The following is a 136,708-nucleotide window of genomic DNA, read 5'->3' as shown; positions in this document are numbered from 1 at the left end:
GAGAATAAAAGAGCAACCGGGGTGTTTGGAGCAGACGAGGTTCTCCCATCAACCCCCTTCCTCCTCTTCATCCTCCTCCTCCTCCCACTGCCTGTCTAACCGCCATCAAACGACAACATCAGTATAACTTTCTCAAGTCGGTCCGTTTCCTTTTCCTTGTCATTCCGCTCAGTCACAGAGACTGAAGTGGCTGCGAAGAGTTTTTTTTTTTTCTGCCTGGCTCTTCTGGCTGTCTCTTCCCCTCCAGACCTGTTTTTTTCATGTCACGGCGCTGCAGCCGTTCACAGTTCAGACAGTTGAGATCGTCTGAACCGGCGCTGCTCGCCCTGCGGTCACCTGCTTCTCCCTCCGCATCTGTCACCGCACAAACGCCCACCGCCCAATTCATTAACCTTTTAGAAGCTTGTGATAACTTTCTCAAGCAACAGACCCCCGTGATTATTAATAATAAGTAGCCGGGAAAGGCCATCGACTCTTGGAGCCTTAAAAAGGCCGGAGGAAAAACTTAGAACTGACAAAGTTCCCTGTCATTCTGGATCACGGCTTCGCTAACTTGGATGGAACGGGTGTTAAGAAATAGAGCGCCGCTAATAGCTTGGATGAAACGAGAGTGATCGAGTTTCCAGACAAACAAGAAATACATATATGACAACAACCTACCTCAACAACAGTGAAAACAGATCTGGTGGTAAGATTTGTCAGAAATCAACGAAATGAGTGTAACTGAAATCAGTTGGCTTTGGAGACGGGTTGAAAAACTGTTGCCATGGTGACAATACGTCCCGAGTTTAATGGCGCGTTCATGAATATGGGAAAAAAAAACCTTTTTCACCTATGGGAAAAAAAAATCACTAGAAACTTTCTACTGAGAAAATATCACATTTTGATGTTTGGTGGTCTGCTTCTGGGTGCAGGTTTGTTTTCATTGAACAAGGTGATGGTTAAGGCTTCACAAATGTGCATGCACAAATAAATGATTTCCATCCGATTTTTTTTTTCATCCATTTGGACAAATGACTTTCTTTCTCCCAACGTTACTTAAAAAAAAAAAAAAAAAAAAAAAGACTAATTGTTTATAATTTTAAGGCCTCACAGTAATGGCTGTACACATTGTTGAGTAGTTGTAACAGCGTTACATAATGAGGATATGAAAAGAATGTAACTGTAATCCGTCACATAGAAAATTTGTAATCTCGTTACAGGCATATTCGGGGGAAAAAAGATGGGATTGCTGAGCGGGATTACACTAGAAAAAACAGATGGAATAAGCCAAAAATGCAGCTGTCACATGCGCGTCCACTGGCATTGCGACACTTCCTGACGCTTTCAGGTAAACCGCAACAACAAACCCACGCCTGAAACGACGTGTTGCCATGGATTCTGCAGCCAGCTGCTCTAGTCTTGGCTGCTCCTTTGGAAAGAAACGCATTTTCTGGCTGGAAACACCGACATCCTTTTGTTTTGAACAAATTATGCCTCCCAAAGTGCTGTCAACATCCAGGGACGAGACGTCAGGTGCGACGGTAGGAACACACCTGCTCACTTCTGATACACACCTGGACTCTGTCAACTAGTTTTATTAGTTCAGCAACCTGTCAGTAACCTGCCAATACGATTACTTTTAGAGGATCTCATGTCTTACGCATTAATTGGGGCTACAAGTGCCATAACCTTTTTTTTTTTTTTTTTAAGTCGCTGGTTGACTGAGTAGTGGGTCCAGCGGGTTGTTCAGTTATTATCAATCAGTGATTCATGCTGCCAGATACAGCCTCTCATCAAACATTTATATTATTCTGGGAAAAACAACAACAACAACAACAACAACAACAACAACAACAACAACAACAACATAAAAACCAAAGAGGGAACGGGATGAAAGAGAGAGTTTTGAAAGAGATGAGCACATTTTCTTGAATAGAAATTGTTTTGAGTACTAACACTTGAATAATTGAAAACTTTATTTGTATTGTGGTTTTGATTCTTAAAAAAAAAAAAAAAAAAATCAGTGTTAGACACCTAATTCGTTACTGCGTTTTGATAGTTCTAAACTTATTCTGTTAAGTGCAATTTGTGTATGCCGTATAAGATGCGTCAATACACTGAGCAGGTGACACATTCTATTCTTTCTTGTCTTTATTTTTTATGTTTGCTGGTGAAGTAATCCAAAAGTAACTAAAAGTGGCCTACTCTGGTACATTACTTTCTTATTTTAATACTTAGAGTAAGTTACTGAGTCCATTTTTTGACAGGTAACTTGTAATTGTAACGGATTGCATTTTTTAAGTAACCTTCCCAACCCTGGCTGTACAGAACATGTGTATTAATGTAGTGTAAAAAGTATGGTACTTTAATTTCACTTCATTGTTTAATATATGATGATGAGCCTGTTGGTCATGTTGCTGGTTTGCTATTGCTATGTGTTGGACCTTCTCCACTGGCATACCATCCTTGTTTCCAGTTACATGAGTGCAGCATTGTGTGAAAGAAAACAACCCCGTAAAGCTCATAAAGTTTCTGTGATGTGTGGTTGGAAGAGTTTAAAATTCATCCTATGTCTGCCCGAATCTCCTCTCTCCAGCCATGATCAGCAGGATTGGTGGTAAAATGCAGACAGAGTAAAGTATATCCTGTCTCTTTCGAGCTTCTTCAGGATGTGTGCTTCTTACTGATTTGAAGTCTTGTCTGGATACTTCAAAGCATAAACACTCAGAACAATATCACAACTACATATACACTCTTAAAAGAACCTTAATGACTTAATTTAAGATTAAATACATGTAAAAAGTGATGATGTTCAGGGATCTCTGATGCTAAGGTATTTTAATCAACAAATGTTAATACCAGGAATGTAAGTATTAAATCATGAAACTCGCATTGCTGTGTTTAGATAGTACTTTAGCAAACTTCTACATTCATGGGTACATTTTTCTGTGCATTTTGCATATAGTATTGAACCTTTTGAATGCCACATTTTAACACAAGATGTTTTTTATTAGGTATACGTCTTTGTCTGTGTCTTTGTTTGCCATAATTAAAAAAATATTATTTATTGTTTTTGATCTCAGAGGTGTTGACCTATTAGCAGTGAGATTCAGACCTGCATACTCATGCTGACTCCTCTAACCTCAAGGCCACCGTTTTCAGTATAGATATTCTACAGGTGATTGATAAATGTGGTTAAAAAGTAACTAATGCATTAGGTAATTTGAACAAAATTAGCTTTGGTTGTAATTAATGCCAAAGCAACAACCACATTTATATCACAATATTATTAACACGGCTGCCTTGAAATGTTAAATACTGTAAATAAATGGCATATGTAAGAGAGTTTTAATTTCAAAATAATTAATGGGATGAACAGAATATGAATGAAAAGAACTCTGACAAATAGACAAACACAGTCACTACTACCATCCAATGCACAAACATGGCATAAAATACAGGTTGCATCTTTAAGAAACATTCCTTGTTCAAACATACTTAATATTTCATGTATCTAAGTTCTAAATCCGCTTTAAGACTGCAGATAACTGTTACTTCTAATCACTTGTTTTGCATGAAAACCAGGGTATGCACAACATGAACAAGTAGCAGGTCCATTACAGGAATTAAAAGGAGATACACAATGATCTTCATGCACCTATGGACAATTTTGATTCTTCAAATAACCTAAGAAGGATGCTTTGGATTGTAGGAGGTGTACATCCAGCCTTTCAGTTCATGTCTGACTGAGCTGTTTAAGTGCCTTGTTCCATTATGTGCAGACATACATTTGTTTTCATTACTTTAAATTCATGCAACTGAATATGAGCTGAATGTGTTGGAGTTTTAGCTCATAAATATTAAACGATTTCAACTTTAAGTGGAGTGACTGCAAACCAGTCAAAACAGAGTGGCTGAGGCTGGAGGAGAAACAAACTGTTAGAGGAAATGCACTGCAGTCGGTTTTTCTCTCTGTTTCGCTGTGACATATTGTTACATTTATACGGAGGTGCACGCCATATTATTATGTAGGCTACACACCCACACTTACCTACACCATCATAGCCTACAGCATGAATCATGAATTCATGCAAACCAGGCTTAACATTAATGTTTGTCTCACCGCTCAGAGGCTGTTAGATACAGGCTCCACTTTGAATCTTCTCTTATTTCATTTACCATTTCTTATGTATGACTGATGTAAACTGCTGTTAATTCCCTATGTGCAGTAATTGTTACCGGATTTTGATTAAAGCTGCACGCTGTGCATAGAGTCATCCTTCAAACACTGGTTGTTTTCCACTTGTGAGACTTTGGCAAACATGTTTACTTCTTCATTGTGCGATTGGGTCCAAGAGACTATTTGCACATGATTTCCCATAACAATGTGTTAAATTGTCGATCTGGCAGTGCCGGGGCTGTCCTACAAGTGCTACAGGATGCAGTGAGCCACTGTGTGAATATATCATGTTAATACATGCCGATAGTGCGGCACCAGGGACTGATTTCAGCAGGATTGATTTTGTGGAACAAAGTCCACATCTTCAAAAATGCCAGAGCTTTCTGGGGATAAAAGTGTAAATACGTCATGAGAAGCATTGTGTGCAAGTCAGTGAAGCCTTTTGAGAATTTCCACAGATTCTGCGTTGGTTCTTGACTAACTTTGACGAGAGCTCCCTTCCTGGTTCTCTGTAGATCTGAACACGGCTGGTATGGTGTGAATCACTGGTGCACAACAGTCATCGCCTAGTCATAGTCCAGCAGAGTCATTTTTGTCTACAGCAGCCTTTAATGGTTTAGCCCTGGGCTTGTCAGAATCATTGGGCGTGCAAGTTTGATGTGATAATTCCCAGGCAGTGAACGTGAAGCCCTGTGTATGGCCCCTGTCTCTGCATGGCTGCACCTCTCTCTCTCTCTCCACAGTCTGTTCGGCAAACTCATTTGGGAGCAGCGTGTGCTTGAATGTGAGTGTGTGTGTGTGTGTGTTGCTGTCAGGTTTCGCTTCTCTGCTTGTGTGCATCTGTGCATTTTGCCGGGTCGATGATGAATACAAGGGCATCCGTCCGTATGCGTTTGTGCGACTGTGGGAATGCACCATTTCACATGTGGAGCACAGAAGCACCAGCATGCTGCTGCACTGCCCGTGTTCTCATTGTCTGAAATCAGAGCGCCCTGCTTGGTACGCTGTGATGTGCACAGATCACGGCTTTATCTTAGCTCTGAAGTTTAGCACCTTCACATTACACGGCTTAAACCGCACCTGCACCAAAGCTTAAGATGAGAGTAACGGGGATTGGTTCACCGTTTTGAAATGCGAGTCCAGAGTTGAACGGCGGGTGAGGGGCACGCCATGTTTCCCTTTGACAATGTACTCCCAGCTGGATTTCCACAGGCTCATTGAGTATTCACTGGCCCATTGAGGCTCTGAGTCAGACGACAGAATGCTCGTGGTAATGCCTGATGTCAGGGGGATAACTGGCGAGCTGAAGAGCTGTGAGCGTGTGAAACCAGCAAAGCTCCAACATACAGTATGTGAATGTGTGGCATACAGTCCTGACTGTAAATATTTGTACAGCAACACATTTTTATTTCCAGCTCAGTGCTTTGGGAAAGAATGACATTTCATTAAAGCTTTAATTTAAGTGGGCATATGTCAATAGTGGATGGCAGACAGAGTACTTTAACGCAGTACACAACAACCTTTCGTTGTAATTCGACATTGAGCTCCTACATTTGTTTTGCAGCTGTGTGTTGTTTTACCTCGAATAACAGCAGCCACTTAGACTGAAGGGGAGCTGTGTATCAATACAATGCATACCAACATAACCAAACATTTAAGTGACGGTGGAAGACAATCTAGAATAGTGATTTCTAACGCATTTCTGGGAGAAAACATCACGATGAAAGAACTATACATGTTACTGAAACACAATTATGCACTAAAATGCATTCAAAACACCAAGAGTAATGAAGGCAAACAAATTAACCACAAATGTAACAGGTGTGCTGTAATTGTTGTGCCAGATGTGGGAAGCTGGCCAATTTTGAAAAAGTTCCTGCTTTTGTATTTTCAAAAGGATGGATGTGTCTGCCAGGTTTTGTCCTCACTGTTTCACTTGGGCAAATTGTGAATTGGAAGTTCAAGAGAGGTGGCCCACACAATTTCCAATTTGGAGCAGCTCCAGAGAACAAAACAAGCAAACATTGGAAACAAGTAATGTAAGGAAACACCTTCTAGCATGACCAGGAAAATGTAACAAAGAATTGTAAAACAATTGAGTCCGAGTGTAAATATTTACAGTAAGAGTCAAAAGGTTGCGAGACCCGCTGTTACCGGAAAATGAATCAAAATTCATAGCTGCTCTGTATTCATGTATTTCATTGCAGAGATACCACTGTAGCCCTGAGCAAATGGCCATCTGTTGGAGAAAATCAGCATCCAGCAGCATGCGTGTCGTCGAGGCATCAAAACTTTCACTTTCTGATGTGTGTGCTGAACGATACAGGCGGTTGGTTATCAGGACAAATCAGTGAGTCAAGGCAGCAGCAGGCAGCTGAGATGTTTGCTTGTTACTCAGTCCTGGATAGAGACAATGAAGCACAGAGGGATTCATCTTAAGGAATGTGTAATGCTGATGATGCACACGAGACAAGCCGACATGTTGTGACTGGTCTGCTGCACTGAGCTCATGCCTGCAAAGACAAATAGGGTTTGCACAGTCAGTCTGACATAGATGGGCTGAAGAGTATTACTACTGCAGAGTTCACGAAATACTACAAGACTCTCTTTTATGTCTCTTTTTATCAGATTAAAATCTGAAAAAAAGCTGACATGGCTATGATGAGCTATCATGCTTTTGCCCCCATCATATTACTTTGCAATTTGTTAAAAAAAAGAAGTCTCAAGACACTTAAAGTGAACTAAATATAATTGTGCAACATTTTACATGCTCTATGAAGAGGAGTATAGCTATAATTAGCAAGTGCTGCTATGAAGAGTGGTAATTTAATTATGGCTGTTACAAATGATAGCATGATTGTCAAACTTTTGCTGACTGCTGTTGTAATTATAGTTGGTTCCAGCCGATGCGCAGTGATCTGGGTAAATTACACACCCTCTCTCTGTCTCGGAGTGCTCTCTCCAACCATTTTCTGTGTCACCCTGCCCCATAACAGCCATGGGAGATTAATTGGTGTCTTTTAGCTCCACTGACACCCAGGAGTGATGTAGGAGAGAAGATGCTCACATGACAGGGAAAATTGGACCATTTAGCTTCCTATCACGGTTCATGTAGCTTTTTCATCCTCGCAACTAATTACAGCAGCCTTATTAACCTAAATAGAGCTATGCATGGAAATATGACTTCTTCTACCCTCTTGACTGTACAACATGGGATAAGTGATAATGTTTGGCGTTAGTAAATGAAACATCTGAGCATCTGTCTGTGTGTGTTTGTGTGTGGCCCACTGCCCTATGGACTCGGGCCATTTCTGGCAAAGAAACTTGCAGCTCTGTGCTGTACAGCAGGACACGAGTCCTCAGCCAACCAACCGTGAGAGATGAAGAGCTCTCTGTCCTGCTCACAGCAAACTAGTAAATCTTGCGTACATATCAATTTCTAATGTCATAATGCAAAAAGTCCAATTCAAGCAATATCTTTTAGGGTAAATGTAGCTTGGCTGTGGATTAATTTATTGCTCCACGCACTATTGCGATGGTCATTAAGTTTTTAACCTTCTTTTTTAAGGTCGGATGCTGTATGCCTTTAAGAAGTGATTGAGAACTATGATATATGTCCTTTATGGCAGATTTGGCATTTACTTGGGGAATATATGTTCTCTGAAGAAGACGGGAGAGACGTAGCTGTATGGGGCTCCCACCACGAGTACCACTACTGTTACGATCCATATATTTTAGTCAACACACAGCACAGTACACAGCCTGCTTATTTTGGGTTTCTGGTTATCTTTAAATCAAACAGTGAAGCATGCAGATATGTGTGTGAGGTTGTGAAATATTGTTGCTCAGTCTATTTTACACAACAATCTTTTCACATAAGTAAAAATCCAACAAAAACATATCAGGATTGAAGCACAAAGTTCATCAAAACCTCATGTTCAAATGTGGTTTTCGTAGCGACTCTCTTTAATGCTCTATGAGTTGCTGTGAACCCTTTTGTCACTATTTTCTGATTTGGTTTCATGAAACAAATGCAACAAGAGGTCTATGAGATTAAGATGCCTGACAAATACTTGTGACAATGTCTTTTAAAGAGAGTTTTGGAGCATTTGTTTTTCATGTTTTTGGAATGAAGTTCGAAAAACATGTTAATAAATTGTATTTTTTCTTGAATTTTTCAAGCATGTTTCTCTTACCCTGTCGTCAGAGTCCGAGTGTGATGAAGGAACAGCCCCTCCTTATTTGTGCGCCGTGATTGGGTTAATGTTCATGATTTTCCCCACTAAACTGTTTTAATTTAATCGCATAATTGAATCAATGAAGAGGTCCTTCAAACAGTGTGTAACCACAGGAGTCTACATTTTCAGGTTTGACAATGTTAGAAAGCTTGTGCACTCTGGAGTGGAAAAGGACCACCGTAATGTGAGCATGAAATTATTGCCTGTTAAAGAGGGTGTGAGGTAAGAGACTGTTACATGGATCCTAACATAGCGTCACTTTCTGTGAGAAACATCCAATGACGAAGCTTTTTGAGTGCACAGTAAACGCTATTATATAAATTTCGAGTCGCTTCTGGATGTAAGAGTTTTTAAATGACAGTAATCATATAATATAAATGCAACAAGGACAAATTTAAACCTATAAAAGAGCTGAAAACCTATAAAAGAGCTAACCATGAGTGCAGGAAGTATGACAATTGTTGGTAACAGATATAAAATGACCAGCACTTACAGGGAATAAAAGCATCTGTATATACAGCCACACATATTGAATTGCTTCAATTTGCTTCATTATTGTCAGTATTGGTTGAATCAATATTTATTGCGAAATATAAGAACTTCCACAATTAACTAAAACCTACAGCAGTATGATAGAAAAGGTGTGTGAGTGAGTTGGGCGACTTTAGAGTCAATGCACTTTATTACTTTCCATGACATTTGAGTAACCAGGAAGCCACTGCAACTCTTATAAAATGACTGGCAAAGGGTTCAACACAGATTTTTTTTTTTCTTTTACCTAGGGCAAAAATCATCCAGCTAATTCCCGGTGGTGTAGAGTCTTAATGCTATGCTAACCTCATAATTAGTTCAACGTATCTCTGTTGGCAAGAGACAGTCCTGAAAATGGCGCTAATCGTCTTCCTGGACTTTCAGCAATGAAGCAGGCCAAACATATTTCCCAAATCTCCTTACATTTATATTAGATGGATCGAAAATGTGAAATATGTAGTTTCTTGGACTACTGAGACAGAAATGAGCTCACGGGTTCTGGCTGAGCCGGTGTACACTCAGGAGCTTCACTAATTAATCAGTTGCTCTGTAACATCTGGCAGGGACATGATTTATGGCAAATAGTCTAAACACTTGTTAAAGGGAGACAGGACAAGGAGGTAAGTGGATTCATCGTGCAGCTTGTCAGACCCTTAGTTTAAATACCTGGCAGCGATATTTGACTGGAGCGTTTACATATTTAGACCTCTGCGTCTCTGAATAGGAGCATATAATTGGGTTTGTATTGTCAGTGAAGATAACAGCCAGAAGGATGTTTTGAATTGAATCTTATTTCCATTTTTTTTTCTCTCCTGCGTTACTTCATCATATCATGCACCGCATACCAGTTGTGGTTGGATGGAAAGCATGCCGAGCACTCCTCTTAGCACAGCTAAGATAAACTGGGGCTTCGTTGCTTTACAAATGTTTTCCTCACGTCCTCATTATTAACACACATCATATTCAAACAAAGCTTAACTACAAAGCAAAGATTTCCAGAGGGTGCCTCCAATTATTATCAAGTCCCTTCCTGTTGTTTCCTTAAATCCTTTTTCGTAGCTTGCTCGTACCTGCAGGGACGTGGCAGTCATCCAGGGATCCTTGTTGTCTCACATTTTTCAGACTGTTTCCCTGGCATCTCTCTATTCACAAGACAAGAAAGATAGAGTGTGCCCTTTGCTTGACACTCTGCTTGACTCCCTGCAAACAATGGGTTCTTCACCTGCTATTTTGACACAGACGCTGCCTCAAAAAAGACCTCCGCCTGAAACTGTCAGGTCATCCCTGTTCTGTTTCGTAGTTCTATATTTAACTTGGTTTGCATTAACGGTGAATTAGCGCACATTGTTCTGTTAAGGGGCTGCGTCTAAATTTACAATTCTTTGAACTTTTACTTTCCTGTTCTTATTTTACCTCGTCAAAGCGAGAATTACTTCATTTTCTGAGAAGAACCGTTGTATAGCCTGGATAAAGCACACGCTGCAGTCTGCCTTAGCAAGCTCTCAGCAACTCGTCCATCACGGCTCACTAAATAAATCAGGAATCCATTAATTGCATTTTACTGCAGTCATGATCTGCAAATGAGGAATCAAGGATCTCATTTAGTGTACAATACAAGAACTACCAGACATTTTACAAGCAAAGTATCTAATTGGCACAAGCAGAAGCAGGCTTTTCATGTTTATTTGTTACGATGTGAAGTCCATTATTCGAACAACAATTTTACTTGTGTGCGACTAAGCATGTGCACTGTGCGAGCGTCAGGGCGCAGCTCTCTGAGGGGACGTCGTGCTTGCACACTGAAAAACCCCCCCGAGATTGATTTGATTCATATAAATGTGACAGGACAAAAGGATGAGGGAAAATGTATGTAAATGTTTAATATTCACAGCACCAAGGCACTCAGGGACTCGGGGACCTTTTCAACAGCTGCCTGTGCACAGGAAAATCTCCTGTCATTGAGCTCTTGATCTATAAGCTGCGGAACATTTGCATCTTTCTATGTGCTTCTGAGGCACTCTGCCTATTTTAAAGTTTACGATACTAGCATCATATACTTAGATAGTGCTAACGTGTTGTGACATTAACTCTTTCTATCAAACACAGCAAATAAAACTTAGGATATCATCTAAGGTCACCAATGCCATTAATACATCCATCCATCCATCCGTGTGTCCGTGAGACTGTCAGTTTAGAGGCTTTATTTATTTCACTGTTTTGCTGAGCACAGCAGCTGCAGTGAATGAGAGCCATCCTGCCAACAAAGCGCTGATTAATTGTCTGCCTGCAACAAGAGTGTGTGTGTGTGTGTGTGTTGGGGGTGGGGGTGGGGGGGGTGCAGCGGGGAAAGGGGGGCGCAGAGGTCAGTGTTAAATAGCCTAGCTGTTGGATAACTGTCCATGCAAGCTTTGACAAATACAACCGGGTATATAAATAGTTTTCCTGCATGGTTTCGGTTTTCTACACATGTTGTTTTCTGTTTATGTCCGTCGTCCTGTTACGCGTGAGTGTCCTCCACACTGCAGGTATGCAGGTGTTTCGGCTTGTATGAATGTATGTTGTGTTCCACAGCACAGCGCTTGCATTGCTGACGTCCAGTCTGTCCGTGGAGGTCAGATGTGTGACATCTCATCCGCGAGGCTGTTTCTGAGATAAGTGAAGAATCAATATGTATTGATTGAAGGGAAGCTGCCACAAGAAACGGTTCCCTTTCCCTTGAGAGCTTTGCCTGAGCATCTTATTATAGAAGGCAGATGGGCCTTACCTAATGGCTCGCAGCATACGGGACATGCCTAGTGGCCCAGGCACAACCTCTCCACAGGACTCAGCTGTGTCCAACTGCCTCTCCAATACACTGACTGTTTGAGATTCTCATGCAGACATACACATCGCGCTTTCATAGAATGCCATGTCAGGAATTTTGTTATGAGATGTGATTTATGCATATTTAATTCAAATGTTTTCAATGTTAAGATTGTTGCTCTTTTCATCAGGTTGAGTAAGTGCAGACTGATTCTTTACGTCTTTGTGCAACGTGCAGCGAGTGCCTCTGTGTTGATCCACTACCCTTATGCTTATTAGACCTTGACAAGGGAGGAAATGAGCTCACATTTCCCACAACTCAACACTCCCACTCATCGATTCAGAGCCAATTTACTGTCCCAGCTCTTTTTTATTGTTGCTGACACTGGTCATCCTGCCAGAGAGCTCCTCCATCTGTATTTATGTTTCCATTTTGTGCAGATGGTAGTCCTATATTTAAACCTCCAGAGGAGACATGGAAATCCCTACACCTGAACAGGTGTACAGTTGGAGGCTGACTCACCACAATTAGCAATCTGACACTGTAATTAAACCAGGTATCATGTGCACTGAGATCAGAGACACCCCGAAAGCTTTTTCACTGTGTTATTTTGCGTTACAATTTTTCTCCGGCTGAGCAGTGATGCCATGGTGCAACACAACTCTATTGTCCGTCTTCAGAATGTAGTAACTCACCCTAAAAACCATAAATACCGCCATGCTTGAAATTCGAGTCATTGTGACAGTAAATTGGAAAAGGACACAGTGGTGTAGTCTTTAGCACTCCCACCTTATAGTGAGAACATCATGTTCAGGACCATTTGGTGGCTTTTCTATGTGAAGTCTGCATATTACCCCTGGCTTCGTGTGGATTTTCTCGGGGTGTTGCTTTCCTCAGTCCCAAAACATGCATTTGAGCTTAAGTGGTTCTGTCTAAATGTGAGCAATCAACAGGGATCAGCAGCAGCCTTGAGTTGGATAAAGCAATGTAGAGGATGAATGTAGAGAAGCTTTGGTTAACGCATTCAATCCTGAAAATGTATTCTGCATATTCTAATAATAAACAGTCAAACATTCAACATTTAAGAAGTAAACAACTGCTGTAGTTTATGTAACAACAGCCCTTTTATGGGGATTTGAGTGCAAATTAAGCAATGTAAACAGTATTTTCCTCATCTGGTTATTGATATGCTTCCAAACATCATTGTGATATCTTATCAATTATATTCATCTCAAAGGATTTGTCTACTAACTGCCTTTAGTAGACAAGTAAACAAGACTGTCACGGTCTCATTCAGGGCCCCAGGGGCTTTCTTGTGAAGAGTATGTATGACGTGTCTCTCTCAGTGTAGGGTCACTGCAGTTTCCTTAAAACATGCCCTAAACTTTTATGTTACTGAATAGTTTTTGGTTTGTGCTTTTTCTGTGATAGATGTCCAATTGGGATCAGCTTACCCGGAGTTTAATAAAGTAATATGGAAGATGGATGGGAGGATGTGCAAACAGATTGGACACTATTTCTGTGTGATTATCATTTATGTGACATTTAAGAAAAAAAAAAGCTAAGCAATTAATCAAATCACTGCCTGACACACACACACACACACACACGCACACACACACACACACACACACACACACACACACACACACACACACACACACACACACACACACACACACACACACACACACACACACACACACACACACACACACAATTTATTCGAAAGAAACATTTAAACATGAACAACAAGCTGATTACAAGCATGTACTCTCTAACATGTTGTCACTGATAAACAGACCCAAAGCATGAGTGATAAGAAGAAATCCATGATGAAATATCTTGATACAATAAGTAAATTGAAATTTGCATCATATGTGTTATTGAGGGAGACATCAGGAACAGTTGGACAGAGGCGGTTCCTGTGCTCAGGCCATTAAACAGCTCATAACAAAACAATGAGCTTGGATGAAACCACAGCAGATGAAAACAATGTATCTTCTTGTGGTTGTCACACACCGCACTGGCTCCAATTTTGAGATTTCCCATCTGATCTGAGCCCCTTATTTGTGTTTATTTTTGTTTTCCCGTAAATTACCGCATTGTGTGGGAATTTCACTCCCTGTTTTGCCTCAGCTGTTTCATGAATGCGCTGTAAACTGCCAGCTTCATAAGGTCTCTGGTGACAGATAGTTTGAGGTGGAACATTAAATGCTTGTGCCGACTGTCAACATGATGTGATGACTTGCATACAGTCGGGTGGTGTCTGACTGCATAGATCCTCAATCACAGATCGCAGACCTAGGCTTTCAGGAATTTACTACAAAGTGTGGAATTATTCTTTAAACAAATAAATACAGCATAGCACCTCCCACTTATATCTCTCTCTGTTTCCGTATAGAGCTCATTTACCCATTGCCAAAGGATATAGGTCAAGTTGTGAGCAGAAAAACTACTAATTAAAAAGACAAAAGCAAAACAAATACTTTCATCATACTCACAGTTTTCCTTTGGAAGGTTTTCACTCACACATTTGGTGTTCTGAATACACACAGTCCTGTGTGATGAAAAATGTACACAGAGGCAATTCTGAGTTTTTTATGCAGAACGTAGGAGTCACAGATTTTGTAACAACTTCCCATATATTACATGTGTAATAAGAAAACTGAGAAAATGATGATATTTCCCAGAAAGGCTAAATATGAATTCCAATGAAACGACTTTCCTTGTAAAACAAAGAAGGAAGTTACTGGAATCCTTACGACACTTTAATCATGAGAACGCCCGCACAGATCATTCACATTTTCTATGACCTTCACTTAAAAATAGCACAGCAGATGTTCATACATAAATATGTGCACCTTAATGTCACAAGACATCATATGTTTTTCCCTATTTTGGTTTACTGTGACTTTTACTTTATAAAGTACATTGGAGGTGACACTATCTCATCTGAAAAGCCAAATATATATTCCTTTGTTTCCATTTTTTTTCAGGTCATAAGCGAACATATAAGTACAAATTATCTGAACCATGAATCCAAGTTAATATTTTATGCTTCTGCATTGCAAACTGTTTTTATTTTCCTTTATCTCTCGTTTAATACCAAGACAGTGGGTACAAGGGCGAGCTTTTACCTTGTCCTCATTTCATTTACCGTATATTATTATTTTATTTAAAACTTTAGGTTGAGCTCTGAAACAGCAGGTCTTAATAAACAATAGTTTTATTCCTCTCTTGTTACTAATATGTCAAAAATACCTAAAAACTAGTATACAAATGAGATGAACATTTGTATAATTCCCAATGATTGCGCATTAAACTCGTAAAGTCATGGTGACAAAGCTTTATAAGAATGTACTGCAGCTTGGTCTTTAAGTATCCAGATGTACAAGACAAGGTTGAAGCTGCTCATAAGCACCTTGACTAGACTAATTTATTCAATACCCAATGACAAGATTAGCAGTAATTTAATTCAGTGACGTACTTTTCTTTTTCTTCAAAAGTTAGTTGTTGTTTTGTCATGCTCACATTTAATTTCCATCCATCTTCTAAACAACATAAAGAGTCGGTCAATCACTGAACAAACACAGAGAGGCAAGGAACGACTTGCATTCACATTCACGTCGACAGGCAATTCAGTCAGTTAAGAAATTCAATCTCTCATTGATAAGCCTCCAAACATGGTCATTTCTTGGGACATTTCCTGTTTTGAAGGCAGCGTAACAACCACTTTATAACTTTATAACTTACAACATTCACATTTCCATATATTGAAGAGGATTGACTAAAGACAGCTTCAGTGGGTTGAGGGTTGCACCCCCCTTCCACCACCACCACCACCACCACCACCACCACCACCACCACCACCACCACACACCCTTCCCGTCGCCCAAGGCCATCACAGGGCAAACTCACACAGGCAAATAACCACAAAATCACACATTCATGCCTTTGGGCAAATTAAGGTCACCAGTTAACCTCACTTAACCAACTTGCCTGGATTTGAACCAGAACACTTCCCCCTATGAGGCAAGAGCATGCATCTGCATATCCAAATACAACAGAAACTTTGAATTAGAAAGAAGGAGAGGGAGCAAAAATCAGACAAACCAAAAAGTTTACTTTATTGTCTCATCATTTGAGAATATCATCTTTGTCCTTGGGGAGTTCTTAACCATCTACTTCTAAGAACTATTCCTGGCCCGCTGCCTTCCTCACTGTCGCTCACATGACCCTCGCTGCCCTGAGAAGATGTGCATGACCTGTTTGTTGCACTGCTCCGCTTTCCCATCAGACACAGGATATGTGTGTCACCAGGGGACGACTGCACGCTGAGACATGTTGAATATTGTAAAACCCAGCAGATGTCGTTGCATTGTCATACAGTGCATGTCTCCAGCTTCTGTGTTAAAACAAATAGTACGTTATCTCTTTAAGCTGGTTTTCATCATTTGAGCCTTAATTAACTCTGCACATGACCTCAGACATTAAGATGTATGCAGTAGAATATAGTCTTCTCCATTTCCACCGCGATACCTTTAAAATGGCCCACTCGGGTTATGCCAGCACTTGGCCTGAAGTAGTTTTTCATGAACTGATCTATAATCTGCTACTTAAGCATAAATACACTGCAGGGCCACACCAGCACTCATGGAAATGAAACTGTGAGGTGTTGCACATCAAGATTTGTCATGTCAGCACATGGGATGAGTTTTAATGAAGCACAGTGTGTTGGGGGGGAATCACACTCGTGTGAGGTTATTTATGCATTACAGCAGAGCAGAGAACACATCCCTGATCAATGTTAAGTAGCACTTCATCTTAATTAATAATCTGTTCCCATTACTTAAATGACACCGTGGGGTCTTTTGAGTAATGATGCCATCTTCAATCAATACAGATCCCACTCTGGAATGTGAGGATGATTTAACATCCGGTGTGTTTACAGTAGCATTTTTTTTTTTTTACAGGCCTTACTAAGAGCAGTTAGCAATTAATAAAAAAGTTTATGATGCATACAGAGCTACAGGGAGCCAGGCTAATTTCATTATCTAAACACTAAAGGTCCTTCTGTAAACAAATAATGACTAAACACTACACATCGAAATGATTATAGGGATTTATTAGACATGCTTCTTGAGAGATGGAGCTGGAGACTACTTTTTCAGACGTTGGGTATATGCTTGGTTTTGTTGTTGGTGTCCCTCAGGGGTCTTCAACGTTTCCCACCAAAAGGACTTTTTGCTCCCCTTCTCCCAAATATAGATTGTCTGGAGCCACAACATATGTCTAACCTTTCAAATATATTAATAATAATAATAATAATAATAATAAGAATATGAATAAGAATAATAATAGTAGTAAAAAATCTACACCGATTTCCTCAGAAATGTCTATCATCAGGATGGATGTTGCTCAGACGTTGCAGCAACCAGTCTGATACTCATTATATGCTAAAGTATTAGGATGGGCAATGAACCAAGACTAAGTTGCTCCCAAGGTACAACATCCAAACACTTCACATGCAGTAATTTGCATTAGTTTTCACTGATTGTGGTAATGAGTGCCAAATTATTCTTTTTAAACAATTGAAAAATGCCTCTTAATATCTGAAAATAGCTGTTCAGTGTTTTGTTCCAAAGAGTTATGAGCTGGCCATATGTAGACAGGCTCTGTCTGCTCAACATGTTATGCTGTTTGGATAACCAAGAATTTGAATGAGAACCTCAAATAATACACACACACACGCACGCACGCACGCACACACACACACACACACACACACACACACACACACACACACACACACACACACACACACACACACACACACACACACACACACACACACACACACACACACACACACACACACACACACATTTGAGAGCATGTAAACAAACTTTTAATACTTCCACAACTGAGAAGTAATGAGACTATTGGAATATTGGTTATGTATGTGATTGCACAACATTTATTAAATGTCACATGCCTGAAATGAATGGATCAAGGAATAAGTGCATTATGGGGTCAGTAGCTTTACCTTGGGCCATGATTGGTCTTGGGACTTTGGACATGTCAGGTGTTGACAATGTCAAACTTGTTTTAAGTGCCAAAAATATACTTTGTTAAGTTAACTCCATTTACTATTTTTGGTCCTCTGGTTTGCTCTACAGGGGCTGGGGCTGGAAAATCCACATTATTCACCAGTGGGGAAAGATAACAAGCAAGTGAGTCTAATACACATTTTTCACCTCAAACCGCATTTTAAGAGGCTATTCGAAAGATTGCTGTGCAACAAAATAAAAATAAAAAGTATTGTTTACAAGTAATTTTGAGAACAGTCCAAGGAGTCAGTCCACAGGCACTGAAAAGCCGCATACCGCTCCTGAGCCACGAATTGAACCTCGTGGCTCTAACTGCTTCAGGGTCCTCACTTAAGCATAAAGTACCTCAGTTAACCTGCCCTGTTTTTTACTTTATAGCAAAATAAAATGCCATAGGTCGGGGGGGAAAATAACTTGGCTACAATTTATTTTTTCCTCTTCCTTTTGGCACTAATGAACGGCAAAAAAAATTATTCTCCTAACCATTTCAGTCACAATTGACTCAGGCCACATGCAGCATCCTCTAATTACTAAATAGCGTATCCACTCATTCAGTCTTAATGACACATATCACCAGTGGAAATCTCATAAAACTGGGATAGAAAAACATTTGGACTGCACCCAAGGATCCGGTGAGGTCATCACTGAGGCGAACAGTGAGTTATTTGTGGGTCGGGTTAGTTTCAGGCAGTGAATCAGAAAGGCGTGTTCAATGATTCAGAGGTGAGTTGTGAGAGTTGCACCTCCTCTTGGGTTCTTTTTTTACCCCGCAATCTTTCGAAGCCTGGAGTTCCATTTCTATCATTCATATTTCCGCATTTTTTCTGAAGTTGTCCTTTAACCTTGTTGGCTGACTTTACTGGCCCTGGTGGCTACTGGTCTGTGGGTTATGATTCCAAGAATACCATGTTTTGAAATCGGGGAAAATCAGACGACATCTCCACAGTCTTGTCACTGTATGCTTCATGGGTGAACTCAAAAATGCAATACATTGGAGAGTATTAATATATTGAATGTATGCTTGCATGTCAGTTATCTTGTTAGTCATTGAGCTTATTTCAGGCAAAAATAATATTTCCAACTGAAAATTTGCCTTAATGACCAGTCACTGGAGCTCTATTAGCACAGGTCTGTGAAAGGTCCCAACAGATGCTGAGGGGCTGCAGCCTAAAGAGGGGGCTCTTCCTTTTTACCGAGCATAGACAGACACTCGGTTGCCGTGGAGCTGGCACCAGAACAAAGCCCTCCAACAGCTGCTTGATAATATGCAACCATTAATTACCTTTTGATGCCTCAAGTCTGGCCTGTGTGGAGAGCATTTGCCTTGCTGAGCGTTAGGTAAGAATGCATTGTGCAATCTTAACCAGCACATATGACTTAATGATTTTCTTTCGCACTGTTATTCATCAAAATCTTGGTTGTATTTCAACACGACTGTGTTTTTCTTCATTCTGTCTAAAACAATAAAATACCTATTATATATCATATTTCTGCTGGGTCAGCTTCGCCCTTGGTTCTGCAGAGCCTGATATTCAGTGTTTCCAGTGTTTGCTCTTCACAATGAACTTAATAGCTTCAGATCTGTTTGGCTTGTTATCCATTTATCTTCATTCTGTATTACTCAACTTGAAGATTTGCACATGTGGAGCTGGTGATTCGTCTTGGAGACAGTGGAGAAATGTCCTACCAAAAGAAGAATTTTATGATCTGCAGTGTTGAATGCAGGTCAATACTGTCAGACCTTGGAAATATTGTCCTCTATGCGAATTTTCATATTGACTTCAGGAGCTTTTAACCCAAAACGATAAATGATAAAAAGCCAGTTTAATAATTAATTTACATTTATTCTTATCTTTTTCTCCAAATACAATCCTACTTGTATGATATTCATCTATATGTAATGCAATAGGTGCAAAATATCAGACTAATAAACGATATAAAGGTACTGTCAAAAAGGTACTTCTATTTTGGACTAGATAAAATCAAATCATGGGTCGATTGGGGTTCTAGATAGATTTTGAGATGATTGTTAGAAAAGTGACAAGTGAAAAGTTTGACACGTCCCTCTAATCCATTGATTCCACCCTAATGGAACCTAAAAATTCTGTAAAGTATTCAACTATGACTGAGAAACAGTAGTGATGTGGAAAAGTCAGATTTTGAAAACTCTCTATCAACAGTCAGGGTGAGGTGTTGAATTTCACTGTGCTTTATGAAATGCAGCCTGTGTGCTCTCACACGAATCGATATGAGGTTCGCGTGAAGGACAGACAAAGTAGAGCATTTTGAAACATTAGTCTGTCTACCTGTGGCCTAATGGCCTTCTACAAACAGTTCTTTTGTATGTTGCATTCCCATAAAGATGTGATATTCTGTCAAAGACAGGTAGAAGACAAGGACCTCAGTGTTTTGCAATTGACGAGGCTGAGCATTCGGGCCTCACTCTGCCCACCACCACCTTCCTTCAGAGCGGGGCAACTGGCTGTTAACAGATACGCCTACTTCCCAGCAAATCTACCACATGTTCACTTCAAAACAAGAGGCCTGCCATGTGTCCAGAAAACAATGCAGCATGGTGCAACAACAAGGCAGGGAACAGTGGTGTTGAATGACGGGGCTTTGTATGGTGTGAAAGGCTGATGCTGCAGTTCTGCTGCACAATGAACAGAAGGCGGAGACCAAGAACCGAAAGGTGGAGTTTGGAAGTGAGGGTGTGCTCAACGATCATCAGTATGTCTGCGTGTGTGCGTCTGTTCAACTCGTCAAAGCTTCAAACATCAAAGTAGAAAGCTGCAGGGTTCCCAGAAGCACTCCAAGCTTACTGTGCATCATCTGGTCAGTGCAAGTTTAATTGATCATTTGTTGTGAAATATGTCGTCCTGCAGCATCACACCAGCTGACACAGTGAGAGCCTCAAGGTGGCTCCTGTTAATACCTCCCCTTGGGGCATGGCTGACTGTTACAGTCACAGTTGGATGCAAAGCTCACTTTTTAACAGGTTAGGGTTACATTACAGTCATTCATAAGACTGTCGATAACATTGTGAATTCAGTAATCACGTAACATCTATTTGTTTACTTACTGTTATTGTTTACTGCAACATAAAGCCACAAATGTAGGGCACAAATGCAAATTCCCATTCAGGGTATAGACTTCACTTTCAATATGTTGAACAAAAGGTCCCAACAATTGTCTACTAACTTAAGCATGACACTTTGCAGGTAACTGAGCTTAATCATTATCATATTTTGTGCAAATTTTCAAGCAAATTAATTGATTTAAAACATTATTAAATTAATACTTTTTGTGCATGTGATTTTCTCAAGAATTTTGCAGATACATAGGCACATCAAAATTGCAATGTAATATTTTGTTCTTGCAATTCAACTTTCAGAAGCTTTGCCTTGCTTGTATTTTATACAGTATTGTTGTAGTGAGTGCCACTCAAAGCAGAGTGCTAAAATAGATACATAATAAAAAGCAGGGGACTTTAAAAAAAAAAGTAAAAAAAAAAAAAAAAATATATATATATATATATATATATATATATATATATATATATATATATATACACATATATCACTTAATGTCTAGTGCAAAAATAAGAAGATAGTGATTAAATCTGAGACCATTGAAATAATATATAAGATAATATGATGATAAAGCTGGCAGTGAAAATGAATGGAAACAACATATATGAGGAAAAAACTCAATAATGCAAATCAAATTTTAGGGTTTGGGGTATATTGCACAGACGGTTTGGCTGCTTTTATTTTTAAAGGTTTTTTCAGTGTGGATCTCCTTCCAAAGTGCAGCAGGAGAACAGGTGATGGTCAGAGTGGGTGGGGTCCTTTTAAATAAGGCTGATCTTCTTTTATAGTAAATCAAGAGCTGCATTCGCCAATTTTGCTCAGAACAGTAACACTATTTGTAAAGTGTTGAAAACTAACACGGCATCACAGACCTGCACCACGGGATCGTGTCCACGTGGTTCAGAATGAAAATGGACATAAAACACCTGCCTGGATTAGAAGGATGTTTATTTTCAAATGGATCTTATTGGATCAAAATTCTCAGATAGATGTTTACATTAAAATGTTTTCATTCTGATCAGGCTTTCTGTCCTATCATGTGAGAATCACTGATGCAACACAGCCTGTTTGAATATATATTGCACTCAGCGAACCAATCCCAATAATATGAATAATAACAACATATTGACTATTAACAACAAAGTACAACAATGGATGTATGCATGTCACTAAAGATCCAGTCGAGCTGTCCAGGGTGTATAACATGTCATAAGGATAAAACGGATGGATAGATGAATGGAAAATACCATCATGGGGAAAAAATTTGTAATGATCCAATCTAAATCTAAATGTGACAAGGTTGTACAAAGGTCCAAAAAGTTTAATTTTGTCCTGGATGCTTGTAGTATGCAAATCCCCCCCCCCCCCCCCCCCCTCCGGACACATAACAAATTACATTGCAGCCAAAAGACACAACGAAACGAAAAAGTTTAAAAAGCTTTTAATGGCAATTGTATGCAGAACCCAGACAGTAACTGATCTCTGTTACCCCTGGACGGGCTACACCCGCCCTGCCTTGCCCCCCCCCCGCCGACCTGGGGCTCCCGTCTGCCCCCCCGGGGCTCCTGCTCTCTCCTCGCCACCACAAGCCGTTGCCAAGGTTTCCGTGTACGCGCTGCCCGCGAGAGAGCGGAGCCGCGCGCTTGTCACAGCACTGCCAGACATGGCGGCGGATCTACAGCTCGAGTGGATCTCTTGTCTCCCGTCTTCCTGGAGTTACGGGGTTACCCGGGATGGACGCGTCTTCTTTCTCAAGTAAATATCCCTGCGGAGAAAACGCCTCGAGTCATTGTGTGGGTTTTCTGAGCGGAGCCGCCAGTCGTCCCCCCCGCTGAATAATGAATGCATTTCCACCCTCTCTCCAACAGCGAAGAAGCCAAGAGTACAACCTGGCTGCATCCAGTGAGCAGCGAGGCAGTTATAACCGGGCACCGGAAAACTCCAGGTGAGCACGTCCCTCAGCGGCGGGTGCAAGTTTCGGGGTTTTTCCCTAACCCGCCGTCATGTGTCGTTTGTGTGGTGACTCTTTCCATAACGTGTGTGTGTGGGTGTGCGTGTGGCCGCAGTGACATCCGTGCCGCGTGAGTGGGCTTCACGCTGCTCGCGCTCACCTATGACCGGGTCGGCGGAGGGGGAAAACCTCCAGGCTCGTGCCGCTTCAGAACTTGTTGAAAAACACAACGCCTCTGATCCACAAACAACCAGCGCGTGGATTAGTTTCGGGCGCGAGGTTGTTTCACGGTGAAAGCGTCGCCGTCTAATTGGAGGTTTTATTTGTTTCAAGTAGGGGAAAAGAGTCCGCAGAACCAGAGAGCTCGTGAGACGAGCAGGTACACAGCGGCCGTCTGTAGGCGAGGCTCTGTCAGTCCTCTACCTGAGAATTACCTCTGCGAAACATCCCCCCCCCCTTCCAGCAGCTCCTCCAGTCTCGAACACGCCGCGTTACACGGTAAAATTAGCTCCTGACGTTTCCACGAGACGATATCCAGCAGCAGCAACCCCCTCTTTACCTTCAAACATCCACGTTATTGACTGGCTGCAGCTGCAACTCAAGCAGAGCTGCAACAAATTAACACAGACAGTGTCCAGGCTGCTTTGAAAAAGAAAAGAAAAGAAATAAATTACAATATGTCAACATTAAAAAGTAGAATACAGCTACACCCTGACCTGGCAACGATTTTACTAATCTTTAATGGAATGATTGAACAGCAAGATTCTCATTAATTCTAAGTTGTGGAAGTATTAAAAGTTTGTTTATGTATTCTCAAGTGTGTGTGTGTGTGTGTGTGTGTGTGTGTGTGTGAGCGAGATATTGATTTGATCAAGGATGTCAAACCTATTTTATATGAGGGGCCACATGAAGCCCAATTCCATTATGAGTGGGCCTGATTCATAAAAATGAATGAATGAATATGTTTTTGTTGTTGTGACGCAGTGTATATACAACATAAATGTCTATATTTGCACAACCAACCCACCAAAAAAAAAGAAAATATCAGTATGACTGCAATTTCAATATGAAGCGAATTTCAATGAAACCTTCTGGTGCACAATACTGCGGTTTGATAAGAAACTTCTAAAACTGTTTAAAACACTATACATGTTTTTACCCCACTGCTTTAAATCCACAACTTTAATCAGAGTACTTTTTCCCACATAAGTAGTCTTTATAACTGTATTACATGTATAATGGGAGAGCTGTAATTGAGTCAAACAATATGTTAAAATGCATAGGAAGGACAATATTTAACCCTTATGTGGCGTTCGTGGCGGTTTTCATCCACTAACTTTGACCGCCGTAAAATTATATCAGAAGAATATTATTTTCAACTTTGTTTTGCATAAATCTGTTAATCAACCTCAGTCCTGATCAAAACTACCAAATTTCTTTTTAAAAATAGTAAAAATTAACCCTTTTAAATGCCCATTTAGAAGATGAAGTCACTGATTTTGGGAGGGAAAAAACACAAAATTGTAAAATTTTGCCACAGTGTATTTTTCCCATATCAGTGACTTTATCTTCTAAATTGGCATTTAAAAGGTTAATTAAAAAAAAAGTAATACTTTTTGGTATCAGGACTGAGGTTGATCAACAGATTTATGTAAAAAAATGTGAAAAAGAATATTTATCTGATGTATTTTTACAGCTAAAGTGAGTGGATGAAAACAGCCACCAACGCCACCAAAGGGAGTTTTTTGAAAATCTGATTTTGCACAAAAACTAAATATGCTTCAAAGTCAATTACATTACTAATCTTTGACATATCCAAGACTGTAGTAACATGTAAAAAAAATCCAATATCCGATCACATTTTAAATTGAAAATGAGTCATTTTGTGTGTATTTTTCCCATTTCAGTGCCTTTTTCTTCTAAATGGACATTTAAAGGGTTCATTTTTTTTTTTTTTTTTTTTTTTTTAATATTTGGTAGTTTTGATCAAGACTGAAGTTGATTAACAGATTTATGCAAAAAAAATTTTTGAAGAAATATTTATCTGATATATTTTTACAGCTGTAAAGTTAGTGGATGAAAACAGCCACGAACGCCACATAAGGAAGTTTTTTTGCCAACAGTGTATTATTGACTGAGTGAAAAATTTAAAATCACATTTTTAAATTGCATGTAAAAGTGAGCTTCCTCAGCAAAAATCATGCCATTTGCGCCAATACAGTGAAAGTTTTGGTCAAATTAAGAGGAAAAATGACACCTAGTGGACGTTTTTGCCCCCAATGCCACACAAGGGTTAAATTAATCTTAAAATGAGGGGAATGAAAGGAGTCAACTTATCGGGATGGTCAGGCAGAAGCCTTTTCCTGGCATTTTTTGTTTTGTGTGAACTTTTGCAAAGAAATCATTATAAAACACACTAACACTTAAAACGAACGTCTCTATTATAGAATATTTTATTAACCAATTAATTTTACAATAAAATTTGTCTGAACTGTAAACAATATCAATTAAATAAAGTAAAAACTCACCAGATTTGTATTCTTTATTTGTACCTCTCATTCCTTCTGGATAATTTGTTGTTTTTATTTAAAAAAAAAAAAAAATTCTATGATATCTTTATGATGATCATCCATTTATCAATTAAGCGTAATTCTTTTCTTTTTTTCTATTTACTGAATTTAATTTGGTCTGTTATAATGGTGATCCGACTTTGTTATGGCACTTTGTAAACATAAATAAATAAAGTTACAGTGATGACCATGATGAAGGTGATAATATTATCAGGTTTGAGTGATGGACTGCTGAAGAACTTGTCAGTTCAGGCTTAATCTGATTCGTATTTTGACATTTACTTTTTGTGTAGATAGTTGAACCAGCCACTAATGGACTTGTTGATATTATTGATGTTTGTGCTGAAAGCTATAAATCGATAGGGCGTCTGTTTAAATACTCTCTGTTTAAATACTCTACTATTCTTAGTATTTACAGATGCACATAGATAATTGTCGCACCATTCACACACACGCACACATTTCCTCCTCCTGTTTGTGCTTGCGTGTCTTGACCACCTTTCCTTCTCACACAGATCTACCCACAGGATGGGAGGAGGGATATACTTTCGAAGGAGCTCGATGCTTTATCAAGTGAGTTCGCCACCTTTCCTCTGCAAGACCCACGGTTCTCCTGCAAAACCCGCTCTTTGGTAAAAGTAAACGCTGGAAGGTTGTAAAATGGAAACCTTTACACCCTCGCCCTGCACTGTAGAAACGCCTCGCAAAAGTTAATGATTACACAGGAACACTGTGCAAACACTGCACCGACACGGTCATGGTGTCGTCGCGGTCTCCTTGCAAGCTGTTTGTATTTATCCAGGCCCGGCTTGCGAGAAGCTTAGCCCACTTGGAGAGTTGAGCCAAAGTTATAATGTGTTCTCCTTTTTCTGACAGTTATCCCTCACCGTTTGGGTTTATGTGGTCTGCTCACACTTGAAAATGACACTTGTCTTAAGTGGCTGCTGGAAACTATTTCTGAGGTACACGCCAGTCCACCGCATCACAGGACTCGGAAAAGGCTTAAAGATTTAAAGTTTCCTTTCATCGATTTTTGTTTTCACCTTATATCCACGGCGCGCTCATTTGTTGCGGCTGTGTTCAGGAAAATATGTGGCATATCCTCCATTTCCACTTTGTTCAGTTTGGTTTTGTGTTTTACATTCCCTCCTCACGCTTCTGATGTGCATGCAGCAAATCAAAACAGATTGCAAGTTCTGCCTATCTGTTGGCAGGGATGCATCATTTGTCCTCTAAATCCCAAAACACGAGTTGAAATATTTGGTTTTTGCACTGAAATGCTCTCCTCATACAGCAGGTATAGACTTTTTTTTTTGTAGGGGAACTTCTTTGCCAAGAGACAAGAATGCTTCTGTATAATGTATTGGAAGTAAGCTTCTTGCAAATTTCTGATATTATGCCTTATTATCCTCACTGAATCCATTCTTCCCTTTTCATTTCCTCATGAATATGAGGTGCTTCGTGTGGCAGGTTTCCAAGCACTCTGACTGAAAGGCAGTAATTTTATACTCCAGCATTTTATCAGCTTCTTAGTGCAAAGCGTAACCGGAGATTATATTCATTAGTTGATCACTATAATTCTGGCACTGTCCCATGACATTGTTATTTTTCTTGTAAAAAGAAAAGCTACTATCACATGACGTAGTTGCCCAACAGCTTGATGCCAGTAATATTCTTCATCCTAAGGTGAGCTCAGCACTCCCAGCCAACAAGATGGTATAGGGGGCTTTCACACCAGCACAGAGTTCGTTTTAGGGATGGTCGCCATGCGGGCGAACCACTTAAGTTTGTATTGTGTTGCTACTTCTCTGTCCCCTCCGCTAAAAGTTGAAAAGGTCTGGCACGCAGCAATGATCTCAGTCTGTCCCCAGACGTAGGTGAGGACAGTATCCATTGCCCAGGCCGCAATGAGGCACCGTGTCTCTGCAGACCTTGAGACCAGGACATCTACGCCAGGTGTGATCGGGCCCTGTCCGAAACCGTTCATTATGTGAGCTGATTGAACACTTTAGAACAGCAATATGACGTTAAAACATTGTTTAGATAAATGCAATGTGACAGGATTTCCCCTTTAATTTCACCGGCGCAGCCTGCTGTTAATTTGGCAGGCACCCACCCTAAAAATCACGGGTTCATCTCAATACCTTTTACCTTCCGTTCCGTTCTCCATTATGTTGTCTCTCACTGCTCTCCCACATCTCTTTACCACTTTCTCCCATCAGCCTCCAGTAATGCATGTCACTTCCCAATAATGGTTGGTATTTAGTTGTGAATCATGCTGAAAATGAACTCGGTGAAAGCTGAAGTTTGAGCTCCAAATTTGCAATGTGAATTCATGTCATCTTGTCAGTAATTTATTTTGATGTGGAGTTCCTTTCTGGGCCTTCGGAAAGTACTATCAGGCCTAAGCCACTCTGTCTTCCAGTTTAGATTTATAGCTGGGGCATATTTGTGGGTGAAATGCACATAATTACCCTACATGTGACTGAATCTGAATCTGTTTTTCACATTTTATTAGCCTGTCTGCCGAGCCTGGCTGGATTCCTTTTCCAATTCCAATCATGTGGTCACAACTGCGAATGTTATGAAGATGGCTGTATGCCCCGATACACGTGTGTGGTTGATTCAATGCATAAAATCAGTCTCTCTGCTGTAAAGGCAACACGTTATAGATGTTCTTGAGCTTTGAGTAATTAGGCTGCCTAAAGCCATGCTTGTTGACCTAACCGTGACTCACTGTGTTGACATATAGATTTGTTGACAGTTTGATGTGATCACTGACTTGGGCAGTCCTTGGGACATTTTGAGGGTTTATGTGAGGCTGCCAATGTGAGCCTCTGAAAATACTCCAGACCTATTAGCTTAGCCTGCTGACAGCTGCATAAGTCTTCGCCTCACATCTTACAGTGTGCCGTTATTACTTTGTCAGTAGTTTTTGGTGGTTGAATATTAAACATTTGTAGCTTTATTTATGCACATTTTGTGTGAACTTGATTTAAATACCCCCCCCAACACACTTCTTAACGGAGTCCAGACAGAATCACTGCTTTCTTCTGTGACTCCCTCTGCTTAAAAAAACCTCCGTTTTAAAGGATCTGGCTGATTCACATGCTGGCTGTGTTGCCTGGCTGCTACCATCGGGTTACACAGTGTGAGCATCAAGGAGCAGATTGTGCTGACGCGGTCTGTCCTCTGATGCGATGGGCTCGAAAGGATGAGTTGCAGGTTGTCGGTGTGATAGCGGGAACTTGAGTTATGGTTCATGCCACCGTTTGATTGTTTAATGGTAGTGTGATTTTTGAATGGGAGCAGGTCAGTGGAGAGGGTAATTGAATCAGTCACGGCTCTCCCCCCCCTCAGACAGTCACCTCTCTCTTTATTTATTTATTTATTTATTTATTTATTGTAGGTTGTCTGTCGGTGGTCCAATGCAAACGTGACGTTGCAGAGCTTGAAATGAAGGGAGGTTGCTCTCTGTTTGTTAGTTATCTTCACAAAGTGTTGGCAATTTGTTTTGGACTATAAAAAACCGCTCTGAACTCTAAAATATGTGCTTAGCATTTGTTGGGATACCACAATTAAAAAAAAAAAAAAAAAAAGAAAGTCTGATTCAATGCTCCCTGAGAGTCTTGGCACCACGGAGCTTATTACCATCACCATGCTGTTTTGTGTGTCTAATTAAGGAGAGAGCAAAGGGTCAGTAGCTCCCACCCAAGTTTCTGAGCTTACACCTTTTGGCCGCTGTCACAACTGCTGAATTTGGCCATAAATCAGAGAAGCCTGAATGAACTCGATCCAGCCAGAATGCTGCTTTCGTCCTTTTAGGACTGAAACAATAATGCATACATCAGAACACTTTCTCCTTCAGGCTGGCTTCTCCGTTACTTTTTCCTCCATGTTGTCAGCAGAGAAAAGATACTCCTGCTTCTTCTTCAGTTATGAAAGCATATTGTTATTATATCGTAGCATTTGTAGTCTTATTGCAGGACGTTTCCTATGGAGTCAAGCACTCCGATGTATATTTTCCGTACATGTCCGAAGTACCTGTGTGGCCTCTTTTGTGAACTCTGATTTGATGAAACTGTTGTGGGAGGTTGGGAAAAAGTCCCGCTTCCCATTGGGAGAAACAGGTGGTCACACTTCCCACTGGGAAAGTTGCGATTTTTAAAGAGATTTCAGAAACAAATCGGATGTTACACAAACACGACAAAAGTTTTTCTCAGAGTCAGTGAATGTGTTTGTACAAAGGTTATTTTGTCTATCTTTTTTTTTTTTTTTTTTTGCCCCGACAAATAGACATACGGTATGCCCGATGCTTGTTGCTGTCAACAAACCGTTTTGACAAAAGAGTACATATATATAAACAGCAGTAAACAAGCTAACAGCAATACAGAAAATGTTCATAGAGGTGCAGGTAGGGGCAGAATGTATTGTAATGTATTTAATTTATTTGTGGTACACGGTGTGTTGGGTGTATTGGGAAGTGTGCACGATTTAAACTCTGGATTATTTAAGAGGATGGAGGATTCTGAACCTATGCATAGCTTTTGTGATTTCAGGGTGAATTAAATCATTTATTTGTGCTTTACATACAGTCAATTGCAGCATTGAGTTTGTGGGCCCATACGTATATGCAGAAAGTGAGCCAGCAGTCATGATGAATAGATAGGAGCAGATTGCTGACAGTTCACTCACTTTGTTTGTTGTTTTAGTCTCATTAAGTCTGTCTGTGAGAGTAAGGGGAAAAGCCAAATTGCCAGTCAGGGCTAATTGCTCTAGGTTACGCAATGAGATGGCTATTATCTTGTTTTGGAGACTAATGAGTTATAATATACAGTTGACCCCCACTGTGCTTCTGCCCTAAAGTGGAGTTTGATTACTGCTCAGATATTAATGTTTCATCTGATGACATGTTTCTGGTGTCCTTTGAGGGCAATTTGCTGTTTCCGAGTACCCATCACTTCAGAGTGCATCGTAGAACGTAAATATTGTACTAGTGCGTTCTACAACCACCACTCTCGTTGATCCATTGACTTCTGCTGCTGCATAATTTATCACTCCAAACAGAGGAAAGCATGTCAGTTGAACTTTAGGTAATTATGACCACAAAAAAAAAAAAATCTCTCCAGTGCATCTCTGTTCAGAGACAGATGCACTCTCTGACTCCTTTTCTGATGTAAAAGCCCACTCACTCACTCATTCAGTGTGCTCATTATCACTCTTGATAAATAATAAAAATTGATAGCCTATTCAGGTATCTGTAGCTCAACCTGCTTCCTTTGAGTAATATTAATCATAATGACTTGTAAAAGCCTTTTATTGAATGAATAAATAAATAAATATGTTTGACCCCAGGATGATTCTACTACTGATATTATGTCAAATCTATACACACTAAATTAAATTGATCATTCTGACCGGGTTATGTCTTATCAATGAGATTCTAACAACTCGACTTCAAGATTTATGTGGTTCAAAAAAAGCACAATTTATACCACAGTACAAGAGCTCAGGATAGTATTTTCAGTGTGGTTTTAGAGTGTTAGAGAATGTTTCTTTTTTGTGAAAAGTAGGACAAGGGAGGATGAATCTTTTTGGGGCTGGAATCTGCTGTTATCAATTCTGCTTGCTGTTTCTTTAACCCTGCATTAAAAGCAGAAACAAACCCAGACCAAGTGTCTGGAAGGATGTCGGCCTGAGGAGACGATAGCATCAGTGTGCTTACATATTATCATTTTGTAAGCTGACATACCAAACCAGTGTCCTCTTTAAACATTTAACAGATACATGGAGATACGAACATCCATCTCACACTGTCTCCTCTCACAACTGTTGGTCCAGCATGTGTTCTCCTTCTCCGAGTCCTGAGAGGATTATGTGCTTCTTTGAGCTGTTAAATGTTCCACACCAGGTTTTACACCACTGAGCTGAAAGCTGCTGGCTCATTCGGCTGACCATGACACTGTGGGAATCACAAGAAGAGCCAAAAGAGCTCTGTTTCCTGCAAAACAGCACACAAATATATTACCAAGGCATTGGGGATGCTGAAATCATATGTGCACTTATTCAACCAGTTGCATCATCGGTTTGTTTCATGTCTGGAGTTTGGTCTTGCAGAAACTGACACCTCAGGCTGCAATAAACTGAAGCGTCTCATCCGAATTTTGAAGAAGTGATTAGCATGGGGCAGCTTTTTCAAATGTGCGACTTGTTTACATGTTCATGGCTGCCAGGTGACAGAATCATCATTGCAGAATGAGCTCACGTAGAAGGGCCGAACCTCGTTTCTGTCCGTAGCTGCGTCGTCTCCGGTTCTACATGGGCTCGAGTAAAGCCTGAGACATGAGGTTTTTAATTCATCTTTGCAGAAACGAAGGGAATCCTCGTGAACCCTGAGTCTAAGTGCGAGACAGACACGTATGGCAGACATTTGAAGGCTCTTCCTTCTCTCAAGGGAATAATCCAAGCCCATGTCTGTGAGCGACGCTTTATATCAGGCCTGGTTACGTAACAGAGGGAACACGGTCACACAGTAGGGAGAATGAGAAAAATGATTTCCATCTGGGAATTAATTTAAATGCAAGATAGTGTTTCCATTAATTTTAATAATAGAAAATACAATTTTAGTCTCTGCCTTCAATTTGTTTAACCTCATGATTAGCATAAAGATTGCTGTTGCCATTCACAAGTTTCTGTTTCAAACATGTCGTGAATAATTACTGTCTGCTCCCAGAGCAGGACTTCAAATACAGCCTTTACACCAGTGTAATAAAACAAATTTTTTTTTTTTTTGACACGAGGATAAATAGTTTCATTGCTCGGGCCAATGAACACAACTATTTGTAATGAGTTGGTTGGAATGAAATGATACATTTGGACAAACAATCTTTCATGTCAACTGTGCAGCGTTCAACCTATCAGGAGCAACAGGCTTTGAATAATGAACCCAAAAATGGTGTCAGATTCTTCAGTGACTCCATCAGTAAAACCTCGCTGCAGTGTACTCAGTACATGAGATCCCTTTCAGAAAACCCCAGCCAGAATTGTGTCCAAAAGATAAGAGAATGTTTGGTATTGGTGCAGTTAAAGTCCTACATTGTAACTGGACACACGCAGCAGATATCTGTCAGGCTCACTGTGATACCAGCTAACTATTAGTGGAAAAGCAAACCAATTCTCCACAATTTAATTCTCATCTAATGCGGGGACTGTTCCCACGAACGTCCCACTTTTTCTTTCATGTATATGAGCAGCAGTGGTCCACTGTCGCATGCAAGCCTCTGCCTTCCTCGCTCGCTGTCCTGGCAGGAAGCACCTTGAAGTACATCAAGAGATTTACTGTGAAGGGAAGAAGTAAAGCCGGTTTCTTTCATTGGTATTGCAGAAGCCACAGCATGTTCCAGCGCACGCTGAATAAAAGGAAGGGTGCACACTGAAGGGACTATATAACACAAAGACAGCCGACCACATACACAGTCAGCTACCAGACAATTCATTCTCATTTCTCCTTACTCTCACATCTTGTCATGTCATAGGGAACTTGAAACTACGCACATTAGACAGAAACTTTCAAATGGCCCGCATCCTGATATCCACATTAAACCCACTCCGGCAACGCATTTTCAGAAATGTGCAGCATGTAGGCTCAGCGGGAGCCATGCTTTTACATTTTCATGTATAGATCCATTTTATTGACGTGTGCTCACATGGGGAAGATTTTCATTGATGCGTATGTTGATGTTCACTCTACCAGCTGAGCCACAGCCATGTTGGACATCAAACACAGTGCATATAGGCTGGTGTTTGAAGTTTGAAAATTGTCTCTTTATACCTGTAGTCTAACATTCTGAGGTTTTCTTTGAAGGAGATTAATAAACTTGTGGTGAAATAATGTTTCGTATTGACGACAGGGGTGTCACGTATCATAATCATTGCTACTACTGGTATCATTCGGGAATCATCTCCTGCCCTGTGCTTCTTGCTTGGTCTTGATCCAGTAACTCACTTTTTATTGCGTCAACTCATATTACCAAACTATTGTCACGGGTAAAACACTGTAAACTTTTATGATATAATTTTATGACCATATTGCTCAATGATTTGTCTATTTCATCCACACGTTCAAATGTTATATTTGGTGAGATGTACAAAATTCCCATGCACAAGGCCTACATTAATGAGTTTCCTTCTGGGAGAACGTCAAATTCAAACTGTGAAGCACTTTGAGCATGTTTACTCATCGCCTTGGCAGGGGGAGGCCGTAGTGGCTGTTGTCTGCTGATTCAGAGCTCCTGCAGCTCACGCTCCTTTGTTAACGTGATTTAAGAGGGAAACCAGTCGCCGTGGGTCTGTCGTACATCATCCCCATCCCGGATCCATACCTCTACGGAGTGAGGCTGCAATGCTGACTGGGAGACAGACAGTCAGCGGAGGAGGAGGAGTGTCCGAGCTGCTCGTCTGCTCTGTTTGAGTCTCTGTGGGGTCTTCACCATCTGGTCGGCACTAGAAGAAAAACGTGAGCGTGTCTGTGTGTTCTGATGCTCCGTGTGAGCATATGTGTAAACGATCCTCTGATGTCAGTGGCCGCCTCAGGTGCTGATTAAGGCAGTTCTCTATAATAAACCTCATCAGACCACGTTGGCATTAGTATCTGAAATATGTGTTTCTTTTGTTTCAGATGCATCTATATTAATTTCATGCAAAATAGAAGACTTTGAAGATTCTTTTAGCAGAAAAAAAAAAAAAACTTAATCAGAAAGTAGAAATAGTTTCTTTATTTTTCCATGGTGTAGTGTAATTGTTGTGCAGCATGTCTCAAATTTGGAAAAAAGGCTGTTCTGGAAATTTAATGAAACAGTGCTATCTGACGAAGTTGTTACATTTGCAAGCACGTAGGAGAGACCAACTTGTGCCTGAACTACAAGAAAGTAACAGAAGGCAACTTTGTAGAACAACATGACACCAGCCCTTACCAGGGGAATAGCCAACCACTGATCCTGACCCTGCAGTCATACTCATTTTAGTTCAAAATGTCTACATCCAATGCACTTTGTACAGAATCTGTGACAAATAACCTGAAATGTTCTCAATCCTATCTCTGGGGGGTAAAAAAAAAAAACATGGACACTGGATTCTGCAGCTTTTAGCAAGTGTGTTTTCACAAACAAGGTGGCTATCTTTCACTCCTGCATCACTGATCTTGTAGATATGAGCAAGCTGACATTCACTGTTCAGTTCTTGGTCTCCCTGTTGCAATGGTAAACCCGACTTTTAATTGAATAGTAATGAAATTCGCTCAGTGAAACTCGCTCATATTTTCAGGACCCCAGTCACATCGGTTTTTTTTTGTGGTTTGGCTGGTCATGCGAGTTATATTAAGAGGCAACTAATATATTATAATATACTGGTACATGCTATCTGGGACCTGTGGATTGCACTTCATGACCAAGGAAGGCTGTTATAGTACCACCGAAAAACCTCCATTACTACTGCACAAGCAAAATGTCACCAAAGGAATGGCGCTGCAGAATTTACATGGGAAATTATGAAATGTGTAGCAGAAAATGGAGAAACAAGCAGAAAAACTGTTCAAATTCAATCAGATAAAAAATAAATACACCAGTACAACATGTAGGTATGTTTATTTTCCTCTTCATTTTCTGACTGATACAACTTAGTCTGGATAATATGGCAGAAGCAGTTACTATCCTGGAAAAAAAATTCTGATTATAATGTTCAGCAGACCAAAGAAAAGTCTCTTGTGGTACAGTTTGGATCCACAGGCCACATGTTTGCCTGAACCCACAGTGACTGTCGTGTATTTGGTGCTGTGGGTGCAGCTTGTTGTTCTTAAAAATCACACTGGTTGTGATACACAGCATCCAATGTGCTGCTACTGGAGATCTAATTGGTTGACACTATCCCATGCCAGTCAGTGATATACAGTACAGATGGTTTGTTCCATCGCTTGCCAAGTAATTTTTTAAAGCACCTGCCACTTTTTCAACCAGATATCAAGTACGCTCACGCAGTCCTGCTTTAATAAACCATCTGGTACGTCAGGTTAGCGGTGATGTCTGGTATTAAAGTACATTGATTTAATCCCTTCTGGTTGAATATACCAAGTGATTGCCAGCCTACCTCTAGGATTTAGTAGAGAAACACACAGGCTGATGTAATTCTTTGGTGTTTAAGCCTCTTAGTTCTGTGGTGTCTTTGATTTAATGCTGAAAGAGCTGTTGAACTTGATTAAGCTCTGTATTAATCTGCAACGAGCCATCCTTCGGTGGCGTTTTGCTGGGCTGGATCTTAGCACAGATGTCTGCGTAGGGGTCATGCTGCTGGTCGCTATTCTCCTCCACATTATCACGTCTGCATGCAAAATACGAGCGCAGTCTTTCAGGGTACAAATTCTGTTATTCTATGTTGCCCTCTGCATTCTCCTTGATACTGTCCATTCACCTTTATATTTTACCCATAACATGTGAAATATCCAACATAACAACCCACCATGACTTACAGCTTCGGTTTAGCTTGAGCAGTCAAACTCCCAACAAAAATAAGAAAACTTTTGTTGGGCCCATGTTATGTTCCGTGTTCTAATAGATGATGGACATCCGCTAAAACGTTGCGGCTACTATGTCATGGCTTAAAAAGTGTAATTCTTGTATTGTTTGTCTTTATCTTCCTCTTGCTGCTGTGCTTGTTTGTCTACCTCAGTCCAGCGGTCCGTGCACGACCCAGTTGTTTTCCAGATGGTCCGTGTTGATTAGGGAGTTTTTTGGAAGCCGTCACTCTGCTCAAATGCTCTACAGCTGTAAGTTCATTGAGCACCGTGTTGAAATGTCCACACAAGATTTCTGAACGTTTTCGGAGTACTACAAATTCTGCTCTCAGTTTGTCTTTTCCACATCCAAAGAATGGAGCTGCTTTCTTTTTCTTTATGATTCAGGTCCTGTCAAAAAAAAGCTATCAAATCTTTTATTTTAGTCACTTCTTCAACCGCTTAAATACAACAACATGTTTTTTTTTTTTTCTCGAGAGAGCAGATGTGTGAAACATACAAGCTGTGGGCCAAATGTGTTCTGTCAGAAACACTAATCGGGCCGGCCAGATGACCTACCTTCTAAAGTATAGTGATGAGAAAGAGGATATCACCTTAAAACTTTAAGTAGGACTGGCTCATGTTCTTCATTTGTCTTAATTCCTGAGATGGACTACTGACAGGCAAATATCAAAGAAGCCAGTGGAGAAGTGGTGAAAGCTCTACCTTGACGCTTGCTCAATAGTATTGCCATCAAACTCAAATGGTGAAATGACTTTGCATTAGAAAGCATCTTTAAAAATGTTGAAATGGCACGTACATTTTTCAGTAAATTCTCTGGTTTTGAAGAAAGATTGTTCATCAAATGTAGGCTTTCCCAGAATTCAGTACCTCTCGCACTCTGGTTATTCAAAATGTATGATGGTATCATTTTCCTTCGTTTGGCCCCTTTGGGCTTTAAATTTGACTGCATGTTGCCCCTGAACTGAAATGAGTGTGACAGCCCGGCTTAAGGGTTCAGAGGGTGCTATATTGTTCTAATTTTAATCTTATCAGCATCACTAAAAGGCTTATAACATGCATCATACTCGCTTGGCTCTATAGGTATGCTTTATCCCTCACTCCTGACACCGTCACCCGCACAGTTTGTCCAGGCAATTCTTTTCCAAGCTGGGCCGAACATTTCCTATCAGCAGGATGTTGTTTCTCTCCCTCTCATAATTTACACATGTGTCTTGGACTCAGTGACAGCACTAATGCTTTTGGCTCTTAGCTATGAGTCTTTGATGTTCCCCTGCTCCAAACTCTTCTGCCGAGTGCTATTAATTGGGATAAAGGGGCTGGCTGCCCAACTTGTAGATAACTCTTACTTTATCTCTAATGGTCTATTCACTTTAGTGAGAGATTACATGCAGTGGCTTTTCTCTTTGGTCTCTCTCCACAGCTGGCACTCGCTGATCTAAAAAGTCCTCATGTACTATCACCGCCCCGCCAAGAGCTTCCGTATTTTTCCCAATAAATATCCACATGAAGTGAAACTGCTTTTTACAGGCCCATCTTTGTGCATGTGCTTTGGGACTATCCTGACTTGAGTGCAATGCTGGTAGATGGGCCACTGCACAGATATAAATAGTACCGGTTCAGCATGACTGTTCAAACAGTACCTCGTTCTTTGAGTATCGGCACATCAGAGTAGATGGAGAGTGCATACGTTTAAACCCTGCCAAAAATAAAACAACTTCATGTCGTAATAACTTGGTAAGAAGCACAGTGACTTTCTTTCCAGGGATTTTTTTTCTTTCCTTTCTACAGAAAAAAAAAAAAAGATGTATTGAAACCATAGACTGGTTATATTGCCTCTATTGCTCAACTCCGGGGAATTGACTCTTCTACTGTCAGAGTCCTCACTCCCACATTCTGTCCAGCTCTCTCTGCCTGAACAAATATTTGAGCCTCCATTGATTAATGTGTACTTGCTGTGATTGATATTGCACATTTGTCACAGGCTGAAAGACATCGCTGGGTTTCCGTAAAAGGAATGCAACACTGTGTGATACAACATACATAAAAAGAAACGCATAAAAAATTGCCTGCCCCCTTCGCAAAGCTCTGGAGGAGACAAACAGCTAAATGTTCCTCTATTGATCTGCACTGGTGTCTTTAAAGCGTTGTGTGCTTACGGCATCCTGCAGTTGTGGTGGTCTGTTTGAGGTCAGGTGATTCACAGACCTTATCCTATCTCTCACTTTCAAACGTGTTTTAATGACAGGTCCACTGACAATAGTATTATTTGCTTTACTCCTTTAAAAACTGAAGCAGCATTTACCTGAAGTTTGAAGTGTTGTGTGTGTGTCTCCCGTCAAAGTTCATTAAGAAAGGGTTTAACCTTTCACCATATGAACACATCCCATTTGGCCTTTAAGAGAATTTCATATAAAACAATGGTTCCCAGTCTAGGGAACACCTTTGTGAGGCAGCCAGAGACCCCAGGCTTCACTGTAATGTTTTGAATTTATCTGGGGTTTTCAGCTTTTATTAAATTATATTGGAACACCATTAATTTAAATACATTTGTGTTGTCTGTAAAGGGAGAATTGCCTCATTTTGCTTCAGCTCTTATTGCGTTAATTAGCAAAGACAAAAAGAGAATTGAGGTTTTATTATTTACCATAGCGCATCACAGGACATACCCTGTATCAAACTGAATTGTTTTTGTCTCTTCATGAATTACTATCACTGCCAACTGTTTACCGCATTCATCAGGGTGTAGAAATATGCTTCCCGTCTGCTGTTTCCTCATAAAAACTCATGATACAGACAATATCAAGGGCCTTTAATCAGCCTATATTGTCACCAGTGGTTAAAAATTCCCATCCGTTACCTTTAAAAAAGAAAAAAAGAAGAAGAAAATAGCAGGTGCAATGAAAGGAGACTTTTCCTCCTTTCAGAGTGCATATCAGCCCTGCACAGCCTGTTTTCAGTTTCACTTAGAGGCCGAGTGAGAGATGAGGCCAGAGTGGAGTGGGCTGACAGGGGCTTCATAACTGCCTTAATGGTTGCACCTCATGGCCGTCTATCAGTCTAATCAGCTGTCAGCTCTCTGCAATGTTTTTGCTGCAGGAGGAACGGGTGTCTCTGGGAGTCAAGAGTCTGACTTAAATATCTGCACCACTTGCACAAGTATATATGCAGCCTTCTCACCTCAGTGCTGCAATTCATAAACTGGTGTGTGTAGACGGTGCACCCCCCCCTTCCTCCTCCTCCTCCCTGAAAGGGTTCAGACCTGCTTCTGTTTCCGGTAAGACCTCTGCTGGTTGTTCAGATAAAGACACTCTCAGCTTCCACTGGGATGTTTTGATGGCTGTGTTTGTGTGGGATTGAGCTATGGTTGTGCCGGGGATTTCTTAAAATGTTTTCAAGACACCGACCTCTCTGAAAACTTTATTACTGCCTTCAGCGTGCAGGCGGATGATACACAATTTGTGGTGTGGAACAGTTTTGTATGTATGTCACATTGGTGGGGAGACAGGCCATTATTTGATTTTAACAATGCTGTTAGGAATACACCCTGGCAGGCGGATGCAGACAACAATGCTAGGTAGACCTGCTGTCACCTGTTTACTGTATTCAGCAGCGTGCAGAAATGTTTAGCACTATTTCAATGATCTTACTCCTCTAAGTCATCTTTATAAGATCTATTGTGTGGATTGAGTGTACAAAACAAATGTGAGAGAAAGGTAAGGCATATTTTTTTTTCAATTTAAGTTAATGTAAGGTAGTCTTTTGGCTGATTTTTACTGTAGGACATAGAGAAACTGTATATATTTTCTACAATCTACAATCACAGTGAATCGGTCACAGTCTGCAAATGAAGCTTATTTAGAAGTATCCAAGTGTTTTCTGCTTGTGTGCTCTGGACTGCCTCATGAATCCTGAGCTTTCGCCAAATCGACAGCATATTTCAGTGACATGATTTGAAACTAGCAGTAAGTTGGACCATAAGACCTTTTGAGCTGTTAGAATTGCCTATTTGTTTTTGTTGTTTATTTATGGAGGAGGGGAGCTCATTAGTTATTCAGTGTGACAGGATAAATGTGTACACAAGAAGTTTTCTCTTTGCGAAGAACTAAAGCAAACTGGTTCACGGCCAAGCTTAAATCAGGCTCTGCCCTACCTACAGTCAAAATGGTGCTATTCTCAAAAAACATGTTTACTACACAGAGTCCAACATTTGGCCTCACATCATTAACCAGCAACCAATGGCATGGAACAAATCAAAACGTCCATCTTTGTAGTTCAAGGTAAAAGATGAGTTTCAGCAGCAGTATGGTTTCAGCAGCAGTATGGTGTGCCTCTTGGTCTTGATATTGTTCCATAGTTGTCGCTGCAACACTCTGGGGATTGACTGGATTTCAAACAAAGTTTTATAGTCGGCACAAAACATGAATAACAATGTTGTAAAACGTCTGACAGAAAGATAACCTGAGGATAAAGGTAGCCTGAAACTGGAACATTATATGTTGATAGGGGACTGTAAAACATTAATTGAGCTTCAACTCGATTCCCTGTGTTGCTGCTGTCAGGAGTTGCTCAACCCATTTTCACAATGGCCCTGATGGAATCACTTTTGTATTTCATCAAGGCAGATATTAATTAAAGTAATAATTGGCGTATTTGACTGACCTAACAGAATTCTTTCCAATATATTTTTATTTAATTTTTTACAAATAAAATCACATCACATTGGTCACTCACACTATGCTCACTCACACTGCATTCATACTCGCACACGTCCATTCAGGCACACACAGATGCACACTTGAGGAGAAAGGCGCACTAAAGATTTCACAAATCAAGGTTTTTGGGGTACAGGCATTGTTGGAAAAAGTTCCCAGATATTATCTATACTCATCCATCCTGCACTGGTTCAGGATCAGGATACGATCCAGACCTTAGCAAGATGGATGAGTGTTGCTCGGCATCAAGGGCTCCCAGGAAGCAATCAGTGGATCACTTCCTGAGGACCCCTTCACCGTTCACACACACAAAAAAAAAAAAACATAAGTACAAATATAATTACCTTCTTGACTATCATTTGAAACCATCATACAGAAAAAAACATTTGTAAAAATAAGAATAATAGAATAGAAATACAGAAATAATGTGTAAAAAAAAAAAAAAAAATTGCCTATGAGTTATGACTCGATATATTCCAGTAGGGGATTCCAGGTTGTTTCCCATTTATTCATATTTTTAGAGTATATAAACTAACAGACCTAACAGAATTCTAACTGTGGGAAAGAAATCCACTGTCATTGTTTTAACCTTGACTAATGTACTTTGGTTCTTTGGGCTGCAGAATATTACTTTGACTCAACAAGGAGCCGAGCCAATGTTGCTGCTTGAATGTTGTGCTTCTGACTTCTGGTTTGTTGCCTCCTGACAATTCAATGTTGAAATAATGAAGTGAGATTCCATTAGTTGTGAACACAGTCCAGAGCGCTCCATATATGTTGACACGTGAAGCATTGTGACATGATATATTGGAGTTCAGTTCGCCTTTCTGTGATGTGTAAATATTGTCATTGCTGATATCACTATGATGACACATTTGTGACTATATTGTGCAGTCCTAATCCACATGTTCCGAGATTTCAGGTGTTTCATGAGCCGAGCACCACAGGATTTTCCCTTTTGTACTTTCCTTTTGTCGTTGTGGTTACCACGCTGACATTTCAATGCGTTGGATATTCTGCACCAATGCAAACAGAGCTGCTCTGGTGATGAGGGACTGATGGACTCATAGGGTAAGATAAGAGAGGTATAGGTAAATCGGGACAGCTTTTTATTCATATACTCCCACATGTCATCGCAAGACAGCGCACAATTGAATAAACAGACAAAATGGATTATTGTGCAGTGCGTTAAGGGGAATCGGTGTGTTTTGCTCAGCCTCAGCTGCTATTGTTACCTATGTCTTAGTTATTGTTATTGGTGTGAAATGCCGAGGTGTTGGAAGACAGAACATAAAGAATACTGTAAAAACCTGAAGGGAAATTCAACTCTACACAATGAATGAATGCAGTGACATTCTGTTGCCTGACTTGACCTCAGTGAATAAAGTGGATAAGGCTTGGTCAGAGAGCGTCATGCGGGATTGTATTATAAGTTGACATCAGACATTCACAGGCAGCAACAAACCGGCTGCTCGATATTCGTGTCATGTTGCAAGGTGTTCACAAGACTATTTCTTTCTCTGGTTTTGATGTACCGCTAATCTCTTAGGCACCACCCAAATCAAAGCTGCATTTTACGCCTTTGATACTTAAGTGCAGTGAGGTCCAGGTATGTGAAATCACCGGATATTGCTCAAGATGAGTGTGCCAATTCAAACATGACTTCAGTGATGCAGCTAATATCACAGTTCTTTATAATGTAGTAATCCCATTAGTTTCCTTTGCTCTCATAGATCGCAGTATGGTGGCGTCGCGCTCTGCATGTCTGCCACATTTAAACATCTCATAGGAGATTTGTTAGTTTTGTATTCTATACTTTGTGCGAAACATGTTTCTATTAACTACATAAAGGATTTTCTTTCTGTTTTTCTGATGCGCCCTAACAAGGTATGACATTCCTTTTTACCGCAACTGACTTGAGGAGGCTTTTTAGGAACAATATATACCAGTAAGCTGTTGACTTCTTTTCACAAAACATTTTCATAAGAATGTGAGTATTTTTCTTCCGAGGGAGTGGCTCTCATTTACTATCTTGTTTTACAAGTACGCCTTTTGATAAAGCACCGCAGATCATATAAAGTCCACTAAGAACGGAAGTTATTTGTGCTCAGTCTTACGTCAACCATATACTGTGAAACTATCACGCATTGCACTATTCTTTCTTATAGTACCTGTGCTATAGTTCACAAAGCAGTGAGTGTTTGACTAAAGGCTTTCTCTTGGTCCTCTACAATATCTTGTTGAAATGTGTTTAAAATTGTGTGTTATAGAAAGATGAAGCATGACACAATCCTTTCTTGAAAGCAGTGTATGCTACTCTACCTGACTCTGAATTTGAAATCAATTATTTGGTGTGAAAGTGTTAAAAAAAAAGAAAAAAAAGTGCACCTCTATGTTTCGGCTCACTTACAAAACAAAGACTCGATCAGACAGATTGTCAACCGAAAGAGAAGTCGACAGTCCTGATATCGACATGCGTCCTATATCTCTGCGGGGTTATATGAGAAGGTCTGCAGAGCCACAGCAGTGACTCACTGTGTCTCTTTGTTGCAAAGTTATTGTGGCTTTATTTGACTTTGATTTGATTTGTATTCACTCGGAGGACCTGTTCTCAGTCTAAAGTCCAGTGCCTGGACTGAGTGTTAAGTTGGTGGTGTTGGTTTTGTGTGGGACTGTTGGAATGAATGCAGTTGTGAGAATTGTGTTTGCTGATGATATGATATCATGTAGCAACTTTTGCTTGAATGCATTGACTTCCTAATTTTTTTTTCACATTATAAGATATTACTGCTTTGGCTGTTGGAATCAATAAACAAACCCATCATTCCTCTTGTGCATGTGTCATACATTCAGTTTGATATATTTGCTTATTAAACACTAATTTCCTGATTTTAATTACACTCATTTACGCTTGAATGAATTCTGTCCCAAGTGAGTGAGACGGACTGCCAGGTGTCCTGGTGCAGCAGGAAGAACCTGGAGTTTAACAGTTATGGTTAAAAAAAAAAAAAGGCTCCAGTCCATCAGGACCAGGACGTATACGCCACCAGAACAGCTTCGCTTCTTCCCTGCTGCAGTCAGACGTTTGAACAGCAGCCCAACTCCCCCAGTTGACACCTCCACCCACCAACACATAATATCACCAGTCACTTTTCTTTTTGATTGCACATGTTTAATGTTCGTTGTTTTGTGTTTTGCACCTCACACCAAAAGAAATTCCTCATTCTGTGGAAATGTATATTTTTATAGTACTTGGCAATGAAATCTTTCTGGTTCTGAAATCTTTGTTTTGATAAAATAATTCACGGCGTTCTCTATCTGGCTCCTCCATTCAAAGCCCTGGTCCACACTTTTAAAAACCATTGCTTTTAAGCACTAAATCAGTCACCTTAACCTCTTCACTAAAATTATTTCAAGAATGGGGACAGCCAAAAATAGCACGCATCCATCGTTACGGACTAGTTGAGTTGCTCAGTGACCCGCAGTGTAGCAGCTGATTCATTCTGTCTTGAATTTTTGGGCCCGTGGAAAGAAAATGGATGACTGGTACAGATGACTTCTGACTCAGAGGATAAGCTACGTATCTAAACTGACCTGGGGGCACGTGGGGATCCTAAGAAAGCCGCTTAAAAGGACTTGCCGGTAAAAACACTGAAGCCTGAAAATAGTGATTTTATTTGCCAGGGTTGTGTGTGTGTGTGTGTGGATGTGTGTAACTTTGATTGTGTCTGTTTTATACCCCCCACCCCCACCCCGAGCGTCGCTCCAAGCAGAATGAGCTGCATTTCTGTGTGTGGAGTAAAGAGATGAAAGTTTCTTTGATCTGAATTATTTTGAGGTTTCCTGTTTTGATTGAAGTTATTTTCAAAAATTAACCAAGCCTGTTCTTTGATCAAGGTTTAGATTCTGGCACTGGCTTGAGTTTTAAACATTTGCCTATACTATGATCTAAACAATTTCTTTGCCTCTGTGAAAGACAAGAATGCAGCTTACTATTTAAAGGCATGTATGGAAGTAATGCTTTGAACGACTGACATTAAGAGTATTACTTTCATGAATTTACTTGTTTTTTTTTTGCAAAATAAACTAGAATTTCTTCATGTAAAATGATCAGATATAATAGTTGTTTGACCTGGCTGCAGGGTCGTCTTTGTTTTGCAAACAAGACTTCTGCATTACTGGTAACAAAGTCACGACGAGAAGTCGGTGAAAGGAGTCGTTGATATTTGCACAAAAAAGTATCATTAAACAGCTCCTTTCGATTTAGTTTCAGTCTATTTGTGCACTTTCTCCTCCAAGCCCAGATGAATCCTCACCGTCAGGCAGCTGTGCGCACAGATCTTCTCTCTTGGTGACCTCTTCGATGAATATGCATAGATTTAGCAGGATCATCGCGGCTCCCTGCCACGTCGTGTTGATTGTTTATGCCTGCATGTGTTCCTTTGCTCTTCTTCAGAGAGTGATTTTCTTTAGCATCCTTCTCCAGCTGCACTAACAGCCGGCTGTGCTGCTGAAAGTGAGGAAGAAGCTTTGAGACGGAGACTGAGACTGAGAACAGATGTCAGCCTACATTCTATTAGGGATTTCTCGGAGTGTAGTTACTCGATGGATCCAGCAGAGGTCGGTAGAACTGCATAACATTTTACAGTGTTTTATGAATTAGGCAACTTTATTGATGAGGAAAGCTGCTTCGACAAGATGTTTATTGGACGCAGCTGCGAGTCTGAAAACATTTCAAATCAAATATTAAATCAAATTACATAGAAAGACTGTATGTTGCTGAAATTCTTTAACACTTTCAGTGATTATTTTTTTTTCCAATAGGCAACTTGGCAGATTTGTTGGGTGCATTTTGGAATAGTGGTTATCACTCTGACCTCACAGCAAAACATCTATGGTTTGATTCTGGGCTGCGGAGCCTTTCTGTGTAGAGTTTGTTTGTTCTCACTGTGCATGGATTTCCTCTGGATTTCGTCCCACAGTCCAAAAACTTCTACTAGAGGTTCATTCATGACTTTAAAATTGTAGTGTAAAGTTGTATGCACCTGTGTGAAACTGTGTTTGTCATGCGATGGACTATTCATGGTGTACCCTGCTTTTAAGCAAGTCAGCTCGGATCAGTTCCACTACCCTGCTACCCAAAGTTGGGGGGGGTAGAAAAGGTGTAAAATCTATATCTATGTTTGAATTCATGTAGAGTTCTGCCAGGTTTCATTCATTCATTCTATTTTGTGTAACACCTTGTTGCCACCATTTGAGGGCAGTGTTGCATAATCTTTGTCAACGTTACATTGCAGTCATTAATACAATTTGAATTTCCTGCATTAAAACTCAACTCTCATACAAAATGTGTCGCGAATAGCAGCTTTTGTGTGCGTGTGCGTGGGCCGGCTGCTCTGCATTAATACTAACGACACACTTTCTGTTTTCCTTCCTGTCTCCCACCTTGCTCCCACGCTGTGCACTTCTTGCATCATCAACCCAGGTGAGTGGCACTTAAAGAATATGTTTTATTCCAGAAAATAAAAAAAAAAGCTATACTATACCAAGAGTAGGTGGATGAGTGGATGCATTTTACCTTTGGCTGCTGACTCTGGACTGAGGCGTCCAACAGGGAGCGTTTCTTCTTCCTACTGTTGAATTCTTATCACCCAGAAGCTGAATCTGCTTTTATGGAGAATGTTTTGTGCATGAGGCCCTTGCCACAGTACAAACAGTGTTTATTAAATTATTTCGCTATGTGTGTATTCCCTCCTTTCCTTACCAGGAAATAGTGGGCAGTGTTTATATTTTCGTCTCTAAATTGTTTCGAGGCCGCCATGGTGAACCATTCACCTGCTTTGCTTCCTATCCTCTGCCTTTCCAAGTCATCTCCTTCCTTTTTTGTCAAGACGTTGATGAATTGCCTCGGAGGCTCTTTACTACTCCACTCCCGACGCTCACAGCTGTTGTTCAGAGGGGTGTGACCTGGAGGAAGTATTGTTGATATGAAACAATATCAACCCTCTTTAGTTGTTGTGAAGAAGCTGGACCGGGCTGCTGGCTCGTAGGCGTGCTGAGTTGTAAGTTACAGCATTTGAAACCTGACAGGAATAGCTTGTTATCCTTTTTCTCAAAGGATTTGAGTAATGCAGCTGCACCTAAAAAAAAAAAAAAAAAAATACAGCAGCGGGTGACCTAAAAGGAGGCACTCCCTACAAAGCACGTAAAAATGTGTTTTCTCCTCCCAATTTGTCTGTTTTTTCAGGAGCTATTACACTAACGGCAAATTCTTCATCCTCCTTTGGAGATGACAGACTTTGTGTGGATTTGAATGAAGAGTATGATTGTAAGTGACAAGACTGAAGACGCAGAAATGTGCCAGGCTCCTGCTGGATTGAGTCGCCAACTCAGTCGGCTGACCAGCGCAGAAATCTGCCCTCAATTTGTCAGCTTTGGCTTCCTCTGCACGCACCCATTTTTAGAGTTGCATTGATCGTCCTCATTTCAGATATGGATTACCAGGGCGTGACAATAGAATGTGAAATGAGGATGTGGGACACTAAAATGAGGATTTGGCATGTACTTATTGACGTTGTATTGAAAAAAAACAAAAAAGTTACAGTACCACAAACTCCTCTGGACTTTTGCACTGAAAAACAACTTGTCTGTACAAACTAGCTGAACAGGGGTGTCAAACATAACGTCCAACCCAGTGGAGTGTCATCCTGCAGAATAACCTCACACAATGTAACAATGGTCACAGATACAGTGAATTCATTTTTTTTTTTTTTTACATAATAAAGACTTTTTTCTGATGTATTTACTGGAGATTACACTGCGACATAAGAGAACAAGAAATAAATCAACAGTGAGATCCAGGCAGAAAGGTTTGTGATACTCCCTTTTTGCCCATGAAGTAGCAATTTGTGTAAATATGCACGTTGTACACACTGAGTGTACAGCGTACAATGTACAATATCAATCTGCAGAGAAACACTGCAATAGATAGGAGTTATCGTGTTTTGACAAAATGACCATATTAGGCACAAAATTAAGGATTGAGATCATTTGTTTTGCATGTAAATGCTGCAAATGAAAGCGCCTACATTTTTTGACATTTCACTGTATGTTGCTCCAGCTCAATGTTAAAATCATCACAAAAACTAATGGGAAAAACATTCAATTATAAGTCAATATGCAGGGTTGGTTTTTTTTGTTGTATTTTTTATTTTTTTTTTAATCAACATCATATTGGGTTGTATGTGGCCTGTGACCTTGTTTAAAAACATGTTGGCACATCTGTGTCGAACAAGTTCTATGTTGACTGAAAAACTGAACACATGTGACTCCCCGTGAGCGTCGAGCGCTCATGTTCTGACTGAGTACACACAGAAGCCTCAGTAAACATGACAAAACAAGCGGTGTGTGTGTGCGTGCGCTGATCAGATTAAGCCTGCTGATGAGGCAGTTTGGAAGGTGTAAATAATCCCATTTGTTTGCGTCTGCAGATAGTTCTTTTTTTTTTTCTCTGTTAAACACTTTTGTCTTATGTCCCAGTCTTCACTGAGATTTACCTCATAAATGATATAACATTCAAAGTCATCGCAAATATATGATTTTAGGGCTGTTACCCTTTGCTGTTTTTTTTTTTTGCCAGTGACCTTGTACTTTGTGTCACTGTAACTAGGCATGTAGAGTCTGTGCTCTTCACTGTGTTTGTTTTGTCCCCTGCTGTTTGTTGTACTGCATCCTGAAGTTGATAATATTTGACAATCTGCCGCACTTGATGAGCGTCTTCTGTTGGATACCACTAATGTTGCACTAAATATTGCACAGGACGAATCTTCGAGGTGCAAACAGATACAGTTTGCCTCAGTTACAAGTTTATAAGTTCCCTTTCTCTCTAATTCAAAGTGATTATTCTCTGAAGTTACACTCCCACATAGACATGAACTTCCTCTAACTCGAGCACTCTCTGTCTCTGAGTATCTTGGTCTGTCACTCGTATGGCTGACCCACTTCTGCTGGTCATCTTTTCTTTAGTCAGTTGCTCCAAAGTGAGTAAGGCACCGCTTGCCCCGGCTCTCTTTGCCTGGGGAGGAGAGGAACTGGAGCTGAACAGATCCTGTATCGTGTTTCATTACGTTGTCTGTAAAAGGGTGCCGTTCCCTCGATCGCTCCGTCGATCTGAAGGAAAATGTTTTTTCCCTGGGCTGCAATGGTGGCTTTTCCCTCTACTGCAGCTTGACCATCTTTTCCAGTTCATATTGTGGATGATAGACCGGAGCAATAATGCCCACCAGACAGGGGGATATTATTTGTCTGTAGCTGCAGTTGATTAAATTGGATTTTGCTGCTATAATAAGGCCACACACGTTCTACTCTTCATCATACACTGACATTTACACAGTCTCTCTCTCTCTCTCTCTCTCTCTCTCTCTCTCTCTCTCTCTCTCTCTCTCTCTCTCTCTCTCTCTCTCTCTCTCTCTTTCTCTCTACATCAAAACTTTCCATGACATTATTGGTTTTATCAGAAGTAGGCCAAAGCAGGAGTCTGGCCCTCTGGCAGGCCTACTGAGCATGCTCAGCACTGCTGAAGGCATCAAAACCCTGTTTAGTGCAGCTACATTATCACATTCTCTCTCTCTCTATCTCTCTCTCTCACTCTCTCTCTCTCTCTCTCTCTCTCTCTCGCTCTGTGTTAAATGAAAAGCAACAAATCAGCACATTACACATACAATGATTTGCTCATCGCCTTAATAATAACGAACGTCATAATCATCATTTGTCAACAGTTTTCTTTCATTATTTCCAACGGTTAAAACAGAACTGAAATAATAAAAACAGTCATTGGAATTGTGTGGCATTGACTGGATTTGCCAAATCACAAGAGGAATAACAATTGTTTCCATAAACTACTCTGAGGCTGATTAAGACTGATTCAGAAGATGCGTTATAGCATATAAGTCCCTTGTTCTCATACAAACAGTTTGGTTTTCAGTCACTGAGTCATAAAACATTTTATTGTTGGCTTTTTAAGATTTTGTTGTCGTCATTAAATAGTCCATTTTCTCACGGTGGAGGAGAACACACAGTGTTTGTGAGAGAGAAAAATGAGCTTTGGAGCCCGTAAACGGCCCTATTGGCTGTGATGAATGGGAAACGAGATCAAGACACTTTTAACGGAGAGTTGGGAATCTATAAAGAGGTAATTTAATATAAAAACCTAACTTTTATACAGTGATATGTAGGATCAGTGTATATTTTGTAGTAGCATTAGATTTGGTTCAGCTCAGTGGCCTCACCATGCGCAGCACATGTTTGATTCCCAAAAGCTTCTTCTTAACATTTTTCCATGATCAATGAAACTAAACTCATACTCTCAGGGGGGAAATGAGCTGATGGAATAGACTATTACACATGCTGCGTCGTGCCTTGCTGTAGCTGTATAATCATCCGTTTTATCGTTGGTTATGGGGGCTCCCCGTGTTTGATGATGGGATTGTTGTTATTGGCTATATCAAATCAGCACCAGGGCTTGTAGTATAGGCTCCCAACAGGGTCATTACACCTGAAAACATGAGTTAATGCAGCCATTAGGATCACAGTGAGCTGTGAGCAGCTGTCAGTGTGTCCACTGTGGAAATAAAAAAAAAAAAAACTGAGAGCGGTCAGAGTTGTAACATTTCTCAACCAGCTTGTTCCTGGAGGAGAGTAAAAAAGGCTTGTCAGTGTTTTCACTGCTATTTATGATAATTACTGACATTTCCTGGCTGACTCTTTAAAAACGACTGTAGTAGTTTTTAGGTTTTTTTTAATTTTTTTTATGACCAAATTCTATTTTAGGTCCTAATCCTTGAAGTCTCATAGCTTCAATCAATCAGATCCAAACAATGAGGTAACTCCTTGGCAGTCTAACCATTCAAGTACACTGCAACGAGAGTAAAGCACCCGCAGAGTTTCACCGTCGACCCATTCAGTCTGGAAGCAATACACGTTAGCTCAACAGACCACAACAATTGATTTGTATCTTATATTTGACCCAGTTACCTGAAATAGCATTCATGGGTGAAACTCTGGTCCAGACTACTCAAACGGTTCAAGACATTCGTTCCACAGGCCAGGAGAGTAGGAACTAAAAGCTGCCTCACCTTGTTTCTGCTGACTCTGTGAACGCGAAGGACCTCAGCTGTCTGGATGCTTCATATTGTAAACGCCATATGTATTGTTTTCTACAAAGATTCAAAGCAGAGTCTACTTACTGGAGATGCTCAACTCCAGAGCAGGAAACCCGCAGCTGGAGTTTTGTCACTGTGGGCTCGTCTCCATTTCTAATGGGACACGTGAATAAGAACATTGGTCGGTATGTCTCTAACCTCCTCCAGAGCATTTGGACTCGTGGTTTGGAGATGCAGCTTGTCCTCAAAGGCTGCGTTCACACCGCAGGTCTTGATGCTCAATTCTGATTTGATTTGAAAGACATCAGACACGTATCCCATTTGGTACCACGTATGATCAAGGCCTGGGCCTGGAGTGAAACAATCTGAAATGCAATGTTCACAACGGTCACAAAAGAGATCGGGCGTGGATCACTTGTTAAGCAGAGAATCAGAATTGGGTCGAATTTGCCTGCCGTGTGAACATAGCCAACGTTAACAGCCAGACCGCCTGGAATTTTCAAACTATCTCTTGATTTTTGGGGTTTTCACGTCACAGATTGTGCATCTGTGATGAAGTTTCTGTCCGGCCTCTCAGTGAGCAGAGCTCAATATGTATAGATTTTTCGGAGTGTGGTCACTGCTGTTCTTGGATACAATTGATCCACAAAATGTTTCAGAGGGCCCTTTAACACTTTTAGTCGACCGATGTATTGAAGCTTGATTGCTGCTCTTTGCACTGAATAGTAATTTGACTTCTGGGACTTTGTTTTAAAACCACTTTTCACATTAAACCATAGATTCTCACAGCTTTTATAGAAACTTTTCAAACTTTTCTTTTGACAGTGGTATCCGTCAAAATAGCTGTATGCCCATTTACTGGAGTACAGTAAGTTTGATCAGTGAGGTTTGATGCAGTGTGTTACATAGTGTGATTCTTCTCTTTAATTCTTCATATAAGGACTTTTTGTGTTTCTGAATTCTCAATCTTCACGAGTACATACATAAAAGTGTTGTATTTCCACCAAAGTGCGAGTTGATGACTCGAAGACCTCAAAACTCATTTGGTATCAGTAATAGAATTTAAAAATAAATGCATAAATCTCTTGTAATAATTATACAGGACCCAAAATGACTCATGATTCAAACTTACCAGATACCAAACAATTTTCTGTGTTTGCGAGGACACGTTGAACAAACAATAGGCAGACATGTTGTAGGTCACTCATCGATTGATGTCTAGCCCACCCAAAGGTTTTAGCATTTTCTTTAAACACTTGAATCATACATTATTCATATCCAAATAATGATCTCTGTGTAGGATGTCTAAGGAATATTTTATAAAGAAAAGGCAACGTTTCATTGTAGCGCTTCATGAATTGTCTGTGATATCGCTGGAGTGAAAATTACTTATCTGTAGTGCGTGATAATGGTCCTTTGAACAGCTTTTGTTTACCGAGCCATCATCCACATTTCTTAATCCTTTGGAGGAGTTCAGCAGTTTATCAAATCAATATTACAGTATTGTTTTGTTTTCATGTTTTTGGTTTGTTTTTTTGCATTTTGTTTTTTTATTTTTTTCTTCCCCGTGTGAGCTTTACCAAAGGACATCTTAAAAAAAGAAAGAAGAAGATGTATTTAATGCATATAAAGCATCCTTACATATTTGATTGGCATTCAGCACTTCTGTGTTTCGCTGATATCCTGAAGTGAACAGAGAAAGAAATGCTCCCGCATGCAGGCCCGCCTTGGTGCCAGGGTTATAAGGGGGTTGGACTTGGCACGGCTGGGTGTGGCCTCATGCTGGAGTGCATCACTATTGGTGTCTTGACTTCTAAAGTTTGGAATTTGTGACTGTCAGTGCTGCCAGTGCTCACAAAGCAGCCTGAGCAGTGCAGCGGGTTTGTCCGGGCCCCTCTGCTCTCAAGCTGACCTTCTGTGATGTGACTCACCACTGACCCATTGTACCTTGACAAACACTGATGCTTCACTCATCTGTTGACCTAATTTGCCCATCCCTCTCCTTTGCTTTGTTATTGTGCACATCTTAAGCATCTCGGCATAATCCTTCCAACTACTGTATCTGGTCCCAGATAGGATTCCATATGTCATTAGGAGAGTGAGTTTTGGCGAGCTGGCGTAATTATGTCCAGTGGGGGGTTGAAAATCATTAGAGTATTCAGCTTTCCAAAAACTTCCTGCCAGCCCGAGGGGCTGTGAGCTCCTCTTCCTGTTTCATTGATCCAGTTTTATAGCCTGTGCAAAATGATCTTTTTGCACATTATGATTATGGTAACATTATTTTATGTTGTCAACAAAACTATTTAAAAGGAGCAATTTAATAAATCCGTTGCTCATAGTAAAGAGGGTTTTTTTTACACGGTCATAGTCTGTCACTCTTTAAAGAGACAAACTACCAATAAGTCCTTTGAAAATAGCCTTTTCATGCCTGACTTTTTCATAAAGTGATACAGAATGAGCACAGCTTGGGGAAAAAGGTCAGAACAGAATGCTTTTTTTTCCTTATCTTCAAGGCAGATGATTAACCCATCTCTCATGTTGTGATTTCTCTTGACTTGTATCTTTGTCTCTTTCTTATTGATAAAAATAGCTTGAGAAGTGTGGCTGTGTGACTCAAGAATTAGGTTGTGTAGCGTCAGTAGTGGCTGGTGTCTCCCCTGGAGCATACTATGCTTGCCATGAATTCAAACGTAGTCTTTGTTATGTGTTGTCTTTTACCAGAATGTACTGCTCAAACAAGACGACCATAAATCTTACACTTTTAATTGGTGCTGATGGGTCAAATTCAGGTTTCTTTGAGTATGTGGTCGAAAGAAAATGTCGGTTTTGTCAGCAGGAATTTGATTCAGCTGCAGCAGAGGATGTGCCTCTGCTACGGGGGTAATCAAATATGGATAGATGGAATGTACTCACATGTTGCCGGTCCGCAACATTATCCTCAAGTTTGTGTTGTATTGCAATGAAGCGATGCTGGTTTGCAATTAATTTAAATACGTTGAAACTGTATTTTCATTGTATCAGTATCACTGCTGTGAGATCCCCCTCACATCAAACCAGGAAGGATATTTTCTAATATCCTATTAATCCTATAATCCTATAATATTTATCTAATATGCCATTTAAACCAAATAAATAATAAGTTCATTTGAGAATTACACATAATGAGTACTCTTTAATGCACAATTTCTCATTTTTGTCCTCTCACCCCTTCATATTTTTCACTCCTTGGCAAAATATTTAATTGTCACATCTTTTAGTGTGTAATGTTTTATCCAATATCTGTCTCTTATTTTGTTGGAGTTAGGGTTCACGTTGACGTGTCACTTGTTTTACAGGCATCTGGAGGTTTTCTTGTTTTGCTATATCATAGTTTTTGTTTTGACTTCTCTCTCAGTGGCAATTAGTGTCCTTGTAGTCGATCACAACAACTTAATGAATACAAAACTGTTGCCGAAATGTGATTTGTAATTCACCGCTGATGCTGTGACTCGCTCTTGTCTGGATGTGACAGGAGTTGTTCTTTTTCCAACTCCATCTTAAACACACTGGTAGTTACTCAAGCTAAAGACATTTACCGTTTCACATAGGTACTAGTGCACCACGAGGATGGTCACTTCAGCTGTCACTTCTTGGCTTCGCTTGTCTGGCTTGCTGAAGATAACGTAGGGATATAGAGCAGTTTATGCATGCAGGTTTCTTTCGCCATCCCTCATTAGGAAACGGGGTTGTTGGCAGAGCTCTGCCAAGACTTCAGATTCTTGCTGTCTTCTTGGCCACCAACCACAAGCTGCTGCTACTTGCAGCCGCTTTACCTGCAGATGTTTAGAATGCCAGCAGGTATTAATGTGTGCCCTGGTGACAAAGGAGAGCATGTGGGAGTGTAGGTGGGAGAGGAAAAGAGGCAGAAATGAGAGCGAGTGGGCAGGTAGAATAGGTTCCTCTGAGAGTGGATAAACATGTGAACACTTAGTGATTCCCTTTCCGTTCCTCTCTCTCTCTCTCTCTCTCTCTCTCTCTCTCGGACTGAGTGGGTTGTTAATGAGTCTGAAAGCTTCTCCTTGGCATCTGTCAGCTGAGCTGAAGCCTCTTGTGGAAGGTGGAGCTGAAGAAAAGCACTTGCCCATTGATAATTGGTACAATGTATAGACCAGGGGTGTCGAACTCGGGTCCTGGAGGGCCGAGCCCTGCGTGTTTTCCATGTCTCCCTTCTTCAACACACCTGAACGTCATGATGGTGCCATCACCGAGTTCAACAGAATGCCTGATAATGAGCTGCTCACTGCAGTCAGCTGTGTTGAAGCAGGAGAAGCATGGAAAACATGCAGTGCTCGGCCCTCCAGGACCCGAGTTTGACACCCCTGGTAGAGACATTTCCTCATGCTGTTCTACTTTTCAGCCTAGTATGTATGTTGATGTGTACTGCGCTTAATATCTACAGTTCATTGTTAGCCAGAAAAGAAAATGATGCTCTTCCAAGTGCCAATACCTTCAGGTTACAATAGATAAATCCAATGTCTTATAGGATTAGATGGTGTACACTCATGTACACTACACTCAACCAGTTCAGTTTCAATTTTAAAAAGTGCAAGACAAAATAAGGCTCTCGTCGTCTGTTCAATGCAGTAGAAATACAAATCATAAGCTTGCCTGGCATTGTACAGGTGCAGCAACTGCTTGTAGTCCCAGTTCCTTCACACAATGAATCGTTACTTTACAAGGCCTCCACCTTTCACAGCCAGACTTAAGTGGTGGAGCCAAACCACTCAACAGATCGGAGCTTGTCCACCTTCATAAAGCCTAATGGTGCACAGCCATAAAACAAGGGTAGCTGAGTTTTGGTTTAACATGAAAGTGGCCTTGTTTGGTCGTGCCCCCATTTAAACATGCTCTTGGAACAGTCGCTCAGACTCCCACTCCCACTAAAAGTGCCTCATGAATGAGCTGCCTTTGAATTTTCTGTCAACAGTCTTATATTATTTAAAAAAAAAAAAAAGAAGAAGGGCAAATTACAGCTAATTGCATTTAGTCGGAGCTATAGAAAAAAAGAAAACTCAGCTTTTGGGTTGATAGTGCTTTTGATGTCCCACAAAATGTATTGTGAGGTCCCAACATTTTAATGATCTTTCACAACCGAAGTTTCAGCGCGTCAGATTTTAACAGCTGAAATCCAGGAGATGCACAGATGGGCTATAACTGGCACACTTGGTTGTTGGTGGTACCACTGGTGTCATTTCCTTTTAATCTAACAGATGACCTCAGAGCTGCTTGTACTGTTTCCAAGAGAATGCCTTGATAAACGTGTTGCTGTTGAACACAATGTGTGTATTGTGAGGATTAAAACAGCGAACTGATGCACTGTGCTGATATTTGCAACCCTCCTGTTAAAAAAATTTCCTGAAAATGTGAAGATCTCCAGAGGAAAACCATGCTTCTTTATCACAGTCGATCGTTAAAACCATAACAAAACAGGCTCTCCAGCACAACACAGATGGCTGAACAGCTTGCATCGAGTTCCCCCTCTGACACCTACAGTATTTTTTTGGTGGGCGTCGGAGCATCAAGCTCCACAAATTCATCGTCCACGGATCGGGTCACTACATACCATATCAGATATCCTCCAGATTATTCCCTCGGCTTCCTCTCGGGATATGGTGTCTTTTCTGTGCCGCTGGTGGCGGCCATATCCCGTGGCTCCAAGCTCCAGCAGCATGGGAGGCCCTCCCAAGAGGACTGAGGATAGCTGAAGGTCTTTAGCGCACCCCTCACCCCTCTTTGTAATGGAAACGCGATACATTATTTATGTTGGCGAGCTGGTCAAGGTAGTTCTTATGTGCACTGCTTCTTTGCTGCATTTCCATCCCATAAAAATGCATTTACTATTTGTGGTCATTTTCGTATTGTTGTGAAAACTCTTTTACTTAACAGCTGCGGCCTCAAAAGAAAAGTGTGTGGTATCATTAAAAAAAGAGGAATGGCGTGGTGGTGGGAAAGCAGCCGCTATGGTTGCATTGACGGTCTCTGGGTGTCTTCCTGCACCATTGACTGCACCCAGCAGGTTGATGAGTGGAGGAGCTGCTTGGCTTCTTGAGGTCATTGTCCGGGCTTTTATGTCCTCAATAGCTGCTGGCTCCCTGCTGGACCTACTTGATATTCAGTCCTTTCTCTCAGTTCATCCTATTGAGAGTAATAAGCCCTAACTACATAGCACACTTGCAGCAACTGCGATTGGAAATCACAGCTAAGATACAGTATTGCACTGTTCTGGCATTTGGTGAAGGTGATTTCAACACGTTTACCACTACTTTATTTAAGGCCCATGCAAGAATATTTCTAGGACGAACGTTGGCCAAGTCGTGGCTCATTTTTTTTCCAACGTTCCCCTTTGTCGGGACTTGCTGAAGAATGAGGAGGGAGTTGCATCATCCTGCCAGCTCTCATATCTGAGCTATTAAGCGTCAGAAACAACATGAAAATAATAATCAATTTTGAGAATTCCCCTCTCACACACACACACACACACACACACACACACACACACACACACACACACACACACACACACACACACACACACACACACACACACACCCATCCACCCACTTAGCTTAAGCCACATCACCCCCTCTAACTCTACTTGCCACACATGCTTTTGTTTCATACCAAGTACTCTTTTAGTTAAATGCTGGAAAATGTCATGTTGTTTCTGCATTCTATGATATGATTGTTAACTCTTGCTCGGATCCATCCAACTTCAGACAGAACAAATTCCAGCTGACTATACGGGTGAATCATGCAGGGCACACCCTGAACCAGTCACTAGTCCATCACAGAACAAACACAGATACAGACATCACACACACACACACACACACACACACACACACACACACACACACACACACACACACACACACACACACACACACACACACACACACACACACACACACACACACACACACACACACACACACACACACAGGAGTAGTAAATAGTTGTTTCACAAACGCATAATTAGAAGGACAATAACAACCACAGCAATCTCCATAGTGTCATGACTCCCAGTCCATATTCTCCTGGGACTTAAGGTTTTGTAGATGAGAATCACCGGTAATAGAAATCGAACTTCATAGACTGTCCATACGAATGTCTGTGTATTCACCATTTTGAATGTTTATAGTATATTGTTGTCTATGATTGAATTCCAAAAACAAACAACAGCACCCACGAGTGGTCCAACATGAAAACTACATTGTTGCCATGTAAACATGAAACTTTTCAGAAACAAAAATGTGAAAAAACTGTGTTTTCACTTGAAACGTTGTTGTGTAAATGGGTTAAAACAATCACTCTTATTAAAATTAGACTTTGTACAAAATATATAAAAAAAAATGCTCTTAAACTTATTTAACTCGTATTTCTAACATATCTTTGTTCTCATAATTGACATATTTGTAGAAGTACTAGGGAAAAGCATCCCCCTGACCCAAGGTTTTTCCAGCTCCCCCTCACTGCTGAAAATCATTTATGCACATCGTGCGGTGTGGACCTGCCTGGATACCCTCCTAAATAAACAGTGGGAGTGGAACATGTTTAAATCTGGGATGTGGCTCAGTTTCTCCATGTGGTTGCGGTATGAACGACCTCGGCTGGAACTGGGTTGGCCCATATTTTTTTCCGTGCATTTTTTTTTCTTCCTTCCTTTCCTTTTTTTTTTTTTTCATTTCTTCCACGCGTGGAGGAGTTTGAAAACTGCCCGTGAAGAATAGACCCACGTCGGGATCTCCGTGCGCAGTGAGGGCGTGTGTACGTGTGTATTAGTTTTTAAAGCGCCAGCGGCCCACCTTGCCTGCTTTTTCACATCCGGACCGTGACATCATCGCCTCTCGGGTTTCAAGCGTGTCAGTACTACGGGCGCACGCCGCGCGGCAGTCAGCGCGAGTCCTCGTGCGCAGGGAGCACATCCTCATCATCCAGCATCAGGACAGGGAGCGACACTCCGTACCGCTGTCGTTACATGTGACGCTTCTTCGTTTTGTTTTTGTTTTTGTTTTTTTTCCCCTCCCTCCTCTTTTCTTTATTCTGCACGTTTCCCCCACCTGATCGACTTCGCCGCGGTCTTCCGCCAAGCCTGGACGTTCACCGGATCGTTTTCTTTGTAAGTACGAACCTGCTGCGACGGTAACGCGCTCAGGGATACGTGGTGTTTAATCACAGTGGTTATTGTGATGGTTGCGGCGCTGTGAGCGGGATTGTATTCGGATGGCAGCCTTGCCTACTGTATTGCGGTTCTCAGTCGGCTCTGGTGAGGCTCCACATCAGCGGTTCTGCCGCCTGCTTCTCTTTAATGCACATGCAGCGTTTTGCTCTGGACACACGCCACTGGTTCGCCCTGCGCGCGTCGTCCTTCCTTCGGCTTCACTGTAAATTGCTGCAATGACTCCTCTGTGGGAACAGTTGTTTTCTTATATTTTGAAGTTATCCTGTTTTTTTAGGATGTGGAAAAAACGGTTGTACACTCGGGATTTACAATTTCAAAGTGATGCGTTAAAGAAACAAGAAAAGAAAAAAGAGAGTCCCAACTCTTTTAGTTCTCTGTTTGCACATCATTAAATAGAAACCCCTAGGGGAAGTGTGTAAATAAATACTATCTGAGACGTTCTGTCTGGTTATTTGTCAGTTCAGCCACGGTGTCATCTTGATGCAAATCAAATCTCTTTTTGTTGCTGTTATGAATGCTTTAAACTTGTAATCTGCCAGTTGTAATAGACTCTTTACAGCTACTGAAGCCCCCCCCCCCCCCCATTTTTTCATTATTTCTGTTAACATTCACTTAACTGCAAGCAGTCCTGCATCAACACAGCTTTCACCTCATGACTATTTTCTTAAAGTTCTGTACCGGACAGCTGATCTGGTCCATCTGTAAAAACTTTTAAATAACGGTTATGTCACAATTATAAATTGCACAAGCTCTGTATGTATATTCTCTCTGACCCCAAATGGCAGCCGTTGCATCATTGAAAAACAATACATGTATCATATTAACATTGCTTATTTATCTTTTGCTGTTTGCTGTAATCGATAGAAACAAGCACACTAATAAGCGGTTGAACCTGTTCCTCGTGTTGCTGTTGGACTTGACCTTAGACAGCATGCTAACAGTCTTGATTAGTACATTTTTTTATTTTTTTTTTCCTTTGCGAGTTGTGGATGATGGCCAGGCATCCTTCTCTCAAGAGAGCCTTTGATTTTGACTGCTCGTAGTATTTCTGCAGAGGGCTTTCAGGTCTGGTGGTGGTCTGATGGATTGATTGCTGGATATAGAGCATGAAGTGGGTGTTGGCATACAGCCATTAAGCATCACACAAGTTGACCTATACATAGCACGCAGTGCTTCGCCGCCGTACAATCTCCCTCCGAACTCCCGAAGAAGGATGAGATTTGCTGTCCTCGTAGATACGGTCACTCACCATCGCAGTCGAAGTTGTTTGAATCATTCGTTCGACAGACAAAATGTACTTCTGTGCTCTGGTTGGGAGTGGAGCACTGATGGTTGGGAGTGGAGCACTCATCGTTCAGTGCTCCACTCCCCCGCAAAACTTTTCAGACCATTCATGAACGGCTAGGCTTGAAGAGTGTGCCGTAAATGGCACGTGCATATTTTTTTTGTGGGCACTGCAGAATATGTCGAGAAGAAGACACACGATCATTAAATAGTAGTCCTCGGTGATGGAGATAAACAGATGTCTTGGCTATTCATTCAGCACCCGGCGCTCACTGAGCAGAACACATTAAAGAGAAGAGAAGGGTGGAGCCACATTTGGTTTTAATCTACAAGGCAGCCCTGTAGCCTGCTACCATACTGTCATTGTCAATTGTTTGACTTTCTCAGAGATATAGGGATGCAGTGTGTGAGTCCCCCATAGTATTCTGTGGTGTCCTCTGTAGTATTTTCTTCTCTTTAGTAAAAAATAAGCGTGTTTGCTTTGTATGACAGCGGGAGAGTTGTTCATTCGTTTTGCTGAAAGTATTCAGCGGTGGGTTTGTTTTACCCAGACTGGTAGCCCTTTGGTAGCCCCGTCAGTTCTGCAACATTTAAGGTTGATGCTCAGTTAATTTGCTTCTGTATGCTAATGCCTTGGGGAAAAAAAACAAAACCTCAATCACTTGCTGTGTCTTCGTACTGTTGACTTCAGACTTTATGGTGCAGACACAAAAAATGCACAAGGTAATGTTGAACCTTTAATGCAGGACAAGTATATGTTAGTTTCATTAGGTATTCACTATCCCACACTCTCTATCTCTGGGCTACTTCTTTAGTATTATTTTCACTGCCACATTTCTGTTCATTTTCTCCAATAGACCCATAAAGCTATGATAGCTACAGTACAGTTGTGATTTGTGAATCACAGTCGATTACATTTTCCTTTCTGCTGTATTGCATGCATGGCTCATATTGCTTTTGACAGAGCTGGAAATTGATTGTGGAGGTGTCAACGAGGGGGGTTTACAGAGGCTGAAAATGAAAATGGAAACTTTCTTATGCGTGACTCATTTTGAAAGTTCATTTCGTGGTCCGTCTCGAACCCTTTAAGGAACCATTTCTTGTGGCGTCATGAGGAGGAACAGTTGTAGCATGTGACTGGTGGGAAGACCACAGCAGTGCCTTTTTGTGCACGTCGACATCGCATGTAAAGTTTCACTTCAGTGTTCTTCTTTCCCCGACGGCTCGTTTCCATGGCTCTGAAAATCTTCTTGAATCGCCTGCTCTGCTGAGTCACCTTGACACACTTTGCACACAGACTCAGCTGCTTCAATGGGGGCAGCTTAATTTGATTATTTGTGTGAATAAAAAAAATAAAAAAATCTGATTTGTAGCCGTGGTAGAGCAGCTGGTTTCTGTGGTTAAGTATAGAGGTCTAAGGTGAAAGTCAAAGCTTAACAATGCTGCAGCTGATGCCATGAGAGACGTCTCTGCTGCAAATATTTTAGCTTGGTGCCAGATTTCCAGTTTTCTTAAGCTATTTCTTTTTCCAAAATTAGGTAAAGATGCAGTAGATACTCCTCATAGTCTCACTTTGCTCCATGTAGCTGTGACATGTTATCTGTTATCTGGGTTTGTGGGCGCTGCAATATCTTTTTTTTTTTTTTTTTTTTGTCTTTTCTTTTCTTTTTTTAAACTTTTCCCTTACACACACACACACACACACACACACACACACACACACACACACACACACACACACACACACACACACACACACACACACACACACACACACACACACACACACACACGCATTCGTAAAGCGCCGAGTCTGCTTATTCAGCTCAACCTTTGTGCGCAGGGCTATTCATACCACCAGCCACTGTCCATGTGGTATTGAAGAGACTCAGTGCAGTCCAGTTCCTTTTCATACTGGTTCGGACTACCTACCTGATAATGCGGATGCCCTAATTAGTGCTGCGCTCCTCTAATGTTATCTGAGTTTCCGTCTGCATAATAGGATTAAATTTAGGAGTATTAGCAAGAGAATTAGTATTACTACAAGGCTGTGTTTAGTGAGTTTTAGTTGGATTTGCTGAGTGAGGGACCAAGACACTTCTTTAAAAAAAAAAAAAACTCTTGTGGAGTTTGCTTAAAAGTTGGGTTGCTTTATCTTTGTATACCACGACAAGCAGTGTACAAGCGAGTTTTCAGACTCGATGTCTGTAAAAATGTCCTGACTCATGCTACGGTGAGGTGCTCAGTGCTGTATATCGTCAGATCATTACCCTCAGGAAATAAATTACTTTGTTGTTCTGACATGCCTATGCAGTCCTTGAGAACTCGGATGGCCCGCTGGTTGTAGCCTTGAAGCAGCTTCAAAGTTGCTCTATTGAAAATAAGTAGGACGTTTTTGCCGGATATTGCCAGATTTGAAGACGTCATAAGGTGACTGAAGAAGAAATGGATTTCTTTGCTTCAAATTTCCCAAACTTAAAGGATAATAGAGGGGCTGGGAACATAGAGCTATGGATACAGATTTAATAGACCACTATAACATCAAGACGTGTAGGTGATCGACTGCTGAGATGGAGGAACTTCTGCATTTTCAGATCATTTTATCTTACACAGCAGCCGCGTGTCTGGTGTTATTAAAATATTCTAAGTCATCAGTTTCTTCTGTGCTGAGTGTTTCACATAAACCTACTTATATTGATCCTTAGTTCATTCTAAAATATCACACAATGATCTTTTGAATTAATACTGTATATTAGCTCGTTCCCAACCTGTGTTCCAGAACCCACTTGGTGTGGGCCAGAGACATCAAGGAGAAGCTTTTCTGGCTCTGGGACTGTCAAAATTCAATCTGCACATGTCAAAGAAAGCTAGAATACTTTCTAGAATATAAAGCAGACTTGGGAAATGTGTATCGTGAAGCCTCCTGTGTTTTGCTCTGACCGGGGGTGACCACCAGTGTTTTTCTTCAATAATTATGTTTTCATTAGAGTTTAGAGTGGAGGCCTGCAGCCTTCCTTAGAGATAATCTGAGGGTTCCAGGAAAAAAAAAAGATTGGGAACCAATGGCTTAATGAATGGTTTAATGAATGTGAATTCCTTGACTCAAGGTCACGTACCATCAATCAAATGTCTTCCTCCCTCGCTCATTCAGCACAGAATAGATAATTATTGTGTGCGCCTGTTCATTGTCACTGTGTCACAGTCCCGAATGTGTATCTTTGTATAAATTCCTCATGTTCATATTTCAGGCTATTCTCAGAGACTCTGAATTGTTCCATTTTCAACATAACAGCCAGAGGAAATCCCCTTCAGCTTTAAACGTGCTCCTAACGCAGACACATACCACCACAACTGTGTTTAACTTTCCATTTTCCTTTTGGCCTGCAGAAAATTAACATGGGATAATATCAGTAAGTGTGTTCTTTCTCAGATATATTTTTCTTAGCTATTTTGTGTTCCCTGTAGATTCAAACAAATAATCTGAAAGATTTCACATAGAATTAATTCAATATCCCTGAACAGTCCGGCAAATGTTGTTTTGCTGAACGTGTCCAGTGGATGACCATCAAAGATACTTCATGAGGGTACAGTGGGGCCCCTAAGCTCCGGTGTTAAAATCCAGTGACATGTTGTCGAGCCCTTTCACCCTCGCCCTAATGTCTGGATCCTTCTTGGAGCGTCTTAGTTGTTTGTTGTTAAACTGCAGTAGAGGGGAGCAGCGGATCAAAGACCCACCCAGAGTAATAAAAGCTTAGCCCGTGGAGTGCCGGAGTGACCTCCAGACCTTAAGCCCTTCATTACCGCAGCTCACTGCTAATTATTGTGGACAGTAGAGTTGAGAAGCCAGACCACTGCCCAAGTCTTTGCACTGCGGGGAGATCAGCTCTTACTACCTCTTCCAGTTCCCCACCGACGTCCAAGTGAGATTAAGGGCAAAATTAACCTCTCAGCCACGCCCATCACATAAACCAATAGCTCTCTTTGGTACCTAAAGTGAAATTTGACTCCTGCACAAAGAGCACATGATGTTTTGTCCTGATTGGGGTTTAAAAAAAAAAAAAGTTGCACATGCTCCACCTCCCGAAGAGAACCGTGATTTTTTTCAAACTTAAATGTGGACTGTATTGACCACAGACCACATCCTGGAGAATGTGTGACTATTTTAAATAGTTCTAAGCTACAATTAGTGAAAATGTGTATTGTAGAAACATATCTACTCAGAAAGGCATTTTCCTTTGAGCTGTTTGCAGTCTGTCCTAGTTTGTTTTAACAGTGGCTTTTGTTGTTGACTTTGAAAACATTATTACCGAGTGACGCTTTGAGCGGACTCCCAAGTTTTATAAGACAAGTCAATCAGCCGACATATTTCGGCAGTAATTGTTTCGCATTGGGATCCTGTCATGTTTGATATCGGCTCCTGACGCCATATGGAAGCAGGAAATAGATTTTGAGCGGAATTCTCTCTTCGTTGTCAATGCTGTCACAGTTAAATGGTGAATGTCCCTCCTGTGTAGCATAAATAGGATTTTTAAAAAGCTGGAAGTGTCGATCTGTAAAAGCGCGCTGTTGTTACCCTTGGACGACATCGAAGGTGATATTTTCCACAGAGAACGTAGCGTAAGGAAAAATCTGTGTTGTACCATCCTGCTTGATTTAAGCCATTGTGACACAGTCACGGTGTTATTTCACAGCCTGCCATGTTTTCCTGTAAGGTTCAATCACTTTATTGAACCTTTTAGAATTGTGAAGTGGGTCCATGTGTATTGATGAGCCCTTGGTTGCCCATGACTCTGTTGCTGCTTCACTGCTTTTTCTTCCTTGGACAACCTTTAGTATATTGTAAACACTACAGTATGGGAAGCATCCCAGTTGTCACAATTTAGTCCTTGTTACCTCCATGTGTTGCGCATGATCTCATCGCTTTGGTCACATCATCAAGGCAACAGAGCCCCCTTCTCTGCAGCTTGCCTCTTCAGCGCCATTTTAGCTGAATATTCAACACAATCTACTTGCGTCTTTTCGTTGTTCCTACCCATTTAGGCATTAGACCGACATTTTCAAGACACAATTGTAGCTGGTTCACGCATCTGCTTCTCATAAGGCTGCTAATCAGATGAGGATCCATTACCCACTCTGGAAGATGGACTGGTCAGATGACCTTGCGCCTCTTGCTGATTAAACACGCCCACACTAACCCCGCACCCACCCAGGGGGTGGTGGGGGTGCCGGTTCAGTGTGAAAATCACTCTCACCTCAGATGTCAGCGTTCATGATGTCTTGGCTGATCCTTGCATAGAACCTATTTTGTTTCTTGTGGTGTCTCGCCACAATTCCTGCCATAGGCATACATTATCAGGTCTTTTTTCAGCTCTAATTTCTTGTGGCTATTTATTTAATCTATGTTTAATATTGTCTCATAAAAAGCTAAAACTGAGCACAAGGTATATCCTGTAGAAGTCCCCTGCTTCAGCAGCAATCGAGCTGGGCCTGTCAAGTTGCTCTATCCCAGTGCGCTGGTTTGTTGTGTTTCTCCTGCTTCTCAGAAAAATGTTTGGGTGTCTTGTGGCTACAGTAGATATTTGACTTGTTGTCTTTGGATGTTCTTACTTTGCCAGTTTCTTTGGGCATCTTGTGTGCGACCGGCTTGTTTTAGCTCGTGTGCAGAACATACTCACTGTACCATCACTCAGGACGGTTGGGAGTTCACCGGCCAAGCCGCCAGACCATAAAGAAGCTGAAAACTGCACATACTTCTAGACAGGATGTTGATTCCTAGTGGGATTGGCACAGGTAACTCCTCCTTTAATGTTTATCAGTCGGTTTTATTGCCCTTATATTGCTGAAACGAACATGCATCAATATGTTTGGAAATTGTCTTTAAAAAGTGTCAGCAGCTTAACATGTGAAGCTGTGTTACATCCCAATCCCATGGAAAGAAGCACGATAATATCTTCTATAAATTGCAGTATTCATTGTCTTGATGGGTGATGACGGTAGCTGCTTTGTTACATACGTTGCTGAAAGCATCCAGTATGGACTCAAGCACCGACTGAAGAAGATGTCTGTAATCAAAAGGCATTCAAAGCCAATGATTAGTTAGAAGTGCATAATTTATAGATGGAGTTATACATTTTCACCTCTTTTCCTTCTACCCTTTCCCAGAGTACCACTTGAAACGAGACTTGATGTGCATGCATTAAATCATGATTCGAAAAAGAAAATTGAAGCCTGAAGACCTTTGCAGATCTTGCCATTACTTCATCTTAAAGTTGTGCACGTAACCATATGCACTGTATGGCTACAGCTCCTTTCTTCTTTTGAATGTGCAGCCAGCCAACATGCGGAGCAGCGTCGGCTTGTGCAGAAGATACCAGAAAAAATATGGTGCTGTTGGCCTGGCCCAAGACCGCACAGAGTCCTCTGCCAACGGTGCCTCCAGTAATTATAGACCAACGCTGTGGAGACTGTTGCTCTCCCGGCTAAACTGAAACTAAACCCCCTATTTCATACTTGGTATTTGCTCTTTTCAGGACATGAGCAGCCCATGTTTAAAAACGGTGTTATTTTTGGGCTGTAGTTTGACTCTCTTCTGTTTATAGATCGGCCTGAGTGAGTTGAAATATAAATGTCCAGCACGTAAAGGCAGCCGTAACTTTCACATTGACTTTGTTGTTTACATCAACAGGGCCTCTTTTTGTTCCCCCCACCTCGTTACCTCTTGTCTTTGTTAATCTTTGCCGTTGTCAATATATCTGAATCATACATGTACGGTATTTTTTTGCTGACTGATGGTTTAATCAAACAACCATTGATTTTTCCGCGTCTGAATGAGCTGATGAATTGTCAGTGGATGTTGGATTAATTGTGCCGTTATAGTCATAATTCTGATAACACAGCGCGCACAGAAATCTAATGTACTGTTGCCAGTATCACTGAGAAGCAGTGAAGCTTGTAATTCTTCCCGAGAAGTTTCACAAAACCCTCTGCAGCGCTCGGGACATCCACTTCCTCACAGCTTTGACCAGCTTTCTCTCCTTCAAAGACTGCGCGGTCTGTGTCCTGTTGTACCAATTATGCCCGGGTGGAAGTCACTGTGGGTTGCTGTAATTGGCCAACTGGATGGGTGGGTGGCATCTTGTGTCCCTCTGTCATTAGCCGTTGAGTGTAGGACGGCAACACATGGAAGCCTGTAGATTCTGTAAGTAGTTGCGAAACACAATACTAAACGGTTCTAATCTGAGAATGAAAATGCATTTGCTTTGGCTCTTTTACTACACAGCTTCTTTCAGCATTGTTTTTTGGCGCACTTTTTGCCATACTGTGTCCTTTTTCATTGCCTTGTAATATTGAGACACACCTGCATTTACGATTTGAATGATTGGTGTGGTTTTGGACTCTTCCTCAGGGGGCCCTCTTGGCTCGTATCTAAAACATATTTACAGCAATAATCGGCATATGTGGAAGTTATTGTTCAAGAGGAATCGACTGTTATTTTTACTAACATGCATGCATTGCCTTCAGACATTAATCACTCCTCCTTTGTCCGCTCTCTCCCCATTTCCAATAGTCATAATGAGCGGAAGGTGACCTGCAAGCATCCCGTCTCAGGCTTACCCTCTCAAGACAACTGCATCTTTGTCATCAACGAACAGTAAGTCATTTGTTTTTGCCCTCAGAATGCCGCCGGGCCGCATTTTCAGCACTACAGTATGTCGTTGTAACTCCCGATGGGTAGACAACACTGCATAAGTCCGTGCTTTGCATCATCTCTTGGCCGTTCCCCTCGTTTAGTTGGGAAAACTCAATTCAATGCGCCCTCAGTTCTCCATCTTCATCCTTAGGAATGAGAACGAGCCTTCTGTACGGACTTTTTAGACTCATGTTGGATGCTTTTATCGCTTTAAAGATTTTGTTGACTATAAATGAGGCTTTTCTTGAAATTTCAAGGCGTGATTATTGATCTTGAGCGGCCTGATCACATGCGGATGAAATGCAGAGGGACAGTACTTTGCATCCTTTCCTGTGTCCTGGTATAAACTATGATTCATGGGAACGTCTTCTTCATCCACGCAAGGTTGTGTCCTTTAACAGAGTTACAGCCATGTGAAAATCTACCCTTCTCCCAGCATCACATGTTTGCTGACATGCTGGTTTCAGAAACCAGTCATCATGAGCTTTCACTCACAAGGGGAATGACTCCACATACATGTCAGGCTAAACTTAGTTTATGTCCACCTAAGGAATGATCCTTGTTGCCTTAACACATTTGCCCACCGATAACTTTTTTTTTTAACCCTGCTCTGCCCTGGACAAAGTCAGACGCTCCGCCGAGACATTGGTAAGATGTCCAGCACAGTGCAGAACTGGACAGACAACCACATTGGAAATCTTCTCCGTCTTCACTGCTTCCCTTTGACCTCACCTGAAAGCTCACTAAATAAACACACGTCCAACTGTCTCACATCACAACCCCGTACCCTGATGATGATGTCAGTTTCCATGGCTCCCTGCAGTCCTCTCAGCTTGGTGTTGTGCAACATGTATCAGCTCTACTTAGCATTTCAATTACCTCAGACATCCCTGTCATAGTGGATCTCCCACAATGCTACATTGCTGCACTGAAGTTACGCTGTCACAACTTGCGTCACTTAGCTTCGCAGTGAATGCTAAAAATGTTCTCGTTCAATGTTACTGTGTTAAATACTGTCAATCATGGAGAGAGATTTCCTATTAGATAAAAGAAAAAATATAAAAAAAATCTATTTTTTTTTTGGGGGGGGGGGGGTGGAATATGCTATATTGAGCTGTATTTGCCTCCGAATCCATCCGAGCTGCATTTTATGCAGACTGAGTCATTTGAACATGGCTGTGAAGAAGCTTGTTGCACCAGAACTGTCGCTCTGCACTCTCCTGACACATTCCTCTCTCCACTGTGTCGATCTCACGTCTCTGCTGTTTTTCGCGCTAAGAAGCACAGCACGCTCTTGTAAGATGATTTCTCATTTAGTAACTTGTGTGCTCGATGCAAAATGAGTGTCTAACTGAAGAGGTCAGCTCAGGGAAGGACGACCGGAATGAAGAAAGACGACGCCTTGAGCCTTGAATTTAAGTTTATTGCTGTATGTTTGGCTGTGTTCTTGCAAAAATAATAAGGGTGAAAATCTTCACCCTGGACAAGTTTCGGGGGGGGGGGCAGGCAAAGACGGATTTAAACTGCCGCGGGGATAAAGAGGCCCGGCTGAAAATCTCTCCCTAATCTGCTCTGCACTTTGGATACATCCACAACACAAATCTTGCCTTTGGTTTGGGTTTATCATCAGGCCAGTCTATTTCAAACAACAGACATTAAGAGGCATGAGCAGCATGACTGCATAATTTAGATCGGGGGGGGGGACCTGCAAGTGTAGAGCCAAGCTGTAGTTTTACCTGAGTCTTCAGACCAATTCCAACCATCCCTGTGATGGCAACGGCAACAATACAGACAGACACTCGGATGTTGCTATGCCACAATGCTTTTGATGTCTCTGTTGATGAAGGCTCTTGCTCACATTTTTAATAAGCTCTACTGACCATGAACACCGCCAGTATCGTTCTACCTTTCTCACACCTCAAGGTTCAGTCTCGACTTATGGAGTTTGCTCACGCTTGTTTAAACACTCTGCAGGAACACCACAAAGCATCGCTACTGCTGTGTTCCAGAGAAACCAATCGGGGCTAATATTTGAGCATTAACCTTCCCTAATCTGATTTCATATTGCTCCTGGGATCTACAGTATATGCTGTCACTCACACTTATGCTCTCAACCTTGTTATGGTGTACGAGTAACAACTCAAGTCGTGGCTCAGTTCTGTATGTGACATCTGGGTTCACACACCACTGTGAATGTCACATTACTGTATATGTGTGTGTGTGTGTCTCTATTTTTAGTGACCCACATGGACATGTGTAAGCAAACGGAGGCTATTTTTGTAGAATTCCTCACATGTTAAACCATGTTTAGCAAACCCACCACATGCTCTGAGCGCTTCATGTAAACAACCTGTAACTGTGGGACATTAAGCTTTTTTGGGGGGGAATATTTACTTTTTGATGTATCCGTCTGTGAAACAAATGGATTCTTCTTCCAGAGCAACAATATTACAGATGCACACTGGCAGAAATGACTGTGAAATAACAAGCTGCTCCATGATGATGGATTTCATTCACATTACCCACACTGGGATGCAGCTCAATGATTAAAAAAAAAAAAAAAAGACAGTCGAGCAGGATAAGAGGCTAATCAGACATAGAGGTGGAGGCTCCATCTGTTAAAATAGAGAAACTTTTTTTTTTTGGTCATTTGTCTTGATACTAACTTTGGTGATTGATTATAATCAATGTTGCAGAACTGCTCAACAGACACATCTCTAAAAACATACATTTGTGTTTTCTTTTAATCATAAAAACAAGGCTTTTATGTCAAGTCTTTATTTAGTTTCTTTATTAACTTGTACCGTTAAAATTATAATGTTTCACTGTAATCCAAATTAGCCAGCAAGTAAGTAAACACTCTCAGTCCATCTAAAAACTAGGAGTTTTGAAGTTCCTGCAGTGTTAACGCACGAAAAGCAATCGTAACTCAGATTAGTGTTTTACCTGGTGTAACCTTTCCTGACTCTCCAGCAGACGGTCAAAGGTTCATATAACAGCTACCGCTATTGTTCAGCTTGGCCTTCAAAAGTGACTGAAATTCTCAACAGGTTTCTCTTTCTTCTATTTTGTAGTGTGAATTGTGGGAAATTGTGTCACCCGGCGTTTCGCAGGTAATGCACTTGTAGGCGCACACAAATAAATGTGTGTTTTTTTTTCTTTCGCTGTTGTTTGTATGTGAAACACTTGAACCCCCATGTGTCTGTTAATAGTCGTTCTTGTTGCACACTAACAGCAGACTGTGGCTGTGTTGAATGATGTTTTGCCTGATGAATTGTCATGTATTTGCACTGCAAAGTCCCACAAGGTGCACTTTTACTGTCTGAACTACTGAACAGCGAGACGGGGGGAGACGCTTCACTTGCCGATGTTTAGCCATAGGTCAAATGGCACATCCTTTGTGAAAGCCGATCTGTAGAACAAATCTTTCAGAGCACAGTCATGGTTGGCAGTTTTATGGTTTCCCAGGAAATCAAAGAGAAATCTGCTTCCTTCACTTCTAACAAAAGAGTTGCTTCATCATTAGCTCAAAGACATACAAAACAGAGTTGTTGAACACTCGCTGATACACGCTGCAACGAAAAGGTGATTTCCCTTGCCCTGCCAATTATAACTGCACAGGCTTCAATGCTGAGGATCCTTGTGTTGTTCCTGTGCGACTCTACAGTTGTGTGATTTTCTCATTTTGCATATTGCCATCGAATATATGTAAATACTACCCGGATCAACTTTCTCTTGCTGCTTCGTGTTAAATAACAAGCCCTAACAAACAGAAAACCACGTCACACACTCAAGACAATTAGCATCATAAATTAAGATTAAGTTAGTAGACGAGTGTAAATCTTTGTTTTATTAGCTACCTGATTGGACTTGCAACATTCTTAAATGTTTCTCCCAATGTGTGATCTGAGCATGCGTGCTTCTTCTTCTGTGTGTTTTGTTCATTAAAAAAGATAAAAAAAAAAAAAAAAAAAAAGTCCCGTTCAGCAGCACACAAAGGTGCATTTCTGCAGGAATGCTGTGTGGTCAATTTAAAATGCACCCTCAGCCACTCAGTTCAGTGTTTTTTTTTCCCCCCTCAGTGTGCTTAGAGCGCCAAGCCTCAGTGGCAGCATAAATCCCTCCTCGCTCTTTTCTGCACACACAGACCAACACGCTCACACAAGCGCTCAAAATCTGTGCAGGGCCCGGCAGTAGACTGACACTGTAACGCACGTGGGTTAGTGCAAAAGATACAGACTTTTAGAATTGCTTGTTTTTTTTTTTGTTTATTTGAAGAGTTTATTCTTGTTTAATACATTAAATTGATGTGACCAGGCTGTACCACTTCACTGCAGGGAAAAATCAATTGAAAAATCAAATAAAAGAAAGGACTTTGAAGCATATTACCAAGTAACAATGACCTGAACGAGCTCGGTGTTTTCTCCCAGCCCGACGACGCGACTGTACGCGTTTACGTGTTTGTTTTCTAAATTGAAGCTGAAGACAGGAGGTCATGTGGCCTTTTCAGCCGAGGTTCAGTGACTTCGCTGTTGACACAGAGCTGCTGTAAACACAAAGATGAGCATTGCTCCTGGTATCCTGCCACAGCTATTACTGTGGTCTTAAGTTACAATCTTTTCCACTGTGGGCTGCTGCTGTCGGACACAAAAATTCAACCTTAACCAGAAAACAGTCATCTAAAGCAGGCATTGGTTCCAGACACCACATTGAAGATGTGAATAGAAACCCAATTCATGTGGGGTTTCTTGTGATCATTTCAGAGGCAGCCCTTTGGTGATTCGGTGGTCACGACTTATGTAAATTGCTGATAAACAATGGGGAAGCTGAAATGAGCAATGCATAAAAAAAATACATTTTTCTTTGAAGTCGTATCCTGACGGCTTTGGTTTCATAGGGCTTTTTCTTTTCTTTTTTGTTTAAGTGCTGACTCAGGTTTTGTCAGTCAATCTGACAAAGCGATTGTTTTCAAGACCATAGCAATATGATAATTGGGGGGTATTAAAATAATTGCAATCTGCTTAAAAAAAAAAAGAAGCATTTAGATGCACTTCACAAATGCAATGTTCAAATAAATAGTAGTTGTTTTAATCCAATTGCTCTTTTAATTAACTGTCATCTGATGAAGAATATCACTTCATGCTGTTTATATAATCTGATAACTCTAGATATCAGAAGATTTTAGTTTTTATTGGATAAGTAACTATTTTAAAAAGCTTAAAGTACCAGCATGTGGCAGATCTATGTTAGTCATGTTTTTTCTCTATTTTGTGCGATTGAATGTGATACTGAACTCGATCAAAGCTTCATTTCATGTGTTTCATGTAGGTCAAATAATGGTTTATTATTTTTTGCCATTGGAGCATGATTGCAGTTCTTTTGCTCCTCAGTAGTGGTAAAGCATATGGCTGTATGTTTTTAGTGGTGTACTATTGTAATGTAGAATACATTTTCATTTTCTATTTTCCCCATTTAATGAGCATGTACTCACAAGCCTGCACTTACACTCAAGCCACCGATTTCACACACTCACACACACACACTACTTTTCAGTTTCACCACACGCAGATTGATTATCGGATCCAAACTAATTATTTGCAGCTCAGACATGGTCTGGTGCCAAATAGAGCATCAAATAGAACCATATCTCCCTTACGACAGAGTCCGTCTACTCTCCACTCCTCCAACTTCATGTTTTCATTTCATTAAGTGTCATATATTAGAGTTGAGTTAGGACTTACATTCTGGGGGTGCTAAAAAGTATTTTTTGCGACAAATTCATTGAAAATATGACCAACGGAGAATTCAGTGGGTCCTCTTCACTCGTCATGAGATGTGTTTTTCATGTGTGAAGAACATTAGGGTACTGCCGCTTCACAGATTATGTAATGTATCATTTAAATCCAGGTAAGACAGTCAATCTGTGTTCGGGTTTTTTTTTTTGTTTGTTTGTTTTTGTTTTTTTTGATCTCGTCCTTGTTTTGAGGGGTATGCGGGGACCTCTCGCCATGCTGCACGGGAATGAACATCCCTGTGCATCCTTGCGATCCTGTTGGTGATGATCTGCATTGTTGTGCACTGTGATTATTAACAGCATGGAGCCTGGACTAACCCACATTTAGATCTAGAGTTTGCTTGTGTTGAATGTGAACAGTTGTGTCTTGGCGACTGACACGCGATCGTCCGAGCGGTTTGACCCAGGTGTTGTTCAGAAGTAACCTGCTATGAGCGAAGGTGAAATGGCTAGAGTGGTAGAACAAGGTGTTCACAACAGGGTTTCTGCATTATTATTTAATCTTTTAATTATTTAGTTATTTCCTTTCGCTATTTCTCTTGATGAAAGCTCGTACATTTGGGCTGCTCCTTGAATGGTCGCCACAGTGGGTCCACGTTAGCGTGACGTGTCACCGGTGGGAGATTCCAGTTTCAGGCTTTTATCCCAAATCTCTTAGCAGATTGAGCTTTAAGCATACAATAAAAGTAGCCTGCTCGAAGTTTTATACAAGTCTTATCATAGATTTCTTTCACACGTCTATATATAATCTCGAACACCAGTTGGGAACCAGGACTTTTGAAAACATTGAAGAATATATGGTAATTCTGTGGACCAGAGTAAACTAATTTCACAAGGTCTTATATCCTCCAGCAGTTGTGTTAAACTTAATATGCTTTCATGTTTTCGAGACTTAAAGACCCTGCTTCGGCATCAGCCTCAGTTCAATGTGTCATGCAGCCTTTACTGACTGTTGATGTATCTCCAGTGACATTGTGGGAGTAATTGGTTTGATTCACGAGTCTGTGTTGAAATCTCATTATAACAGAGTTTGAACATCAGAGGGGGGGAAATAAGGAGAGCAGATGACAGAGTCTGCATCCTCCCGTTTTCCTATCTTTATCGAAGCCCTTGAACTTCTGACTGATGACTCACCGACACGCTCTGTGTCTTTTGTTCAGATCTGCCTCCAAAGTGCCAGCGAATGAGAAGAAGGAGCGGCCACTGAACACTATGAGCGAGGCCTCCAACTACGTGGGCAGCTCGGACTACGCTGCGAACCCCAGTAGTCCAGCAGGAAGAGTGAGCGATGAACCGAGACGGGGGGGTAACCCAGCCTGCAATGAGCTCACTTGACTTGACACTGTGTGTTTCAGCCCTCAAGACCTTCTAAAAAAATTCATAACTTTGGGAAACGGTCAAACTCCATCAGGAGGAATCCCAGCGCCCCAGTAATCAAGAGGAACTGGCTTTATAAACAGGTGAGGAAGAGTAAATGACAAGGAATTGTATCAATTGTACTCATTTGTATTGAGAAGCTGAGTAGGTAATTCTATCTTTTACTAATTGTTTATATTTGCAGTGTAAAAGATCAGCTAGACATTCAGTATAAATTTAAACATCTCGATAACTCTCAAACGTTTATAATCAACGTGATTCAGGCAATTTAAGAAAGCTGTTGTCTTCCGTAATTACTTTATTTACCTTAGTGTGAAAAGACGATGCTTGAAGCAGCTTTTAGTCAAACTGGACTCTCCAGCTCCCTCACTGGAAGGCTAATTAAGTTGTGATTGCGAGCGCTCCGCACTGTTTTGTGAACACGTGACGGCTTCCTTTGGTGCAGCTGCCAGCTGCTTTTCCTTGAGAGACCTCAATCAGGGTGACGTAGATCAAGCGAACGACTCGCAAATCTGCTACTCCGAATAAAAGCTGGATTTGCACTTTTCTTTTCCTGCCTCATTGAAACCTGGAAGCTATTGAAGCCCTTGGCTGAGGGAAAGCTGGAGCCCTTCAGTTGGTCCAGCGGGAGAACAAAATGCCACACTGATTGATGCAATGGTGAAAGCCTCGACAGAGCGAGATCTGATGGAACGTTTGAAGTTTCTTCATGAACACATTATAAAATAAGTGGCGAAGACCTTGATTGAATGGAGGGAAGGTGGTGAATTAATTTACACGAGACGATTCGATTCTCATCGCTGCATTTCTGAGCTGCTGCTTCCGTTAACGTCCCGAACAGCATTTGGTATTGTGAATCTGTGATACTAATGTGTTAAACATGCTGGATTGTGGAAGTGAATTTCCATTTTAAGCAAACTGCAGCCCACATGCCGTTTGACCATAATGACAGAGTTGTCGAGGTCCCTCCCCCTGCTTTTGTGCTCGGGGTGGAATCTACGATTAAGGACTCTGCTCAAGTTTTCCATTAAAACGAACGGGGGAGGTAATAGCCTTTACTTCACCCTCCATCCTTTTCAAACAGCAGTGTGAAAAGGACTTTGATTTGACACTAAAGAAAACCTCGGCACAGGACATTTAGTGGCGCTGTCTTCTGGCAGAAATCAAGTCTCCTGACAAGAAAATTGCAGTCACTTCACAGAAACCCAAGAAATGTCTGACATTTGTTCTGTCTTCCATTATGCTTTATGATCTATGAGGTGTTGTGGACCGCGTTTTCTTAGGAAAAAAACGCTAAAAACAGTAAAGTGACACCTGCCTTGTGGTGGACATGCTGTACAACTGGACTTCAAACAGCTGATTTTAAGAAATTTACCAACTTTCATTCTTTAAGCAGCTTATTATAGTGATTAATCATTGTGTTGCCAAAAAAAGGGGGGGGGATTTCCTATCGGTTATGGAATAAATGTACCATATCCTTCTGATTTCAGGACAGCACAGGGATGAAACTATGGAAAAAGAGATGGTTTGTGCTGTCTGACCTGTGCCTCTTCTACTACAGAGGTGAGTGCTTTCCCTCCATGTTACATCATGTTTTTTGACACCGCTAACAGCAATAGTGGTTTTTCATTAGCAGTGAAAGTGCTGTTGTGACCTTCGGTGCTGCAAACTCTGCTCCTGCTGATGGTTAATATATCTGGATACAATTCCCTGTGTAAGCAGCCCGTCAGGACCGGCTGGAAAGACACTGTAAGCAGTGCCAAGTCTTTTAATAAGGCTTCGATGCAACCCTACTGGTGGAGAGAGGTCATAGCAGGGGCGATCTAATAGTTTGCAACATTTGGCCAACCCAGTTATTCTTAAATAAAGCTGAATTAAGTGCTTTTATTCTTGCAAATCATTCCACATGATTGGAACCAGAATCTCCTGATCACTGAAGGTGCGAGTATTTTTGAATTGAATTGAATGATCTGAGTGATGATGAATATTCATTTCAAACATACAAACAGAAAAAGAAAGAAGAAAAACTAAATTTTCCTGGCAAAATAATTCTGTTTTCAGACCCGAGCAAGAACTATGTTATTCACTAAACCATAACTAATTTCTCGATGGACGTCGGGTTAGTCATTTAAATTTTTTTCACCTTGTATTTCCTCAAGTTTCCTCTTTGCTGTCATTGCAAAGTATTTGGCAGTGTTGTTATTCAAAACCTGCTTTTCACCGAGCAGCCATTGACTAGGGATTTCACTTTTTCTCATGCGGCACTAATGCTCCTATCAAATATTGACACAGCTGAGAATGTCTGAGAACTTTGAAAAGTGAAATCAACAAGGCGAACTCCTGGTTAGATCTGCCGCGAGACTGCAGCCGCAGAGAAAAGATAAATCTCACCTGCTATAAGTCCACACATCCCAGCGCTGCGACTTCATGCAGATATAGCTATCGTTTCTGCTGATCAGGCTGACATCTAGTCTGTGTTATTTCTAGCGTCTGCCACTCCTGTCGCCCTCTTTCCGCCCCCTGACTGACAAAAGCCACAGACAGCAGCCAACCCATAGGCTTTATCCAGATGGATATGTTGAGAAATTGTATCCATCAGCAGAGAGTGGGTAGAAAGGTCACGAACTGCGCTGCCTCAACTAAAGGCAGCTGCTCCCTGCTGTAGTTATCAGACTTCTTAATGTTCACCAGGATCGCCCACAATGTTGCTAATCCTCAGACTTCTCTGAACAAGCTTCCGTGTTGGAACTTTGTTTTGTTTTGTTTACAGGGCAGAAACACATAGACGTATGGATAAATAAACAGTGAGTGCAGGTTCAGCTAATGCTTTCAAATACATTAGAAGCCCACAGTTCACATCTGCTGCCCTTAACTCCTTCGGGGGCATCTCGAGATCACAACGTGGGTTTTGCCGGCTTGGAGGTTGATCATTATTACATCTGGGTGTGCGGTTTGTCAGAGTGGCCCGTTTATCTCATAGGGTTGTTATGATGTTCAGTCTGATATGTCATCAAAGTGTCACGACACTGCGCTGATAGTGGCTGTGTCAATAGAAATTCAGCCATTCACCAAGGGGCAAGTAGATTCTGTGTTAAACATCCTGGGAAAATGGCAAATAGCAGTTTCTGCTGATCAGGTAAAGTTACAGAGACGGAGGCTTGACCTTTGTTTACGTCGCTGCGTGATGAAGGGTGGTGAAGTCACACACACGGCTTGGTGCGGGGAACCATTGCAGCCTGTGTCTGTGTTTCGGAGCCAGGTTAGCCTGCTTTGGGACATTTTTCAAATGCCAATGCGTCAAAGACTTTCATCTCAGAAATCATTGCTTTCAATGTGAAAATTAGAAGCAGTCTTGTGGCGCCCGAGAAAAAAAAGCAAGGTTTTTCATACCAGCGTGATCAACACAGCACATTGCAACATGAAGTAATGTACTTTTGCAAACCATACAAGTACGCTATTTAAACAAAACCAATGTCTTTATAGGTATTCAGCTGTTGTTTTCTTTGTAATGTTTGTTTTTCTGCTGTGGTTTTGTGTAGTAAGTAGTGTAATTTGCTAATATCAAATTGGGAAGCTAAGCTACTCGCTGCTTAAAACTTGGGATTCAATCTAATCCCCCCTGTGGAGAGTGCGCCATTGTCAACGTGGAACCCTGTCTGTTCACTTAATGAGGATTAGAGCAGCCTAGCTATAAAGGACATTGAGGCAGTGCACATCTTCTCCACTCATTTTACTCATCTGAAAAAAACCCAACTGTATTTTAGCTCTGCTCCCTCATAGTCTGTGTACTTTGTTAACATATTAATGGGCAAAATCACAGTAACATTAACTGAATAAAATGGTCCCTTATATTTTGTGCCGTCGTCTTTTCTCTCTGCAGATGAAAAGGAGGAAGGGATACTTGGCAGCATCCTCCTGCCAAGCTTTCACGTGTCCATGTTGTCTGTGGATGACCATGTTAACAGAAAATATGCCTTTAAGGTCAGTGCATGTTTTAGTTTCTTTGAAACTTAGTTTGACTGCACAGTGCATGGTTTAGTGCTCGTGAAACACAAAAAACGGAAAAACAAATCAATATCCACATTAAACAAAAAAGACGTAAATACATGAGCCTTCCCGAGCTCGGGTTTTTATGTTTTTTGTTTTATTTAGTTTTTTTGCTGCATTGACTCTTTGAATTTCACAGTGCTTCACTCGAAACAGTTTCTCTGTTTACTTTGTTACTTTAGAAAAACTGTTTATTGATTAAATACCATTTTTTTAAAACCTTAGAAGCAATTTGCTGACGTAAGCAGACTGAGGGGCTTGTCATATCTCTGCTGTCAGTGGTGCAGCATCAGAGCACTGCAATACTCCGCGTTGCTTCATAAAGCCCAAGTTACAAGACAACAGGCATACTTTATGGGTTTTTGATTTGCACAGTATTTGACTTGCGGGTTCTTCATAAACCCTGAGAGACAACAGCAGCAGGACAACAGCGTTGCCCTGCCAAGCACAGCCAAGCACAGACGCCCAGGAGTCTGCTCAAGGTCTCTGAAACCACACAGCCCACTTCTTTTCCAGCGTGCATTCAGACTGAAGCGAGACGAGAGAAACACAAAAGCAGGACAGGACCTCTTCAGTTTGAAAGATTCCCTTTGGACAGGAATGAATTCTGACTGCATATTGTTTTGTTTTTTTGTTGTTGTTTTTTTTTCTCTCTCTTGTTGTTGTGACCTAAATGACCATGTCATTAAAAGTTCTCAAATGCTCTCAGAGGCAATTGAAGAAATGACATGGCTGGTTTTGTTGTTTACATCTTGGTAAACAGGATATTGAGGTCACTCACTAAACATTCTGTCCCTCTCTTTTTTGTGTCTGGCTTTAAAAATACATCGGCTTGTTGGTCAACGAGTGAGCAGACCAGCAGTGGAACAATGTGTTTGTCGTTCAGTACACATGGTAAGTCCTACTGTCCGAACACTACTGTGGACGATTTATCACCCCAATCTGATGGAATGCATGAAATTGAGGTGACTCAAGGAGTTGATTTATCTTCAAGGCACAGATGGCCGAGACTATTTACAAGGTAGATCTTCTCACTGTTACGTGGAAAGAAAAATACATGAAGTAACACGTCATTACCTAGAAAACAAATGTATCTTTTGAGAATCAGTATTTAACCTGAAAATTAGGTCATATATGAATTAGAATTTTAAAAAAGAATTATTACAGCTTCATTTGAGAAGCAGGAAATATATTTTATATTAGCTAGATTTATTATTATTTTTATTTTTTTTATTATTATTATTATAGCAAGCCAGAAAAGTTAAAGGATATATATATATATATATATTTTTTTTTTTTTTTCCCCTGACCAAATATCAGATGATTTGTTAATTCTTCTAAATGACTGCAATTTTACAACACTTGGACATGTGTGTATGTAGATCTTGGTTGTTTCTCCCTCATATTTCATTGTCAGTACAGCCTATTGTGTTATCAGCCCATTCCTTCTTCTGCCTTGCTTGTTTCACTGCAGCTCTCGTCTTTGTCACGCTCCGGTTCCGCCGGCTTCTCCCATAAACCTCCATCCACACTGCCTTTTAGAGCTTTTGAGCAGTTTATGAACCACATCTGGCACCTGTAGCTGTCTTATCAATCGCCCGGTGCGATCGTGTCACGTTCTTCCTGCACACCTGGTGTTTAACTGGCTCAGTTGGGTCTACGTGGATGTTTCTCTTGCTTTTAAAGCTCTCCTGCGGTTGATATGCACAACTTAGCATTACACATAGGATGACCCTGATTTTTTTTAGACATGTTTCCAGGTATACAAATGCGATTTTATAAAGCCCATTTCTTATTCTTACCATATTTAAGGAGTGTACTGTGAGTACTGAAAGTGTCTTTCATCTTGCCTTTTGTTTTTGTCTTCTCCTTCCAGGTAACGCTTCGTGTCCTTGATCCTGTCCGTTTTCAAAACAGGCAACGCATCCCAACATGCGGACATACTATTTTTGCACTGACACAGCCAAAGAGATGGAGTCATGGATGAAAGTAATGACGGATGCTGCACTTGTGCATTCAGAGCCAGTCAAAAGGTTTGTGAGAGCTTCACTAATGTGAACATTGCTGCCTCGTGGGTAATTTCACTTGTAAATGGAGGGAGGGGAAAAAAAAAAAAACCCTCCGAGGACATTTTTTTAAATCATGTGCTAATAACTCTGCCTCTGTGCTAGTAACTCTGTTACTCTGCGTTCTCTCCCTCTGCCAATGTTCTGGAAGCGAGTCATTTTTAAAATGCCTCTATTAATCCTGCTAATGTCGTCGACAAATACCTACTTTTGACATCTCTGGTCTTGGGGGGGTTCTTGAAGAAGCCACAATTTTCTATCTTTCACATTATACAATATTTTTTGTTATATAAAAACTGACTTGCAGAGTAACGTAGACAATGATGCTGTGGTCCTGTCTGCAGTCAAATGCACAGTGCGGTGGGACGAGGAGGTGTTGTGCACAGCTGCGCCGGCTGATCAGGATGACTGAGTCCTCAGGATTTGCTTTTCTTTTTCCTTTTTTAAACTGCGTTAAATGTCTGTCACTTGGCAGCCCGCCTTCTAATGCCCTTCTTTGACATGGGTGAGCAGAGGCGTAATGGTAAAGCACTGTGTAATTACACAGAGCAGTAGTGCTTGAAATCCACTAAATAGCCCTGTTAAATGGGACCGTTTGATGCTGCTATAAGGCTATTTAGTATCACCGCTCTGTATCTGTCAAGACCAAAAGGTGTCTTCATTTCAGCCGTCGTTATTCTTGTTTCGGCCATTTGTCCACTTTGAGCACGGCCAAATGACCTTCCATCAGGCTCGATGTGTGCTGTGTGGGAGTCGCAGAAAGCTGGAGAAGACATTACATGTCTGTAAAGCAGCTGTTTAGTACACAAGTGGAAACTGAAGGAATGCCTTTTCTGCAACTCCCTTGTTGGTAACCCAGTGGGCCATGCTACTGAGGGGAATTTGCCCAACTTTGAAGTTGTGACCTTGAGTCTGTCTTAGGTTAAGGAGTAGAGGTGTCCATTACCTCTGCATCTGTCCCCCGGGACCACTGAGTGTTAGACAGGTCTTCTAGGAAGGAGGGAACAAATGGATTACTGGGGGCTGCGCGCCACCTTTCAGACGTGCCTCAACAAAGGCTGCGTTTTATTGGAAATATCAGATTTCCTTTTACATGCCTGGGTTTCTCTGGCAGCTGGAAATAAGATTGTTCACCCCGCTCTATTATTTCACACTTTTAGTTTTGTTTCAAAGCTGTCTCTAATATTGGAGCTCACAGAGGAAGTGCTTTAAGTCATCCATAGTATTTGATCTGTCCTTGATTCATTCACTGTGATGACACACATTTAAGTATTATTTCCATCATATTCAGCACAGGAAAGTTGATGTACTATCACCCTCTGCACACGAGATAGATTACACTTTCTTTTTGTTGTGCATTTTGTGGGTGAGAATAATGCCATGAATGACATCATGCAAAAGGTTTTGTGTTCAGCTTGGATCAATTGGACATTTGAGGGAATGCAGACTCCCCAAAAGCACAAAATGAAATGTGATACCATGGCATTGAACATGTATTTGGAGGAAGTTTTCCAGCATATCTAAGTAAAAAAAAAAAAAGAAAAAGAAAAAGGAAATGATCAGTTACAAAGCTGCGGGAGAAAGAAAACTCAAGAGGTTTCGAAAAGATGACAAGACCTACAAATAAGTACAAATAAAAGTTGAGGAAATTCCTGACTCCAAAATAACAACAGCATCTTTAAGGCTGTGCCAATTCAGACATCCTTTTTATATGCACTGGAAAAATACGCAATCATGAATGACACAGAAGTTTTTTAAATGTTATATATCACATTGCGTGTTGTAAAAATAATCTAGAATCAACTCCTGTGTGCAGTGGTGTTTAATTTTTCTCTTCTGTTTTTGTTGTATTTAGCTGAATATTTACTTGCGATGTCTCAAATATGTTTCCCAATGTCTCCCGTAGGTTGGACAAGTTAAAAGTAGAGCAGTGCGGACCACAAGAGATCAACCATGTGTCCAATAACAGGCAGCCGCTCACGCAGCCAGAAATCCAGAACAATGAGCGCAACCGCGAGGTCGACCGTGAGCGCACTGCAGCAATCACTTCCACCACGGACGAGGATGAGAGGAAGCAGCGGGACGCTGAGCGCTACGGCTTCCAGAAGGATGGGGCGGATCGTGAGCGCCCACTCACCAAAATCAACAGCCTGAAACTGCAGCCGGCTCAGGCTGCAGCCATCAAGGCCAGCGTGACCTCGTCGCAGCCCGTGACGGAAACCGACGGCCCCCAGCTCAATGGATCCGGAGAGCCAGGTCTGTCTGATGGAACCGGAGGTCCCGCACAGCAAAGTCCTGCCCACGAGCAGGACCGCGGTCTGAGCAGGACCAGCTCCATGCAGCAGCTGGAGCAGTGGGTCCGCACACAGAGAGGACGCAACCAGGATGATGACACCAGAAGGTTTGTTTGTTTGAGTTCAAAGAGGTCACAGATACTGTGACTTTTAACTCTTCAGGCAGGTCTTTCTACAGAGAAAAAAAAAACCTTGAGAAAAAAAAAAAATTTAAAAGCTTGGTCACCTTTGTATGTTTTCAGACTTTAACAACCAGAACTTCAGAGTAACACGCACTGTATATTTGACTAGTTTTCATGCCATGATTGAAACGCAGGTCTCCAACGATCAACTGTGAAGATGCAGTCTTATAGTATCCGTGTCAGTTGTGTGTTCACTGCAAGAGAAAACATAAACTCTGACATCTTAATTTGGCAACAAGACATGCAGCTGAGCTAAATTGAGTGAGATGGAGAAGTGCTGACTCGTCTTTTTTGGGGAAAGAAAGGGATTTTCCTGGATTTCTGGAATGCTCGTATTCAGTTTATATGCAAACTATGGTTTTCCAAACCTTCTTATTCGTACTCTTTCTGAAACTATGTTGTTGAAAGCCAGAGGTTTTACATCCTTTCATCATTATTCAAACACTTTTACATCACAGGAGTGAATGTACCACTAAGTAGAAGATTGGGGTAAACAGTCGCTGTATACGCTGTGTGTCCTCGGCGGCTGCCGGTCACTGACCTTGATGTGAGAATCCATTTTTTAATTGGTTGGGATTACACAGCCTTGTTTATCTGTCTGGCCGTCAGTTTCTCTCTTCCCCTGTTTATTTGTCCATCACTTGATCCTCCCCAGCCTTGTGTTCAAGTTTGACACAGCCATGGCTGCCTGCCTGCGCTCACTTCTTGATTAGGTTTATTTTGGGAATTGGGTACGCATACCCAGTTTGAGCAAGACGTGAATATAAAAATATCATTGATAAGGCTTTCTTTCATGTCGGCGTTCTGTCATAACGGCACACATTCCCTCCTGTTTTTCTCTTTCAACACTCTCCCTCCTGTCATTACATGCATATCCGGCAGACTGATGTTTAGTTTCCACGCAGTCACATGCCGGTTTTGCAATGCGGCTGTACGAGGTTTGACAGACCAGCGAATGTTCTCGCCCTGATCTGTCAGAGGCCTAATAAGAAGCTCTCTCCATGCCAGCTACACTGACTTTGAACCCACTGGGAAAGAAGAGGGTTGGGGTTTTTTTTTTACCTTTTAGTATCACTGAACTGAAGGCACACAAATAAAAGCAGCAACACTCACCATGCTTTGGTAAATTTGTTTCATGATTTGTTTGGATGTAATCAGGTCTCCAAACTCTGCTTATTTCTCAGCTGGAAGGGTTTTACAACTACAATGTTGAATTTAGAACCACACAGGCAAATCAAAAGTCAAAACATGATATCGCTTTCACACATAAATGTATCAAAATCAAGCATTAAGCATTTATTTTCTTCCATATAAAATATTCCCTTATTTTCTTGCAAACAACCTCTTTTATGATTTGAACCTGCCTTAACTTAACGGTGCCTTCATTATTATTAGAAAATGAGTTGTTTCTTCATACACAAATAATTACTATCCACTTTTTTATGGAGTAAATTCAAATGTACATTTATTAAATTGTTGTACTTGCCAGATTAGAAATAATCAAATAAACGGGATCTAAATAAATGGATTATTTATATATACATTTATCTTGCAGATTTTCTTGTCATTGTTTTCTAATAAAGTTTGTATTTGTTTAAGATATTTGGTAGCTTTGCTCCTTTTTCTGCCATTTTTTAATTGTACACTTCGTACCATTGTGAATCCGATCGAGAGAAGAATAGCTAATACTAATGATATTAATTAAAACTATTTCAAACACCATGTAGGTCTTTGAGGATCAATAAATTCTCCTTGTCTCATCTACATTTTCCCCCAGCATCACGTCGTACCAGACGCTTCCCAGAAACATGCCAAGCCACCGGGTACCTTACATGCCTCATTATGGAGACGGCTACCGCAGCATGCCCAGGAATAGCATGGCGCAGAGGGACAGCATCTGCAGCATGTCGCCGTCTTTGTATGACCAGGCGCTGGGCCCCTCCATGGTGGATAAGCGCCGCTCCATGCGTGATGACACCATGTGGCAGCTGTACGAGTGGCAGCAGCGACAGGCCTACACCAGGCAGCCGGGCCCCTACAGCAATATGGCCAGTCCCAAAACCATGATCAATCTGTCGGAGCATGCTGCGCCGAGCCACTCCATCCCCCCCTCGCCCTCGCACGGCTCCCTCTCGATGTACGGCGGCTACTCGCCAATGCGATCTTACAACATTGGCAACGCTCACTCTGAGGTTTCCTCCCCGGTTTACAGAAGAGACCTGAGCATCGACAGACGGCAGCGGCCGCATGTCAACAAGGTCAGTGGAGACACCCAATCGTCTCCCCACCGTGGAGACACTAGTTTTTATCGTCTGTTCGTTTGATTGTTCTTAATAATAAAAAAAAAAAAGGGAATTGGATATTATTATTTAACGTCACTACATACTGTCAATCTTTGTACTGTATGTGTTCTTATGTTAAAGCTGGATATGACTTGAATTCAACCTCTCCTCACTATATATATATATATATATATATATATATATATATATATATATATATATATATATTAGCATAGGATGAATGTAGATTATGTGATCTTACACTTTTGGTTGTTTTGTCTTTTCTGCTGATGAACTTCATCACTGTAAAAAGAATCTACAATGACTAGAACATATTTCATCTCTCCCCTGCAAGGTGCACCCCTCGGCACAATAGAAAAAAAATGCTCATGACTTTTTATATTTCAACTTTAAATGATTTGAACAGCAGAGAAAAAAGGCTAATGAAACAATTTCAAAACCAAGCTTATCTTTTACCCACAATGAAAAAGGTACATCTCTTCAGCCACAAGGTCTATTTAATGACTTTTCTTGTCAAAGTGAAGTTGGTGATACGACTACATCGATTGTGGAATTTGGCCATTTTTTGTGGGGGTTTTGTTTGGAAAATGTTGAAATGGCTTTGTCATTCCTGTATTTGTCATTCCCCTGTTTAATTAATATATTTTTGTGACAAGAGCATTATTTTATGTTTCATGTTTCAATTGACCCTTCAGTAGGCGGAGCTTCATTTGAAGAGTTTTTGTGTATAAATTAATAATAAAACTATGGTGTTGTTAGTGATGCATGAAAGCAATCCTTTCTGTATTTGACACATATATTCATCCAATACTGTCCTGCAGTATGCCTACCCTCCTGATAGGAGGTCTATGCCGGCTGGGATCCCGATCCAGACCATCACGTCCCAGTCTCTTCATGGCAAAACAGTAAGTCCGTCTAATATCCATCCATCATCCAACTGCTCAGATTCATGTTACAATGAGATTGAAATACTTGAGACGCCTTACAGTTGCGATCCAGACCGTTTGACTGGATTTCTTTGAAAGACCTAATTCATAATGCTACCTTTCCTCCCCCTTTCTCAACTCCCCCTCTTTTTCGGTCCTTCATTTCCTTCTAAGGCATTATGACAGAACTTTCTTGAGGCAGATTTAGGCAGAGCTCTGATGTATGTTCCAGGCGGTAGGATTTAGGGTATGTGCACTTCAGGAGCTCCTTGGACTCGCTTCACATCTGTGGAGACTTAAAAACCCTGTCACTCACAGCTCTCTAAGCCAGATCAGGAATTTCTGTCAGGGCCATATGCGATCACGGAGCTGGTGAAGTGAACTGTACTCCTGCAATGAACTGTGCTTCTGTTTTGCCTGGACCGAAAGATTTTGCATGCCACTCACAGACAGCTCACTGGATCGTCTCACGGTCCTAAACTGCATGAAAACCCAATGCCAGGTTAATAACTGTTCACCTATTGGGAACCTGACACCTCTAAATCTCCTTTCCTGGTGTGTGCTCTCTCCTCTTCCCTCTCACTCCCCGTGCTGTGTGTCTCTGTCTCGCTGTGGCTGTGTGTCCCTCCCTCCCCTTGCAGCCTGAGGAACTGACTTTGCTGCTGATAAAGCTGCGGCGGCAGCAGGCAGAACTAAACAGTATCCGGGAGCACACTGTAGCACAGCTTATGCAACTAAACATGGATGTCGACAACCCAAAGGTCAGGCCCCCCCCCCCTCCGAGGCGTCTCTGCAGGCCTTTATGTTAGCGTGTGGTGTGTATGCCATCTTTACCCACTTCCATTATCCATCTTGATCGGGAGGATTGGCTTGGTCTTCACACATGGCTGATTCAAGGGGGGAAGCGTTTCTATTGGCATTTTGTTCCTAAAGGTCGAGATATTGGTTGATATGTAATCGTACGGTCGGCACTGGACCTCATTCTGTGCATCAGATCGTCACATTAACATTGATTTACTTGAGTTTGCAGCTGTGATTTATACACACAAAGAATCCAGACAGATGTTGGCCGGAAATGAAACTTAAAGCCATTGATGAGCTTAAAGAGTGACTGAGTAAAGAGTTTAAGGCCATTGGCATACATAAATGTTCATTTAGGAGTTTTGTAGTTAAAGTCTCTTTTAAGACGCCCCGGCTTCAGATTTGATGATGTCGGTCAACCATCCCTAAGGTGGACAGTATCACTCTGTTTATACCCCCCAAATGTACCATTTATTAAGGTGTCCTTTTTCCCCAGTAAAGCCTCTGATGGTTCTTCAGCTTCAGTCAGGTTAAGGATTTTCATTCCCTGCTGTACAGTAGTTTTAGAGTGATCTGAGTTTTGCGTGGTTTTCACCTGCGTTTATTCAGGATATGCGTGTGTGGCCATTATGGAGCTTGAATCTTTCATGAACTTCAGTGCATTTGCTCTGTTAATAGCACACCTGGTACCTGACCCATTTCCTTCACCTTGACTCATCCTGCTTTTTTCTTCTCTGGGCTTTTCTTTGACTTACTTGTGCCACTGTACCAGTACGAGAGTGAAACTTTCAGCTTAAAATGCCTTTTTTTTCATTTGTCTCACTCTATTCTTGCTTTTTCTTTTTTCTTCTTCGCTGCTGCCGCTAGAACGACATTCTCTCTCATCACCTCCAAAGGAACCTCTTGTATTTGGACAATCAGGTGGGGTAATGCATGAATGCATGCCCTGTCTCCTCATGAGCAGAGTCAATTTAATGCCTTGCTATTTCTGTGGTAATCAGTCTGCTGTTTTAGCATTTTCACATCTGATGAGTAGCTATTCAATTAAAGATGTATGTATTTCTAGAGAGGGACATATTGAAAGCATGAGCCAGTGTCATGTACAGCGAGCTAGGCTGCAATGCATTAACCCAATAACTGCTGATCGTTCTCTTTTGTATCGATTCATTTGAACTTTGTCTACAAATAGAAACAAGTATTTTATCATTAAACCTTTACTTGCTTGGTAAGAAACGTGAACCTTCATTTTGAGATCAATTTTTTTTATTGCTCTGGAACCTTTGAGATTTTAAGTAAGGGCGCTAAAGCACTGTACTACTGTGCACGATAACACCTTTCTGTTAAATATTACTGCAGAGCTCTCCTTATATCTATGCAACCTTTAAAAAATATATATCATTGCTTACCTGTAAGCAAAGGGTTGAATCTTTAATCTTTACCAGCCAGGTGTATTTACTCCACATTTCTTGCTATGTATGCCTCACTGTGGTGCAGCAAGTTTATGCAGTCGTAATAACAAAGAAATGTTAGAGCCTTGAACAACAATGTCTCCCTGGTCCTGTTTGTCAGCGTCTCTTCTTCCTGTTTCTCTCACTGTCTGTCCTGGATGCACATGTTTATGTCTGTAAGTGCCTCATGAAAGAAAGCGAGCGAGTACGGTGTAATCACATTGTGGCTGTTGTCTCAGAAGTGAAGCACTGCTGTAAACTTTCTGACACTTGCTATATTGCTCCTCTCCAAACTCGACTAGATGAAGGAAAATGATCCTTTAATCGTCATGACTCACACTTTGATTGAGAACTCTGCCCCAAGGCCTCAACTTTACACGCAAGTAAGGCCGGCCAAAGGTTTTGCCTCGCCTCATCCTTACCAGTTGCTGTTGTCCTTTTGGTCTGTTTTTTTTTGTTTTTGTTTTTGTTTTTTGTTTTTTATTGCAATGCTCCTTTTCCTTCGATGTCCAAGTCCCAATGGCATCTTGAGACTGGTATCCCTGTATCGTTTGTATTGCGAGCACCTTCTCATCCATTGCTTTTGACTGTTTCCTCCTATTATGAGAAGTCATGCTCACATGGCCATGACTTCAAAAGAGTAGTATGATGTTTGTATGCTCTCACTGTCAATTATCTCTCCCATTCAATCTTGTGATTTTTCATGAGACTGTGCAGAATGCATTTTCTCTCATTAGCTGAGCCATATGAAGTTGGCAAGTCGACTCTGATTAGTGTGAGTTGTCAGTAGAGTTCATTACAGAGAGATATCTTTGAGGCCAGCGGGAGATTATGGGGGAAGTTTCTTGAGTGGATTTTTATGTGCACCTTTCACAATGTATAAATATCCCTGTTGCTGTGTATTGGTCCAATAATATAACTTAATCTCCTACATAAGGTTTATGTCTGTTTTATTATTGAGATATTTTGTCAGCCAGTCAAACAATGTTCAGATATTAGGATTAGAGGACCTGACACACTTGAGAATCAGCCACTGAAATTATTATCTGTCAAAAACAAGCAGAGAGGCACACAGGCGAAGCTGAAACCAGTCATTTGCTGGGCAATCTCCCCTCTTCCTGTTTACCTGTCTTCACTCTTTCCCCTCCACTTCCTCTTCTCATCCTGCCGATGGAGAGGATGATCGGTCCCGCTTGAGTGTGACGATCGCTTTGACATGACTTTGCCACTTTTGTGACGCCTCTGAAGGTGTAAAAGTGCCGCCGAAGACCGCCAACATTCACGCCTTCACCCATCCATTGGCATATCGGCTCGGCAACAGCTGCATTCCCACCTGTTCAGTTGTCAGAAGTCTGTCCTCCCTCCTGCTCCTCCTTGTACTCCTCCTCCTTCTCCCCACGTTATTCGTAGCCCATACCACACAACCCCGCGCAATGAAGCTGTAGCAGAGTCTGCATGCTCTGTGTGGAATGCCATGTGGTTTTCCAGTCCCACCTGCTTTGACTGTACTAAGTGGTGAAAAAAAAAGGTGTAAAGAGACGTGTGTCTGAACGAGTGCAGGCGTGAGAGTGCACCGTTGGGTTGTGAGAAGTCTGAAAGTATTCAAACAGTGATTCATTTTTGTGCCGTTTTGTTAATGCAGACGTGGAGATTGGTTCAGGTCTGTGAGGTTGAAGTGCCGACGCTTTGCTTCAAGGGCTAATTCGAGTGCAGGACGATCCAACTCCAACATGCTTTTCAACGCAGGCGAGCAAGGAGGGCCAATCTGAAATGTTACCTGATACGCGACAGGGCCATGTGCCTCAGGACCACACTGGAAGCTCTAAAAGCAAGAAGAAGTGGTGGTTCTGGTAGTGTCCTCAAGGCAGATGCATTGTTTTCTAGGTTTTACGGCGTTTTCACATGCGAGTAAGGGTCAGATTGCATGCAGTTGCAGGCCAAAGTGGAGACTTCATTCATTGTAGTTTGAGTGGTTGCGTTCACACCTAATTTTGTCCGCACCAACTGGTATAGTGTTGCGTTTCCATGACGACTGACCATATCAACATGGGTGGGCCATCACTACGTGGCTACCACCAAATGTAGGCACTGAAGAAGAAGCCTGCTGCTGAGAGAGCAGTGGCACCAGGTTTTAGTTGCACTGGTGAACAATGTGAAGTTTTTAAATGAACCGCCGCTTTAGTATGGAAAAAAAACCTGGTGCACTGCACACATCAGATTATGATATCATGCTGCAATAATCAATCGGAGACAGATTTTTTTTTCCCCTTCAACTATTAGGGCTTCATCAGAGGTTGTTATTGATGTACGACGAACTGCAGTCTGTCATTTCACACCGATCCTACTACGTACGTGTGAATCAGAGAACTGTTCACAATTAATTTGGACCCGAAACTAAACTTGTTGGAACTAAAACCGATGTGTGGGAAAGCACCTTGAAAGGATACACATTAGCCAGCAAGTTGGCAGAGTTGGCACTTTCACTTCATAGCCACTGTATCGTATCACAATCGGGATGTCTACAAACGAAACAATACAAAAATATTTCACTGCTGTAAAATTTGTAGTCGGGGTTTATATTCTGTTTGATTTAGAAGCGAGACTGTAAACTGGAAACATGGGATCCAATGCAGCTGAAACAAGTTCCCCCATAGAAGCATTGTGGTAGATGAGTGGTATGTATATCAGTGAAAGGAATATTGAGTTTTTCTGAATTGTGTTGTTAAATCAAAAGTATGAATTGGTGAAGTGCCTGTCATACCGATCATCAGGAGAGTTTAAAAAAAAAGTAGCTGTTATATGCATTTCCAGCATTACAACTTTAAATGAAGAGGATGTCTGTGGCTCTGTTGTTTTTATATATAACATATATATATATATATACATATATATATTTATTTTTTAAATTTTTTTAATGGATGGTTTTGCTCCTAACACAGCACACACACAGAGACTTTGGTTTAATCAGCAGCAGTTCATGTGCTGGAGTAAACACCGGTATTGGAAAAGGCTTCTGCGCTGACTTGAGAGTTCAGTAAGCGAGATTTGTTTCGCATGCCGTCCCACTTGCATTTCCAATAAAACCACAGCATTGTGCTGATGGAGACAAATGACTGCGGCTGATGAAACACTTGAGAATCATCATCCGAGGCTTTGTTGAGACTGGCTCAGTCTGCCGCTGCTGGTTTAGCAGCGTAGATCATCTGATTTAGTTAAATATGAGTTTAGTCTCAAGGATAAATCTTTTGGCTCAGTGACAGAGCTTCATTATGACACTGCATTAGATCTCCAGATTCTTACCTGTATGCGCAAATCTGGTGTCTCCGTCTGATGTTCTGTCTTTCTTCCCAGTTGAGTCCAGAAGACTACCGGGAACCAGCCTACACGTGTATGCCAGATGAAGTGGACATTGATGTGAGTTTATCATTGAGTGCTAGCTTTGCAGTGATGCTCTGTTGGACTACTCACGACAGGGGTCACGACTCTTTTCTCATGTGTCTGCAGACTAAACTGAGCCGGCTGTGCGAGCAGGATAAGTTGGTGAGGACGCAGGATGACAAACTTCAGCAACTGTACAGAGAAAAGGTGAGGAAAGGCATCATTAAGGTCTGACTCAAAAGACTCTTCTCAACGTTGATTAATATGTGGTGCCATGCAGAGCGTAGAGGATTGTAAATATAGCACGAGAAAGCCTTAGAAACATGAAAATGAAGAACATTTGAAATGGCTGTGATACCGATACGACTTCAATCAATCCGCAGACCTTTTTGTAATAGTGGTTGCTGTGTAGTGTTGCATGCAGACTGACAAACTCTGTTAGGGCTGGAAATTGACATAAAAACAGCTTAAATCAAGGTTACCAGAGGCCAGGAATTAAGATGCTCGAGTATGACTTTGTCAAGGTTAACTGATTCCTACTTTTATGGTAACAATTGCCTTTCTGGGTGTGTCTATTCGATATCTTGCGTGTCGGTTCAGCACACTCTGGAGACGGCCCTTCTGTCAGCCAGCCAGGAGATTGAGATGGGCTCCGATAACCCGGCTGCCTTGCAGAGCGTCATCCAGCAGAGAGACTTGCTCCAGAGCGGCCTCCTCGGCACCTGCAGGGAGCTGTCCAGAGTCACCACTGTGAGTCACACCGAGATGTCACACTCTCTCCATCTCCTCCGGAGTACTCATGAGACCGCTTTTGTTCAAGGTGCATCTCTCTCTCTCTCTCTCTCTCGCTCACACAGGAGTTGGAGCAGTCGTGGAGAGAGTACGACAGGCTGGAGGGCGACGTGGCTCTGGCTAAGAGCAACCTGCTGGAGGAGCTGGAGGCACTTGGAAGCCCCCAGGTACAAAAAACGTTCAGGCCTCCTTTTGATCGGGCAACACTTCCACTGTCTAAGCCTGGCATTGTGTGAGAGCCCTGCTTGTGGTGGACGGCATATACTGCAGAGCTTCAAAGAAAGCAAAACACCTTGTCAACCTTTTGTCGACACTTTTTGACTTTGAGGGAGGAAAAAAAACTACAGAAGTTTTATACTCCAGTTCCCTGAGCTGAGGGTGGGTAGAGGCAAAAGGGAGATCAAAGCAGCACTGTGAGTGATTGATGACTGTAGTGTTGATAGAGCAGGTCTTAATTAAGTTGGCGTTTTATCTTGTCCTTCGTCGGGGGGGGGGGGGAGAACTGTAGAGACAGCCAGCGTTAACTCAGAGGAGGGAAGTCTGAGGGCCAGCACGGAGGCTGGACATCCTCTTCTTCAGAGCTTCTCTCACGAGGATGAACCTGTCATCAACTCGAGAAGATAATTACCTGTCCACTTCTCTTGCTCCCCTACTCTCCTCGGCCTGTCTTTGTTCACTTTAACGACAACCCTCTTCTCCGCTTTGCTGATCTGGCTTTGACGTTTGTATTTGTCACAGACATTTGGTGCCTGAACACATCCAGGATGTGTGTGCCTTGCCACTCCTTGGCAAATGCATAAATTCTGCCTTTTTACTACCGCACACACCCATCTTCTTTCTGCATCTTGCGCTCTTCTCTTACGTTTTAACTTCACATCACTTGCAGCAGAATCTCCATCCAGTGTTTGGGGATGTTTGAGCACGCCTGTGTTTCTGTGTACAACCCAGACGGAGCCTCCCAGCCCGCAACATGTCCACATCCAGAAAGAGCTGTGGAGGATTCAAGATGTGATGGAGGCCCTGAATAAACACAAAGCACAGAGAACTGCTGTGGATGGGATGGGCTTCTATGGGCCAAAGGCCAACTTCAGTAAGCACAAGAACGAGGTGAGACACCAAGAAGAAGGAAAAAACAAACAGTTTACACTCTCATACAGTTAAAAAGTGTTAGAACAATAGGCCTCACTGTGTTCAAGTTAAGCCCTTCTTGTATTGCATGTTGTTGACAAACTACTGTGCCATGTTTTGGTCCTGGGTCCCATGTCACAAAGCGGGTTTAGTGGAAAGAGTGTGGTAACCATGAAGTGAGAGAAACTCATTTTGGAGTTTTTGGAGTCACGTACGTTTTGTATACTGCTTTTTTTTTTTTTTTTAAACCAGTAACTGGAAATTTATTCAAATTCAATCTTACGTGAATATGTATCAGATATTAACTGAAACCATCGTCATCCGTGCTGTGGACGCAGATGTGTCCTCCTGTGACATGCTCAATTTCCTGCACCGTCTTCCTGCAGGAAAAAAATTTGTTTGAACTTTTACAGTAGCTTTCTCCCTTTTACTGTGTTGTGACTCAGGTTATGAAAAGATAAGTTCAAAAGAAATGAACTTTGTCGAGTTGTTTTGTTGCTCGTTGCCATGATGCATTGCTGTGCAGTTAATGTGAGGCTTTTATCGAGTGAGCATGGTCAAAGTTAGATTGATTCAAGTCTATTGAAACTCAAAACTCGAGATTTCAAAACAGACTCAGTTTGTTAAACCTCATTTGTAAAACTGGCACACACTCTTGAGTTTTATTGTTTTGAGGTTAAATTCTTTGGACGAAGCCATTGATCAATGTGCAAATGACATTTAGCGTATTATAGTGTAATTGTCAACATAAGGTCAAGACAGAAAGTTCAATATATATCCAAAACAAGATTTCTAGCTTTACACCACATTGTCCTCAATGGTGATTTTGTCCTCTACGTTTTGAAGGTTAAATAGGTTTTGCAGTTTTAGACACATTTTATGTGGTGGTAGGAGGGCAAAATGGCTTTTCTGGTCATAAAGTTTGCAGAATCCCAAGAAATATGGCAAGGTGAAGGTCGGATAACTGATTCCGGCAGAAGGAGCCAATGCTCACTTTGTTACAAAAAACCAAAACCTCAGTACCAGACCCTGCTGGTTTCGTTGATATATCTGCATTGCAGAGTTTCTTTGAGGTGAAGTTTCTCCCTCACATCCTGTGTCTTGATCATTTTACTGACAATTTACAGTAAAAACATAAAACATATTGTGTCTTTACCTTTACCTTTGTGAATCATTCATCAACCAATAATGCTTTGGTGAATTCGGCTTGTTAAATTTACAAAATGTTTTTCCCTGTTAAAAGTGTTTTAAATGCATCGAAACAATGATATCTAAATCTTGCTGGCTTTTTCACTGGAACTTATCATGCAGTGGCAAAAATCCACGTTTTCAAGATTTTTAGTAATAAATAAAAGTAATTACTCACTGCATTTGCGTGGCGGATGATGACCTCATTTTGGCAGCTCCGCTCAGAGACAGTTTGAGTGCTTGTTTCCGCAGGAATGTGTCGATCCAGCAGTAACCCCTCTTGGGGCAGTTTTTCTGGCTAATCAGCTGGTTGGCCTGTCCTGTGGGCCTGAACTACTCTGCCAAATGGCTGTCGCCCTGAGCCTGCATGGTGGCACCATGTGTCACATTGCTTCCTGTCCTGTCGTACCCTGTATCAATCCCCAGGAGGAGGACTCTGTACCCCCACGGCCACCCCTGCCCCAGTCCTATGAGCCCAACTCCCCCACCGTGCCCCCTATGCCCTCTCATGCCGGTGCGCGACCTTCATCGCTCCACAGGCCAGAGGACAGGAAGGCCAATCACAGGAATAGCACGCACAGCGTAAGCTCGTTGACCTGCTGACCCCCTCGGCTGACCCCGCCCTCAGCTGTGCCCATCGCATGTTATCGCTCGATGTCATGAGTTTCATTTTGATTTTGAAAGACGGCTCATGTCTTTTGGACCCTTTTTATTTGCTCCATATCCATTTATTTATTAGTTTCTCATACTTCATTGTTTTTTTTGGTTGTTTTGTTTTTCAGTTGGTTTTGCTGAAATCTTTTCTATATTTGGAATGAATTGGTTTCTGTTTGTCCCTGTGCAGCACTTCTTTTTTTTTTTTTTTATCATTTTGTTGTTGTCTGTAAATTGTACCATATGTCATTTTCGATTTTGCTTTCTTTCCCTTAACACTGTTCCAATTTAATCTGCATTTCATATTGCATAATTTCGCAGGGGGAAAAAAAAAAGATGTGGATGTGTGTCTTTGAGTGTTTTGTTCTGTCGGAAAGAAACAACATTATTTCTCTGTCAGTGTGTGAAATTTTCACGTGTTGACTTTGCCCTTTATTTCATAACAGCAGGGCCCAGACTACAGGCTTTATAAGAGCGAACCAGAACTCACCACAGTGGCAGAAGTGGATGAGAGCAATGGAGAGGATCGATCTGAGCACCCATCCGAACGAGACCATGCTGGAAACAAAGGTGCATGAGATTTGGTGTGGCAATGACCAAGTGATTTCATGTCCGTTCCTGAAAATCGCCCCTTCCAGCACACATTACTTTCTATGGTAATCGTGGCATTTTAGTCACGGTGGTCGAGGCTCCTTTCTCCGAAGCGTTAATCTGAATTAGTGTATCATAAAGTGACTTGCATGGCAACCATCATTTGTACAGCTGTTGCCATGGATACACTTCCACCTGTTTTAATTCGCAGTGCATAAATCCCAATAACACTCACAACGCTCGAAATGTGTGTCCGTGCTGAGATCACTTGCTAAGTTTCTTTATAATCTTTGAAACGTTCAGACACGATTCCGCCACACATTAACTGGGAAAATATGGGACAAGAAAATGTTACATAATTTGTTGCAATAGTTTGTCTTATATGAGGACAAAAACAGTTATTTTAAATGACTGCATATTCTGAGAATTAAACCTCTTCCTTGCCTTTTCTTTCTATTTCTTGCAAGGGATGTCCTACCCAGTTGGTATTGTCCCACCCAGAACCAAATCTCCAGTACCTGAATCTTCTTCCATAGCTTCATACGTCACGTTGAGGAAGGGCAAGAAGCTTGACCCCAGGACGGTAAGGCCACCGTAAATTATTTTAAACATTTGTAGATTTAAAAATCTAAATTCTTATTCCCCTATAACTCAATGTTTAATGTGTGAATGGGAAAGCCTTATTTTTCTTGAATAGCTTTAGTTCCTCTCTTTACTGGTTGTTTTGCGTTTGAAGCTTCTGGTTGGCAGTAAACACACGACCAGGGTGTGACTCATGCTCTCAAACCAGCCACTTATAAAACAGATGCCAACCTTGGTTTAGACGGATTCCAGTCTCAAACATTATCAACTTAAACATACTAACCGTGTCATTAGTGCACCACACTGCAGGGTGTGTCCTTTTGGTGAGGAAAGATGGGCACATGACGTGAATGAACCAACGTAGAGTCATACTTCATAGTACATGGCACTCTTAAAAGTGTATGCCACAGGCCTCTACGTTTCATGCAAGGTCCCGAAAGGACCAGCTTCTTTAACAAAATGGATGGCGAATACTTCTGCTTCCAGCTCTGGAGTCCACATCTGTTAGCCTGCCAGCATGGCACAAACCTGCAAATGAGCATCTTCTCATCAGTTCACTTCACATCATCAGCCTCTCCTGCTCAGACTTCACCCAGCCCCTGGGCTCTCTGAGTGCACCCATGTGTTCCAGCTGGAGCATGTGAGCATGCAGCAGGGAGTTTGTTTAGATTATTTTTTTTTTTTCTCATTGAAAAGGAATTTCACAACCATTACTGTGTGCATCAGGTCAAAGTGTGTTAATAGGGGCAACATTTTTTGTTTTTGTATTTGTGCAGGAGTAGTACAGATTGTTTAAACTGCTTTCAATGGTATCAAGTTTTCACAGTAATTGCTGCATCATGAGAGCGAGCTCCACTGGTCTTGGTATTTCACCCCCAATGAGCAGCAGAAGTGAGGTTGTGCAAAGTGAAAGTAGCATTTATGTGGCGGTGCTGCTGAGTCTCTTGGCAACATCACTAAAGTATTATAAGATTATACAAATGCCGTGTGTTTGTTTGTGCCCATATTCATGGCTGTGTACGGTTTTTTTTTGGTTTGTTTTTTTGTGCCGATGGCAAGCAGGAGCGACCGCGCAGTGCGGTGGAGCAGCAGCTGTGTGCGTCAGAGAGCAGCCGGCCCCGGATGAGTGTGGAGGAGCAGCTGGAGAGGATCCGACGCCACCAGCAGGGTGCACTAAGGGAGAAGAAGAAAGGCCTCGGCATCCGGGGCGGCAGCCAGGAGAACACACCCTCTCGCAGTCACTCATTTACTAAAGAGAACCATTTCCGCAACGTGCAGGTATGAGATGGCGTCCACAGGCGCGAGCAGTCCAGCCGGGAAGCACCGACGACTCCTGTCATGTCTGATGTCTGTTTTGTTCTCGTAAACTCTTTAGTCTCAAATGAGGCGTAGGGATGACGTGATGAGCTGTGACATCCAGGAGCTGGAGGCTTCTCTTAGACAGCAGGAGGTGGTGAGGGAGCACGAGACCCCTGCAGAGGAGATTGCCCGTCTCAAGGAGACCTCGCAGGCTGACCACTTCAACATGGACCGCGAGGTGAGGCGCGGCAGGTGGCTGTCACTCATCGGTGCCGCGAGGGATTTATTGTTAGAGTCCATTTATTTTGAGGTTTCTTTTCCTCGAGAGCAACAAGTATTGCGGATTTGTTGTGATGTAAAAAAAAAACAAGTCAGTTTGAAGCATTTATCTGTGAAAAGTTGGCGTGAAACTGAAGCGATGCAGCTGTTGATGATCCATAAACATTCTCATCTGCTCATTCAGATGTAAAATGACAATATAGAGGGAAATCCTATGGAGTAATTCACATAATTTAATTATAATAATCTTGTCTTCTTTAACATAGCTCCTCAAGAAAAGTACTGAACCACCTGTTTTTGCTGATTTTAGTTCAATCGACTGCTTCGTTTTCATCCATTGATGAAACATCCATTCATTTCCGTCTCATTTCATTTCCACCCAATTTTCCTTTGTGGTCCATTCAGTTGTATAAACTGCACAATGTTGGTTATTTTCTGTTTTGTATCTCATCAGCTTTCTGTGCCTGACAAAGTGCTGATTCCAGAGCGTTACATTGAATCAGACCCCGAGGAGGCTCTGAGTCCTGAGCAGGAGGCTGACAAACAGAGGAAAGTGGACCGCATTAAGGCCCTCATTGCCAAAAACAGGTGAACACTGCAGCCAACTCAATGTTTTGATTCAATTGTATTTATGAAGCACCAACAACAACATGGCCATCTTCATTATGTTCAAATGGCAAACTGGGGGGACGCCAACAGAATTCCACTTAATGAAGTGGGGGGGGGTTGTTTTTTTTATAAATCTCCTCCCAATCAGATGTTATTATTTGCACGACTTTGAGTGAGGGTGAACTGGAAGCTCCACGACCAGAGATTATGGAATATACAGAGAGGAGAGAGACACATGGAGTTAATGAACTATAAAGGTGACATATGAATGTAAGGCGAGTGCAAAAAGACAAGGAGGTCAATGCATTGAAATATGTCTCCCAGCAGTACAAACCTATAGCAGCTTAATAAAAGAGCGGATCAGGGGAACTGAGGTCTAACTATGAAGTGTACTAAATAGGACAAGTTCAGACCTGAAGACTGTGTTTACCACCCTGGACTGAAACCCAGAGCTGTTTCCAAAAGAGAAGAGCCTGAACGCTGAAAGCCAGCAGTCAGAAAATGGAAGTCTTCAGATCGAATAATATGGGACTGATGGCTCTTAAAGACTTAATGGATATTTTAATCAAACAATTTTAAATTGTATTCTAGTTTTCATAGAAATCCAATAAAGAGAAACCAATATGATAGTGATAAGATCGCTCCTGCTGGTTCCTGTCAGTACGCTCACCAGTGACACGCTGATGACCGTCTTTATCAGTGACTATTAGCACGGACAGGTCTGCTCAGGCTTTTGATTATGAGAAAAGGATCACAGTGAAACTTCACCGAAGATGTCGGACGTGAAATTAATTCCAGAAGCGTGGAGCAGAATATCACCATAAATGGCTTAAAGTGGGCATGTCTGCCTGCTCTCTCCGTGCAGATCAGTGTTCACGTCCCTCAGTCTCTGAATGGAACTTTCCAATCAATTCTTTGAATTAGCCTGTTTACGGCTACTCGCGTCAAAAACAATGCTTTTGAATAAAGTTGTGCTCTGTGTCTTCCTGAAACTGTGCGTGTGTCTTTGCTCCCAGCATGCAGAATGTGCTTCCCAGTCTGGCTCTAAGCCCAGAGGAGGAGACCGAAGAGGAGGTTACCGTACAAGAGAAAGAGAAGATGATTAATATCTCCTACGAGCTGGCAGCGGAGGCCTCCAAACGCAGCAAGCTGGTTGCAGGTACAGTATCTCTAAAAAGGGAACGGAAATGCTGTGATCATCAAACTTGAAGTCACATTTGTTCCTACAAGATTTATGGCACCACTTTCAACTCAACACATAAAAAGAAGGAACAAAAATCAACTCGATGATTTATCAGCCTTATAATCTGCCGAGGTGAAGCTTTCTTTGAGGTGACCTGCTGATTATTAATTTTAACACTAACATCTTTATTGATCGAGCACATGTACAAACAAAGGGATTTCACATAAAGCAAAAGAAGCAGCAAAATTCTGTTTTTTTTTTTTTATAAGTGAAGCATGTTCATAGTTCAATGAAAAATCAGAATGATCTCCCAGCAAATATCAGATGAAGGACTGGATTAGCTTCTACTTAACTGTAGAATTAAAGAAAAGCGTAGACATGACCCGGCACAGAATAGCGACAAATATCCAACAACACTAGTATAATATAAATTCTAATAAACCCCACTTATCTGGCATCGACGGAGTACTGCACAGCAGAAGGATAATTTACCTTGATTTTCCAGCATTGTAAGCTAAGCCGGCGTAATGAGGGTCTGGCCCCTTTTCTTAAATCCGTAGTTTAGGATGACACCAAAAGGTCACAAAGTGGTTTTAGTCCTGCCATTAATCTCATTATCATGACTAAATGCCACATTCTGTGGGTGGGAGCGGGGCTGTTTCTTGTCTGACCCGGGTTAGATTCTGACACCTCGGTCCTGTGTGTGAGGTAAAGGGGTTAATTGGCAGGTCCTGGGCTCGTGAAAATCTTTATTCATATCCACTGATATCTCGGGAGTGGAATTTAGGGAGAGTGTTGTCTGTGAAGGGAGGGGAGAGTGTTAAGTTCAATCCAAGAAATGCATGTGATAAAAACTAAAGCCAGTAAATTGGAAGTGTGCATGCCGAGTAATTTTCTTGTCATTTTTGTCTCAGTGCTTTCTTACAATGATGTTATTGTTTAAAAAATAGGAGGAGGAACACTTTTTAGGAGTGAAGTTGAAAAACGTACTCCCAAGTTGCAAGAAACAATCTTTTCGTTTAATGTATTTTAGTATGACCTTTAAAAAGAACAAAAACATGCCAAATGAGAAAAGCACAACAGCACGGTTGCTCATTTTTTTTAAAAAATGTTGGGCTTGAGACACTCGTTTTCAGCTCTGCTTAACTGAGCAAACTGTCTGAGCTTTAATGTGGTCGCTCACATCTTCGCCCTCAATCTGAAATTACCAACAAAAATGCAAAGCTGCAGACGTCGGGCTGAGGACAGACCGGACCACAAATCAACAAAACAGTGTCATGATTGAACTCTCACCTTTACTATATCAACATACTTCCTCCTCCTATTTTTTTTTTCCCCAGCTGTAGTTCTAATATACTGTTGTAGTCTCTTCTTCATTCCACTGACTTATCTACTTCTGTTGTTATTTTGTCACTGTGCGTTTTGCTCGTGTTGCTCACCATGTTGCTGTTTCATTGCAGTGAAGAGCCTGTCATCCTCTTCCCCACCCCTTCCACAGTCTCCCACCACCACACCCCCTCAACTCACTGACGGCTCTCACTTCATGTGTGTGTAGTAACACCAGTAAGGGCTTTCATCAACCTGTTTCTCGTCATACTAAAGTGTCACTAAAGTGTCGTCAGTCTTTAATTTTGGTGTGTCTGTGGGTAAAACCAAGCATGGCCGAATGAAGGATGGAATTAATTAGTTGATGTGTAACAGCGATGTTGAGTTTGCATGCCTTTTGTCTATTGATCCACGTTTTGTTTCTCATGTTTTGACATTTCTCATGATCTCTATATTGAGATGTCCCAGTCTGACATACAGTTTAAATACATTTGTTAGGTTTTGTGTTGACACAAGTACACCGACGTAAACTCTAATCCTGACTCACTGGGACTTCTTAGGTGTTGACAGTCTGCTTTAAATGTGAATGCAGTGGTTTTTAAAGTGTGGGGCGGATCGAAGAGCTGCTATCAGGGGCTCAAAGGGGATTTCATTTTTTTTTTAAAGAAACACAACGTGTTTTAAGACTAATTAAAGTGATAACATAAGCTTCAATGCAAAATCATAAGTGTTTAAAGTTTTACCGTTTATTTCACAATCGAAATCATCTGACTAGTAAGAGAAAGGTTATGCTTTATGGTTTCCAACTGCTGTTATATAATACCTTATAATGTAAAAAAAATTTTTTAAATCAGGACATCTGACATTCAACCGATATTTATTAAGTGGTGTAATAAGTAGCATGTGCAGCGTGAGAGTTATTGGGGGAGGTGGCGCTCTCGCTCTCTCCACCGCACTTTGAAAACCTCTGCGTTAAAGAGTGCGCTTGGACTCGTGCCCTGACTGTGAACTCTTGTCTTCCTGCAGCCCAGGCCCTGGCCTCAGTGAAAACCTACACATGAAGGAAACCGTGTGGGAGTCTGGGTGCAGCTGCTGAGGAGCTCCCCTCAAAGATCAGCACAAGGCCGCGGCCTACAGAGTGAAACTGCCCCCCCCCTCCCCCCCCCCCCCCCACACACACACACACACACACACACACACACACACACACACACACACACACACACACACACACACACACACACACACACACACTCAGGGGTCTTGACCTCTGTACGCTCACTGTGACATCTTCACCTCCTTTGCCACTAACAACACCGTTTTGTAACATCTCGCTGTTGCCGTTCACTTCGGGTTGCACCACCTTGGGAGACGGCGTGTGGCGTCACACTCTCTACGTACTGTCGCAGTTTTATTTTCAGTTTGTAAAAGGAATTCATATTCATTTTTAATATTTTATTGGATTTTAATGTCTGTGTGTACATAAAGGAGACTAACAGAGCCTGAGCTCTCATGTGATTGAATATTTTGGGCCGTTTTTTTTTCCCATTACTGTTCAAACACTTTTCAAAACTACGTTTCCACCGAATTTTACTTCAGTTCAGAAAGTTGTATTTTTCAGATGATGGCCAATGACCAGTTCATCATATTTATTCATTTATCGTAAAGAACTCATACCCAAACAGAAGATGAGTAGATAAGAGACTAATAACCCTCCACTATATGATAGGAGAAGCCTCTTTATTGCTGCAGACTCAAGTTATTTGTCATTTTTCACATTTCTGGGTCATGTCATCTAAAAATGGGATCTGCAGTATACGGCGCTTTATTGCCAAAACATATGTGAATGTTCCGACTTGAGTCACTCTATACTGTCTTTTTTTAACGCTGAGAGAGATATATTTAAACTGAGAGAAGGAAAAAAAAAAAGTTGGATTATATTTTATGACATGCTGGTTTGAAGCCCTGGATCTAAAATAAGAAAAAGCATTAGCACGTGTAAAGAGCAATAAAAAAAGGAGCCTTTTGTGAATCCCAACAAATAATTTTGTGTGTGTACAAAGTGTAATTATAAGAGGTTTACTGTGTATATAATGTACATGGTAAAGCTGGCCGGGAGGATGTGTCCCATATATGGTTACATAATAGGTTTGATTTGCAAATGTTCATATCCCATCTGTTTTATATCATGTTAAATAAATGTTGCTGTTCTTAACATGTGGTTGTGTTCTTTGTCATCCATGTGTGGAAGAGATAACGTACAAGATGTAGGATTTATACCGTACCGTGCAGATAGGGGCTCATGAGCCACATTCTTTGCATCAATCAAGTTGATTTTAAACAATTTAACATATTCATTTCATGGGAGGAGGAAAATCATTTGAACAATGTTTGAACCAAATTTAACCAATTACTCTGATTACTTCATTATTAAATGCATCGTCGGGTAAAAAAAAAAAAACTCAAATCAAATCTTTTCTATAAACTTGATCAAGTTTACTTAATGTTTGTATTCAAGAGCAAATAGTCACTTTGCTTTTGTTGTACTCATTAAAAGTAAACTCAAGTTAGATTTTAACTGCATTGTCAAAAGTAGTTATTCATTTAAATTCATTTCTATGAAATTTCTACCGTCAAAGCACATTTCACACATACATGATAAAGTAGATTGTACAGGTTATACAGATTAGATTATTCACCTGTTCAGGCTGCACTCTGCCTTCACCAGCTGGGATCAGCTGACTGGGTGGATCAATGAATCAAGACCATTTCACCAGTCTAATAAAAGACAGTCACACCTCTGGGCAGTTACCTAACCGTGGGATGTGCTGGGAGCGACAACTGTGGAGACCATACAAACTTCACTCTGCTCGGTGACAGAACCATGTCTTCTTTTCTCAGTGTACAGCAATGTTCCCATTCCTGTTCCCAGTGGAGCCTCACCCTGCATGTTTCAGATGTTTTATTGCACACATGATTTTGGTGAAGTGAATCCAGTGGAAAGGACCAATTCATTTGAATCATGTGTTAAACCAGAGGGAAATGTAAACCATGCCGTCAATGGCTCCCTCGGGACTGAGGTGAGTCAAACACTGAACAACAATATGGGGAGAAGCTTGGTTCAAATATCAACGTTAACTCGGGCAGGTGAAGTTGAACACACATCTGAAAATGGGCATTGCATTCCTTATTCATATCTAAAACCATATTTAAATAAATAAAAAACAGTAATGCAGCACAACAAAACATAATGGCGAGGAGCAAGTGGTTATCTTGGTCATAAATTATTCACTTGCATTCACTTGGTGGCATTTCCTGGGGCCTGGAGTACAGACCACTTTAAATGTTGAACTGTAGCGCCACCTAGTGTTCACTCTGCTGCTGCAGCAGTCACAACACCGGCACGTCTATTTTTTTAGGGTCACAGGATGCAACTCACAGGGCAAAGGCAGTGTCAGTGGTCCTTCACAGGGAAACAACCTTGCTTGCATGCCTTTGGTCCGAGAAATCTACATTCTGGTTCTTTTATTTGTATTAGTATGAAATAATACGTGAAATATAGTGTCACTATAATTACCTCCAAATGTCGTACAACACACAGACTAACAACTAACGACACACACACAACACGAACATTTGACAAATTTGAATCTGTATTTCGTCCTGGTATGAATGTTTTATTAACTTGACTCACGGCCTGTGACCTCCAACTGGATACTTTAGACCAGGCCAAGACCCATCTAAACACACTCTATATTCTTTCAATAAGACTTGGTATTTGTAATTCAGACCTGGATTATTTCAAGTAGACTCTGAACAACAGTGTGATTGTTAAATCTAAATCTGGATTTAATCATCTCTATTGGACTTTAGAAAGCAGGCCCAGATTCTTTAAACCAAATTGTGCACAGTTTGAAACGTGAAGATTCACCGAACCACATCTGGATGATTAAGGACAGGCCTCGACTTTTACTTCAGACGTGAACTCTTTGAACTGCACTGAGGTTTTCTTTTATGCTGACCCTGAATTATTTGCCAAGACTCACTAAAATAAGCCAGAGTTTCTCCTAAGTTACAGCCACAAACAGCCACACAAAATCTGCTTCTACACGGTGGATCAGTGGTTAGCGCTGTCTCCTCACAGGGACCATATAGGCTCAATTACTGGCTGGGCCTTTCTGTGTGAGGTTTGCAGGTGTGTCGCAGGATTTTCCTTGGGGTACTTCAATTTTCACACACACACACACACAAAAAAAACATGTTGATTGCTGGTCCTAAATTGCCCCTGAGCTTGACTGAAAGTGTGTGTGTGGTTTTATGTTTGCCCTGTGATGCACTGGTGACCTGTCCATGGTCTATCCTGCCCTCGTCCATAGTTAATTAGGATTCCAGCGTTTCGAGATCCTAAAGCAGTGTAAATGATTGATGAGGGATGATGCGTGAGACGTGCATGATTACTGTTTATTATTTAAAGATAGATGCTGTAATAAACCATGAAATCCTCTGTGTGCTTGCATCGGTAATCAGACAGCACAGACTCGTATTGTCTTGTCTTCATAGTGGTTCTCTGGCTGCAGACTGATTTAAACAATTGATATACGGAAACACATGGAAAGTTGGATGGACTCGAGTGTCTCCTCCTCGCGCCGCCTCCGACCAATCAGAGAGCGAGCTGCGTGCTTGGCCCCGCCCTCCTCCTCCCGGGGCATGACTTGAGTTGTACTGCCCGGAGTGTCCTCACGTCGTCCGCCGCTGAAATGGCTGCTGAGGCCCCGCAAGAGACGCCCGCAACGAGCGTGGAGAGCGACGCACCGCCGACGGAGGCAACCGAGGAGAAAGGAGAGGCCCCCGCCGAGCAGGAAGCCCCGCAGCCGGGCTGCAGCGTAGAGCCGAAGACGGAAGAGGTGGAGCCGGTTGCCGGCGAGGAGAAGCCCGCTGCAGCGGCGGACAAGGCCGCGGCCGAGGCGGTGACGGACGGCGCTGCCGCCGCGGCAGCCTCGGAGGGACCGGAGCTCAAACCGGAGCCCGACCAGAGCCCCGGGGAAGGTAGCAGCGACCCCGCCGGGGACAGCGCGGTGAAAGAAGCCAAGGAGGAGCCCGCGGAGGAGGGTCGGAGTGCGGCCATAGATGAGAAGAGCAAAAGTGAAGATGGAGAGAAAAGCAGCAGCGGCGGAGGCGGAGGAGGAGGAGGCGGCGGCGGCGAGCTGGGAGACAAGAGGCGGCCGAGTGTGGAGATCTCCTCCTCGGATGGTGAACCGCTGAGCCGCATGGACTCGGAGGACAGGTCGGTGGGAGAACAGCAGCTGGTTGATGAGCATGCAGCAGCTGCTGACAGGTGGCAGACATCCTGCCACATCCGTGAGAGAGAACGCGCTCAGAGCTGCCAAATAAGCCCACAGTTAGTTCTAAATTAACGTTGCATGCATGCAGATTGGTGATCCACGTGTCAGCCCGGACGTGCTTTGAATGGTCTTGAAGTTATGTATGATATATTGGCATTCGGAAGCTTTCATTTGCATCAGATCCTTGCAGTGCAATGCAGTGTCCAGTCCTAAATCTCTTCCCCCTACTGCAACACATCACATTTTGCCCCCAGCAGTCCCGTTACAGAACTTCATTTTTGTTGTGGACAGCACTGCATGCTTGAAACCTCTATGAAGAGTTTCTGTCAGACTGCCCTCCAAACACTTTTCTGATTTGCATATTGGACCATGTGTGTCCTCTATGACAGTGGCTACAATGCATTTACCTTGGAGCTGGGAGAAAGCCTGCAGGTCCCCTCTTCAAGCTAAATATTACAGAAAAGCCAAACACTTCAAGGACAGCCTTCCGAGTAGGTAAAGCCGAGATCACAGGTTTGGGAACCAATGTTCCAAACTATTGGGTGTAGTTTGCAGCTTGTTGTGGAAAACGACTCTTCTGCCAGTTAAGCTCCACTTTTTAAGTGAATTTAATCACGACGGGAAGAAAATGTGAAAAATCAATGCTACTGAAATCAATCGACACAAACGCAAAACTCGATGTAGACCGGGATCTTGACGGCGCTGTCCCAATAAGATCATTGTTAGACTTGGTCTGATGCAAGTGAAAGTGGCATGCATGGAAAAATCAGTTGCAGCCTGGAGGCTTATGCGGTTTGTGACTATCTAATGTGGCAAGTAATAGCGGCACCTGTTCTTTTTTGTGGCTGTGCTGAGCTGTGTTTAACGCCCGTGTTACTGCGTTTCCCCCTCCCCTCTGTCGTCCTCCTTCTTTTCTCTCTGCCTCAGTATCAGCAGCACCCTGATGGAGATGGAGAGCACGGTGTCCAGCGGGCGCTCCACCCCGGCCATGATGAACGGACAGAGCAGCGCCAGCTCCTCTGGGACCAAGACACTGGCGTACCCCTGCTGCTGGGACCTGTGTCCGCAGTGCTTCAACTCCAGCCCCGACCTGGCTGAGCATATCAGGGGGATTCACGTGGACCGGCAGAGAGGAGGGGTCAGTCGGCTTCCTCTTTGCTCAGTCTGACATGTGGTCCGGTCTTCTCCTGTCTCCTGTCGCTGAAACTCAAGCTGCAACAAACACTACGTCTTATTTTTATGTTTAATTATCGTATTCCAGGGTTGCTTCCACCTGATGTACAATTATGCATTAAACATGGGCGAGTTTGGATATCTTAAAGGTGAAATATATAATGGCTAATGAGAAAAAGTCCTCAAGCACGATGCACCGCTGTGGTGCTGGGTTATGTGACGCCGGTCCAGGTTGACCTTCCTCCTCAGATTTCTGCCTTCTGTGCCACCTGATGGTGTATTGATGGTTTACGTGCGGGTGCACAGTCTGTTAGAGTGCCGAGGAAACCTACCAATGACGGCGTTGAGCTCCGTCGGGTTGAGTACTGCGCCCGGTGAAAAGACTGCAGTGACTAACCACTGCCACCTATAAAGCAATTAGTTATTAATGTTATTGTACATTTACACTATTCAAAGCAGCGACTCTCGGTCTCTCTGAATGGCTACATAATTGATCATTTGTGTTCAAACAAAATCGCTTGCTCCTCGGAGGCCTTTTAACTCCCCTTGTGAGCAGCAGTTTGCTTTAAAAATATCCGTCAGCATTTTATCCGCCATGAGCTGACAAAGCCAATAGAGCCATTTAATATGGGGCAAAGTCATTTATGCACATTTGTGGAAAAACGGATGAACAGGTGCCCATTCCCTCAATCCCTTTTTGACATATCGATCACCTGGATAGTCCAATTGTTTGTTTCCTCCTCTCAGCAGTTTGTGTGTAGTCTTCTCTGACAAGAGAAGTCAACCTTATTTAGTTTCTTTAAAAAAAAAAAAGGCAGTGTCCTTCTCAGAAGCACTGATGTGATTTCTGGCTTTTGAGTGTAATTTGTGTAATAAGTTGTAAGATGTGAGGTCTTTGTTTTGTCATTTTAGAGGACAATTAAGTCTATTTCTCCTTGTTGTGTCACCGTCTGGCACATCAAGATCATCTGTGATTCTCATCAATGGTCTTTGATTTAATTTGATTTAATTTTTTTTTTTTTTTAGAGAGAAACTGACTTAAATTGCAGTTTGCACTCTTGTTTTATGACACATCTCATCTCTGCCACCTGTGCCCTCTGACATAATCATGTCCATGTCTGCCTTTTTGTTCCTCAGGTGTTCGTTTGTCTTTGGAAAGGCTGTAAAGTGTACAACACGCCGTCCACCAGTCAGAGTTGGCTCCAGAGACACATGCTGACCCACAGCGGAGACAAACCCTTCAAGGTCAAACCCACTGTGCCCTTTCTGCCCCCCCCCCCCTTCCCCCTCCCCGCTTCACGCTCCAATCGTCCTCCTCCATTCTCAATATGCGCAGCGTCCACATGTAAGACCAACCTGTGTGTGTTTCCTCTGCTGCAGTGTGTGGTCGGTGGCTGCAACGCCAGCTTTGCCTCCCAAGGAGGTCTGGCTCGCCACGTGCCGAGTCACTTCAGCCAGCAGAGCTCCTCCAAGATGTCCAGCCAGGCGAGACTCAAGGAGGAGTCGCCCTCCAAGGCTGGACTCAACAAGAGGAAGAAGCTCAAGAATAAACGCAGGTGCTCCCTACGTACGTACCTCACAGGCACACAAACTACTTCACAGTGTTTCTTCTCCTGTCTGTAACCCAGTTTTCAGGGACTATGTAGGTTGCTTCCTGTGGGCCGGTTTTGCTTCACACGGCTAATTCTGAGTTTCATTTTGTGTTGTTTAATTCTTGATATAAGATAATGGAATCTGAGGAAAAGTATTTTTTTTTTCCTGTGAGAACATTTCCCCCACAGATCAGTGAAATCTTTGAAACTCAATGATGAAACCCATTGCTCGCTGCGATTTAAAGAGCATAACTCTTTGTTCTTTGGTTTACATTGTGTTTGAGTAAAAAAACTAAATGTAATTTAAAAGGTTTCAAATGTGACTGAAGTAATAATTGGGTGAACTTATGTCACTATGAGAGGACGGGTGTGAGAAAATGCAGAAGTCAAGATGAAAGAAAATGTAACTTAAAACTTGAACGTCTTTGCCAGTTGTCTGTCATATTATTGTATAATGTTCTCCCGTTGACCAGTTCATCGGACAGTAGTACTTTTTGAAAACGTGTCTCAGTTTAGGGCTTCTGTAAAACACAGTTGATGAAATTGGATTTCTGTTGTAGCAGGGTTTAATGTGTTGACATATCGAGACAAAATTCATTTTTGGCTAATTTATTATTCACAAGTTACAACAATGAGTAATCTACTAAAAAAAAAAAACGTTCTTAAAGTGTGATTTAAAGGAGAAATGGTCAGTCAGTGATAAGGTTCCTCAGCTTGGTTGCAATAACATTTTTTATCTTGATTCTCTTTTTTTTTTTTTACATATATATTTAAAGATGATTTGCATTTCCTCATATTGGTTCAGGAGCAACGCTCGGCACTCTCTTTGTCCAAGAAAACCTGAACTGAACCGAACTATGTGGGTGCCGCACTGCCATGTTGGCATGCATGTTACAACTCGCTAATAACTATCAGTCTTATTTTAATCATAATTAGCTTGTAACCTTGCTCCTGTCGGAGCCCCCGCAGCTCTTTCACATGTCGGAGGGTGGACTTACGTGATGCACCTGAACGCATCACTCATAGCGGTCCGCTCCTGCAGTTAAAACCGGACCAACATCGTGGCTCGGACAAAAACTCTTATTGGTGAAACGGTTCAGAGAAATGTATTTCTGAAAGCATTGGAAGCGTGCCGTTGAAAAGTTAAAACTTCATCCTGCAGAAGCTCGGAATAGAAACTAAATGATGCCACAATAAACCGGAAACATTTAAATTTACAAGTAATCCTACTTTTTTTTTTCTTCCAAATATACTCTTGGTAAGTTTAAAAAAAAAACAACAAAAACAACCAGCTGTTTTTTTTTTTTTTTCTCTCCAAGCTTGTATTCATGTAAAAATTTTATTTTTCCATGATTAGATGATTCTGCTGCAGTTGTGGTTTGTTGCAGAAAACCCCTGGCCTTATTTTTCTGCTTCACGTATTCGGGGGGGCGGGGATCTCAATGGGGGCTTTGATATTTAAAGGTGTTTTTTTTGTTGTTGTTTTTTTCCGACTTTGCCACCGTCTGAGTTTGCGCCTCTCTCCCCTCCAGCGAGGCCCCACGACTTCTTCGATGCCCAAACCATGGATGCTATCCGCCACAGGGCCATCTGCCTTAACCTCGCCACCCACATTGAGAGTGTGGGCAATGGCCACAGTGTTGTCTTTCACAGTACGGTATGTGCTTCACTTCTGCATGTCTGACTGTCTGCTTCCACTTTAATGGCCTTAAACAAAACAGGACGGATTCCAACGGAAAGAGTCGGACGCATTTCCATGCCTGGTGTTGACTTTGACCAATGATCTGTGTGTTTTCGCCGTTCCAGATATGCATTGCACCATGTAAAAGAGAAACATCTTTTATGGATGAGGGAGGATAAGAATTGTCCATCGCTCATGCAGTCATTTTACAAAATATTCTGAAGAAATAGTTGTATTATTCTGTGAAGCTGTCAAATCTGCTTCACCGGCAGCAGTGCTGGCTGTGGATGTTGAGTGACGCACCTTTTTTTTTTTTTTTTTCTGATTCAAGCCGTCAATCAAATGTGGAACAGAGCCTCTCGACTTCAAAGCATTCTTTCCACTGTAAATTCTACCCTATCTATTATCACTTGGCGTTCGTATCACACGTGAGCCGAAGAAACTGCAGACATAGTGTAGCTGTCAGGACATATTTCTTAATACACCGCAAACAACTTCTATACTTCACACAAGATCAGCCATGTAGCAGATTTCCTTCATAGATCGCGAAGCCGTCTGATATCGCTCGGCAAGAAAACCACAAATCCGTCAGACTCATTCTTCACTCATCTTAATCACAATCCGTACTTCTCCGGGGAGATTAGAAAGGCTCAGTTGTTGCCACATATGTGCACCACTTTTTTTTTTTTTTTTTTAGTTTTCCTTCCAGACAACAGGGGGCATGGAAGAGTCGCTCTTTGAACGTCTGCCTCCAATCATCTGAGCAGATTTCTTTCTTTTTCTTTTTTTTCCTTCCTGCTTTGCACTCGGATTGAACCTGCAGAAACGCCTCTGGGCCTGATGTTGTTTTTCTTTGAATCAGGCTTCACAGGAAAGACAATTGAATTGTTTTGATGTGATGCTGTGTGGTCCATTGTGAGCCCGGCGCACGATTCATTATAAATGAACTGTAAAGTGCCTTTGCACCTTCACATGGAAGACACATCGGAGCACTCACAGGAAAGGCTTCTTTTTTTTTTTTTTGTCCCCAGGAAAGCATTTTACTCGCATTTACTTCGCGTGACAGTATCGTCAACATCCGAGTGGTGTCGATTAATTATTGAAGGTTTCTCACCATAAAGACATGTTAAATGTGTGAATGGCAGATTTTTATTTTTATGAATCAATGCTGTTGCTGCAGAGCTCCACCAGGGAGCAGTCTGTCCCTGTTAAATGATGCTGTGAATGTCTTTCTTTTTTCCCTTCTTGGAAGCTGGAAAAAAGAACTAAAATTCATCTGCTGCTGCCCGATCCTCTCCTATATCATTTCTTTCTCAACCGTCTTGGTCACTTCCATCTCGGCAAAGTCTTGCAATGCATTTCACAAAGCAGCCACGTCAAGTGGCGTGCTTTACTTGAAAAATGCGGCCCGCGTTACCTGCTGCAAGCACGCCGTTGAGAGCAATTTCCCTTTCATGTTTTCCCTGCAGTGAGAAACCAAAGTCATAAATTATACATTTCATGAACCGTTCTACTGTGGCATGCTGCCACTGTCTAACTAAGCAGAAACAATAGATTCATCTACATATCCAACCTCAAGATGAAAGCAAAACCTTCTTTTAGTGCTTGACATATGGATGAAGCCACATTAACCACATTAGTATGTGGAAAATACAGTCATGCATATTAACGGGAGACTTTCCCGGGAAGAACGTCCTCTGCACCGTACTGTACTTCTGCACAGACTTTCAGGGTCACGGTGGGCTGGAGCCAATGCCAGCTGACGGCATCACTCACTGGATAGGTCGCCAGTCCATCGCACAGAGACACAGTCACATTCGCTCCTATTTGAAGATGCCAATTCACTTAGTGCACTTTTGGACTGCGAGAAGAAACCAGAGTATAGGGAGAACTGCACATACATGAGCAGAATCACACAGGATTGCTGCCCAGTACTGCAAGGTGTGGCTTCGTACAACATAGTTAATTATTATGACATTAATATGTGAGACTGTAGTGTCTCCACTGAGCTGGATTACATTACCTAATCCATGTATATGGTATACTGGTATTATAGAACACATCAACGCTCAAAGAAAAAAAAGCAATGAGATAAAGACTGGCTGTTGAAATGAAATCAATCTCACTATCTGCAAAGCAAAACGTATAAAGGTTTGTCTGTAATGGTGGCTTAAAAGCAGATGAAGGGTTCCTCAGGGAGGTTGTTCCCCAGTGGAGCGTGACAAACGCCTCTTAACATCACACCCAACCGTCTCAAGCAAAGTTCAACATCATTACAAAAATATACTGTATGTTACAGCTGCTTTACTGGATCACACGACTTTGTACAAGTGTGCGTAACAAAGTGGTCCGTGGGCGTATATCACATTGCACCATGCGTCCTTCCGTCCATCGTGACTGCGGTGTCCAGGGCCAATCGGAGCCTTTTTGGGGTGAAGGCAGGTCAACACACTGTCACTCTGAACGTACACAGTCACACCTACGGGCAAGTTTAGATTCAACAATTGGCATGAAAGTCATGTTTTTTTTTGGCCCGAGAGCTGAAAGGACAGCGCCAGGAGGAAACCTACGTGTTCTCAGGAAGAAACATTTAAACTCCCCACATTAACGTCAACGAGCGCAAATGGTATTAAATGGTGCTGGAACCCGGAGACATTCTCACTATGAAGTGAGTGATAATCACGACACTAATGCACGGAGCCACACTTGAGATAATGAGGAAAAAATAAAGCCCCTTCACGTCATTCTACAAAAAAACGAGTATTGTTCGATCCCGTCTGAATGATCCCACCGTGAAATATAAAAAGTTAATTCTCAAGCTGCAAATAGAGGTCAAGTTTTCCAAGAAGGTTTAAGTGTGCAGATGACTTCCAGCGTGCGCAAATGCTCGATCGCATTTCCCCAACTCGATGAGCGTTTTTGAAAATGTAGTGTGCGGTTTAACGCAGACTCACTGTTGCTTTTGTTCATGTTTAAGAGCAATTATAGTTTTGACGTCAGTGTGATCCTCACTGCAGTCTTACTCTGTTAGAACGGCTCCATTCAGCGTTTTTCTGCTCCGCTCCTACAAACCTCAGTTGCTTGGCGGCAGCCAGGAATTTGAAAAAAAAAAAAAAAAAAAAAGCGAGAGAGAGGAGACGAAGATAAAAGCTTGGGAAGAGGTTAAGAGAGGTAACTGCATACTTGGACCCAGACTGAGGAGGAGGAAGAGCCCAGTCAGAGGAGAGAACAGGGAGGGAAAGGGGGGGGGGGGGGGTCACGTGAAGGCGAGGGTCATGGAATCGGAAGGCGATCTGGCGTTCTTGTTTTCCCTAATCTCCGGAGGATTGTGGCGGAGGACTGCTCAGCGCCAGAACCCTTCGCCCCCCCCCCAGTGGACCCTCCCCGGCCCGGAGAGATGGAGCAGAGCTGTTGGGGGGGGGGGGGGGGGGGGGGGTTCTGTGGAACTGGGCCAGCGGGTCTGCTGACCCGCCAGAGGAACTCAGTCATGTTTATGATGGGATATTTTTGTTATTGCACCGATCTGCGTCATCCACAGCTTGACCCCGCCGACACTAGACAGGCACCCACTTTTAGCAGGCTTCTTTCAAACTCTCGCTCTCCTCCAACCTCTTTGTACCGCCCTCGCTTTCCTACATGGGGGGGATTAAGATCTGCCCCTTGAAGCACAAACTGCCATCATCAAACCACTCGCTTTGCAAAATCACTTCATGCTGCTTAATCGCGGGCCGCTTTCTTTCTCCTCCGCCTTTACATACGAAGCCATCGCCCTTTCAAGTGCCGCTCTGACTTGTGACTGTTCACCAGGTGCTTTGGGGAGCCCGAGGACCCGGGTTAACAGCTATGCATTTTTAATTAAATTGGGCAGTAATGCGGCCGGCTGCTGTGCCGGGTTTGCAGCCCGAGGGTCTGAGTCGACTCGTGTGAAGGCCACTGCAGCCGGCACAGCCGAGCCTTTTGTCGTCTCCCAGTGAGAAAGTGGCGTTTGTGCTTCGTGTGGACGAACTGAGTCGGCGAGCCAGCAGATAAAGGTGGAGCCAGATAAGCCAGAACAAAATAAGATACAGTAAAATGGCAATTTATGAGGTGAGAGTTAAAACTCTGGAAAGTTTTTTTTTTTTTTTTTTGTTCCTTTTAACATTCGCTCATTCTCTAAAACAGTACTTTCCCTGTTTTTTTTTGTGTTTTTTTTTAATCGGTTACGTAGTTCCTTTGAAATACTTCTCTGACCAAAACAACAAAAAGGCTCATTTTAAGTGACCCAGTGGAGCAGCTACCTTCAGAGTGCCTGTAAAAGGCTGCAGCGCCCCTCTGCGTTCTGTAGACCCAAAATATTAACGAATTCAAATAATGATCAACAAACTCAACATGCATAAGCAATAACCTTCAAATTAAAAGCATTTTTCAGTTTCCCTGGCCTCCTCTAGATTGTAGTAAGCATCTTATTATGGTTTTGTTTGTGCAAATCTTATGTCGAAAACCTCTGAGTCGGAAAAGCCTTTGGCTCACTTTGGTAATAACAATATCAAAATAATTGTGAAATTAGTTACACTTTGAATTATTATTATTTATTTTTTTTTAATTAAGTTGAACTTAATTAACAGGTAACATGATGTAAGCAGGTCTTGGCTACATGTTCACAACGATCATATAGACACGTTATTTTAGAAAGCGTGGACTTCATTGTTGGTGCAGTTTCCTGACTTTGGATGTTGAAATTTTTTTCTGAGCACATGTTGGTTTCACTGATATATCGATACACGCCACATAAGACTTTATTTCATCAGCAAGACTGCAGGTGTCTATGTGACTTTCTTTTAGTTCGAAATAGTTTTGTTTGTTTGCCACATGAAACATGTATGACACATCTTTACAAAGGTCTATACAGTAGGTTTTACGACATCGGAATGTACGCCAATTCCTGACGTACAAAAACAACTATAGATGTGTTTGAAAGGTCTGAGAGCACAGGATGGATCCCAATAACTACTTAAATTACCTTTTTCTCAGCTATGGAGAAGACATTTGTTGTCGTTTGTAAATATTGTTTAGAGGCTCATAATTGCACAAAACCAATTGCATACTCCAAATATGTGGCTCATTTTAAGTTTAAGGTCCAAATTTATTTTCGTGTTTTACTTTTATTTTCATGAACCACGGGAGATCAGATCTGACTAATTTGAGTAGAAAGAATTGAACATTCCAGTCAGTTTCATCATTCCACCTCGTGCAGTTGCTTTGCTCTCTCCTTGCTTTAATGCCTGAACACTTTATTACAGCCAAGAAGTAACATTTGCCAACTCGGCTGCGATTTGCAGAGACGCCTGCAGACAAATGTGAAGGATCTGATCCAGCAACAACACAAGTAATTTCTGCTAACCTAGCTTAACTATTCCTTTAAAAAAAAAAAAAAAGCTCATCAGTCGGCAACTCCACATGTTTGTGTCCTGTTGGCTTTTCTCTAAACTGCAGCCAGACAGCTAAAGAAAATTTAAAAAAATAATAATAATTTCAGACGAGTGCAGTGTTGGATGAATGCAGCGACTCAGGCTCACAAACATGCGAATGTGTGTTTTTCGCCGAAAGATGAAAAGTTGTGAGAAGAGTAGAGTGATTCTAGGTCTGCGTCTCTGTGAAGCCTCCTCCCGCCCGTCCTCAAAGCAGTTTCCATCAGTCCCACAGCGAGTCCCCCAGAGTCAAAGAAATTATTTCAGATATTGGTGTGCGTAAGAGAGAAGTTCTTCACATGTGAGCTCATTCACTCTCCTAAAAACAGACACTCTCAGAAAAAAAGGGCCATTGACGCAAGAGGTTCGAGATGTGGCTATTTTTGACACTCCTGGTTATTTTCTTAGCTTTTCTTTTCCCCTATGACAATATTTGTGAATTCCTGACCAATTTTACTATAAACCAACACAGCGTGATGGATGTCACGGTATGCATTAACAAAAAGAATTCAGGAAATGTGGTATCATCTCAGCTGTATTTTCTCAAGAAGTAAAGCCTTGGAAGTTTGTTGTGGCCATGTTGGGAGTTCACGACTTGAGTTATTCGAACAGGTAACAAAAGGGAGAGTCGACGCGATGTGGCAGCTTACTGCAGAAACGCCATGAAGTCGGTTGCAACTCTCCATCTGAAAGCATTGCGGTGTAAAGTGTGGAAGCGTCTTTTTCTGACGCCACGCGCAGGAGGAGCAGCGATTGGTTGATTAAAAGATAATGTCTCGTGTACCGCACGTGTCCCCCTGCCTCTCGAGGATCCGGCGTCCACATATTTACTCGCATCATTCTCCGTCTCGCAGTAACGTTGCACGGGAATGTTATAGACCTCGCTGTGCTTTTGCTTGCATTATTAAGAGTGCTCACTTTGCTTGTTAGTATAATGATCAGCTTCTATCGCTCGCTAAGATGTTTGAAGCATGTAGCCTCATTATTCGTCAGAAAACGGGGCCAAGATGAGGACATGTCTTTGAAGCCGGTCTCCACAGACGAGAAAGGATGCTGCAACACGGGCTCAACCTGACGCATTTGTGTGAATGTAGAACACCACCAATTGCCTTTTTAAAGTGGACAATTACCGGTTAATGTATGCTTGTGTGAATGTCTCTGTGCTTTTCCTTAATTAAGCTAATCTGTGTTTTTGCTTGACGCTCTCTGTGTGCAGGTGCTCGCAAAACGGAAAGAAGGATCTGGAAAGGTGAAGGTTCTTCTCCACTGGACGCCTGAAGACATGTTAGTAAAACTTTTCCTCCATTCTAATGTGAATTACAATTAGCCATCGTGTTTTACTCTAATACAGAGTAAGAAGAAAAACTGTATGTCTGCCTATAAGTGATATTACTCATCAGCCTTAACATTATCGCTCGTCTTATCGCTTTTTTTCCCCAAATATCCTGCACATATTCAACCATGCAAAGCTTGAACCATTTGTACAAACATTTCCTTTTTGAGCCACAGGGTTGTGTGCATGCATGAGTGCACACCGACGTGTGTGTATCCGTCTCAGATAGTTTTACGATTCTCCTTCATACAGTTGCGCACACAACATGGGGGCCCTCCTTCACATCAGGGCTTCCCTATAAATCTCCCTCTCTTGGCTGATCTAGAATTTGTTGTGGAGAACTTTGACTCTATGGGATTTGGGTGTCCTGTAGTCCAAGTCTTCAAAGGAAGTTATCAGAGATGTAATTCTGTGTTTTAGCACAGAAACGTCAGTCGTAGAAAAGAGTGGAGGTCAAAGGTTTCTGTTCCCGTCTGGGTCAGGTGGTGGTTCTTGCCAGAGCTCAAGTCCATCCGTTTATTATTTAGTATCAATTTCACCATGAACATCAAAACTTTTCAGTGTCAAAAAATATAGAGAGGAAAGACTCAACAAAACCATGAAAAGAGAAAAGAATAGTAAAGAGGGAAATGAATGTCATTGTAGACTTGATCCTACATCCTGCAGTGCCTAGACTACATTAGATGGACAAGAACCACACTGCCTCAAAGCCATATAAACATATAGCAGCTTTATTAGAAGATGGTCCAGGGTAACTTGAGAAAGTGTTGAACAAATGATTGGAACCTGGAAAGCCTGGTCCAAGAAGTTTCAACCGTGAGACTCCCAAACTGAACCTGTGAGCTGGTTCCACATTAGAAAAGCCCGAGAGTCCAAAGCTCAGCCTCCTATTCAATTTTAGAAACTATAAGAAGTTCTAATGAGTCAGAACTGTGAAAACAAAGGTTTTGTTTGTTTTTTTTTACTGGAATTTCATGCTTTAAAATAATTTTTTTTTCCCCCACATCAAAGTAAAGTTTGCATAATGCTTCCATCATGCTGAGGTCCGGGGTAATAAATGCACCATCATTCAATTTCTGTCCCTTTTACACAACAAGATGTGTAAAATAGGCTGATGGAGAGAGCTAAAGACTCCCAATGCTCTGTGATTCTCAGCAGTGCTCCTGCTAAAGGGGCAGCTCGAGCCACACTTCCAAGTCTCCCACACTCTCGCTAAAAGGCTTGAGTGCACAGCTTCTGAAGATAATCAGAACAGAATGGCTAAGAATGAGAGAGAGAGGGGGAAAGGGTGGAGAGAAATGAAGAACGAGGAAGAGAACTAAGATGTATGAATGGTGAAGAGACTGGGGGGGAAAATAAGGTCGGACAAGGTGAAAAGAGTATTATAAAGTAGATGTAATTGGTTTGGAGGGGGGGGAGTGGCACAGGGTAAAGCAGCCTAGATGATGCAGCATGTGAGTTGCACCTTTGAGCAACTTTTACCTTTCTCCTGTCAGGTCGGTGCCATTTTGTTAGTTTTTTTTTTTTTTTTATCTTTCCTCCCTTCAAATCTCTCTGATGTACCCCTCCAGTCTTTTCCTCACTCAGCATGTGGGAGTTTAATCAGCTGCAGAGAGAAAGGAAATATGGGAGAGGCAGTCAAAGTTTGGTCATCAGGGAAGACCGTCGCAGATTAATTCCAATGCCAGAGACGTAGATGGAGAATGATGCTGAGACTCTGAGAGATTCAGGCAGAATAGATGAGGACAGAGTGGCGGAAGAGAGAAATGGAAGTGGGACCAAACTGCATGTGGGTGGGAGGAATGTGAGGAAGAGGCAGGATGAATCCACACATAATCACTGATTAACCAGAGGGCTCCAAAGCAGTCAGGTGTTCCGTCGACCCACACAGGAGAAAGTAGTTGCTTTACTCAATCGTACATTCACTGTTTGGCCGAGTGCTTTTTTTTTTCTTCAGTTTTTACGCTTGAATTGTACAGAAAAAGCTTGGGAAGGAAATACAGTATAACGCTTCATTTTAATCTTCCATGGTGCTGGAGTTCTCTTCCAAACCAGGTAAATTTGACCAGAGAGGAAAGTATATGCACAACTATATATTATTAGTTATGGTTGATTTTTGAAGTTTTGTAGTGATACAGGGGCGGTTCTGTTGAACACCTTTACCTCTGAGCATGGCTAGCTGGTCATATGCAGCCAACGCTTTAGAGCAGATGGACAATAACGCAAAGCAAAGCCGTATTTAATTTGCTGCAAAGACAACTGAGGGGAAAATAACCCAAGAACTGAAGAATACCAGTGGTGTCTGTGGCTTCAAGACTTCAGGTTACCGTCGACTGCAAATGATTTGCGACCAAATATTACAATTCCAGTTTGATTTATGATACTACCAGTCATATAGGGTGTCGGGGAGGTCTAATGTGTCATCATTTCTACACTCTTCCCCTGATTTGTATAATAATTGCACTCGTCTTTATTGTTTTCACATCAGCTTTGTTCTGAGGCAAATATTGATGGTGTTTACTGTAGTACAGGTTTATCCAGAGAATGCAATAAATTACTGTGGGCATGTATCATTTTTAAAGAATAATTGTTGGAAATATTCAATTAGAGCTTTTTATTAATCTAATCTGTTAGTTCCTCAATGACAGATTGTACCTACTGCAGCTAGCTAGCTAGTTAAACTAAGATTAACTCCACAGTTTGGACCTAGAAAACACTTGGACACATGCGGCTCCTCAGAGAAAAAGGCTGTACCGTTACAGAAAGTTAATGTTTTTATCATTCGGATGTTCCTCAAAGAAAAAAAAACCAAAAGCTGCTTTTACAAAAAAAATCCTCTGCAACAGAGCAGTAACTCGTTTTCCTCCGTATGTCAACTTCCAGTCTTTCACACAGTATTTAGCCGAGGTTGCCCGACGTGAGAGTTTTATACAGCGAGGAGGTTTCCAGGCAGAAAGCATGACAGAGGTGTGATGTGGAAGTCATTAAAGTTTATGGAAATGCTGCTGTGCACACAGTCTCACCTCTGTTGTCCCGTTCACACACACAAAAAAAAAACCCTGCAACAACTCTGGAAAAAAAATTATGTGAGTGGGACAACAAATGCAGAAAGTAAAGCTATGTTTTTGTCCGCACATTTTTATTGGTTTGTACCAATAAATATTTTGGGACATGGTTTTATGTATTTTACCAACTTCGCAAAAACTATGATTTATCATCCAAGGACCAATCGGTTAGATTTTAGCGAGTGCCCGTTCTCGTTTTTATTCTCGTTTGCAGTTTATGGCTCAAACTTAAATTTTTCATGGGGGTAAAAGAAATAGTTGAGTCGGACAAACTAATTTGACGAATTTCAATCCTATAAAGCTTTGCACATTTGAGTTGCTGCAGTTCTTGAGCCGTAAACTCCGACATCCACACCTGAGTGACGCGCTGAGCTGAACTCTGACAGCAGTGAGACGACGGCCGGTTGTGTTCCGACCGCAGTCGGACCCGACTCCATGTTCTCCTTCAGACGTGCACATTACACGGTGATCATCGAGTCAGACATCAAGTGTCATGACTTTCAACTCCGTTTGTGTGTTGTGTGCGCGTGAGTCGATGATTAGCGGTGTGAATGTGGGAAGTCATGTTTATTAAGGCTGGAGCCAACCGTTCACATTCACACTGACACTCATTAACTCCATTTGGATTAATGAGTAACTGATTAACATGACCCATTCTGTACATGAATTACCCGCAGTTCACGGAGGAGGAGGAGGGTGGTGGAAAATGATGGGAGGGAAAGATAATTGGCATCTATGCTGTGATGGATGCTTGAATAGATTCCTGTTCATACTGTCGATTGCTGTAGAATAATAAAGACTGGAATAAGCTGACAATGAACACACTGAGCCATTTCACCCTCCTCGGCTAACTGAACAAAATCCTCCACCTACCAAACTTCAGACTGATCATTTCCATAAAATGCACCTTGTTTCTGCTCAGAAGGAAAAACAAATCATTAGCTACAAGCTGTCGACACTAATTCAGCTTGCAGAACTTGAGCTCAACAATCTTTTGGTCCGCGAATCATAAGCAGTGGCCATTCATGGTATAAAAATGTGTTTTCTTTTACGTCTTTCCAATCATTGATGAGCCACAGTCCACTGCTGAATGCATTTTCAGGAAATAGCTGGAGTAATTTGGTCTTCGCTCTATATATGGTCATTTTTTGTTTGTTTAATTGCATTCCTCTGACGGGAATGTAACAAAAAAAAAAAAAAAACAACCTGGTGTTCGTCACTTTGGTCTGCACCATAAACATTTCCATATGAAGTGAATCAAAGCAGAAGAAGTACATGAATGACACAACAGCTGCTACTTTTATGGTAAACCATGTTTTTTTTTTTCTTGATGAATCCAAAAACACTCGCATCATGCCATCATGATGTCACAGATGGCAATATTATACAACTGAGACCCGAGCTGAAATATCAGTGACGCTGCCATGAAAGTTAGCAAACAAGCGTTTTCCTCAAAGCCATGCTTTCGTTGAGTTTGTGAAAACCTGCATGCCATAACGCCTATAGGAGAGTTTTTTTGATTTGGACATTTCACTGTATTTCGCATCAGAAGGTATCATTGGATTTGGTTTTATGTTGAGATTGTTGTAATTTCCAGGAGTAATTGATTGGTTTTTGTGGAAATATAGACATTTTCACCACGTACACTCTGTGCCGTGACAAAAGAAACTTTAAAGTTAAAATTTAAAGGTTATTATGGCACGATTTTTATCGCTTCACTCGAGGTAAAATTGGGCTGAATGTGGCCCCTGAAAATGTGTTGGACACTTATCAAGATGCTGGATTTCCAAGATTGGACAGGTGAGCAAGCAAATGCCTGTACCCATAACTCCCAACACAACACAGACATGAGCTGATTGTTTCCGATCTTTTCATTTTAAAGCTTTAAACAAAGAAATGTGCGTACTAGACTTTTTCTAGTTGTACGTCGCTACAGATACCCAGAAGGGAAAACGCTGTTTCACTTGCATTAATCTCAGAAACTAATGCATGCACATATATTAAGTCATTCTTCATTTCTACCTGCGTCCTTCTTTCTCCCTGATATGATTCATAATGAAGTTAAAGCAACTACATGCTCCTCTTTCGTGCATGCACCGTGAGAATTAGCATGTTGATTAACATTTTATAGCAAATATTTGGAATAAGTCATCAGGCGTTTTTGCAGGCAGGTACAGATTGCTGATGCGGTGATTATGCTTCAGCACTTTTTAGGCTACACTGAGTTTTCCAGCCTATGAACCAGCTTTCTGAGCTCTGCACAGTCATGCAGTTTGTCACTGCAGCAGTCATTCCCGCTGAGTTCCATATAAAGCCCTTTCATATTTTTTGTGACTTTAATATACACTTTGCCGCGCGATACTAAACGCATCGCTCCCGTCATCACCGGGCGCTTCAAGGACTGAGGCCAGGCGTCATTCAGAAGACACGCAGTCCTCCGGTGGCTCCCTCTGCACAACCTTCACTCACAATATACATTTACACTCATAAAGAGGCGAGCCAAGAAACAATCTCCTCTGGAAAATAAAACAAATCCATTTGTCTTTATTTGGCTTGGTGTGACTGAATGGGGGCTTTGGGTGGAGTCATCTTTGGCTCTTTGGAGAAAAAAAAAAGTGTGTGTGGATGAGCACTTTTTTCAGTTCTACCTTCCTGTTTTTCTCCCACTCATCAGAATATGATCACTCATCGGCAGCACATTTGGCTCCTTGTGTTCACGTATGCTCGAGCACACACACGCAAAACACTCCCAACACTCTGCAAGTCCTCTCCTCTCATTTGAGGTTTGTTTTGGATGAGGACAGTAACTCATGACTAATCTAAACTTTAAAGTCCCTCTGAAAGAGGCTGTTTCTTGTCTTATACCTGCCTCTTCTCCACTTCCTCTTTCCTTTCTTGCCTCCATTAAAGGGGATGGAGACACTTTTGGCACCTCGGTCAGTCAAGAGCAGCAACTTGGATCACACTTCTTCTTTTTTTTTTCCTTTTAACGAAACAAGAACAAAATATTGCTTCAACCCATCCCTGAACTTTCATAAATTTAAATACTTATTTCCAAAATGAGATCAGTTCCCTGTGGGCATGGACAATTTGCTTACTTTATTATTTGCACGACTTCTGTGATTGCACAGTAGCTACCTGTGTTTTGCTTAATCAATACAAAAGCGTGTCTTGTTCATTCGTTAATTCAAGTACATTGTTATTGGATACAGTCTTACGTAGACCAATAGATAGCGACACAAATATCTGCGTCTTGGCTGCATTCACCACCACAATGGATTTGAAGGGAAACAACCAAGATGTGCTTCAGGTGCAAACTTTCAGTTTTGGTGTATGAACGGTCCATCTACAATCCACCTTTTAGCCAAATCCAAACATGTTTAACATTTACTTGATGTTCCCTTTCAGTAAGCGACAGTTTGAAGTCAGATGCTTCTACAGCTGTCTTCACTTCCTACTTGGTCTTGGATCATTTTCCTTTTAATTTTGTCTTCCGCAAAGGAAAAGCAGCATAATTAGATTCAGGTCAGGTACTTTACTTGGCCATAGCAAAGCATTCTCCCTCTTTGCCTTCAGAAACCTGGGCTGTTTTTGCACTATAGGCTTTGTGTAATTGTTGCTCTGCACAGTGAGGCTCCATCCAACGATTTCTCAAGAATTTTGGCGCTTATAAGATGTGTTTTTCTACACTATTCACCTCATTTGGATTTAAATGCCTCAAATTAAAGTCTTCACTAAAAAAAAAAGCGGCATCTTGATTATTTGATTTCAAATTGGTCTGCAGAGCAAAAACTTTAATATATATTTAATCACATTGAGGTGGTGGGAGGGGTGGATGATGGGGAGGACATCGAGCAGCTTGTGCTTCATTTTAATGCATAGAGTTCTCTACGTAAAGCACGATTGATTGAAAATGCTGTCAATATCTAAACATTTCTAGGGCTGATTGTGATGGGGTGTCAGATGTCACGCCACGAAAAAGGTAACTTGGCCCCATGTAACAGTGGAAACAAAGGTAACATGATATTGACATGATTTTAATTCAACACCTCAAGTGTTTAGTTATAATAAACCACAGAGGCTTTAAGGGCACTACAGCATTTATTGAATAGGTCTGTCGAGCAAGCGCCATCTTCCAGGCACTTAAGTATGCCATAAAAGCCTTCACCGGTGTGTTGCTTTACATTAGCATGGGTGCCTTTCCTCTTTCCGCTCCCTCTGTCTTTTCCTGACCTTCACTTTGCTGCTTCACGCCACTTTTGTTCTCTCCTGTACTTCACCTCCACCTTTAACTGTAATACATGTGCAGAAGTACCTGCACACCATCCCACTGAATGGGCTGACTAGGCATGTGAATGAGTGATTTGGCTGGCCGGCTGCCTGCTTGCTTAACTGCCGCCTGCAGAGTGTGTGTGTGCGCGTGTGTGTGTGTGTGCGCGTGCGCGCCTGCAGTGTGTGTGTGTCCGCGTCTCTCGGGGCTCCTGCGATGACGCACATAGTGACGGGGGAATGCTGGGGGTGGAGACGGGGAGGTGGGAGCGGGAGAAAGGAGGGGAAGCGCAGCAGACTTGCTAAGCTCTTTGTTTCTTTCTTCTGCACCTCGACTCGCAGCAACCCCCTGAAACCGCTGTGGGCTACAGCGAGGTGCCACCGAGCACGACGGGACATTATGCGTCAATCGGAACACATCAACCCTTCAATTTGAAGGGCCTGTCTAATGACCTGCCATCAATTTGATCTTTTCTTCAACTTACATGTGCACAGAATCCGAAGTTTTTGGTATTATTTCTATGTTGAGGCAAGATATGGCATCATGAATACAAACAAAGGAACAGCATCTTGATCTTAAGCATTATTCTATAATAGAAAAATGACTTATCAGCTATATTTACTTACAATGAAGCAAAACAAACCAGTTTGAAGTATTTCAGTTTGTGGATACAAGATCTTAAACGTTCACCTTTCCATCGTATTCAAGTTTTCCTCTGATCCACCCACATGTATATGCACAAAGTCACACCCAGGCGATCTGTTCATTCTCAACAGACGACAGTACATATTGTACATGCATGCCTGCATGTGTCGCTGCCAGCTTGTTGATCACGGCCATGTTAGTCTCAGAAATGTTCTCAGCATTAACGGAGTTATTGAGCCTTCATCTCTCTCTTTTAACTTCACGCTCGCTCCATCCTCCATTTTCCTCTGCGTTGCTCTTGTTAAGCCGTGATAGCCTGACCGTGATGTCCTCTCTTTTTCCGTCTCTCTCTGCATGTGTGCATTGTCTTGCAGACTACCTGATGTGTGGGTAAATGAAACCGAGCGATCCCAGCTGAAGACTAAAGTGGTGCACTTATCGCAGTTACCACAGGACACAGCCATGCTGTTAGACCCAAACATCTATCGGTGAGTGTGCAGAGATGCTTCCAGCAGCCGCGCATTGACACACAAAGCCATATAGAGATGTATACTGATGGATGAACAGCCTTAAGGCTTTTAGTTGTTAGGCTCTAAATATGCTTTATTCTTATATTCAATACTTATCGATTTACTGATTGTGGGTAGATACTCTTCATTGCAGTCAGATACATTGAATACAGTTCTATGATTTCAACATCAATATATGAAGGCGCAATGGGTGTTTACTGTTTTCCCTTCTGGTCTCCACATCTGTGTGTGAACATATTGAATAAAAGACCCGACGGACTGACTTCTTTTATGAGAAAAAACAACTTTATACCAGCAGGTGGTGCCAATTCTGGATTCAGCCATTCAATTCTGAAACCAGAGAGCAGAAAAGAAAAGCATTTTGTGTGCACACTGTCTACTGTACCTATCTCGTAAAAGAGGTCAAATTTGAGTATCGTCAGACAAACCGCCTCTAATCTTTTTGAACAAAGTTTATGATGCAACAGAAACACCGTTTTTTGTATACAGGGCAAACCGTTGCTTGTTGTCATGCAAATGTAACTCCACAGCTTCAGTTTTCCCCGATCTTTAAATCTGTCTAAACACGAGCTGAGGTACAGTGTGAATCCACGCGCCGCCCTGCAAGGACAGTCATCACAGACCTGAAAACAAGGTTAACTTTATGAGACCCCATAAAGGGCTGAAAATTAATCCTGAAAGAAGAGCAACGTGCCTAAAATAACACAGTGGTCATCTTACCGGAGATATATGGCACACGAGTGTGCTAATCAGCACACAGGCTGAGTGATTTTAATTAGACCTGAAGGCTCAGTAACTGCAGGGGCTGCTTCTGGCCTCTGGTTTCATAGTTGAATATAACCGTCAGCACCCAGCCAATTTATGTCAAGGTTGTCCTACTGCATGAAATCCCCCAAACAAATGTGGTTTTCGATGCATGTGGCAGCGTGTGTGGAAGCCTGAACAGACACGACGAACGGAAACGGAGAAATTTGCAGATTACTTTGTTCCCATTTGTGTGAAAGTATCACTGACATATTCTTTTTTTTTTTCTTTTTGGCCTTCTGTGTTTTCAGAGCACTTCCTCAAAAGCGGCTGAAATGCAGGTAAGCCGGAAAAACTCAGCCGCCATAATATTACGACCTTGACAAGTGAATAGGACTGATTTTTTTTTTTTTTGCCACAGAATTTATTAGTGAGTGGGGGTCTATTGGGCAGGATTTTTTTTTTTTCTGTTAAAAGTAGGACAAATGGGCAAGGGGAGGTAATATGAAACGAGCAAGTTTGGTCAGCAGAGCTCAGGATCTATCAAGAGTGGGAAAACATGGAAAATCAGTGACGCAGGCAGGGAGTGAAAACTGGCCCACGTCGTCCGGTCCAACAGATGCTGGTTCTGATGGAAACATGTCGGAGTGCAGTCTGTCACAGTTTGTTGTAAATGGATGAGCAAAATAGTGCCAGTGCAATCTTGCTCATATCGTTATAATCTTGAGGTTTATCACTGTAAATTCAGAACTTGGTTCACCGGATGCACCACAACTAATTAAAATCTTTTTATCAAAACCACAAAATCAATGTGATGTATAAATCAGTCAAAATAAGGTTAATTACAGTATACTGCTTTTTTCCCAGTGGAAAAATGTATTTATCGTGTTAAATGCATTTTAAATAAAGTGTTGGTGTTCACAATGGTGGGCAGTAGCAGAAAGCTCTGTGGGACAAAGGAATGCCTTTTCCCAGTCCCAATTTATAATAAAACTACCAACTATAATTGTAAAAGACGCTTTTTTAGGTCTGGGTCTATTGTTTATGAAATAGAAACAAATTAGGATATGAATAAGTGTCCTACTTAAGAGCTGCTGATAATATGAGAAATGACCAGGTGTTTCTAAGTGATAGCATCTAACTAGCGTAAGAACAGCTCAACGTTTTATTGCCTGTTGCTTTCAGCAGCTGCCAACAATAATTGGGGGTCACAATGTGGCTCAAGTTGTGTGATTCATCCTCCCACATTTGTGAAAACCCCTGCATTGAAGGCAGAATTGGCATTTTCTCGTCACAGCCATGTCACTTTAAAGATGTCTGAAGTATTTACGTTATAACGTCAGTGTCTTTAATCAGCGCAGCTTTAGAACTTCACGTCAGCGTTGATTCACGTGACCCTGACTTTATTCTGCCGCGTTCGCTCTACTGTAAAGCTGGCACTGGTACACTGTGGCCCTCGCACGTTCAGAATGTCCATTTTCTTTTGGGGCGTGCCGTAGATCGCATGATGCCGAGGCAGTGACGATATGGTAACGTTGGCGCATCCACAGAATCACCCGTGGCTCTCGGACCCCTGTGGTGAACAACCACTGCAGGGGATTATTTATCACCCTTGGTGTCATGGTGCCTGTGGAACACAAGCTGAGGTGAAAAAAAAAAAAAAGAAGTCACGTTTAAGCCACGATTCTTGGCTCTTCTTCATCATTTTTGGACGGTGTTTATTATTCCATTAATTGACCTGAGTTGAGTTTCAGCTCTGAGAGTGTGATGTGGATGTGAGAGGGAGCCGGCTCACTGTCTGAGCTGCCAGAATCAACCCATTTTTTTTACATTGTAATCGCCGTGACGACAAACTGAGAACAAATCCCTCTCTGTGTCTTTCTCTCCTGTTTCGTGCTCAGCCTGTAAGGAGTCGTCTGTGGACTTCATACTTGAGGGGAAAGCCGTGTTCATAGGAGGTTTATCTGTATGGGATGAAAGGCACTTCATCTGTCTCTGCCGAACCGGGGGATGACAGTGGCGCTAAAAGGAAGTGAAACTTGCTATGCTGCTCTTCTTTTTTCCCCCCCTCTCTCTTCAATATTGTCTCTTCAGAATGACTTTTGTAGCAAACTGTGGTATAAAATGGGACTGAAATCTTCTTAAGTTTTTTTTTATTTTTAAAAAAACAAGCACCAAACTTTAATTAATTCTCAGTAATGTAAAAAAAAAAAAAAAATGTTTTGTGTAAGTTTGACACACAATACTCCATATTTTATAACTGTTTGGTGTAAAATATTTATCAAGATTTATAACTTATTTTTATACATCAATTCTTGTGTACTGTGGATTTTTGTGAAGGTTTTGAATGAAACCGTATTTACTGTGATAATATATGTTAACTGTTACCTGTAGGACTGTTGGAAAAACGTCTGGTTGTAAATATGTGGTATTTGACATAATAATGATCCTATTTATACCTAATGAATGCAGTACTGTTAACTGTGTGTATGGCGCAGGCCTGACCTGTATTTAATGCAAGTGTTACAGGAGCAATAACTCCACAGGTTCAGTGGGAGGGCAGTGAACAAATGATCAGAAACATATGATTGTATGTCTATTTTCTGTTCAGATATCGAGGATACAAGCAGAGTGTGGCTGTTGTGAGCTTTTCCTCCTCTCCGATTGCACAATCGCATTGAAACTGATTTTACCCCTTCCGCCAAGCACCTCTGAGACACCTTCATGTCTTCACTTTCCAAAAACAATATCTCACCAACATAGTTGGCCTCGCTTAATTTCATGTAAAAGTGCAATGAAAATGCAATATTTTATATCACTGTAGGGGGCAGTGTTGAGTACATGGGGGTGCTCCTGGTTTATATTAATTCTGTTTTTATCAAAACGTATACAAAAGATAAGAGAGAGGCTTTATTGTCTTTGTACGAATTACACGTCAGTGTGACAGCACAACAAAGTTTGCCCCTCATCCACAGCGGTGCTGGAAATAAAAAAGGTCATACAATTTCATTCACACATTACAATACGTTAAATCCACTGAATGCATCACTCTGCCAGACATGCCAAATAAGCAACTGTCAAAAATTAACATTCGTATAATCATAAATTCTATAAGAATAAATGTGCATTGCATAAACAATATATCAGTAAATTGCAGTTTTAAACTGAGCAGTAAAGTCACTCATTTGCTTTTCTCAGTGTCTCTTGCTGTGATCGGCTCCACTCGGCCTTCCTGCATCTTCCCCAAGTCTTTCCTGTATTCGTAGCCCATCTTGAGCATGAGCTTGGATCCGATCCCTCTGGTGTGCGCCTCCCAGCCACCGAAACTCGTACTGTTAAATGTTTCATCAGACGCTCCACCGGAGTCGGAGGAGATCGGGTCGTCTTTTCCTCAAAGGTGGGATGATGGGGTCGGCTTCAATCACGGCGTCTTTCAGTAGCAGCGGGTCAGATTTCACTGTAAAGAAACCGTCCTTGATTGTGGCCCGGGATCTTGAAAACATAGGTGGACTTAACTTTCTTAATTCTGACCAACAACTTCCTTCCCTGAATTTGACATCCTGAGCCCTCAGCAGGGATCGTACTTTTGCCCGGAGGAGCTTCTCTGTGATTGTCTTGTTACGTGGAGACGCTGTCAGGCAGCTCCTGCAGAAAGCCCTTCAAACCTTTAGTCAACGCCTTTGATTGTACTAGTGGACGTAACTCTTGTTTTATCAGTCAACTATCTGCTGGGCTCACATTCTCAATATGTTAAAAACTCACAGAGCTAGAGGGTAGCGCCAGGGAATGCAAAGAAAACGGCAGTTGTCGATTCCACCCTTGGAGAAAGTGACAGTCTGTTCGAAATGTCTGCCTTAGAAGTAAACACAAATTAGCAGACAAGTAGGAATCAGACGTTCACATCGTAGTGAAGCAGTGCAGAAATGTCCCATTTTATGTTGTGAGACTTCAAACCAAAGAAGAGCCTTTAGAACACTTCATTGGGACCTGCTGTTGCAGAACCCGAGAGATGGGCGTTCTGACTCTCGTGATTTTGATGATTTCATGTACACCTCATGTGAAGGGAACTTAGTTGTCGGAACTGCAATTTATGATTATGCCCCTGAAGCAATAACATCTTCGGTACATAACCCAGAGCCCCAAATCCCTCCAGTGTCCACTGTTGAATAAAACTCGTCAGATGTAGCAAATGTTTCTCCAGATTATGTTTCAGTGACAACTGCTTATTCCAATTCACTGAATGGAAGTAACCTACCTGATAAAAGTCGAATTGAATGTGACTTACCTGACCAAGACCCTGTGGAACGTTTCATACTGATTGTCCACACAAAAAATGCCGAGTCAGACAGACAATCCCTTGTCCTGAATTCTTCACAGATGTACTACACTGCAGATATTAGAGACCATGGTCGTGGTGAGGAAAAGGACATGTAAGGAAGTTTACCAATACAAAAGCAACCTACAAAGAAACTGACGTATTCTGAACTAAGAGATCCATTCGTTAATGGTATAATCATTGCTTCACAGTTTGTTATTGCAGACTTTGAATGAGTCCGGAGTGCCGGATTATGTTATTCAGTGCCATGTTTTAAGGATGCACAACAGTGTACATCAGGAAAGGAGGGGAGGACGTAACCCTGGTTTGAATAAAGCAATGGAAGATCATTTAAAAAAAAAGTGTATTGAATAAGTATTTCATTGTTTTATGACAATACTTAAAAGTTTACGACATATTTTATTGTTTATCTTGCAATCTGTGGTGATAAATAACTGATCTAGCAAGCCCTTAAAAAAAAAAATATTGAAGTGACACCCCACCAAATCCAAACTTCTTTTTCCACTCCCATAACTCTGTGCCACGGTGAGCGAAGCAGCGCCGCAGTAGAAACTCTGAGAAGCGGTTCAAAGTAACGTTATGAGGTGTTTGAAATGCATTTCCCAAAACTCTGATTGTATTTCCACTCTTCTTGAAAAGGAGAGTTTAATTAACCGTTTTGTTCAGTCGCATGTTTGTTTGTCAATTTGTGTCACGAATGTCGATATGTGCCGAGTGGAGGAACCGCAACAGCCATGTCACATCAACATCGGTCATTTAATTTTCATGATGGTTTGCTTTAACATAAAAATACAGGACGGACAGTTTTCCACAGATTCACCAACTCAATCTGCCTCCCACCACTTCTACTTCAGAATAACACAAGCACCGTAAATTATAGTTGTTGTGATAAGTTTATATCACTGCTATTTAAACACTTAAGAGTTATTGTGGAAAAATTGTGTTTTCTACTCATTGTTGTTGCTTTTGGATATGAAATGTGTTTGTAATAAAATCGGGGAAACGACTGCTGTTGACGGGTTGTTTGTACACATGAAGATGCAAGGTGGGGAGTTACATATAGATGTAATGCATACATTGTGGCACCGGTATCGCTCTTTATCTGTATGATGGAGTGACCGGTGTGGGTATTTAGCGTCCGGCAGAGGAACAGCTTGGGACCGGCTATTGACCGGGCCAAAGGGGGCAGAGCCTCATCTGCTGGTGGACACGTCTGCAGAGAAATCAGGGTTCAGGATGAGGTCAACTACAATAAGACAGTCCCAGCAGTCTACATTGTGTTCACTCAGATGCAAAATTCAGCATATCTCAATATATACTCTCACATTGCTTAAACAAAATACTTTTTTTTTTTTTTATGTGTTTCACTACTTCTTTAAAAAAAAAACTGCTTTCTTTCTCAGAATCAAAACAAAATGAAATACCTTAATCTGACCATAAGTTCCTTCCTTGGGAGTTGTAATGAAAAAGCTGTTACTCACGTAATCACTCATGGCACTTTAAAACCAATGTGTTAAATATTCACAGAGCACTTTTGATTGTCACACAGCACTTTATAAGATAATACTATTTTGCACATATAAAATAAATTGCATGCAACTATCATCTTAAGACAATTTATTGGAGCGTCTGTTGCCATATTCCGGCAAATACGTACTTGCGCACTTGGAATTGATGAATGGCGAACAAACGTTTTCTCCATAGACGGCCGCCTGACGGGTGGCGCTTCTCTGCCGGACCTATGGCAACAACAGATTTTCAATAAATACATTGAAAATGACAATTGTGTGCAATTGCTTTTACATGTGCAATGTAGTGTTATCTGAGGGGACGGCATGGGTTTAAAGGCTACGTCCAGAGCAGCTCCTATCACAACCACACCTATTCACTGTAAATAAAGTCAACACTTTAACACACATTCATTTAAATTGTAGGGAGAATAAAAGAGTACTGTATCAGGATAAAACCCACACATATTTTTAACGGTTCAGCAAACTATTTAACAGCCCTGTTGATTTAATATAGCTCCCATAAGCCAATAAATGTTTCCAGTTTTTTTTTTTTCCCCTTCAATGTGCTTGAACTTTGTATGGACATGTGTTACAGTAACGTTAGAATATATAGCACAGTTTCTGAGGTAATGATATAAAGGAAATTGGGTTTTCTTTCCTTAATAAAGCTTGGTAGTCCGCAATGATGCCTTACAGTGGTTGCATAATCTCTCACTTCCTTTGAATTGCAAGCTGTTGCTGGTGTTCAAGTTGACCTTCAACGCATGATTACAGGGTAAGTGTTTTGTGTTTTATCAATATTGTGTGCTTAAAATCTGTTTATTGTGAACTACATAGACACAAATAGTTCAGAATTAAGGTTATGGGTTAATTTAGGGAGAAATAATGCTGTTTTTGCAAGTGGGAAATGGTAAAGCAGTCGGGAAGGTTCCATTTACAGCATTTTCGTGACGAAAAAGGCCGCCTCCGGCAGTGCTGCTTCATTGAACTTAAACCATGACGTTCAACCTCAATGTAAATACAACCGAATTCAGTCTCGATGAGCTTGACCAGTAAAATGAATTCACAGGGATTCTCAAGTTTCCCTGGGCAAAAAACAAAACTAAAACCTATTAGCTAATATCTTGCAGCCTTGTTGGAGGGGTATTTTGCTTTACTGGGAAGTGGCACCTTTCCCAAATCCCAATCACTCCTGAACATGCCATACCTGTCTATTTTTTTTTCTAGGTTCTCAGAGAAACATCTAAATCTTTGAGCTCATTCCAGCACATGTTTAGAAAATGCCAAATGTCAGATTTTAAACCATTGATAAGCAGGGGCTTATACTGAAGATTTCCTTCAGTCACGGTGCAGGGAAGCTGAATCCAGCCATCAGTTGACTGTCACTTGCAGAGCATTTGGCAGTGACGAGGCCAAAAACGGGAAGTCGTGTTTGTTTTCAGATCGATATTGCTCAGTCGGAGTTCTGCTCCTTTTTGCAGTTTATGTGTATTGTACCGTGACATCCTCATGCTTTTAGTCCCCCTCCCTCCCCTTAAACCACTCTTTTCTTCTTCTCCTCTTCTAAATATTTGGCACTTTCTTTTTCCATAGTTGTTGAGCTGCAGCAGGTAAAAAAGGCCTTCGACGGCACCAAATAAAAGTTTTATTGAGCCCATGTGTTCTGATGTAGCTGGGAAAGCACGCTTGCTCATATTCTTCTGGAATGACCAGGACGTGTTACTGTAAAGTTCCTCCATTGTTAATCATTCTGTTGAGTTTCCTCAGAAAAATCCCCCGATCCATGGCCTTGACCAGGAAACCTAGGATTTCATAGTGTTATAAGTGACTTTATCTTACTATCAGTATCAATGATATTCAACTTTGGAAATATTTCGAGGACTAATAATCACTTTAATTGGACTGATCATCCTATTTTTTTATTTTTTATTTTTTATTTTTTTGTGCCTTTATGTCTCCGATGCACAGCTTTTCCGGTAGTTCCCACGAGTGAATACGTGCAGGATGTTTTCAATGAAGTAAGCGAAGGTTGTTTCCAAGACCATGACTGCAGAGGCGACCTCAGTTGGGAGTGAACAGATTGATGGAAAGACTGGCAGGCAGATTTAGAGAGGCGACAGTAGCTCTGCCTGCAGACCCTAATCCCCCTGCCTCAGAGGGCTGTGAAGGAAACGCTGGGCTGCTCCCCTGAAGTGACATTTGTTCACTCAACCCTTGAGATGAGAGTTTGCCTCCTCCCCGCCTCCTTCCTCTAAACTCCCAGTATGAAGCCGATCCCTTTGCCTCAGTCCCCTTTTGGAAAATCCCAGACGAACTGTTTTTGTTTTGGATTAATCGCAGCATGTTTGCAGATGTGGAGTCATTCACTCTTCAACATCGCTCTCGTAGTAATAGAAGCTCTCCCTGTACTCTGACATCTGAACCTCATTAGGTCCGTCCATTTGTCAAGTGTCACACTATCCACGAAGTGTTGGTTCTCTTGTCCTGATGCTTCAAGCTGGATGCTCTCCCTCGTCTGCGGCCTCGTCTGCGGCTCTGCTTGCACCCGGGCCTGAATCATCCAACTGAGTTTCTCATTGTGCACAAAACCTCGCCTTCGCTTTGGCTGCGTGCGCCGCTGTCTCAGTGAAGAATGAAGGCATTACATCAAGAACAAAAGCGATGAGCTGCTGCTCTAAATCCCAGCCTGGAATTGTCC

The 136,708-nt window shown here is 41.7% G+C and overlaps 2 protein-coding genes across 13 annotated transcripts; both read left to right on the top strand.

Moving 5' to 3' along the window:
* Positions 1-22,587: 22,587 nt before the first annotated feature.
* Positions 22,588-104,550, top strand: LOC308136564 (pleckstrin homology domain-containing family A member 5-like; the record flags this gene model as incomplete). Of its 9 annotated transcripts, none has more annotated exons than XM_080504931.1 (26): positions 22,603-22,694; positions 22,808-22,884; positions 25,976-26,033; positions 67,972-68,055; positions 75,049-75,169; positions 75,244-75,348; positions 76,756-76,828; positions 79,146-79,246; positions 81,230-81,345; positions 83,285-83,779; positions 85,632-86,112; positions 86,979-87,062; positions 92,684-92,746; positions 92,837-92,917; positions 93,311-93,460; positions 93,568-93,669; positions 94,451-94,609; positions 96,245-96,400; positions 96,919-97,042; positions 97,531-97,646; positions 98,708-98,923; positions 99,021-99,182; positions 99,678-99,811; positions 100,849-100,991; positions 102,476-102,560; positions 103,368-104,550. In XM_080504931.1, 26 exons carry the CDS (start codon positions 22,603-22,605, stop codon positions 103,435-103,437), a joined length of 3,648 nt encoding a protein of 1,215 aa, XP_080361057.1. In that variant the 3' UTR covers positions 103,438-104,550. The 9 variants fall into 9 exon arrangements, with proteins under 9 accessions (XP_080361053.1, XP_080361057.1, XP_080361050.1 ...); XM_080504924.1 differs by lacking the exon at positions 96,245-96,400 and adding an exon at positions 71,169-71,207 and having other exon boundaries at positions 97,546-97,646; XM_080504923.1 differs by lacking the exon at positions 96,245-96,400 and adding an exon at positions 71,169-71,207.
* Positions 104,551-107,098: 2,548 nt separating this feature from the next.
* aebp2 (AE binding protein 2) lies at positions 107,099-131,212 on the top strand (the record flags this gene model as incomplete). 4 transcript variants are annotated; one of them, XM_080504272.1, is made up of 10 exons in its annotated part: positions 107,099-107,625; positions 108,611-108,821; positions 109,994-110,101; positions 110,237-110,423; positions 111,981-112,105; positions 118,793-118,860; positions 125,915-125,956; positions 127,264-127,377; positions 128,475-128,504; positions 130,065-131,212. In XM_080504272.1, the coding sequence occupies 10 exons, from the start codon at positions 107,099-107,101 to the stop codon at positions 130,069-130,071; spliced, it is 1,419 nt and encodes a 472-aa protein (XP_080360398.1). The 4 variants fall into 4 exon arrangements, 3 of the variants coding, with proteins under 3 accessions (XP_080360398.1, XP_080360399.1, XP_080360400.1); XM_080504273.1 differs by lacking the exon at positions 125,915-125,956; XM_080504274.1 differs by lacking the exons at positions 125,915-125,956; positions 128,475-128,504; positions 130,065-131,212 and having other exon boundaries at positions 127,264-127,381.
* Between the last annotated feature and the right edge of the window lie 5,496 nt (positions 131,213-136,708).

Source organism: Blennius ocellaris, assembly GCF_963422515.1.
Source record: "Blennius ocellaris genome assembly, chromosome: 11".
Taxonomy (NCBI): Eukaryota; Metazoa; Chordata; class Actinopteri; order Blenniiformes; family Blenniidae; genus Blennius; species Blennius ocellaris.
The sequence above is the reverse complement of the archived record's forward strand: the minus strand, read 5'-3'. Positions and strand labels throughout refer to the sequence as shown.